This window comes from Odontesthes bonariensis, chromosome 11 (genome assembly GCF_027942865.1).
Source record: "Odontesthes bonariensis isolate fOdoBon6 chromosome 11, fOdoBon6.hap1, whole genome shotgun sequence".
In the NCBI taxonomy this organism is placed as follows: domain Eukaryota; kingdom Metazoa; phylum Chordata; class Actinopteri; order Atheriniformes; family Atherinopsidae; genus Odontesthes; species Odontesthes bonariensis.
In genome coordinates, this window is record NC_134516.1 from 28,448,829 (window position 1) to 28,564,840 (window position 116,012).

General features: G+C 41.5%; 1 protein-coding gene, 1 long non-coding RNA gene and 23 other non-coding genes across 25 annotated transcripts; 21 read left to right on the plus strand and 4 right to left on the minus strand.

Annotated features, from left to right (window-relative positions):
* Nucleotides 1-12,601: 12,601 nt before the first annotated feature.
* Nucleotides 12,602-12,675, minus strand: trnat-ugu (transfer RNA threonine (anticodon UGU)). Its single transcript has one exon. It is a non-coding gene; the product is annotated as a tRNA-Thr (tRNA).
* Nucleotides 12,676-12,936: 261 nt separating this feature from the next.
* Nucleotides 12,937-13,010, minus strand: trnat-ugu (transfer RNA threonine (anticodon UGU)). The gene has a single exon. It is a non-coding gene; the product is annotated as a tRNA-Thr (tRNA).
* A 243-nt stretch (nt 13,011-13,253) lies between these two features.
* Nucleotides 13,254-13,327, minus strand: trnat-agu (transfer RNA threonine (anticodon AGU)). Its single transcript has one exon. It is a non-coding gene; the product is annotated as a tRNA-Thr (tRNA).
* Nucleotides 13,328-29,405: 16,078 nt separating this feature from the next.
* On the plus strand, nt 29,406-29,478 carry trnak-uuu (transfer RNA lysine (anticodon UUU)). Its single transcript has one exon. It is a non-coding gene; the product is annotated as a tRNA-Lys (tRNA).
* A 1,586-nt stretch (nt 29,479-31,064) lies between these two features.
* On the plus strand, nt 31,065-31,146 carry trnas-gcu (transfer RNA serine (anticodon GCU)). Its single transcript has one exon. It is a non-coding gene; the product is annotated as a tRNA-Ser (tRNA).
* Nucleotides 31,147-32,156: 1,010 nt separating this feature from the next.
* Nucleotides 32,157-32,238, plus strand: trnas-gcu (transfer RNA serine (anticodon GCU)). Its single transcript has one exon. It is a non-coding gene; the product is annotated as a tRNA-Ser (tRNA).
* A 1,010-nt stretch (nt 32,239-33,248) lies between these two features.
* trnas-gcu (transfer RNA serine (anticodon GCU)) lies at nt 33,249-33,330 on the plus strand. The gene has a single exon. It is a non-coding gene; the product is annotated as a tRNA-Ser (tRNA).
* A 1,010-nt stretch (nt 33,331-34,340) lies between these two features.
* trnas-gcu (transfer RNA serine (anticodon GCU)) lies at nt 34,341-34,422 on the plus strand. Its single transcript has one exon. It is a non-coding gene; the product is annotated as a tRNA-Ser (tRNA).
* Nucleotides 34,423-35,433: 1,011 nt separating this feature from the next.
* trnas-gcu (transfer RNA serine (anticodon GCU)) lies at nt 35,434-35,515 on the plus strand. The gene has a single exon. It is a non-coding gene; the product is annotated as a tRNA-Ser (tRNA).
* A 2,101-nt stretch (nt 35,516-37,616) lies between these two features.
* Nucleotides 37,617-37,698, plus strand: trnas-gcu (transfer RNA serine (anticodon GCU)). Its single transcript has one exon. It is a non-coding gene; the product is annotated as a tRNA-Ser (tRNA).
* A 2,102-nt stretch (nt 37,699-39,800) lies between these two features.
* trnas-gcu (transfer RNA serine (anticodon GCU)) lies at nt 39,801-39,882 on the plus strand. Its single transcript has one exon. It is a non-coding gene; the product is annotated as a tRNA-Ser (tRNA).
* Nucleotides 39,883-40,892: 1,010 nt separating this feature from the next.
* On the plus strand, nt 40,893-40,974 carry trnas-gcu (transfer RNA serine (anticodon GCU)). The gene has a single exon. It is a non-coding gene; the product is annotated as a tRNA-Ser (tRNA).
* Nucleotides 40,975-41,984: 1,010 nt separating this feature from the next.
* On the plus strand, nt 41,985-42,065 carry trnas-gcu (transfer RNA serine (anticodon GCU)). Its single transcript has one exon. It is a non-coding gene; the product is annotated as a tRNA-Ser (tRNA).
* Nucleotides 42,066-44,167: 2,102 nt separating this feature from the next.
* On the plus strand, nt 44,168-44,249 carry trnas-gcu (transfer RNA serine (anticodon GCU)). Its single transcript has one exon. It is a non-coding gene; the product is annotated as a tRNA-Ser (tRNA).
* Nucleotides 44,250-45,259: 1,010 nt separating this feature from the next.
* Nucleotides 45,260-45,341, plus strand: trnas-gcu (transfer RNA serine (anticodon GCU)). The gene has a single exon. It is a non-coding gene; the product is annotated as a tRNA-Ser (tRNA).
* A 1,010-nt stretch (nt 45,342-46,351) lies between these two features.
* trnas-gcu (transfer RNA serine (anticodon GCU)) lies at nt 46,352-46,433 on the plus strand. The gene has a single exon. It is a non-coding gene; the product is annotated as a tRNA-Ser (tRNA).
* A 2,102-nt stretch (nt 46,434-48,535) lies between these two features.
* On the plus strand, nt 48,536-48,617 carry trnas-gcu (transfer RNA serine (anticodon GCU)). Its single transcript has one exon. It is a non-coding gene; the product is annotated as a tRNA-Ser (tRNA).
* Nucleotides 48,618-49,627: 1,010 nt separating this feature from the next.
* On the plus strand, nt 49,628-49,709 carry trnas-gcu (transfer RNA serine (anticodon GCU)). The gene has a single exon. It is a non-coding gene; the product is annotated as a tRNA-Ser (tRNA).
* A 1,010-nt stretch (nt 49,710-50,719) lies between these two features.
* On the plus strand, nt 50,720-50,801 carry trnas-gcu (transfer RNA serine (anticodon GCU)). The gene has a single exon. It is a non-coding gene; the product is annotated as a tRNA-Ser (tRNA).
* An 11,536-nt stretch (nt 50,802-62,337) lies between these two features.
* On the plus strand, nt 62,338-62,411 carry trnat-ugu (transfer RNA threonine (anticodon UGU)). The gene has a single exon. It is a non-coding gene; the product is annotated as a tRNA-Thr (tRNA).
* Nucleotides 62,412-63,029: 618 nt separating this feature from the next.
* trnat-ugu (transfer RNA threonine (anticodon UGU)) lies at nt 63,030-63,103 on the plus strand. The gene has a single exon. It is a non-coding gene; the product is annotated as a tRNA-Thr (tRNA).
* Nucleotides 63,104-66,252: 3,149 nt separating this feature from the next.
* Nucleotides 66,253-66,334, plus strand: trnas-aga (transfer RNA serine (anticodon AGA)). Its single transcript has one exon. It is a non-coding gene; the product is annotated as a tRNA-Ser (tRNA).
* A 10,684-nt stretch (nt 66,335-77,018) lies between these two features.
* On the plus strand, nt 77,019-77,862 carry LOC142391434 (uncharacterized). The gene is made up of 4 exons (XR_012770562.1): nt 77,019-77,086; nt 77,174-77,262; nt 77,453-77,561; nt 77,817-77,862. It is a non-coding gene; the product is annotated as an uncharacterized LOC142391434 (long non-coding RNA).
* Nucleotides 77,863-85,593: 7,731 nt separating this feature from the next.
* On the plus strand, nt 85,594-95,384 carry LOC142391233 (uncharacterized; the record flags this gene model as incomplete). Its single annotated transcript, XM_075477007.1, has 2 exons — nt 85,594-85,749; nt 94,357-95,384. Coding segments are annotated over 2 exons (1,023 nt in total), but the record flags the coding sequence as incomplete, so codon positions are not given.
* A 14,586-nt stretch (nt 95,385-109,970) lies between these two features.
* On the minus strand, nt 109,971-110,081 carry trnal-caa (transfer RNA leucine (anticodon CAA)). The gene is made up of 2 exons: nt 110,044-110,081; nt 109,971-110,016 (listed from the first exon to the last, which is right to left on the minus strand). It is a non-coding gene; the product is annotated as a tRNA-Leu (tRNA).
* Between the last annotated feature and the right edge of the window lie 5,931 nt (nt 110,082-116,012).

Here is a 116,012-nt window from a genome sequence, read left to right on the forward strand (position 1 = left end):
GTCTCCCTGATAATGATAGTTAATCACGGATGCCCGCGAGTCGGATAAAATATCCCGGATTTTAGACTATGCGAGGGAGTGTTGTTTTTTTTTCTTTTCAATGCGAGTGAGAGCGTGCAGGCAACACAATAACTTGTGCACCATGCGCGTTTCGACTGCGCAGGCACGAGAGAGAGAGGGGTGTGGGGAGAGGTGTGAAACCTGTGCGTATCTGTCCAAAGCGATGCTCTGTCCAACCAGCGCTCAGGGCGACTGCTGGTCAGAAGGCGCGCTGATTGGTTTAGTCAGCAAAATAAGCCAATAAAGTTGTGGGAGGGCTTCGATTTACTCTCTGACAGTCACCTAAGTTACCACTCAAAACTGTGCATCCTGCCAAATGGCAGAGGGTGAATCCTTGAGTAAAAAACGAAGATATAAGACTCATTTTACAGCAGAATATACTAAAGTATATCCATGTCTAGTGAAGGTGAAGAATGATGACACCGTGCGAGGTGCATTGTATGCAGCAGTGACTTCAGTATTGCCCACGGCGGACTTAATGACTGTAAAACATGTGGAGGTAGGCTAAGTTGAACGCGCCATCATCTGCATTTTATTTCTGTAGGTTAAATGCTGTTATAAAATAAAGCAAAACGTATCAAAGACTTATTTAAAGTATCAAACACATTTGGTTACTAAATTTGTAGGCCTATATCTAACTAGCCAGCTACAATATCTAACTATCTATATCCAGCCTGTCTAAGCCTTTAAAAAAAATCCCAAATTTAATATAGGGCCGGGGGGGGGGGGGGAAGACACAGAATTGCACACCGGTGTAGCCATTTACTGCAGGTGGGATGGACTAAATAGCCCAGTTACCTCCTCATCTCTCCTAATTTAGAGAAAATTAAATTCGGTGTGAAGTTCCAAATTGAAGATGTGTTCTTAATAAATTGTTTAAGCCGATTTATTTTGAAAGTATTATTTAAAGTGTAAAAGTCTAAAAAGCTAAGGCCACCATTATTGTATCAGTTCATTATTACAGATTTTTTTTAACATAGTGGTTTTTGTTCCTCCATATAAATTTTAATGAATTTTTAATTTGCCGTTGTCGCTTTCTCTTTTGCCGTTGTGATTTGCACTTCAGGGCCACCGTAGCACCTCCTCACCCAAGCAAGCGAGCAAGTGCAGGGCACCGAGTTCAGGGCAACATGTTTTTCTGTGTGTTTCTTATACGAGTAACTGAGTGAGTTTACTATGTGTGTGAGGGATGTTTCCATCAGCTGAGACGTTGGGAGAGAGCAAACAGTTGACACCATAGATGTTGGAACTGTTCTGTTTGGGGTGGCGGGGTTTTTGTTGGGAGGGGCGGCGGAAGCACGCACACTTATCAATGATTGAGGATTTGATTTGAAGTTATTTTATAATAACATGCAGTTACTCCTTGATTTAATTGAGTTACATCAACATTTAATTTCCCTCTGGGATAAATAAAGTATTTTTGAATTTGAATTGAATTATAAGAGAAATAGAATGTATGAACACGGCATCTTTATTGTTCAGTAAATAAAATTGATAACCAAATCAAGCCATTTAAGGAACATAACAGCATAAAATACACCACAAATGAAAAAAGAAAAGTGTGCGCTCATACATTTCCAAAAGTGGACCATTCTCTCAGTTGACCTACTAATGAAAATTCTAAGCAGGGTCGAGACATGGCTTTCATCCATAAGGTCGCTGTGAGCGTTCATAATGGCCAAATGTGTTAGTCTCTCCTGCGTCATGGTGTTGCGCAGCCAGGTTTTCAGGCTGAGAAAGAGCGCTCGGATGCCGCCACAGATATGGGCGGGGCCAGAGAAAGCCTAATGAGCTTCTCCACCTCTGACAGCATGGAGCGGGGTTGGTGCTGCAAGGTTTGCAGGATGGACCCCCTCACACATCCCTCAGTATGCCCAGCTCAAGGCTTAGCCGCTCTCGTGGAAAGGGGGTCAGTTCCGGGGAACCCACATCCACTCGTTTCCCCTGAACTGCCTGCTCTCGCCCTGCAGCTCCGCGGAGTCCCTCCTGATCAAAACGCCGCTCCACCTCTGAGCGCACCAGGTCCAGGGCCTCAAACACTTCTCTCTTCCACAGGCTTTGATATTCTGCAATATTAGATATAACATCAAATAAACAACTTCTCTAACTGACCAATACTGCCCATATGGGCTACCTATTTAAGCTGGATCAAACTTATATTTTCCCATTTAAGTTCAAAATCCTGTTATGAATATGGTTTGTTATTTCTGTCATTATTTCTGTCCATATTCTTTTTTTCCTTTAGTTGTCTCATGAAAGTTGCATGAGTGCACGTTCTTAGTCAGTTGATAGGCTAGTGCATACCTTTGTTTGTGTATTATGAATGATTCATTACAGGTTACAGGTACATTAATGTTTAATATATAGGCCTACATGGATGCACAGTATTGTTGAACTTGTTCGGTTTTTAACGTCATAATCTATGTATAGTGTCAGGTTCAAATACCTAGAAATTCATAAAGATAGAGAGAGAGACGTCAAGGGTTTTTACTCCTGAGGAGAGCTGGTGAGGAGACGGCTCCTTACAATCTCCTAACGACTCTGAAGCTTCTCCATCACGCCTCCTCCATTTTATTTGGAAATGGGTGTGTACAAAAAGCTCTCAAAAGAAGGGAAGGGGGATTCAGTTTCAGGCGGACCAGACCACATTCCTAACAGTGGAATTTACCACCTTCACACAAATAAGCAAGGCACAACTTTGCTCAAAACTCTTATAAGAAAACAGAGTATATATGGGATAACTATCATAAAATGTATTTACAACTCAACAGATAGATACTTTAAAAGCGTCTGTCCGCAACAAGCTTTATGGAAAGTGTTGTCAGGCCCAGGAACTCAGGACGCAGATGCAGGGAGAAGGTTTTCCAATAACAAGCTTTATTGAAAAGCAGAGGATCAATTCTCCCAGAGAGAAGAAAATACAGGCTATGGAATTATCTAAATATACTTCTCCCAAAAATGGAAGAAGTATAGCTATAAAAATGATCAAAATAATACTCGCTCCACTATAAGGAGGAAAAACAAAAAGACTATCAAAAGTTATAAGTAACGTTAAAATCCCTCCCACTACAGAGGAAAGACTGAGAAGACTGTGGTTAGTAATAAACTGAAAAACAGTCCTGCAAAGCAGAGGCACTAGGCTATGAAAAACATTTAAGAAAACAAAGAATCACTCCACTCGGAGGAAACAAAAGAGCTATGAAACATATACTATGGTTTAACCAATCTGTGATATAAAAATGACCAAAACCAAAAACTCTCTCTAAGAGAAACAGAACAAAGCACGAAGGTTGCTTGGAACAAGGCTGTGACCAGACTTGGGAAGGCCGGAGTGAACGCACGTAGATACTGACGGATACGACCCACTGGCACAAGACAAGGGGGGACGCAGACTCTTATACACTGGGTTAACAGGGGACAGGTGGAAACATTCATCCCACAATCAGACCGAGACACACGAGGAAGGGCAAGTGACCTGAAACGAGTTAGAAACTCATTTATCACCAGCTCTATCAGCATGCAGAGAATCCCCTTTTCTCCCAAAAGATCCCCGGTGCTGCTCCTGAGCTGTTTCTGTAAGTTTATCACACCAGCTGGTGAAATGATATGAGTCCCTCTACAGTTGTTGGAGATATCAGCTGAGATTCAAACTAAAAGACACATTTTGTGTCTGAAACTGTGAGAGACTGTTCAGGTGGGACTGAAAGCAGATTCAGAGGGTTGTGATGTATGTGTTTCCACCCAAATGATCTGATAACTGTCAGAGATGCAGCAGTGCTATGAAATCCACTTTAGAAGCTGCAGTTATTGGACACAATGAAAGCTGAGCATCTCTGTGGCTCAGAGGAAAACTGAGCAACAAATGTTGTCAGTCTAAAGCTGAAATACTAAAGAATACTGCTCCTTATGTGGAACAAAGCAAACTCCAGAGAAGCTGGAAGCACCACTGCCACTGAACTTGTGACATCATCACAGTTTACGCAACTTCCTCCAACATCTGTCTCTTGAGGCCTTTACAAAATATATTTCTGACACTGATTTTTCTGATGAAGTGCTTTGTTTTATTGCCACTTAAATGAAGCAAACAATGCCCTTGTTGTTTAAACTGCACCAGCGTTGATTTATCTCTGTAATGTCTTGTGTTCTGTTGTGGGTGTTCATTCATTACAGATTGTCCAAATAGTGAAATCTAAGTGAAAAGAAGCCCTGATATAAAGCAGAACTATTCATGATAAATGCTCTTAACCTGTTGTAGTTTCAGTGAATGTGATCAACACTCTGCAACTGGTGCATTTAAGGTGATTTCTATAGTTTATATAGAATTATTCTATAGTTTATATAACAAATGAGGATATCACGATGCAGCTAACAGCAAAGCTAACAATAAGCTACATAGAAGGAAAAGCATCAGCCAGGCTCTGTCAGAGGTGACAGTGTAGAAACAGAGTGCAGGCATAGAGGGAAGTACAGGTTAAGAGGGAGATTACATTTCTACATCCAGGCCCTATGAGAGTGTGTCTGAGTGACAGCTGACATCTGAAACACTTCCTGAGTCCAAAGCTGTGACCTCATCTGAATACAAACAAAAGAGATGATTGTGGATTTTAGGAGGAGCAGCAGTCAGCTGAACACCGTCTCCATCCTCGGTGAAGAGGTGGTTGAGGATTACAGATACCTGAGGGTTCACCTGGACAGCAGACTGGACTGGAAATGCAACACTGAGGCTGTCTACAAGATGGGACATTCAGTAAACTATTCCTATAACTGTATGTATGCTAACTGAGTTGGCATGGGTTGGTGCACTAAACACATGTTACAGAGTTTAATATTTCTGCATCTTTTAGTAAAAACAGGAAAGAATGAGTGTATATTTCCAGCCAAATTCCCAATAAAGCTGCTCTCATCCACATATTTTTCTGTTTCTTCTGTCAGACGGCTAAACTGAAAATCAGCCCATTAAGACTACGTGTCAACTCGTGGTCACTTAAAGCATGTCCAGACTGTCGCTCTGCTCTAATAAAATCCGGATTTTGTAACCGCAGCCTCATGTGAGAAAATCCCCCTTCAGGTGACTTAAAGACAACATGTTGGCAGCGATTTCAGCTGCACTTACATGCAGCGTGATGTCCCACAGAGAAAGTTAGAGGCAGCAGAATGTCATGAAGGTTTCCTACACAGTCTATCCCGTGCATGTACGCTGGGACAACATGGTGGTCCAGTTAAATGGACGAGTACACCTGGAACTGAAGCTGGACTTACCTGTGCATGCAAGCGTTCTGAATGTCCTGATCAAGATAAAAATATGTAACATACAGAACAAAAAGCATCCATCTCCAGCTGAAAACATGAAACCTGCAGACTACACATAAAATGTTCCACTGGGGACACCGACCCAAGTTGGTTATTAGGAGGAAATTTCATAAATATCCTCAAAACCAGTTTTCCTCAGTGTGCAGACTTCAGGTTTTTGCTTTAAGTTTTGTACAAAGAAAATAGACTCAAATGTAACCTCTCTTCAGTGCATATTCAGAACTTATTTAAATCTTCCAGAAAAACTCTTGTTTTGATCGTTTTCTTTAAAATAAAGATTTTTAAAAAGCTAATTGACCATGTGCTCTGTTTTACATATAACATCAGTTATAGAGGTAAACACACAAAGTTAGCATATTGACGGGTTTCAAATATATTTTTCAGTGGCGGCCGTGCTTTGGCTCACTGGGCCTTCAGTGCGGGTTTACCGTCCATTCAGAGTCGCTATTTAAATCGGTCCTGAGTGCCCACATGGATCTGGATCTCACTAACCGTGCTGTATGCCAATAAACACAGAGAGACAGCTGTTAGAAGACTTTCTCCTGCAGGTGTCGTTCTGATTTATTTATTTTTAAACACATATTCAGCAGCAGGATGTTTATTCATCAATTAGCCGACTAATAATGAACTATGAGAGAGATTTCACTGTTGAGAGCAGCTACCATTGTTATTGTTATTATTATCACGTATATCAGCAGTTCAGAATATTTGATCATTTATTTTTATAATTTAATATTTATATATGCTTATAAAATACATAATACTCACAAGAGTTCCTGATTATTATCTATTTATTGCCATAACACTGAGATGCTCCATATGTTAGTCCATTGTTGCCAGTTAACTGCAGCCTTGCACCTTTCAGCAGCAGCTGTTACCGCTGAGCAATCAGTTCCCTCTGCACTGAGGATCATATGAAAGCAGCTCCTGCAGCTTCAGGTTAGTGTCACAGGGCTCTGAACTTTGTGTTAGTGCAGTTTGGCAGCAGCAGGTCCCAGGCAAGCTTTAATTATATTGCACCAGAATGAGGTGAGTAACTTCTAGTCTATCCCAGTGCTTCTAAGTGGTGGCACTGAACCTCTGCTGCCTTAAATGTCTGAGGCAAGCAGAACCTCATTTGGTCGCAGCATTACACTATGAATATGCAGTTAAGCTCAACAGGACTGGGCATGTTAAGGGGAGGTGGTGGTTGGACCCCACTGGTCTCTAAATGTACTCAGAACTTCATATGAGATGTCCCTGTTTCTGCAGGGTTTTGTGGATTTCTTGTGTGCTGATTGGAAGCATCGCCTGCATTCCTGCACAAAGCGGTAAGCTGATCCCAATCAAAGCTCAGCAACTAAAAGCAGTTTAAATTGACTCGGGGTGTAAATGGAAGGCTGATCTTAATTCTCTGTTTCCTCACCCATGTATTCAGTTTATGGACAAGCTCTATCTAAGCCAACGTATCAGAAAGCAGCTGGAACCAGTGGTTCTGCAGCACAGCAGCATGGCGCTCAGGGAGGTCAGTCTGGAGCTCCTGGCAGCAATTACCAGTTTGAAGATGGGAGCTGGAGCCTTTCATCTGACACCAGCGGCGAGGACGAGCCAGTCTTCACTCCTGTGACCGACGAGGATCAAGTCTACGCTTACAAATCTCGGTCCCGCTACAACCAGAAGCGTGTGCTGTTCAGCCAGTTCCGCTACAGCCCAACAGAATCTGAGCCAGACCACGGAAAAACATCTCAGCACAAGGTTCAAGTTCAGAGCGGCTTCTGAGGCTCTTTCTGGTGAGGCTCATTTTACTCTGCATGTGTGCTCTCTGTAGCTGCTGGTAGGTGACTGACTTTCTTTGTCTTGCAGATCTGCATATTCTAGAGGCATCGCTGCTGCTGCCGCTTGAATAAATGGCTTTAACTTGAATACCTTGTTGCTCCATCAAATGGCTCCTAGCTGTCTCTGGGTCATCCAGTTGTGGGTTGGAGGGGATAGTTGAGGGCCTGACAGGTTGACATGACTTAATCCTATAAATAAGGTGTTGGCATTAACTTAAGGACAGTTTCTGCTCAAAGGTGAGCTTGTGAAGGTCTCGACGGCTTCAGCTTGGAATGCATTCCCAACTAAAAATGGCTGAAAAGCCAACTGCAGCTCCTTGACAGCAGTGGGTAAAGGTGTGGCCTTGAGCTCTATCAGAAGATTCCACTGCTGCATATTGTGCTGAGGGGGAAACCTTTCCACTCTGTAGCAGTCCTCACCCTACAGCTCTGGGTAAGGGCAGACCATCAGATGCTGGGGCCATGTGAAACCTGGACAGTAGTTTCTGCAAGTCCATGACCGAGGATGGCTTCATAACTATCTTCTGTGGTTGCAAAGATCTTCTTTGAATAATTGTAAAGATGCTTGTGCTACACAAAACAAAAGCTGTGACAGCTACTTTTAGTAAAGTGGCTTGGAACCAAAATTTTATTGGCTCAATGTTGTCACTTACTCACTACCTGGAAGTAAGTTAGATCAGGTGGTGGGGGCAAACATCTAGTGGAGGACCCTGTGGAAACTGAAAGGAGCCCCTCAGCCTCAATAGCAGATGTGTGGCCAGAAGGTCATCATTGCCTATCAGGACAGCAGCATAGGACCTGTGAATATTGGCATGTAGGGAAAAATTCAAGCTGAAGAAAAAGGCCTTGTGTTGGGTTGTTCAGGAGGTTGACCTGAAGCAGGTACCAGGTGGCCAAAAGGGCTGCAGCATCAGTAGCTGCTCAAGCTAAAATTCAGGGATGGGAAGAATTTGTCATCTGTTCCCATTTCTTTGGTTGCATCTATAAAATAACAGTTTGACATGCATGAAATGGCATTTTTGCAGAAAACGGGTGATTCCCTGAGATGTATCTGGACCTTCAGCTGTTCAATGAAGCCTCATCAGAAATGGTCTCCATGGAAGGGTGGCTGCCAAGAAGCCGTTCTTAAGGAGGGGAAACGGGGAGAAAAGGCTGAGCTGTGCCAAAGGACACAAGAAGTGGACTGAAAATCAGTGGCAGCAGGTCTGATGGAGGGATGAGTCCTCCCCAGAGCTCAGGGAGGGTTAGAATAAATGTATTAAATAAATCAAACAAGTCTCATGGATTCTGTTCATTACATCAGATTTTACAGATCAAACATCTATTTTGTTCTACATTTGGATGCAAGAAGGCGAGCCAGGTGTTGGAATATATTCAGTTAAGTTGTGAGCTGTACAACCGCACAGTGGACTGCACAAAAGCATTCACTATCCTGTCTGGAACATGAACAAACATGTCTGATTAATACTGGGCATAATGCAACATCAAATGTTCCATCTATATGTGAGAATCAGATGTCTTACCTGGTCGTCCCTACAGCAAGGACACTGCCTGTGGGGACTACTTGCACATAGTCGACATATACTGACATAATTAAAAGAAAAACTTCTGTGGACTTGTTTCCACACTTTAAGTCACTCACATTGTTAACCTGCAGGTTGCAGTTTAAATATGAACATGATAAAGTCTGGTCTTTGTTGGATTTTATGAAAGTAATTATGAGGACAGATGATGTGAACTACTGTAACAAATGTTAGTTTTCAGAATTAAAACAACCTGGGGATATAAATATTCTCATTTTCATAAATAAATATGAAGTTCAGGTGTGACAGTCAACATTTTACAGTAAAAAAAGACTTTCTCAGAAACTTAGACCCATATTATTATTCAAATAGACATATTTTCCCTTTTAAATGAGTTAAAAATGTAACTTTAACTTCAGTGTATTTTCAGTACAGTTCCACCTCACTGATGGCTGGTAAAGCCTCCACAGTACAAAGAACAGAAAACAGTCGCCTACAGACTATAAAGTGCTCAAATGTCACATTTCCCATGTTGGAAGTTTGCTGTGTCACAGGGAGTCTGTGGGAGTCTTTGGTTGTTCTCACAAGGCAACAAGTTTTCAGCTTCAGGCTGTGATGTTAAAAAGCACAAACCAAGCAGGAATCTGGGTGTTATTATGGACTCAGAGCTGAACTTCAGCAGCCAGATCAGGGGGGTATTCCTAGAAAGTAGCTAAAGAAAGCCAGGCTATAGCCGGTAAGCGTCGCTTGAACTAGCGCCATCTCCCATTTAGGCCTCAAATCGTTCCTCAAAGACATTTTAGCTGCCTCTCGGTGAGGCTAATCCAAGCGAGGCTTACATAGCCTGGCTTAGTGCGAGTGCACGAGGAACGTAAGAAGCCCTGACGAGGGGATGGTGGAAAAACGGAGATCTGTGTGAAAATGAGAGCGAGAAGCGCTGTTATTTTTTCGGCAGCTGAACAAATAATGCTTATGGAGCTGTATGAGGATTTTAAAAGTGTCATCACCAGAAATGGTAATACAGCTGTGATCAATAAAGCGAGGAAACGGCATGGCTAACAACTGCTGACAGACTAAATGCGTAAGTTCTGAAAGTTTCATACCATTGTCAATTGTTAGACATTTATTTTACTGTCCTCATGTATTTATGCTCTCCTCTTTGAGTTATAATGTGTTTACATAAAGCATGCTGAATTGTCTCTGAATGAGATGTACAGCACAAATATACTGGCCCTGCTCACTTTATTAATAACCCAATAATCGACACGCATCATCATACTTTGTGACTTTATCCTGTGTGTGTGACCCAGATATTAATTTTTCACTGTTACATCTCAACAGGAGCAATCTTAACAGCCAAAAGCGTACCTGGCAGCAAGTGAAGGTAAAGTAAAGGAAAATATTTCAGACTGGTAAGTAGCCTTTGAAGAAATGTGTTTGTCCAATAAAGAGAGCACCAAACTAGATATGGAAGAAACTGAAAATAAAAAAGATCAAGCTAGAGATTATGAAACTGGAGAGGGACGTGTATAAATTCAGATAAGGGAGAATTTCGTGTTGTGAACTGTATTTAATTCTGTTTTCTCTCCACAGCTTGAGAAACATGTAATAATAATTAAACAATTCAACACAACTTGAACTCAAACTTGTCATTATTGTACGGTTCATGCAACATGTTAGAAATTTGTTTATACATTTATATTCACAGTGGGGTGCCATGACCTAAACGTGTGGAAAGTTATAAATCATCTCTGTCCATTTAGCCTTCTTACACTTGCTCTGACTTAAACTGCTACTGTGTCAATGCTAAATTATGAAAAGAAGTTCTAACTCAAAGGTCACAACAATAAGGATCAAAGGAAATATGTGTCCCTGTACAGGTCCCTCACTGTGTCAGGAGAAACTGAGTCCTTTCAGGCACTAGAACCTGCAGGGACTCAACGAAGAAAAGACTTGAGCCTGAAAAGTTGTCCACAAGACAAAATTTATAAAATATGAAGTATACTATTAATTTAAGATGGCTCTGTCAGAAGTCAGCCATGGTGCCTGAGACCTTTAAGCAATGAACCTGTATTTAATTTGGCCAAAGGTCATTTCTATCCGTGCCCTTGTTTTGGCATGTGCATGTGCATGTGCATGTGCATGTGCATGTGCATGTGCATTTGCTTGTTCCTGGATCAGGATATGGCGTGAGGAGGTACGGCCAGCATGCATAGCCTCTGTCCCCAAGCAGGACACCATTGAACTCTCCTGCAGAATAAGAGAAATGTTGGATGGATATACATGTGTTAAGACTTTAGGCAATTTGATGCAATATGTGCCTTATATGGCTATCTATAATAAAGTATGACGAGCACTTTAAATTCCTTAAGATGACCTCTACACCTGACCTCTCATTACATTACCAAAATTCTGCCTATGCTACACCTTACTTCAGAAGTACACTCCTTCAGGTAAGTAAAATTCTTGCGCCTTGTGCAAACCTCTGTGCCAGTGAGGATGCTCGGAAGATCCTAGAGAACTGATCCCAGCATAGGGCCTCAATGTTGGAAATGAAATGACCTCCATCACAGATCATCTGTATGCACGGAGGATAGGAGTCAATGATGAGGTTTCACAGGGCATAAATGTAATATTGCTCAGCATTACTCAAAGGGGTTGATGTGGTATTTTTCAAACTGAAAAATCCAGTTCAGAGTCTATGGACAATTATCCCCAAGTGTACCTGAACATTTAGGATATGGAAAAATGTTCGATTTACATAGTCAGCCTCCACGGGTCCAGCAGGGGCCTGGACAATGTGACAATGTTTAAATCCAGACTGAAAACAGTTCTATTTAGATGTGCACATGACACCTGAAAGTATTTTATCTGCACTCTTCACTTTTAAATTAATTAATTAATGTTTTTTTTGTTTTTTGGAATGATTTTATTGCCTTCTTGTGATTTTATGTAGCTGTAAAGCACTTTGAATTGCCTTGTGTACGAATTGTGCTCTACAAATAAAATTGCCTTGCCTTGGATGCGTACATGGGTACAGTGTAGTGCACCGATAACATTAGGGAAGCCTGAGGGAGATGATGAACTTAATGCAAATACTTCAGCCAGTAGGTTGTTTTACATTATCGGCTACTGTAACTGTGGAGCAGCAGCCTGAAAGAACAGAGGTCATATTTTTAATATGGTAAGATGTTTTAATTCCTGCGTTTTATCTAATATCTTGTTTGTACAGTGTCCTTGACTGTTTTGAAAGGAGCTTTCAATAATTTGTATCATTAACATTATTACCTGTCCCCCATTTTTCTGAGTCGGGTCCTACTTGGGTGTAGATCGGATGTTTGTTAGGTATTGATTAGTTTTAATGAATACCATGTTCTCTCTCATTTAATTTCATGTTCATGTGTGTATAGTTGCGTTTCTTTAGTTGCACTGGCACCGACTGATTGATTTTTCGAGACAGTGAAAGTGGTGATATGATGACCACAGTTTTTGTTTCGTTTTTTAGACAAGACATGAGTTGCGGGAGCGCAGAATTCTAAGTGAACATTTCTTTCCGGAGTCCGTTTCAGCCGGTCGGACATTTTTTGAGTTGCAGCTAAGCTAAGCTTCAACTTTAGCCTGCCCGAGACCAGGCTAGTTCAGCAGCATAAGTTACCATGGTTACTCAGCACGCGTTCAAATAAGCCACCTTTATGGAACGGAATTCTCGCTAAATTTAGAAGGATTCGCTGCTTGCCCGTCTGACCGCTGGGTCACCCAGAGCCAGCGATTCGGCAGGTGGCGAGTCAATGCCAGAAGTAGCGAAATAAGCCAGGCTTTCCGCTAAGCCAGCTTCTAGGAATACTCTGCTGTAAACAGTTATGGCACCATGTTGACGTGCATAATAACACCTTAAGGCACTGCTGGGATTTGAACCCAGGATCTCCTGTTTACAAGACAGGCACTTTGACCAACTAAGCCACAGCGCCTCATGGTTCATAAAACTGATGAAAGAATAAAGAGCAGGAACTGGATCCATTTCAGGAAATGAGCTCAAGAGACTCTCCCAAAACTAACTGGGACTTCTAAAAACATTTTTATCAAGTCTGACCAAAGAACAGACTCATAATAACCATGATGCTCATTAAAAGGTCCATCATTTGATGAAGACCAACAATGCAAAGCATTCAGTAGAACCCTACTTACTACCAGTTTCTCATGCTAAATCATAGCTAGCTCTAAAGGACCACAGGCACTGCTGGGATTTGAACCCAGGATCTCCTGTTTACAAGACAGGCACTTTGACCAACTAAGCCACAGCGCCACATGGTTCATAAAACTGATGAAGGAATAAAGAGCAGGAACTGGAACCACCTCAGGAAGTGGTTTTTGTGATTTATTTCACTTCATATGTGAAAACATTGGATTAAGTCCCAGTTTAATCTTCTGTACCTCAAGAATAGTTAAAGCCATGAGATGAAGTGTCTCCAAGTACAGACTGTTTTGGAAGTCCAGCACTCCTGAAGCACTGCTGTACACAGTTATGGCCCCATGTTGATGTACATAATAACACTGCTGGGATTTGAACCCAGGATTTCCTGTTTACTAGACAGGCACTTTGGCCAACTAAGCCACAGCACCACATGGTTCATAAAACCGATGAAAGAATAAAGCAAACATTTTGCTTGTTGTTCTTAAGTACTTAAAATCAAAATTACTTTTTAAGATTGCAGTTTGATAGACGGCATCAGTATCCAATCATTGTGAACGGTCCGTTCAGTATGATTGGATACTGTTTTTCCTAGATTTTACGTTCTGTAGGCCACTAAACCTTTTCATATTTGTGTCAAAACTTTTAATTAATTGGTTGCAATGAGGGTGTGAAGAGTATTTCAAGCAATATGTAAAAAAATGTTCCAGAAAAAGATCCCCTACCCCACCTTTAAGTGTTTTTTAGGCGATGTGAAAACCTTTGTGATGTGAAACAAGATCAGAGATGACATCGATTGTGATGTCACTACAGTGATGACATCACAACTTTGTGAAGGCTTCTGTTCTGTCTCTTCTGGTGTGTGGTTCCAACCACAGATTCTGGATGGAAGTGAAGTCCGGATTCCAGAATGTTGATTTGTGTTCTCTGTTAATCTCTGGACGACTTCAGCTGATTACTTCCTGTCACTGTCACGTTGGAAGGTCCACTTCTGCCAGTTTTTCAGCAGCCAGTATCATGTTTTCCACCAGCAGTGTTTCCCAAGACAGAATAATGTCAGTTTGTTTAAAATGTTGCCAAAATAAACTATTACAATTACAACAAATGTCATCTCAGGGCACTTCAATAATAAAGTCCAATTCAGGCCAATTGGAGTTCAATTCATTGTAATTATAATCCAATTAATTCAATTCAGAATGAATCCAATTCATTCATACAGAGCAATTCAAAAACTATTTCCTCGCTAAGGAAACCAACAGATGGCACCGAACTTGCACTATCTCTAATTAGATATAACTTTTTAATAGTTCTAAGATCATATCTTTCTGGCTTTATTTGCATTTTACAAAGAGTCCCGAGTAATTATGAAAGTGGGGTTTTAATTTGAAGAAAAAGCCTCAAAATAAAGTGATTTTTAGGAGTATGCAGGGATTCATTTCCATCTAATGAACAGGTCAGTTATATTAAACAGTGGGCCGTGTGAGCAGCAATCAGGGGAGTAAGGAGTTCACAGATCATAGACAGAGGCAACCGTCCAACTATTCAAAGCTTTTAAAATGAGTAATAAAATCTGACAGGTAACCAGGGAAGGAAGTCCTTTAATCCTGGAAATATTCTCCAGGTGATAGTCAGCTGACTTCCTAACTGAGCTGATCTGGCTGCTGAAGTTCAGCTCTGAGTCCATAATAACACCCAGATTCCTGCTTGGTTTGTGCTTTTTAACATCACAGCCTGAAGCTGAGCTCAGATTTTTAACAGCTGACAATGACCTCTGTTTTCTCTTTGTTTAGCTGCAGGAAGTTCTGGATCATCCGGTTGCTTATTTGTTGGAGGCTCTTTGCTGGGCCAGTTATTCCTCTGTGCCAGCAGCTGAGCACCAGTTCTGCCAAAACTAACAGGAAACATCATCCTGCACCGCTGGATTATCAACAAGTAACACTGACCAAGTCAGGAGATTAAAAAGGATGCAGAGGATAGTCAACCATCTCCTAAACACGGGACTTGTGTTTGACACCAGTCTTTGAACTGCTGTGAGACCGTTGTTTCCTTCATTCGTTTTTCACCTTTTTTTCCAAAACTACTTGGTCGAAAGGTGTAAAACATTAAAAGTACTGGGTTAAAGTTAGAAAAGCATCATGTTTAGGAAATAAAATACACTTTTGGGGCAAAAACTTGGCCAATAAGACCAGGAGCTCCTGACCTGTCTCACACATTTCAGTAAGACTTCGGGAAATTGTACCAAAAAGGGCAAAACATGTCTCCTTTAAAGGACCAATAAGAGCTACATCTCAGACTCTACAGGCCTCAGTTAACTTGTTAAATGTGTCAGTGGGTCGGTGTGAAAACTCAACATCTAGGATGTTATTTCCAGCTTCTACGTTTAACTGAAATAGAAAACCTGAGAATTACGACAATTTGGGTAGAGCTATTTTACGACAGTAAAATATTTGGCAGTGACTAAGTGCCTTTAGCACAGACAGGAGTGTGGAGGCCAGAGGAGACAATGAGGCTGATACCAGAGCAACCAGATGAGCCTCCAGCGTCCACCTGTCCTGATAGTCCCTCACAAGCAGCTGTCTGTTGTTAGCACGTTAAGCTTTGATTGGTCTGGGCTGGTCTGTGGCATTATTTATAAACCTTCACCCTTGCTGTTTCCTCTCATAGCTTGTTTTCACCATGACAGCTGCTGGGTTCTTCCTGAGGTATAAGCACAAGCTGCCTTTTACAGTTTTTGTTTGATTGATTGGAAACATTAGTTAATATTGCATTCTTACTCTTTGTTGTACATAATTTCAGGGTTTCCCTCTTTGCCTTGTTGACTGCTGCTACATGGGGTTTTCCCACTAAAGGTGTGCTATCATCTGTTGTGGTAAAACATTACATGCTTGCTTGAATCAGCTTCTGCTAAACTTGTTCTCATGCACCCAGGTTCAAAATCAGCAGGCCAGAGCAGCAGCGGCACAAGAGCTGCAGGTAATTTTGGCTCTTACCAGGGAGCAGCCGCTGGCCGCCCGGTGACCGTGCCCTACACTGCTTCCAGTGACGTTTATATGGCGACACCTGTGCTATCCTCTGGTCTAAGTCAACCTGTTCTTCAGGCAGACCCAAGATTCAGTGGCTATGGCTCATTTGTGCCAACGCAACTGGTTGTCCAAGCTCCCGGCCTTGTCCAAGCTCCCGGCCTTGTCCAAGGTGCTCTTCAGGCAGACCCAAGATTCAGCAGCTCTGGCTCCGTTGTACCCGTGCAAATGGCTGTCCAAGCGCCCGGTTTTGTCCAAGCTCCTGGCTTTGTCCAAGGTGCTCTTCAGGCAGACCCAAGATTCAGCAGCTCTGGCTTCGTTGTGCCCGTGGAAATGGCTGTGCAAGCTTCTGGTGTCCCACAGGCTGTTCAGACGGGTCCAGCATTGAGCAGCTTGAGCTCTGGCCTGCCTGCAACAGGATACTCTACTGTCACTTATGTGCCTGTTGATGTAGGATCTGACGCTGGTGCTCTGCAACCTGGAGCTGCCCAATCTGGACCACAAGGTAACTCTTCTGCTTGGAGTGTAGATGGCCCAAAATATGTTTGGAAGCCTAAGGCTACGTGCCCACGACAACGCTCTGAAGCAGAAACGCAGATGTCTGTTTTTTTCCTCCACAATTTATCTGCGTTCTCACGAGCGCTTGGGGGTGGATATCTGTCTACCCATGGGAACAGGGAAAACGTATAAAACTCATAGTTTGCCGATGTAGTATGCACGCCCCGGACGTAGGTGGCAGTAGCAACAATACCTTTGGTATTGTTATATATTAATAAATATGAGAAATGCCTGTTTTGTGGCTACTTCCTCCGCGTCAGTTGGAAGAAAATGGCGAAGCGCGGCGGCAACAACAGTACGCCTTCAAACTTTGTTTGGACAGATGATGAGGTCCAGTTGCTCCTGAACACGACACTGAACTACAAAGCCAGGAAGGCAGTGGATAATGTGGATTGGGAGAGTGTCCAAAATAAATATAGTGAGATATGGGAGTCGTTCATGGAGAACTACCCACTTAACGTGTGCAAAAAACGCACTTCTGCGTCTTGAACTGTTCCAACGGCGACGAGAGGTTGGATCGTTTTCAAGATCTCCACTCTGGAGGGCGTTTGCGTTTTCTCCGTTTTGAACTCCTAAAAACGCCGTCGCCGTGTGCAAGATAGGCACATCTGTGGAAATGTTCTGCGTTTATCTGTCGTTGTCGTGGGCACGTAGCCTTAGGTGTCTGTGCGTTTTCATGTAGTCACTAGCAAATTTTGCCGAACTCTATTCTGAAGCCGAAACCTGCTGTGTTTGGATTGTAAAAAATTCAGAACATGTGTATTAAAACAAAATGATGCTCAGGTGTGTAATGGCTCCCTTCTGCTTGGAGGAAAGGCCCTTCACTTTAAGCAGCCTTACTGGGGCACCAAAGAGAACCTGTGCATTGCACCTGTACTTTTCATTTGGCCTGCTCAAAATCTCTGGAGAGGGGGTTGAGCTTTTAACTTTACATCCTAGGAAACTGGGATGTCAACACTCTGTGCTATCAGAACTTCTGCTGTGCAAAGGACTAATTGTGAAATGTCTCCACACAGAAACCCAGTGGGCTATTGCTCCCTCAGTCTTTGAGGATGTGTCAGCCCAAGCCCTCAGCCTCACTGACGTTCTCCCTGCAGCCCCTCTGTCACCACCTGGCCCTGTCCTCCAGTCAGGGGAGACCTCCAGTGTCACCAAGGAAGCTGAACTCGGGAATTACCAGCAGCAGACGGAGGAATTCGGCTACCCGGATGACCGCCAAGGGTCTGGACCGGGATCCGCAATCGTATTGGTGCCACGCTTTGGTGTGGGTGGATCTCCTAACTTTGACTACAGGCTTTTGTACGGCTTGTACCCCTCTGGAACCTACAGCACCTTCAGCCAGCAGCATGAGAAGGGCAAAGACTACTTTCAGGACGTCCACTACTTGAAGGAGCATATTACTGACAGCCATGGTTCTGGGCAGCAGAAAAAGTTCTTCCCAAGTGCCCGCTAGAGCTGAACATGATGTGCAGAGGGTATGTTGGGAGTGGTACCTGCAAATGTCTTTATCTCAATGCTCTAACTAATCTGGTTCTGTTTCAGATTGGAAAGCTGAATCCCAACGGGACAAGATTCTTTTTAGTCTTTGAATAAAATCTTGTCAAATGATCTTGCTTCAGAATGACTAAGGGAAACAATGGCCTGTGTACACCATCTGGGTTCAAGGCAAATGGCAGGCATCACCTGTCATATTTGACTCGGACATTCTGCTTTTGGTTTCAAACATGGCGTCTCAAAGCTCTGCATCTTGAGAGGAATTGCTATGGAAGTGTTAAATAGTTGCTCAATTGACTATAGCGATCAGTTACAGCCATTTCTCTACACCTGTACATGGCAGCCAGACACAACCCCTTCTATAGGTTGCTGAGTGCACAGTAGCCAACCTGAAGGCTTGCCAAACAAACGTTGTGCTTGAAATACTTGGCTGGATACTCCTTAAATATTCTTCTACAGTTGAGCCACAGCCAGTGCTGTCTTCAGCAGTCTTGTCAAATGATGACCTTGCCTAGGGTTTTTTTTTTTTTTTTTTTTTGCTTAAGTTAACAGACTTAACTACTTGTATAGGTGGTTTATTCAAGTTGAAACATTTAAAGGATAAGACCGGTTTTTTGACATTGGGCCCTTGATTTCACATTATAACATGATGTTCTACTCACCCCTGCTTGTTGTTGGTCATTTGGAGCTGTTCCGAAGATATTCGCGAGGCGTCTGGCTGCTCTCTTGAGATATTCGGCCATGAAACGGTTTCCTATGGGCAAGCTTATACAGGCACAAACTATGCTGTTTATAATTTATTAATTACTGTACACAAGCACTGATAACGTGGAGGTGCGTCGCTTACTTAAAAAAATCCGGGTTACTAATTTTGAATTTTAGCCGCATGAATAAATAGGCAGCAGGTCTGTGGCAGTAGCACGACGATGACGTCAGTAACACCCACTTTACGACAAAATCAAAATTACAGTAACCCGGATTTTTTTTTAAGTAAGCGACGCACCTCCACGTTATCAGTGCTAGTGTAGAGTAATTAATAAATTATAAACAGCATAGTTTGTGCCTGTATAAGCTTGCCCATAGGAAACCGTTTCATGGCCGAATATCTCAAGAGAGCAGCCAGACGCCTCTCGAATATCTTCGGAACAGCTCCAAATGACCAACAACAAGCAGGGGTGAGTAGAACATCATGTTATAATGTGAAATCAAGGGCCCAATGTCAAAAAACCGGTCTTATCCTTTAACAATTTTTGTTTCATGTTATGCAAAGTCTATTTTCTTGAATATTTTCAAGATGTAACCATGTTGCTGGTGGTCGAATGATACGCTAACTGTAGCTCATATACAACTGTCAAGGCTTCTAAATTTTTCCATCAACTGACCAAAATCTGAAGTATTTCCAGGCGGGCCTTTATATATTATTGGGGGTTAAAATCACTTTCTTTGTCTGCAGTCAAGTTGGGCCCTGAACTTTCTGCCATCAAGTGAATCAACTTTCAGCAGTGACGCTTTACCAGACAATACGACTCCTGTGACCTGTCCCTGACCCCGTCATGCAGTGTGCCGACTCAAGGCAGATGTTTTTCAACATTTGAATAATTTTCACCTTTGTCTTTTTTTTTTTTTTTAAAAACCTATTCAAATGTAGAATATTCTTTGACAACCCTACCCTGTGCCACTCTACTATTGAGCTTTAATAGGCAACTTGTTGCCTTTCCACTCTGTAATGGCAGGTTGTGCCAGAACATGCCTATTGATGTTGCATCCTCTGAATGCAATAAAGAATTACAGTAGTCAAATCCTGAAGTAACAAATGCATGGAGCAGTTTTACTGCATCACTGAGACAGGATGTTCCTGATTTTAACAATATTACAAAGGTGAAAGAAGGCAGTCCTAGAAACCTGTTTTATGTGCATTGAATGATAAATTCTGGTCAAATAACTCCAAGGTTCCTCACTGGAACTCTTACCATCCATTTACTTTACTCAATGTATCCAGTTTAGGGTAGTGGAAGCCTTTAGCCCAGTGATACTATTTTTTTCCACAAGAGCCACATTGGCAGAGCAAAATCAAGGGAAGAGCAACTTTTATGACAACATACTAAGTCCCCTTTTGCAAATATGCATTTCTACATATAAAACATCCCACAAAAGAAACAACACAGCCAATACATTTTCAATTAAGACCGCATTTACCTGAATACTGGAATCCTTAATACTCAATACTGGAAGCTGGCATGCATGTCCTTGACTTTCTTCATGTTGTATTTGTAGTTTGTTGTAATCATAGTGAGACATTCAAGATGAGCATGGTTTAGTCCTTTTTTAACTAAAAACCGACCCATTGTGCCTGCATCTCGCTAATGGAGCTAGCGTGCACTGCGGTCAAGTGTGACGGTGGTTTAAGCGGGCTGCGTTGCCAGGTTTAACAGTGCCCCCTTTAGGAAACACCATTAAGCCTTAATAAAAATACTTCACACTGTGCAGTATTTGCTGTATGTTATTTGAAAAAATGTATTGTTACCTTATTGTTATAAGCTACAATGCGAGTGCGAGCCACCAATTAAAGCTTGAGGAGCCGCGCAATGAGTATCTCTGCTTTAGCCTATCCCTGCTGCCAATTGAAAGTCAGGGTACACCCTGGACAGCTCTCCAGTCTACTCTGCAAAAGGTCTAATAATTTCCACACTTCCATTCACTGAGACTGCTAGAACTGTTTGGAGACCTTTTCTAGAGGGCCGTATCAGAGAGCCTACTGTGGGAGAGCACTTTGAAAGTTTGATTGTGCCAACTATTGCTAGTTTAATAGCAAGTGATCTGAATCGAAGGAGTTAAAAAATATTTTGCAAATTGATCATGTAGCTTTGCACTGGAGGGGAATTTGAAAAGGCATCTTCCACATGTGGTAGAATCAGGAAAACAAAAGCAGAGGAGATATTTAAGTCTTGTGTAGGATGAAAACCAACATGGGAAGATGTGATACCACGTTAAGGACCGAGTCTGTATGAAGCAGTGTCATAGCCCTCCAGCTGGTGTCCCAGGTGAGATGAACAAAGGCCGCACATACAGAGGGCAAGTTAAGACAGTTGGTTAAGAGGGATGTATGGCTCTGATGAGGCACACAGAAGACACCAAGTGGTGCCAAGCAGAGGGGCAAGGCTACGTAGCATAGGCTAATGAGTCACATGCAATTAAAGCTTGGAAAAGGCCAGCGAGTGCAGATTTAACTGAAACACCTTCATGGTGCAAGGTCAAGCAGGGCCACTGTACTGAGCTTCAAGTTATTTTGGTCTGGGTTTGTGTAATGCAAGTCAACCATGAGGAGAAGGAAACATGTAGTGGTGGAATTTAAAGTAGAAGTATTCAGTTTGCCCTTCAAAAGCAGAGTCAGCCTCAGTGGGTGTGGTGAAGACTCAAAGCTATGAAGTGAAAACAAACCTTGAGATCAAGTATTCAATACACAGACCTCATTTTATTGGTCAAGTTTATTTTGCCAGAGTTCAGCCACATGTTGGAATCTCCATGGAAGTGTCCATGAGAGTCACCTGCAGAAAACAGAAGGGGTCAGTATTGATACAGGAGTCTCAATACTTCAGACACTAGTCCAGCTTTACCTTAGTACAACTTCTGCCCTTTAGACCCAGTCTTGGTATCAGCGTGGTCAAAAGCATCCTGGGAGTATTTGGCGTACGAACTGGAGTCGCGGGCTCGTTGGTAGCCATTGCTGGACTGGACGACGTGGGATGAAGGGTATACAGTGCGCATCTCAGATGTGTCCTTAGGGACCTGGTCGGAGGTCCAGGCAGACTGTGGGAAAGAACTGTCGATCTTCAAGTTCATTAGGGCAGCAAGGAAACGAGCAAAGTCTGAGTCTTGCGCAGTAAAGCCAGCATTAGACCCAGAGGAGCCGCTGCCGTAGCCAGAGACAGAGGAGCCGCTGCCGTAGCCAGAGCCAGAGGAGCCGCTGCCGTAGCCAGAGCCAGAGGAGCCGCTGCCGTAGCCAGAGCCAGACCCAGAGGAGACGCTGCCGTAGCCAGACCCAGACGAGACGCTGCCGTAGCCAGAGCCAGACCCAGAGAAGACGCTGCCGTAGCCAGACCCAGACGAGACGCTGCCGTAGCCAGACCCAGACGAGCCGCTGCCGTAGCCAGACCCAGACGAGCCGCTGCCGTAGCCAGAGCCAGACCCAGAGGAGACGCTGCCGTAGCCAGAGCCAGACCCAGAGGAGCCGCTGCCGTAGCCAGACGTGCTACTACCAGACCCAGAGGAGCCACTATTTTGACCTGAGCCCAGAAATTAGTTGAAGCAAATTATGACAGCATGGTTAGTCATGCTGTCAGTAGCCTCTGTAGCACTGCCAATATGTTTAGTAACAATAAACAAAGCTAAAGGACTATTTGAATTTCAAGTGGGTCATTAAACCTGAAGTCTAATATATTGTAAGATTTGGTGCTGCATGATTAATATAGTTGCAGACCCTCTTCCCTCTCATTCCTACCAACATCATGGGTTGAGCATGTCCAGACTAAACAACTTCCCATGTTGGCTGCCTTTATATAAACTGCACCTAAATGTTGATATACTTGCTTTTCTGGGGGGGATAACATGTTCCAATGCTGAAGAGCAGGACACAAAGCCAGGAAATCCTGTTTGGATTTCAAAAGAAAAGAAAGAAACTTTAGTATATAGGAGAACAAAAACCTAAACCATTAAACATGAAGACTCACCTGAAGAAAACCTTAAACAACATGTTGAACAAGACAAAACAGAAGCAACACAACTCAGCTAAAACTGGTCAAAAACAGCAATCTGGTGACTGCTGTTGAGAGAAGATTTGTGCTGTAACTCATCTGAGGCTGCAGCTGACTTTATATTGGTGCTCTACCTGCTCTAATTACACTCATAAACCTCACCTGGGACCCAGTCAGATCGTGCTGCATTCAATTCAGCTCTGAAAATGAACACTTCTGACATTTAAAAGGTTTGTTGCAACATGTGAGGAATGAACATGGGATGTTTTAAAGAAGGTGAATTACGCTTGGTCAGATACGGTTTTAAACATCTGGACCAAAGTCCTGCAGATCACTGTGGGCCCCTAATCTCTGGCTGGGGAGTGTGAGGGGAGTGACAGAGATTTGGTCTGAAGGACTCCAGGTTATAACCTCGGTTCTAATACGTCACAAAGTCGTCACAGTCATGAAATTGGGGTCCAACACATCACTTGTCCACTTCACTAGTGGGAGCTGCTAGTTGGGTTTCAAAGGGGAAAAAGTGAGCTCAGCGTGACATAAGACTGGAGTCTTAGTAAGTTAACCTGCTGAGTTCTGGAAATAACACTAACATAATGTTGACTCCTTGGCAGGAATAAGGAGCTCTGCAGCTCTCTCATCCAGAGGATCTAGAAGCATGGATGTGTTTGGAACATAGCAGAGGGTGTATTCTTCCTAAAGTCACGCTAACTGCCTTCTGCGCACTCTGAGATGTTTAAAGCTCAGATTAATATCTGAGCTGAGATGTAGAAACGTGAGACAACATGATGCAGAGCTGCTCTTTTATTAAGTGATATGGAGGAGATCTTAGATTTATTTCAGATGAACTTGATTAAACAGGACATAACGGAGGTTAAATGTTTAAAGCACCTTGTGCCATCATTTTGTTCATATCTGGAACTGTTTCTCAAATTTGTCTTGATGATTTCTGTGGATTTCCATCATTCCTCCTGAAAACTTGTTGCCTTGTGAGAACAACCAAAGACTCCCACAGACTCCCTGTGACCCAGCAAACTTCCAACATGGGAAATGTGACATTTGAGCACTTTATAGTCTGTAGGCGACTGTTTTCTGTTCTTTGTACTGTGGAGGCTTTACCAGCCATCAGTGAGGTGGAACTGTACTGAAAATACACTGAAGTTAAAGTTACATTTTTAACTCATTTAAAAGGGAAAATGTGTCTATTTGAATAATGACCTTTTTTAATATGGGTCTAAGTTTCTGAGAAAGTTTTTTTTTACTGTAAAATGTTGACTGTCACACCTGAACTTCATATTTATTTATGAAAATGAGAATATTTATATCCCCAGGTTGTTTTAATTCTGAAAACTAACATTTGTTACAGTAGTTCACATCATCTGTCCTCATAATTACTTTCATAAAATCCAACAAAGGCCAGACTTTATCATGTTCATATTTAAACTGCAACCTGCAGGTTAACAATGTGAGTGACTTAAAGTGTGGAAACAAGTCCACAGAAGTTTTTCTTTTAATTATATGTCGACTATGTGCAAGTAGTCCCCACAGGCAGTGTCCTTGCTGTAGGGACGACCAGGTAAGACATCTGATTCTCACATATAGATGGAACATTTGATGTTGCATTAGGCCCAGTATTAATCAGACATGTTTGTTCATGTTCCAGACAGGATAGTGAATGCTTTTGTGCACAGTCCACTGTGTGGTTGTACAGGTCACGACTTAAAGGTAGGGTAGGAGATCCTGGATTTTGAGTCCAGCGAAGCTGCATTTTGAAAATACACAGGTAAAAAGTCCCAACCCTTTTCTTCACTTTCCCCCCGAAGGCACGCCTCTAGAGTACATGAACGCGCACGAGCACGAAGGTGCACGAGCGCTGTTCTGACAGCAAGCATCGATCGTTGCCGTATTTAGTATTTAGTTTATGCTAACTATACGTTTAATAATGCTAGGTGCTAGCCAAGCTGGCTCTAGTTTAGCTTCCTGCCAAGCTTCGTTCACGGAGCAGGGTACGCGCACAGGGGGAAGGAGGGGGAGGGAGGAGCAGATTGCAGTTTGATAGACGGCATCAGAATCCAATCATTGTTAACGGTCCGTTCACAATGATTGGATAGTGTTTTTCCTAGATTGTACGTTCTAGAGGCCACTAAAACTTTTCATATTTGTGTCAAAACTTTTAATTAATTGGTTGCAATGGGGGTGTGAAGAGTATTTCAAGCAATATGTAAAAAAATGTTCCAGAAAAAGATCCCCTACCCTGCCTTTAACTGAATATATTCCAACACCTGGCTCGCCTTCTTGCATCCAAATGTAGAACAAAACAGATGTTTGATCTGTAAAATCTGATGGAATGAACAGAATCCGTGAGACTTGTTTGATTCATTCATTAATTTAATACATTTATTCTAACCCTCCCTGGGCTCTGGGGAGGATTCATCCCTCCATCAGACCTGTTGCCACTGATTTTCAGCCCACTTCATGTCATTTGGCACAGCTCAGCCTTTTCTCCCCGTTTCCCTCCTTAAGAACAGCTTCTTGGCAGCCACCCTTCCATGGAGACCATTTCTGATGAGGCTTCATTGAACAGCTGAAGGTCCAGTTGCATCCCTGGGAATCACCCATTTTCTGCAAAAATGCCATTTCATGCATGTTAAACTGTTATTTTATAGATGCAACAAAAGAAATGGGAACAGATGACAAATTCTTCCCATCCCTGAATTTTAGCTTGAGCAGCTACTGATGATGCAGCCCTTTTGGCCACCTGGTACCTGCTTCAGGTCAACCTCCTGAACAACCCAACACAAGGCCTTTTTCTTCAGCTGGAATTTTTCCCTACGTGCTAATATTCACAAGCAGGTCCTATGCTGCTGTCCTGATAGGCAATGATGACCTTCTGGCCACACCTCTGCTATTGAGGCTGAGAGGCGCCTTTCAGTTTCCATGACCCAACCTCAACGGTAATGTAATAATTTAATATAAAAAAACTCAGCTTTGTGTTTAATATGTAATGAACAGGGTCCTCCACTCTGTTTGCCCAAACCACCTGATCCAACTTACTTCCAGGGAGTGAGTACTTGAGCCTATAAATTTTGTTCCCAAGCCACTTCACTAAAAGTAGCTGCCACATCTAGATTTGTGTAGCACAAGCTTCATTACAAGTATTTAGAGTACAAGACCTTTGCAGCCACAGACGGTAGTTATGAAGCCATCCTCGGTCATGGACTTGCAGAAACTACTGTCCAGGTTTCACATGGCCCCAGCATCTGATGGGTCTGCCCTTACCCAGAGCTGTAGGGTGAGGATTGCTACAGAGTGTAAAGGTTTCCCCCTCAGCACAATATGCAGCAGTGGAATCTTCTGATAGAGCTCAAGGCCACACCTTTACCCACTGCTGTCAGAGAGCTGCAGTTGGCTTTTCAGACAGTTTTAGTTGGGAATACATTCCAAGTTGAAGCCGTCAAGACCGTCACAAGCTCACCTTTGAGCAGAAACTGTCCTTAAGTTAATGCCAACACCTTATTTATAGGATTAAGTCATGTCAACCTGTCAGGCCCTCAACTATCCCCTCCAACCCACAACTGGGTGACCCAGAGACAGCTAGGAGCCATTTGATGGAGCAACAAGGTATTCAAGTTAAAAGCCATTTATTCAAGCGGTAGCAGCAGCGATGCCTCTAGAATATGCAGATCTGCAAGACAAAGAAAGTCAGTCACCTACCAGCAGCTACAGAGAGCACACATGCAGAGTAAAATGAGCCTCACCAGAAAGATCCTCAGAAGCCGCTCTGAACTTGAACCTTGTGCTGAGATGTTTTGCCGTGGTCTGGCTCAGATTCTGTTGGGCTGTAGCGGAACTGGCTGAACAGCACACGCTTCTGGTTGTAGCGGGACCGAGATTTGTAAGCGTAGACTTGATCCTCGTCGGTCACAGGAGTGAAGACTGGCTCGTCCTCGCCGCTGGTGTCAGATGAAAGGCTCCAGCTCCCATCTTCAAACTGGTAATTGCTGCCAGGAGCTCCAGACTGACCTCCCTGAGCGCCATGCTGCTGTGCTGCAGAACCACTGGTTCCAGCTGCTTTCTGATACGTTGGCTTAGATAGAGCTTGTCCATAAACTGAATACATGGGTGAGGAAACGGAGAATTAAGATCAGCCTTCTATTTACACCTGAGTCAATTTAAACTGCTTTTAGTTGCTGAGCTTTGATTGGGATCAGCTTACCGCTTTGTGCAGGAATGCAGGTGATGCTTCCAATCAGCACACAAGAAATCCACAAAACCCTGCAGAAACAGGGACATCTCATATGAAGTTCTGAGTACATTTAGAGACCAGTGGGGTCCAACCACCACCTCCCCTTAACATGCCCAGTCCTGTTGAGCTTAACTGCATATTCATAGTGTAATGCTGCAACCAAATGAGGTTCTGCTTGCCTCAGACATTTAAGGCAGCAGAGGTTCAGTGCCACCACTTAGAAGCACTGGGATAGACTAGAAGTTACTCACCTCATTCTGGTGCAATATAATTAAAGCTTGCCTGGGACCTGCTCATGCCAAACTGCACTAACACAAAGTTCAGAGCCCTGTGACACTAACCTGAAGCTGCAGGAGCTGCTTTCATATGATCCTCAGTGCAGAGGGAACTGATTGCTCAGCGGTAACAGCTGCTGCTGAAAGGTGCAAGGCTGCAGTTAACTGGCAACAATGGACTAACATATGGAGCATCTCAGTGTTATGGCAATAAACAGATAATAATCAGGAACTCTTGTGAGTATTATGTATTTTATTTACATGTATAAATATTAAATTATAAATATAAATCATCAAATATTCTGAACTGCTGATATACGTGATGATAATTACAATAACAATGGAAGCTGCTCTCAACACGTGAAATCTCTCTCATAGTTCATTATTAGTAGGCTAATTGATGAATAAACATCCTGCTGCTGAATATGTGTTTAAAAGATAAATAAATCAGAAGGAAACCTGCAGAAGAAAGTCTTCTAACAGCTGTCTCTCTGTGTTTATTGGCATACAGCACGGTTAGTGAGATCCAGATCCATGTGGGCACTCAGGACGGATTTAAATAGCGACTCTGAATGGACGGTAAACCCGCACTGAAGGCCCAGTGAGCCAAAGCACGGCCGCCACTGAAACATATATTTGAAACCCATCAATATGCTAACTTTGTGTCTATAACTGATGTTATATGTAAAACAGAGCACATGGTCAATTAGCTTTTTAAAAATCTTTATTTTAAAGAAAACGATCAAAACGAGAGTTTTTCTGGAAGAGATTTAAATAAGTTCTGAATATGCACTGAAGAGAGGTTACATGTGAGTCTTTTTTCTTTGTACAAAACTTAAAACAAAAACCCGAAGTCTGCACACTGAGGAAAACTGGTTTTGAGGATAATTATGAAATTTCCTCCTAATAACCAACTTGGGTGGGTCACCCCAGTGGAACATTTTATTTGTAGTCTGCAGGTTTCATGTTTTCAGCTGGAGATGTGTGCTTTTTGTTCTGTATGTTACATATTTTTATCTTGATCAGGACATTCAGAACGCTTGCATGCACAGGTAAGTCCAGCTTCAGTTCCAGGTGGGCTCGTCCATTTAACTGGACCACCATGTTGTCCCAGCGTACATGCACGGGATAGACTGTGTAGGAAACCTTCATGACATTCTGCTGCTTCTAACTTTCTCTGTGGGACATCACGCTGCATGTAAGTGCAGCTGAAATCGCTGCCAACATGTTGTCTTTAAGTCACCTGAAGGGGGATTTTCTCACATGAGGCTGCGGTTACAAAATCAGGATTTTATTAGAGCAGAGCGACAGTCTGGACATGCTTTAAGTGACCACGAGTTGACACGTAGTCTTAATGGGCTGATTTTCTGTTTAGCCGTCTGACAGAAGAAACAGAAAAATATGTGGATGAGAGCAGCTTTATTGGGAATTTGGCTGGAAATATACACTCATTCTTTCCTGTTTTTACTAAAAGATACAGAAATATTAAACTCTGTAACATGTGTTTAGTGCACCAACCCATGCCAACTCAGTTAGCATATATACAGTTATAGGAATAGTTTACTGAATGTCCCATCTTGTAGACAGCCTCAGTGTTGCATTTCCAGTCCAGTCTGCTGTCCAGGTGAACCCTCAGGTATCTGTAATCCTCAACCACCTCTTCACCGAGGATGGAGACGCTGTTCAGCTGACTGCTGCTCCTCCTAAAATCCACAATCATCTCTTTTGTTTGTATCCAGATGAGGCAATAGTTTATTTTCCTATAGATGTGATAGTTTCATGTAGATGTGCTGAGGTGTGACAGGGAAGCTGTTGGTACATGGAGGATGTGAGGTCTGTAGCAGGAGGCAGCAGCATGCTGAGTTTGTCTGAACTCTTCCATCTGTCTGATCCCACATTATCCCAAAGCCTGTGAGCTTTTCCATTCCTGACCACACATCCCTCACACTGTTCTGCTGCAGATAGTTTCCCACCGACTTGCTCTCTTCCTTTTTTCTTCACACTCCTCCTTAACTCCCTGTTTCCCTCCATGAAGGCCTTCTTCTTTATGCTCAGTGGCTGCAACACAAGTTCACATCAACCAGGCGTTTGTTCAGAAAACAGCGTCACAGCTTTGGACTCAGGAAGTGTTTCAGATGTCAGCTGTCACTCAGACACACTCTCATAGGGTCTGGATAGCTCAGTTGGTAGAGCATCAGACTTTTAATCTGAGGGTCCAGGGTTCAAGTCCCTGTTCAGGTGTAGAAATGTAATTTACCTCTTAACCTGTACTTCCCTCTATGCCTGCACTCTGTTTCTACACTGTCACCTCTGACAGAGCCTGGCTGATGCTTTTCCTTCTATGTAGCTTATTGTTAGCTTTGCTGTTAGCTGCATCGTTATATCCTCATTTGTAAGTTATAGAAACTATAGAATAATTCTATATAAACTATAGAAATCACCTTAAATACGCCAGCTGCAGAGTGTTGATCACATTCACTGAAACTACAAAAGGTTAAGAGCATTTATCATGAATAGTTCTGCTTTATATCAGGGCTTCTTTTCACTTAGATTTCACTATTTGGACAATCTGTAATGAATGAACACCCAGAACAGAACACAAGACATTACAAAGATAAATCAACGTTGGTGCAGTTTAAACAACAAGGGCATTGTTTGCTTCATTTAAGTGGCAATAAAACAAAGCACTTCATCAGAAAAATCAGTGGCAGAAATATATTTCGTAAAGGCCTCAAGAGACATAGATGTTGGAGGAAGTTGCGTAAACTGTAATGATGTCACAAGTTCAGTCGCAGTGGTGCTTCCAGCTTCTCTGGAGTTTGGTTTGTTCCACATAAGGAGCAGTATTCTTTAGTATTCATTCAACTACTTACAAGCAGGCTTTTCAAACAATGCTTCTGTCGCACAATTTTTATTTGCCTACACGAAGTACATTTGGGCGATTGAATCTATCATGAAGAATTTTGAGTGTGACTTCAGGCTAATGTGAAAGAGCTGTCTTTCTTTCAGTTTGCATCCACCTTTGCCACATCCAGCTGTTAACAATTTCCTCAAAATAGGACAAAGGAAAGACAACTGGAGAATGCGGGCGTTGATCCCGCTACCTCTCACATGCAAAGCGAGCGCTCTACCATTTGAGCTAATTCCCCTTCGGTTGATGTACCATTAGCGCTTCCAAATTAACGAACCATTTCTGACCAAACGATCCATTCCTTGATACATAAAAAGGAATAGATCTCACAACTGAAGCTTGTTGGTTTTTATCAGTGTTTTTCAGAGTGGTTGAATGTATCAAGTAGAGTCTTGCGTTCGATCAGTGAGACATGGAAAATCCGTAGTGTTTCATGGTTTGGCAGATTCTTTTTTCTTTCCGATTTTAAACAAATTTGAATTAGCACATTAGTTGGTTTGTCTTTATAAGATGATCATTAAGGCCTCTCACCAGAAGAGCACCTAAAAGATTTCTGAGGAGTTCGGACATCAATCCCACCACATTTTGCCTGGAAAGCAAGCCCTTTATAATTTGACATAGTTTTTCTTCCATATTTGGGTATATTCTGAAGAGATTGTAATAACCCCAACCTAAAATTTGACTTATCCTAAGTGCAATTGCTTTTGTTTCGCCCAATTATAAATCAAACAACCTGAAACATCCCTGCATGGTACCACATTTAGATAATAATGATTCTCTTTTTCTGAAAGGAGGATAAATTCATATCCTCTGCACGCGAGGCCATTGTTTCTAATGAGGCTCCAATTTTGAGATCAAAATTATACCAGCTGTAGTTTAAGACGGAATTTTTTATGGTCAAACTTACAAGAGAGAGGACGAGGTGGCCGAGCGGTTAAGGCGATGGACTGCTAATCCATTGTGCTTTGCACGCATGGGTTTGAATCCCATTCTCGTCGGCTTTGCATGTCAAGTTCTGTTCTGGGTTGTTAAAATTTCTCATTCAACTACTTACAAGCAGGCTTTTCAAACAATGTTTCTGTCGCAGAATTTTTATTTGCCTACACCAAGTTCATTTGGGCGATTGAATCTATCATGAAGAATTTTGAGTTTGACTTCAGGCTAATGTGAAAGAGCTGTCTTTCTTTCAGTTTGCATCCACCTTTGCCACATCCAGCTGTTAATCATTTCCTCCACAGAGGACAAAGGAAAGACAACGGGAGAATGCGGGCGTCGATCCCGCTACCTCTCACCTGCTAAGCGAGCTCTCTACTATTTGAGCTAATTCCCCTTCGGTTGATGTATTCTTAGCGCTTCCTAATTAACGAACCATTTCTGACCAAACAATCCATTCCTTGATACATAAAAAGGAATAGATCTCACAACTGAAGCTTGTTGGTTTTTCTCAGTGTTTTTCAGAGTGGTTGAATGTATCAAGTAGAGTCTTGCGTTCGATCAGTGAGACATGGAAAATCCGTAGTGTTTCATGGTTTGGCAGATTCTTTTTTCTTTCCGATTTTAAACAAATTTGAATTTGCACATAAGTTGGTTTGTCTTTATAAGATGATCATTAAGGCCTCTCACCAGAAGAGCACCTAAAAGATTTCTGAGGAGTGCGGACATCAATCCCACCACATTTTGCCTGGAAAGCAAGCCCTTTATAATTTGACAAAGTTTGTCTTCCATATTTGGGTATATTCTGAAGAGATTGTAATAACTCCAACCTTAAATTTGACTTATCCTAAGTGCAATTGCTTTTGTTTCGCCCAATTTTATATCAAACAACCTCAAACATCCCTACATGGTACCACATTTAGATAATAATGATTCTATTTTTGTGAAAGGAGGATAAATTCATTTCCTCTGCACGCGAGGCCATTGTATCTAATGAGGCTCCAATTTTGAGATCAAAATTATACCAGCTGTAGTTTAAGACGGAATTTTTTATGGTCAAACTTACAAAAGAGAGGACGAGGTGGCCGAGCGGTTAAGGCGATGGACTGCTAATCCATTGTGCTTTGCATGCATGGGTTCGAATCCCATTCTCGTCGGCTTTGCATGTCAAGTTCTCTTCTGGTTTGTTAAAATTTCTCATTCAACTACTTAGAAGCAGGCTTTTCAAACAATGCTTCTGTCGCAGAGTTTTTATTTGCCTACACCAAGTACATTTGGGCGATTGAATCTATCATGAAGAATTTTGAGTGTGACTTCAGGCTAATGTGAAAGAGCTGTCTTTCTTTCAGTTTGGATTCACCTTTGCCACATCCAGCTGTTAATCATTTCCTCCACAGAGGACAAAGGAAAGACAACTGGAGAATGCGGGCGTCGATCCCGCTACCTCTCACATGCAAAGCGAGCGCTCTACCATTTGAGCTAATTCCCCTTCGGTTGATGTATCCTTAGAGCTTCAAAATTAACGAACCATTTCTGACCAAACGATCCATTCCTTGATACATAAAAAGGAATAGATCTCACAACTGAAGCTTGTTGGTTTTTATCAGTGTTTATCAGAGTGGTTGAATGTATCAAGTAGAGTCTTGCGTTCGATCAGTGAGACATGGAAAATCCGTAGTGTTTCATGGTTTGGCAGATTCTTTTTTCTTTCCGATTTTAAACAAATTTGAATTTGCACATAAGTTGGTTTGTCTTCATAAGATGATCATTAAGGCCTCTCACCAGAAGAGCACCTAAAAGATTTCTGAGGAGTTCGGACATCAATCCCACCACATTTTGCCTGGAAAGCAAGCCCTTTATAATTTGACATAGTTTGTCTTCCACATTTGGGTATATTCTGAAGAGATTGTAATAACCCCAACCTAAAATTTGACTTATCCTAAGTGCAATTGCTTTTGTTTCGCCCAATTATAAATCAAACAACCTGAAACATCCCTACATGGTACCACATTTAGATAATAATGATTCTCTTTTTCTGAAAGGAGGATAAATTCATATCCTCTGCACGCGAGGCCATTGTTTCTAATGAGGCTCCAATTTTGAGATCAAAATTATACCAGCTGTAGTTTAAGACGGAATTTTTTATGGTCAAACTTACAAAAGAGAGGACGAGGTGGCCGAGCGGTTAAGGCGATGGACTGCTAATCCATTGTGCTTTGCACACATGGGTTCGAATCCCATTCTTGTCGGCTTTGCATGTCAAGTTCTGTTCTGGGTTGTTAAAATTTCTCATTCCACTTCTTACAAGCAGGCTTTTCAAACAATGCTTCTGTCGCAGAATTTTTATTTGCCTGCACCAAGTACATTTGGGCGATTGAATCTATCATGAAGCATTTTGAGTGTGACTTCAGGCTAATGTGAAAGAGCTGTCTTTCTTTCAGTTTGCATCCACCTTTGCCACATCCAGCTGTTAATCATTTCCTCCACAGAGGACAAAGGAAAGACAACTGGAGAATGCGGGCGTCGATCCCGCTACCTCTCACATGCAAAGCGAGCGCTCTACCATTTGAGCTAATTCCCCTTCGGGTGATGTATTATTAGCGCTTCCAAATTAACGAACCATTTCTGACCAAACGATCCATTCCTTGATACATAAAAAGGAATAGATCTCACAACTGAAGCTTGTTGGTTTTTATCAGTGTTTTTCAGAGTGGTTGAATGTATCAATTAGAGTCTTGCGTTCGATCAGTGCGACATGGAAAATCCGTAGTGTTTCATGGTTTGGCAGATTCTTTTTTCTTTCCGATTTTAAACAAATTTGAATTTGCACATAAGTTGGTTTGTCTTTATAAGATGATCATTAAGGCCTCTCACCAGAAGAGCACCTAAAAGATTTCTGAGGAGTTCGGACATCAATCCCACCACATTTTGCCTGGAAAGCAAGCCCTTTATAATTTGACATAGTTTGTCTTCCATATTTGGGTATATTCTGAAGAGATTGTAATAACCCCAACCTTAAATTTGACTTATCCTAAGTGGAATTGCTTTTGTTTCGCCCAATTTTAAATCAAACAACCTCAAACATCCCTACATGGTACCACATTTAGATAACAATGATTCTCTTTTTCTGAAAGGAGGATAAATTCATATCCTCTGAACTCAAGACCATTGTATCTAATGAGGCTCCAATTTTGAGATCAAAATTATACCAGCTGTCGTTTAAGACGGAATTTTTTATGGTCAAACTTGCAACAGAGAGGACGAGGTGGCCGAGCGGTTAAGGCGATGGACTGCTAATCCATTGTGCTTTGCACGCATGGGTTCGAATCCCATTCTCGTCGGCTTTGCATGTCAAATTCTGTTCTGGGTTATTAAAATTTCTCATTCCACTTCTTACAAGCAGGCTTTTCAAACAATGCTTCTGTCGCAGAATTTTTATTTGCCTACACGAAGTTCATTTGGGCGATTGAATCTATCATGAAGAATTTTGAGTTTAACTTCAGGCTAATGTGAAAGAGCTGTCTTACTTTCAGTTTGCATCCACCTTTGCCACATCCAGCTGTTAACAATTTCCTCAAAATAGGACAAATTTAAGACAACTGGAGAATGCGGGCGTCGATCCCGCTATTTCTCACATGCAAAGCAAGCCCTCTACCTTTTGAGCTAATTCCCCTTCAATTGATGTATTATTAGCGCTTCCTAATTAACGAACCATTTCTGACCAAGCGATCCATTCCTTGATACATAAAAAGGAATAGATCTCACAACTGAAGCTTGTTGGTTTTTATCAGTGTTTTTCAGAGTGGTTGAATGTATCAAGTAGAGTCTTGCGTTCGATCAGTGAGACATGGAAAATCCGTAGTGTTTCATGGTTTGGCAGATTCTTTTTTCTTTCCGATTTTAAACAAATTTGAATTTGCACATTAGTTGGTTTGTCTTTATAAGATGATCATTAAAGCCTCTCACCAGAAGAGCACCTGAAAGATTTCTGAGGAGTGCGGACATCAATCCCACCACATTTTGCCTGGAAAGCAAGCCTTTTATAATTTGACATAGTTTTTCTTCCATATTTGGGTATATTCTGAAGAGATTGTAAAAACTCCAACCTTAAATTTGACTTATCCTAAGTGCAATTGCTTTTGTTTCGCCCAATTTTAAATCAAACAACCTCAAACATCCCTAACATGGTACCACATTTAGATAATAATGATTCTCTTTTTCTGAAAGGAGGATAAATTCATATCCTCTTCACGCGAGGCCATTGTTTCTAATGAGGCTCCAATTTTGAGATCAAAATTATACCAGCTGTAGTTTAAGACGGAATTTTTTATGGTCAAACTTACAAAAGAGAGGACGAGGTGGCCGAGCGGTTAAGGTGATGGACTGCTAATCCATTGTGCTTTGCACGCATGGGTTCGAATCCCATTCGTGTCAGCTTTGCATGTCAAGTTGAGTGCTGGTTTGTTAAAATTTCTCATTCAACTACTTAGAAGCAGGCTTTTCAAACAATGCTTCTGTCGCAGAGTTTTTATTTGCCTACACCAAGTACATTTGGGCGATTGAATCTATCATGAAGAATTTTGAGTGTGACTTCAGGCTAATGTGAAAGAGCTGTCTTTCTTTCAGTTTGCATCCACCTTTGCCACATCCAGCTGTTAACAATTTCCTCGAAATAGGACAAATTTAAGACAACTGGAGAATGCGGGCGTTGATCCCGCTACCTTTCACATGCAAAGCGAGCGCTCTACCATTTGAGCTAATTCCCCTTCAATTGATGTATTATTAGCGCTTCCTAATTAACGAACCATTTCTGACCAAGCGATCCATTCCTTGATACATAAAAAGGAATAGATCTCACAACTGAAGCTTGTTGGTTTTTATCAGTGTTTTTCAGAGTGGTTGAATGTATCAAGTAGAGTCTTGCGTTCGATCAGTGAGACATGGAAAATCCGTAGTGTTTCATGGTTTGGCAGATTCTTTTTTCTTTCCGATTTTAAACAAATTTGAATTTGCACATTAGTTGGTTTGTCTTTATAAGATGATCATTAAAGCCTCTCACCAGAAGAGCACCTGAAAGATTTCTGAGGAGTGCGGACATCAATCCCACCACATTTTGCCTGGAAAGCAAGCCCTTTATAATTTGACATAGTTTTTCTTCCATATTTGGGTATATTCTGAAAAGATTGTAATAACTCCAACCTTAAATTTGAGTTATCCTAAGTGCAATTGCTTTTGTTTCGCCCAATTTTAAATCAAACAACCTGAAACATCCCTACATGGTACCACATTTAGATAATGATTCTCTTTTTCTGAAAGGAGGATAAATTCATATCCTCTTCACGCGAGGCCATTGTTTCTAATGAGGCTCCAATTTTGAGATCAAAATTATACCAGCTGTAGTTTAAGACGGAATTTTTTATGGTCAAACCTACAAGAGAGAGGACGAGGTGGCCGAGCGGTTAAGGAGATGGACTGCTAATCCATTGTGCTTTGCAAGAATGGGTTCGAATCCCATTCGTGTCAGCTTTGCATGTCAAGTTGAGTGCTGGTTTGTTAAAATTACTCATTCCACTTCTTACAAGCAGGCTTTTCAAACAATGCTTTTCTCACAAAATTTCTATTTGCCTACACCAAGTACATTTGGGCGATTGAATCTATCATGAAGAATTTTGAGTGTGACTTCAGGCTAATGTGAAAGAGCTGTCTTTCTTTCAGTTTGCATCCACCTTTGCCACATCCAGCTGTTAATCATTTCCTCCACAGTGGACAAAGGAAAGACAACTGGAGAATGCGGGCGTCGATCCCGCTACCTCTCACATGCTAAGCGAGCGCTCTATCATTTGAGCTAATTCCCCTTCGGTTGATGTATTCTTAGAGCTTCCAAATTAACGAACCATTTCTGACCAAACGATCCATTCCTTGATACATAAAAAGGAATAGATCTCACAACTGAAGCTTGTTGGTTTTTCTCAGAGTGTTTTTCAGAGTGGTTGAATGTATCAAGTAGAGTCTTGCGTTCGATCAGTGAGACATGGAAAATCCGTAGTGTTTCATGGTTTGGCAGATTCTTTTTTCTTTCCGATTTGAAACAAATTTGAATTTGCACATTAGTTGGTTTGTCTTTATAAGATGATCATTAAGGCCTCTCACCAGAAGAGCACCTAAAAGATTTCTGAGGAGTGCGGACATCAATCCCACCAAATTTTGCCTGGAAAGCAAGCCCTTTATAATTTGACAAAGTTTGTCTTCCATATTTGGGTATATTCTGAAGAGATTGTAATAACTCCAACCTTAAATTTGACTTATCCTAAGTGGAATTGCTTTTGTTTCACCCAATTTTAAATCAAACAACCTCAAACATCCCTACATGGTACCACATTTAGATAACAATGATTCTCTTTTTCTGAAAGGAGGATAAATTCATATCCTCTGAACTCAAGACCATTGTATCTAATGAGGCTCCAATTTTGAGATCAAAATTATACCAGCTGTCGTTTAAGACGGAGTTTTTTATGGTCAAACTTGCAACAGAGAGGACGAGGTGGCCGAGCGGTTAAGGCGATGGACTGCTAATCCATTGTGCTTTGCACGCATGGGTTCGATTCCCATTCTCGTCGGCTTTGCATGTCAAGTTCTGTTCTGGGTTGTTAAAATTTCTCATTCCACTTCTTACAAGCAGGCTTTTCAAACAATGCTTCTGTCGCAGAATTTTTATTTGCCTACACGAAGTTCATTTGGGCGATTGAATCTATCATGAAGAATTTTGAGTTTGACTTGAGGCTAATTTGAAAGAGCTGTCTTACTTTCAGTTTGCATCCACCTTTGCCACATCCAGCTGTTAACAATTTCCTCAAAATAGGACAAATTTAAGACAACTGGAGAATGCGGGCGTCGATCCCGCTACCTCTCACATGCAAAGCGAGCGCTCTACCTTTTGAGCTAATTCCCCTTCAATTGATGTATTATTAGCGCTTCCTAATTAACGAACCATTTCTGACCAAGCGATCCATTCCTTGATACATAAAAAGGAATAGATCTCACAACTGAAGCTTGTTGGTTTTTATCAGTGTTTTTCAGAGTGGTTGAATGTATCAAGTAGAGTCTTGCGTTCGATCAGTGAGACATGGAAAATCCGTAGTGTTTCATGGTTTGGCAGATTCTTTTTTCTTTCCGATTTTAAACAAATTTGAATTTGCACATTAGTTGGTTTGTCTTTATAAGATGATCATTAAAGCCTCTCACCAGAAGAGCACCTGAAAGATTTCTGAGGAGTGCGGACATCAATCCCACCACATTTTGCCTGGAAAGCAAGCCTTTTATAATTTGACATAGTTTTTCTTCCATATTTGGGTATATTCTGAAGAGATTGTAAAAACTCCAACCTTAAATTTGACTTATCCTAAGTGCAATTGCTTTTGTTTCACCCAATTTTAAATCAAACAACCTCAAACATCCCTACATGGTACCACATTTAGATAATAATGATTCTCTTTTTCTGAAAGGAGGATAAATTCATATCCTCTTCACGCGAGGCCATTGTTTCTAATGAGGCTCCAATTTTGAGATCAAAATTATACCAGCTGTAGTTTAAGACGGAATTTTTTATGGTCAAACCTACAAGAGAGAGGACGAGGTGGCCGAGCGGTTAAGGCGATGGACTGCTAATCCATTGTGCTTTGCAAGAATGGGTTCGAATCCCATTCGTGTCAGCTTTGCATGTCAAGTTGAGTGCTGGTTTGTTAAAATTACTCATTCCACTTCTTACAAGCAGGCTTTTCAAACAATGCTTTTCTCGCAAAATTTGTATTTGCCTACACCAAGTACATTTGGGCGATTGAATCTATCATGAAGAATTTTGAGTGTGACTTCAGGCTAATGTGAAAGAGCTGTCTTTCTTTCAGTTTGCATCCACCTTTGCCACATCCAGCTGTTAATCATTTCCTCCACAGTGGACAAAGGAAAGACAACTGGAGAATGCGGGCGTCGATCCCGCTACCTCTCACATGCTAAGCGAGCGCTCTACCATTTGAGCTAATTCCCCTTCGGTTGATGTATTCTTAGAGCTTCCAAATTAACGAACCATTTCTGACCAAACAATCCATTCCTTGATACATAAAAAGGAATAGATCTCACAACTGAAGCTTGTTGGTTTTTATCAGTGTTTTTCAGAGTGGTTGAATGTATCAAGTAGAGTCTTGCGTTCGATCAGTGAGACATGGAAAATCCGTAGTGTTTCATGGTTTGGCAGATTCTTTTTTCTTTCCGATTTGAAACAAATTTGAATTTGCACATTAGTTGGTTTGTCTTTATAAGATGATCATTAAGGCCTCTCACCAGAAGAGCACCTAAAAGATTTCTGAGGAGTGCGGACATCAATCCCACCACATTTTGCCTGGAAAGCAAGCCCTTTATAATTTGACAAAGTTTGTCTTCCATATTTGGGTATATTCTGAAGAGATTGTAATAACCCCAACCTTAAATTTGACTTATCCTAAGTGGAATTGCTTTTGTTTCACCCAATTTTAAATCAAACAACCTCAAACATCCCTACATGGTACCACATTTAGATAACAATGATTCTCTTTTTCTGAAAGGAGGATAAATTCATATCCTCTGAACTCAAGACCATTGTATCTAATGAGGCTCCAATTTTGAGATCAAAATTATACCAGCTGTCGTTTAAGACGGAATTTTTTATGGTCAAACTTGCAACAGAGAGGACGAGGTGGCCGAGTGGTTAAGGCGATGGACTGCTAATCCATTGTGCTTTGCACGCATGGGTTCGAATCCCATTCTCGTCGGCTTTGCATGTCAAGTTCTGTTCTGGGTTGTTAAAATTTCTCATTCCACTTCTTACAAGCAGGCTTTTCAAACAATGCTTCTGTCGCAGAATTTTTATTTGCCTGCACCAAGTACATTTGGGCGATTGAATCTATCATGAAGAATTTTGAGTGTGACTTCAGGCTAATGTGAAAGAGCTGTCTTTCTTTCAGTTTGCATCCACCTTTGCCACATCCAGCTGTTAATCATTTCCTCCGCAGAGGACAAAGGAAAGACAACTGGAGAATGTGGGCGTCTATCCCGCTACCTCTCACATGCTAAGCGAGCGCTCTACCATTTGAGCTAATTCCCCTTCGGTTGATGTATTCTTAGAGCTTCCAAATTAACGAACCATTTCTGACCAAACAATCCATTCCTTGATACATAAAAAGGAATAGATCTCACAACTGAAGCTTGTTGGTTTTTATCAGTGTTTTTCAGAGTGGTTGAATGTATCAAGTAGAGTCTTGCGTTCGATCTGTGAGACATGGAAAATCCGTAGTGTTTCATGGTTTGGCAGATTCTTTTTTCTTTCCGATTTTAAACAAATTTGAATTTGCACATAAGTTGGTTTGTCTTTATAAGATGATCATTAAGGCCTCTCACCAGAAGAGCACCTGAAAGATTTCTGAGGAGTGCGGACATCAATCCCACCACATTTTGCCTGGAAAGCAAGCCCTTTATAATTTGACATAGTTTGTCTTCCATATTTGGGTATATTCTGAAGAGATTGTAATAACCCCAACCTTGAATTTGACTTATCCTAAGTGCAATTGCTTTTGTTTCGCCCAATTTTAAATCAAACAACCTCAAACATCCCTACATGGTACCATATTTAGATAATAATGATTCTATTTTTGTGAAAGGAGGATAAATTCATATCCTCTGCACGCGAGGCCATTGTTTCTAATGAGGCTCCAATTTTGAGATCAAAATTATACCAGCTGTAGTTTAAGACGGAATTTTTTATGGTCAAACTTACAAGAGAGAGGACGAGGTGGCCGAGTGGTTAAGGCGATGGACTGCTAATCCATTGTGCTTTGCACGCATGGGTTAGAATCCCATTCTCGTCGGCTTTGCATGTCAAGTTCTCTTCTGGTTTGTTAAAATTTCTCATTCAACTACTTAGAAGCAGGCTTTTCAAACATTGCTTCTGTCGCAATATTTTTATTTGCCTACACAAAGTACATCTGGGCGATTGAATCTATCATGAAGAATTTTGAGTGTGACTTCAGGCTAATGTGAAAGAGCTGTCTTTCTTTCAGTTTGCATCCACCTTTGCCACATCCAGCTGTTAACAATTTCCTCGAAATAGGACAAATTTAAGACAACTGGAGAATGCGGACTTCGATCCCGCTACCTCTCACATGCAAAGCGAGCTCTCTACCATTTGAGCTAATTCCCCTTCGGTTGATGTATTCTTAGAGCTTCCAAATTAACGAACCATTTCTGACCAAACGATCCATTCCTTGATACATAAAAAGGAATAGATCTCACAACTGAAGCTTGTTGGTTTTTATCAGTGTTTTTCAGAGTGGTTGAATGTATCAAGTAGAGTCTTGCGTTCGATCAGTGAGACATGGAAAATCCGTAGTGTTTCATGGTTTGGCAGATTCTTTTTTCTTTCCGATTTGAAACAAATTTGAATTTGCACATTAGTTGGTTTGTCTTTATAAGATGATCATTAAGGCCTCTCACCAGAAGAGCACCTAAAAGATTTCTGAGGAGTGCGGACATCAATCCCGCCACATTTTGCCTGGAAAGCAAGCCCTTTATAATTTGACAAAGTTTGTCTTCCATATTTGGGTATATTCTGAAGAGATTGTAATAACCCCAACCTTAAATTTGATTTATCCTAAGTGGAATTGCTTTTGTTTCACCCAATTTTAAATCAAACAACCTCAAACATCCCTACATGGTACCACATTTAGATAACAATGATTCTCTTTTTCTGAAAGGAGGATAAATTCATATCCTCTGAACTCAAGACCATTGTATCTAATGAGGCTCCAATTTTGAGATCAAAATTATACCAGCTGTCGTTTAAGACGGAATTTTTTATGGTCAAACTTGCAACAGAGAGGACGAGGTGGCGAGTGGTTAAGGCGATGGACTGCTAATCCATTGTGCTTTGCACGCATGGGTTCGAATCCCATTCTCGTCGGCTTTGCATGTCAAGTTCTGTTCTGGGTTGTTAAAATTTCTCATTCCACTTCTTACAAGCAGGCTTTTCAAACAATGCTTCTGTCGCAGAATTTTTATTTGCCTGCACCAAGTACATTTGGGCGATTGAATCTATCATGAAGAATTTTGAGTGTGACTTCAGGCTAATGTGAAAGAGCTGTCTTTCTTTCAGTTTGCATCCACCTTTGCCACATCCAGCTGTTAATCATTTCCTCCGCAGAGGACAAAGGAAAGACAACTGGAGAATGTGGGCGTCTATCCCGCTACCTCTCACATGCTAAGCGAGCGCTCTACCATTTGAGCTAATTCCCCTTCGGTTGATGTATTCTTAGAGCTTCCAAATTAACGAACCATTTCTGACCAAACAATCCATTCCTTGATACATAAAAAGGAATAGATCTCACAACAGAAGCTTATTGGTTTTTATCAGTGTTTTTCAGAGTGGTTGAATGTATCAAGTAGAGTCTTGCGTTCGATCTGTGAGACATGGAAAATCCGTAGTGTTTCATGGTTTGGCAGATTCTTTTTTCTTTCCGATTTTAAACAAATTTGAATTTGCACATAAGTTGGTTTGTCTTTATAAGATGATCATTAAGGCCTCTCACCAGAAGAGCACCTAAAAGATTTCTGAGGAGTGCGGACATCAATCCCACCACATTTTGCCTGGAAAGCAAGCCCTTTATAATTTGACAAAGTTTGTCTTCCATATTTGGGTATATTCTGAAGAGATTGTAAAAACTCCAACCTTAAATTTGACTTATCCTAAGTGCAATTGCTTTTGTTTCGCCCAATTTTAAATCAAACAACCTCAAACATCCCTACATGGTACCACATTTAGATAATAATGATTCTCTTTTTCTGAAAGGAGGATAAATTCATATCCTCTTCACGCGAGGCCATTGTTTCTAATGAGGCTCCAATTTTGAGATCAAAATTATACCAGCTGTAGTTTAAGACGGAATTTTTTATGGTCAAACCTACAAGAGAGAGGACGAGGTGGCCGAGCGGTTAAGGCGATGGACTGCTAATCCATTGTGCTTTGCAAGAATGGGTTCGAATCCCATTCGTGTCAGCTTTGCATGTCAAGTTGAGTGCTGGTTTGTTAAAATTACTCATTCCACTTCTTACAAGCAGGCTTTTCAAACAATGCTTTTCTCGCAAAATTTGCATTTGCCTACACCAAGTACATTTGGGCGATTGAATCTATCATGAAGAATTTTGAGTGTGACTTCAGGCTAATGTGAAAGAGCTGTCTTTCTTTCAGTTTGCATCCACCTTTGCCACATCCAGCTGTTAATCATTTCCTCCACAGTGGACAAAGGAAAGACAACTGGAGAATGCGGGCGTCGATCCCGCTACCTCTCACATGCTAAGCGAGCGCTCTACCATTTGAGCTAATTCCCCTTCGGTTGATGTATTCTTAGAGCTTCCAAATTAACGAACCATTTCTGACCAAACAATCCATTCCTTGATACATAAAAAGGAATAGATCTCACAACTGAAGCTTGTTGGTTTTTATCAGTGTTTTTCAGAGTGGTTGAATGTATCAAGTAGAGTCTTGCGTTCGATCAGTGAGACATGGAAAATCCGTAGTGTTTCATGGTTTGGCAGATTCTTTTTTCTTTCCGATTTGAAACAAATTTGAATTTGCACATTAGTTGGTTTGTCTTTATAAGATGATCATTAAGGCCTCTCACCAGAAGAGCACCTGAAAGATTTCTGAGGAGTGCGGACATCAATCCCACCACATTTTGCCTGGAAAGCAAGCCCTTTATAATTTGACAAAGTTTGTCTTCCATATTTGGGTATATTCTGAAGAGATTGTAATAACCCCAACCTTAAATTTGACTTATCCTAAGTGGAATTGCTTTTGTTTCACCCAATTTTAAATCAAACAACCTCAAACATCCCTACATGGTACCACATTTAGATAACAATGATTCTCTTTTTCTGAAAGGAGGATAAATTCATATCCTCTGAACTCAAGACCATTGTATCTAATGAGGCTCCAATTTTGAGATCAAAATTATACCAGCTGTCGTTTAAGACGGAATTTTTTATGGTCAAACTTGCAACAGAGAGGACGAGGTGGCCGAGTGGTTAAGGCGATGGACTGCTAATCCATTGTGCTTTGCACGCATGGGTTCGAATCCCATTCTCGTCGGCTTTGCATGTCAAGTTCTGTTCTGGGTTGTTAAAATTTCTCATTCCACTTCTTACAAGCAGGCTTTTCAAACAATGCTTCTGTCGCAGAATTTTTATTTGCCTGCACCAAGTACATTTGGGCGATTGAATCTATCATGAAGAATTTTGAGTGTGACTTCAGGCTAATGTGAAAGAGCTGTCTTTCTTTCAGTTTGCATCCACCTTTGCCACATCCAGCTGTTAATCATTTCCTCCGCAGAGGACAAAGGAAAGACAACTGGAGAATGTGGGCGTCTATCCCGCTACCTCTCACATGCTAAGCGAGCGCTCTACCATTTGAGCTAATTCCCCTTCGGTTGATGTATTCTTAGAGCTTCCAAATTAACGAACCATTTCTGACCAAACAATCCATTCCTTGATACATAAAAAGGAATAGATCTCACAACTGAAGCTTGTTGGTTTTTATCAGTGTTTTTCAGAGTGGTTGAATGTATCAAGTAGAGTCTTGCGTTCGATCTGTGAGACATGGAAAATCCGTAGTGTTTCATGGTTTGGCAGATTCTTTTTTCTTTCCGATTTTAAACAAATTTGAATTTGCACATAAGTTGGTTTGTCTTTATAAGATGATCATTAAGGCCTCTCACCAGAAGAGCACCTGAAAGATTTCTGAGGAGTGCGGACATCAATCCCACCACATTTTGCCTGGAAAGCAAGCCCTTTATAATTTGACATAGTTTGTCTTCCATATTTGGGTATATTCTGAAGAGATTGTAATAACCCCAACCTTGAATTTGACTTATCCTAAGTGCAATTGCTTTTGTTTCGCCCAATTTTAAATCAAACAACCTCAAACATCCCTACATGGTACCACATTTAGATAATAATGATTCTATTTTTGTGAAAGGAGGATAAATTCATATCCTCTGCACGCGAGGCCATTGTTTCTAATGAGGCTCCAATTTTGAGATCAAAATTATACCAGCTGTAGTTTAAGACGGAATTTTTTATGGTCAAACTTACAAGAGAGAGGACGAGGTGGCCGAGTGGTTAAGGCGATGGACTGCTAATCCATTGTGCTTTGCACGCATGGGTTAGAATCCCATTCTCGTCGGCTTTGCATGTCAAGTTCTCTTCTGGTTTGTTAAAATTTCTCATTCAACTACTTAGAAGCAGGCTTTTCAAACATTGCTTCTGTCGCAATATTTTTATTTGCCTACACAAAGTACATCTGGGCGATTGAATCTATCATGAAGAATTTTGAGTGTGACTTCAGGCTAATGTGAAAGAGCTGTCTTTCTTTCAGTTTGCATCCACCTTTGCCACATCCAGCTGTTAACAATTTCCTCGAAATAGGACAAATTTAAGACAACTGGAGAATGCGGACTTCGATCCCGCTACCTCTCACATGCAAAGCGAGCTCTCTACCATTTGAGCTAATTCCCCTTCGGTTGATGTATTCTTAGAGCTTCCAAATTAACGAACCATTTCTGACCAAACGATCCATTCCTTGATACATAAAAAGGAATAGATCTCACAACTGAAGCTTGTTGGTTTTTATCAGTGTTTTTCAGAGTGGTTGAATGTATCAAGTAGAGTCTTGCGTTCGATCAGTGAGACATGGAAAATCCGTAGTGTTTCATGGTTTGGCAGATTCTTTTTTCTTTCCGATTTGAAACAAATTTGAATTTGCACATTAGTTGGTTTGTCTTTATAAGATGATCATTAAGGCCTCTCACCAGAAGAGCACCTAAAAGATTTCTGAGGAGTGCGGACATCAATCCCACCACATTTTGCCTGGAAAGCAAGCCCTTTATAATTTGACAAAGTTTGTCTTCCATATTTGGGTATATTCTGAAGAGATTGTAATAACCCCAACCTTAAATTTGATTTATCCTAAGTGGAATTGCTTTTGTTTCACCCAATTTTAAATCAAACAACCTCAAACATCCCTACATGGTACCACATTTAGATAATAATGATTCTCTTTTTCTGAAAGGAGGATAAATTCATATCCTCTGAACTCAAGACCATTGTATCTAATGAGGCTCCAATTTTGAGATCAAAATTATACCAGCTGTAGTTTAAGACGGAATTTTTTATGGTCAAACTTGCAACAGAGAGGATGAGGTGGCCGAGCGGTTAAGGCGATGGACTGCTAATCCATTGTGCTTTGCACGCATGGGTTCGAATCCCATTCTCGTCGGCTTTGCATGTCAAGTTCTGTTCTGGGTTGTTAAAATTTCTCATTCCACTTCTTACAAGCAGGCTTTTCAAACAATGCTTCTGTCGCAGAATTTTTATTTGCCTGCACCAAGTACATTTGGGCGATTGAATCTATCATGAAGAATTTTGAGTGTGACTTCAGGCTAATGTGAAAGAGCTGTCTTTCTTTCAGTTTGCATCCACCTTTGCCACATCCAGCTGTTAATCATTTCCTCCGCAGAGGACAAAGGAAAGACAACTGGAGAATGTGGGCGTCTATCCCGCTACCTCTCACATGCTAAGCGAGCGCTCTACCATTTGAGCTAATTCCCCTTCGGTTGATGTATTCTTAGAGCTTCCAAATTAACGAACCATTTCTGACCAAACAATCCATTCCTTGATACATAAAAAGGAATAGATCTCACAACAGAAGCTTATTGGTTTTTATCAGTGTTTTTCAGAGTGGTTGAATGTATCAAGTAGAGTCTTGCGTTCGATCTGTGAGACATGGAAAATCCGTAGTGTTTCATGGTTTGGCAGATTCTTTTTTCTTTCCGATTTTAAACAAATTTGAATTTGCACATAAGTTGGTTTGTCTTTATAAGATGATCATTAAGGCCTCTCACCAGAAGAGCACCTAAAAGATTTCTGAGGAGTGCGGACATCAATCCCACCACATTTTGCCTGGAAAGCAAGCCCTTTATAATTTGACAAAGTTTGTCTTCCATATTTGGGTATATTCTGAAGAGATTGTAAAAACTCCAACCTTAAATTTGACTTATCCTAAGTGCAATTGCTTTTGTTTCGCCCAATTTTAAATCAAACAACCTCAAACATCCCTACATGGTACCACATTTAGATAATAATGATTCTCTTTTTCTGAAAGGAGGATAAATTCATATCCTCTTCACGCGAGGCCATTGTTTCTAATGAGGCTCCAATTTTGAGATCAAAATTATACCAGCTGTAGTTTAAGACGGAATTTTTTATGGTCAAACCTACAAGAGAGAGGACGAGGTGGCCGAGCGGTTAAGGCGATGGACTGCTAATCCATTGTGCTTTGCAAGAATGGGTTCGAATCCCATTCGTGTCAGCTTTGCATGTCAAGTTGAGTGCTGGTTTGTTAAAATTACTCATTCCACTTCTTACAAGCAGGCTTTTCAAACAATGCTTTTCTCGCAAAATTTGCATTTGCCTACACCAAGTACATTTGGGCGATTGAATCTATCATGAAGAATTTTGAGTGTGACTTCAGGCTAATGTGAAAGAGCTGTCTTTCTTTCAGTTTGCATCCACCTTTGCCACATCCAGCTGTTAATCATTTCCTCCACAGTGGACAAAGGAAAGACAACTGGAGAATGCGGGCGTCGATCCCGCTACCTCTCACATGCTAAGCGAGCGCTCTACCATTTGAGCTAATTCCCCTTCGGTTGATGTATTCTTAGAGCTTCCAAATTAACGAACCATTTCTGACCAAACAATCCATTCCTTGATACATAAAAAGGAATAGATCTCACAACTGAAGCTTGTTGGTTTTTATCAGTGTTTTTCAGAGTGGTTGAATGTATCAAGTAGAGTCTTGCGTTCGATCAGTGAGACATGGAAAATCCGTAGTGTTTCATGGTTTGGCAGATTCTTTTTTCTTTCCGATTTGAAACAAATTTGAATTTGCACATTAGTTGGTTTGTCTTTATAAGATGATCATTAAGGCCTCTCACCAGAAGAGCACCTGAAAGATTTCTGAGGAGTGCGGACATCAATCCCACCACATTTTGCCTGGAAAGCAAGCCCTTTATAATTTGACAAAGTTTGTCTTCCATATTTGGGTATATTCTGAAGAGATTGTAATAACCCCAACCTTAAATTTGACTTATCCTAAGTGGAATTGCTTTTGTTTCACCCAATTTTAAATCAAACAACCTCAAACATCCCTACATGGTACCACATTTAGATAACAATGATTCTCTTTTTCTGAAAGGAGGATAAATTCATATCCTCTGAACTCAAGACCATTGTATCTAATGAGGCTCCAATTTTGAGATCAAAATTATACCAGCTGTCGTTTAAGACGGAATTTTTTATGGTCAAACTTGCAACAGAGAGGACGAGGTGGCCGAGTGGTTAAGGCGATGGACTGCTAATCCATTGTGCTTTGCACGCATGGGTTCGAATCCCATTCTCGTCGGCTTTGCATGTCAAGTTCTGTTCTGGGTTGTTAAAATTTCTCATTCCACTTCTTACAAGCAGGCTTTTCAAACAATGCTTCTGTCGCAGAATTTTTATTTGCCTGCACCAAGTACATTTGGGCGATTGAATCTATCATGAAGAATTTTGAGTGTGACTTCAGGCTAATGTGAAAGAGCTGTCTTTCTTTCAGTTTGCATCCACCTTTGCCACATCCAGCTGTTAATCATTTCCTCCGCAGAGGACAAAGGAAAGACAACTGGAGAATGTGGGCGTCTATCCCGCTACCTCTCACATGCTAAGCGAGCGCTCTACCATTTGAGCTAATTCCCCTTCGGTTGATGTATTCTTAGAGCTTCCAAATTAACGAACCATTTCTGACCAAACAATCCATTCCTTGATACATAAAAAGGAATAGATCTCACAACTGAAGCTTGTTGGTTTTTATCAGTGTTTTTCAGAGTGGTTGAATGTATCAAGTAGAGTCTTGCGTTCGATCTGTGAGACATGGAAAATCCGTAGTGTTTCATGGTTTGGCAGATTCTTTTTTCTTTCCGATTTTAAACAAATTTGAATTTGCACATAAGTTGGTTTGTCTTTATAAGATGATCATTAAGGCCTCTCACCAGAAGAGCACCTGAAAGATTTCTGAGGAGTGCGGACATCAATCCCACCACATTTTGCCTGGAAAGCAAGCCCTTTATAATTTGACATAGTTTGTCTTCCATATTTGGGTATATTCTGAAGAGATTGTAATAACCCCAACCTTGAATTTGACTTATCCTAAGTGCAATTGCTTTTGTTTCGCCCAATTTTAAATCAAACAACCTCAAACATCCCTACATGGTACCACATTTAGATAATAATGATTCTATTTTTGTGAAAGGAGGATAAATTCATATCCTCTGCACGCGAGGCCATTGTTTCTAATGAGGCTCCAATTTTGAGATCAAAATTATACCAGCTGTAGTTTAAGACGGAATTTTTTATGGTCAAACTTACAAGAGAGAGGACGAGGTGGCCGAGTGGTTAAGGCGATGGACTGCTAATCCATTGTGCTTTGCACGCATGGGTTAGAATCCCATTCTCGTCGGCTTTGCATGTCAAGTTCTCTTCTGGTTTGTTAAAATTTCTCATTCAACTACTTAGAAGCAGGCTTTTCAAACATTGCTTCTGTCGCAATATTTTTATTTGCCTACACAAAGTACATCTGGGCGATTGAATCTATCATGAAGAATTTTGAGTGTGACTTCAGGCTAATGTGAAAGAGCTGTCTTTCTTTCAGTTTGCATCCACCTTTGCCACATCCAGCTGTTAACAATTTCCTCGAAATAGGACAAATTTAAGACAACTGGAGAATGCGGACTTCGATCCCGCTACCTCTCACATGCAAAGCGAGCTCTCTACCATTTGAGCTAATTCCCCTTCGGTTGATGTATTCTTAGAGCTTCCAAATTAACGAACCATTTCTGACCAAACGATCCATTCCTTGATACATAAAAAGGAATAGATCTCACAACTGAAGCTTGTTGGTTTTTATCAGTGTTTTTCAGAGTGGTTGAATGTATCAAGTAGAGTCTTGCGTTCGATCAGTGAGACATGGAAAATCCGTAGTGTTTCATGGTTTGGCAGATTCTTTTTTCTTTCCGATTTGAAACAAATTTGAATTTGCACATTAGTTGGTTTGTCTTTATAAGATGATCATTAAGGCCTCTCACCAGAAGAGCACCTAAAAGATTTCTGAGGAGTGCGGACATCAATCCCACCACATTTTGCCTGGAAAGCAAGCCCTTTATAATTTGACAAAGTTTGTCTTCCATATTTGGGTATATTCTGAAGAGATTGTAATAACCCCAACCTTAAATTTGATTTATCCTAAGTGGAATTGCTTTTGTTTCACCCAATTTTAAATCAAACAACCTCAAACATCCCTACATGGTACCACATTTAGATAATAATGATTCTCTTTTTCTGAAAGGAGGATAAATTCATATCCTCTGAACTCAAGACCATTGTATCTAATGAGGCTCCAATTTTGAGATCAAAATTATACCAGCTGTAGTTTAAGACGGAATTTTTTATGGTCAAACTTGCAACAGAGAGGATGAGGTGGCCGAGCGGTTAAGGCGATGGACTGCTAATCCATTGTGCTTTGCACGCATGGGTTCGAATCCCATTCTCGTCGGCTTTGCATGTCAAATTCTGCTCTGGGTTGTTAAATTTTCTCATTCCACTTCTTACAAGCAGGCTTTTCAAACAATGCTTCTGTCGCAGAATTTTTATTTGCCTACACGAAGTTCATTTGGGCTATTGAATCTATCATGAAGAATTTTGAGTTTAACTTCAGGCTAATGTGAAAGAGCTGTCTTTCTTTCAGTTTGCATCCACCTTTGCCACATCCAGCTGTTAATCATTTCCTCCACAGAGGACAAAGGAAAGACAACTGGAGAATGCGGGCGTCGATCCCGCTACCTCTCACATGCAAAGCGAGCGCTCTACCATTTGAGCTAATTCCCCTTCGGTTGATGTATTCTTAGAGCTTCCAAATTAACGAACCATTTCTGACCAAACGATCCATTCCTTGATACATAAAAAGGAATAGATCTCACAACTGAAGCTTGTTGGTTTTTATCAGTGTTTTTCAGAGTGGTTGAATGTATCAAGTAGAGTCTTGCGTTCGATCAGTGAGACATGGAAAATCCGTAGTGTTTCATGGTTTGGCAGATTCTTTTTTCTTTCCGATTTGAAACAAATTTGAATTTGCACATTAGTTGGTTTGTCTTTATAAGATGATCATTAAGGCCTCTCACCAGAAGAGCACCTAAAAGATTTCTGAGGAGTGCGGACATCAATCCCGCCACATTTTGCCTGGAAAGCAAGCCCTTTATAATTTGACAAAGTTTGTCTTCCATATTTGGGTATATTCTGAAGAGATTGTAATAACCCCAACCTTAAATTTGACTTATCCTAAGTGCAATTGCTTTTGTTTCGCCCAATTTTAAATCAAACAACCTCAAACATCCCTACATGGTACCACATTTAGATAATAATGATTCTATTTTTGTGAAAGGAGGATAAATTCATATCCTCTGCACGCAAGACCATTGTATCTAATGAGGCTCCAATTTTGAGATCAAAATTATACCAGCTGTCGTTTAAGACGGAATTTTTTATGGTCAAACTTACAAGAGAGAGGACGAGGTGGCCGTACCCTCTGCCAACTGGCCGTCAAACAAGTTCCTAACAAATTCCTAACAGTCCTAACAAATTCCTAACACATTCCTAACAGTCCTAACAAAGTCCTAACAAATCCTAACAAGTCCTAACATTTGACGTGTTTCGTCATCACGTAAGTCATGCGCAGTGGTGGTCGATGGGAAAAACAAAAACAAGTTTCCCGCTACTGTCTCCCAACTTTTGACTCCCGTTTAATATAGTTTAACCTGACTCTGTCCGTATCTGTGCATCGTTCTGTTGGTTTAAAATATCCTTTCAAGCGTTGTTGTCTTATTTTAACGCTCCTTCCTGGCGGTTTTTTTTTACTATCATTCGGCTAAAATTTTAGTTTTTTGGGATGACGAAGACAGGGAAGCCCGATTCGTATTGGGCTGGTGTTATGCAGCTGTATGCTCAGGGAAAGTTCAAGTTTTCCACATGGAAGAGACCTGGAACCAGAAGATGTAGGGCTGTCATTGAGCGGATAGACGCTTGTCCACTGACTCCTGTCTTCAACCAGAAAGTCCGGACAACCGACATATTTGGAAAAGAAATCCCCTGCAATTGTGGTTATCATAAGGTGAGTTAAACTTTTTTATTTATTTACAATAGATGGAAAAAAAAGCTATGTTTCACACTGCAATATGTGACTGTTAAAGTTGTGAGTGTTTCACAGATTTTTACCTTTCTGAATATATAAGACACAAAACCTAATTAGAAATTGTTCTAAAATTGATTGTTCTAAAACACTGGGAATAATTTAATGTTTTATTACAAAAGTTTTTCAAGCTTTAGCAACAAATTCAATGTTGTTTTTCCACAGTCAGGTGAGCAGGCAGGTTCAACAAGGGTTCAATCCGAAATGTCAGGTGCAGGGACAGCGTCAGCCTTCCAGGCCAACCAGAGCAGCCAAGGTGTACCTAGGGCCCCAGCAGATCCAGCCGCACAGAGCAGTTCAAATGTAAACCCAGCCATGCACAGGAGCTCAAGTGTAGCCGCAGCTGCAGCAGATACAGCCGCACAGAGCAGTTCAAATGTAAACCCGGCCATGCACAGGAGCTCAAGTGTAGCCGCAGCTGCAGCAGATCCAGCCGCACAGAGCAGTTCAAATGTAAACCCGGCCATGCACAGGAGCTCAAGTGTAGCCGCAGCTGCAGCAGATCCAGCCGCACAGAGCAGTTCAAGTGTAGGGAAAGTTCCAGCTGACCCCACAGCACAGAGGAGCTCAAATTCAGGAAGATGTCAACCTCAAAGCATCTCAGTCAGTCAAACCCCAGAGCAGATACAGTGTGCATTATGTAGTGAAAACATCAACGTGGAACATTTTAATGAACACTTGTCTGACTTTCATGCAGAACAATGTTGTGAGCAATGTGGGAAAAAGGTCAAGGGTGCAGTTGGGCTGCTTCAACATATTGAAGAAGGTCATGACCCACCACACCAAACATCAGCATCTCAACCACACCAACTACCAGCATTCAAACCACCACAACATGGGAAACCAGCAACACCACCCCAACAACCACCACTTCAGCCACAGCAGTGCCTTCCACCAGTGCAACGCCCGCAGCCAATTCCTCCAGCTGCTTCTTCTCCTGTTGTCCACCTTAGGCCTCCAGAGGTGAATTGGGTGAGTTTTCTTCCCAAGCAGTTTTTGCGGGTCATCAAGCCGGCAGACCAGGAGTGGATTGCACAGTGCCTTTACCACCCCACAGGCCAGTTTAGACAACGGTTCTCCCAAAACTGGTTTCATCCACCCAGTCCACCAAAGGTAGTGACTGCACCTCCGGATCCCCTGGTCTACTTCAGGCAGCGGATGTTTCTGTGGGCACCTATGCGGATGTGGGGTATTTCACTGAAGTGTCAACAGTGCAACACCAAGATGCACCACTCTGGGATCTACACAAAGGTCAGAGAAGTCGTTGACCTGGATTCAAGGTACTATTTGATTGGAGGAGATTATCCACGATGCAGTAAAAGCATGATTCCTGTCTGTCCGTGGAGCACTGAGGTTTTAAGCCAATTAGATCCAGCCAACAGAAACAAGTTTCCAGCTACTCTCACCACACAGCTGGCTCTGGACAAAAGGTGCGTGACTTTGCTGAAACCGCGGACTGTTGGAAATAGCTCCAGTTATGTGCAGCAAGCGTTGGAAGAGCTGCATAGTGAGGAGTGGGCAAAGCGCACCATTGAGTATATGTCTGACTGTGAGCGTCACAAAAAGAAGAGTGTCTTAGCCAGGAGCCATAAAGTTGTCTACCAGAATCCGCCACGGTTTTGCCCTCTTCCACTTGCACAGTGGTTTCAGACTGTGCATGCCAATGAAATACTGAGTCACTTGTCTGAGATGAAGGGTGTCATCACCTCAACATACGGCAGGATTTTAAAGCTTGACTCTACCAAAAAGGTAAAGTAAAACACCTCTAAAATTTTGTCAATTCTAATTATTATTTGCATTCTGATGTTCTTGCTTTTCATATTCTTTACACCAAACAGATCACCAAAAAGCTTGCTGGTGGCATTTCTGAGACGGCTACGTGGATGACGAACATCACCAACGAACATGGCCAAGCTCTGAACTGTGTGCTGACCACAGGTGAGGGAGAAGGTTTGGAGGAACTGTGCCAAGGGATTCTCCTGCGCTACCAGAATGCTGGAGAACCAGAGCCAAAGATCCTTTACGTTGACAGAGACTGCTGCAGTGCATCAGGTTTGTGATCTTCAGACTTTGTTGCACTTCATTGTAACATTAGTTTACAGTTCAAAGTTTAAAACATTTTAAACTTTAAATTTAAAACCTGATTCAAAAGAAAGAAATGTGTTTTTAACAAGGTATAATCTGGCAACAGTTATGTTTTATGTCACAACTTTAATACCACCAGCCCTGAGTCATCATGAAAAAGGAATAAAGAAATACTGTAGAATATATTTGTGTTTTATTTTGCTTATTTTTTGTCTAAGCAGGTGCGCCTCCAGTGCTTGAGTGGTTTCGGCCGTCATCCTCCCACAGAAGCACAAGTTTTGGCCAACATTAGCTCCAGTGAGCTTGCTAAACATTGCAGAAGAAGAACCAGAGGAGTAGAAGAAACCCGGAAACTCATTCAGGGATTATTAAAGTCCATGTGGGAACTGACTGACACCACAGGTTTACGCCTAATCAACCCTGAGAGCATGACTCGTGTGTGGCAACTGCAGCAGAAGCACCTACCATACATCCAAGACCCACCTGGTGTTGAACTATATACTAAGCTTGGCTCAACACAAAAGGGAGACAAAGAAGTTCAAACCTTCAGATGTGGCAGGGGGTCGTCTTCAGTTGAAAGCTTTCATCGACATCAGTGCTCCTTCATCCCAGGTAAACAGTAAATTGCTATATTTGATGTCATTCATTGCTGTCACACCTTCCAGATTTTTATCTGTACATCTAAAATTGTTAAATCAGCATAATTTCTGAAAAGAAAATGCAAAGAATATTTGTCATTTCATAAATGCAGCTAATCTTTGCCACATTGTTTTTTTTAAGGATGGAGAAGCAATGCCAGGCACACTCAGATGTATATGCTTGAGGGTGGATCCAGATGGAACATGAAAAGAGCCCAAGAAGCTTTAGATGCGAGTCGCAGATCTCACACTAAACTCTACGATGTTCGTCTGATGTCCAACATCAACACCCTGAGCATCAGAGTGCTGGGTCATGCCCTCTTGCCAGAGTTCATTCCCCCAGGCTGTCCAACTGGTATTGGACCTTTACCTCACAAATTCCACAAAAATACTAATTTTCGTACAGCAAATTTGTAAACTTAAAATATGGTTGTAAGTGTACTTTATGATTGACTTTGTAGGTGAGCGGATTGCTGTGGCGTATCTTCTTGCTCAGTCAGACAGGGGAGACCTGTTAGGTCCCCAGCAGGACAGCGAACTGGGAGTTGTTTTGCCAGAGATGCAAGCCGATGTTCAGGAGGAGGACAGTGCTGATGTTACCATCAGTGACGTCACTGACATCGTCTTGGAGAGCCCCTCCAGGGTGCTGCAGTGTGAGCAGTTGGAGATATCGGCCCCTAATATTCCTTTTCTCCAGGAAGGGTCATCTCCCATGTCATCTCAGGTAATGTGATCATTTCATTAGAATGATTTGATTTATTTTTAATTACAAATATTCACTTGCAAGTATTGTGAATAATTTGTCTCATTAACAGAACCAATAAGCATCACGTGTTGCATGCTGAAAATCTGAAAATCTAAAATCTGAAATGGATATCATGAATACAGAGAAAAGTTTTTTTTTGCAGTCCAAGGATATGCGGAATCTTTGCTGTCTTTTCTGTATGTTTTCAGGAAACTAGTCTCGATGCAAGCCCTGCTTCTCCCACTCGCACTGTTGATCCAGTCAGAGATCTGCTTACTGATGACAACTCCTTTAGTGGACCAAGCAGCAGTTCATCCCAGGTATTATGAGACCCCTATGGATCCATTGTGTTTGGTTAGAGTATGAACCACTTTGTTTCGTAGCTGGTTTATGTTATATGGACAATTTGGGGATGTAGTTAGTCTTGTTTTGAAATCAGGCTTTGGCTCAGCTTGATCTACAGGTTCTTTTCCACTTTTATTATTTGGGTTAGTGTTGGTTGGCTTGCTTGCTATTCTCAGCACCTACACCTGCATACTTCATTCATGCACACCACGGACAGCACTTGATGTTACGCTTTGATTTACTTTATTTTTATTGAACAAGATATTTCTCTTTTTTTTCTTTGCTACAAATATGGATTATCCAGTCCGATACCAGTGGTGCATTCACAGAAGATGACTCGTTCAGCAGTCCCAGGAAATTGTTTCAGGTAACATTAAAAATCAGTATTTTTATACATTTAGTGTGTGCATGTGTATCTGTATATAAATTAATTTTCCTTTAAGGAGACCCGGTGTGACTCCAGAGGTTTTCCTGGATGGGAGGCTGTTGACAACTTGGCAGAGTATCTTTTGAACCTCAATCGCACAATAACTGCGCTGTCAACCACAGAGGTAGAAGAAATTATGCAGCTGTATTCTGCTTTACACGACATGGACAAGCAACCCTCCAAATACACCCTAAAAAGTAAGAAGAGCACGTTGCCAGGACCATGGAGAGCTTCTCGGAAACGCAGTGGGTCTGCACCTGGTCAGCAAGCAGCTGAAAGGTAACCTGTCTGATATTTGACACAATGCATAATTTGTTTGCCTACTGACTAGTAAAAGCCAAGTCAAGTTTTGCAATTCCTATTTTTATGTCTTAGCATTTTAAAGTTTTAAGATTAGGAGATTAATACAGTAATAATAATGACCTGTTTTTCACACAGACTGTTCATGACCCATGGGCAGGCTGCCCAGAGACCTGACACCAACAGAATCTCTGAGTGCATTTGCCTCAAGCTGTTAAAAGAATACCAACAAGCGAGAAACCGACCAAAAGACTGCAAGGGAAAAGTTCTGCCCATTCCACAGTCAATCGTGCAAACTTACTGTCATGTCAAACAGCTGCTTGAAGACTCCCAGCCCATACAAGACCAGACCAACTTGTTGTTAGTCACCATCAACAACACCACTGTGTGTGCTTGGTAAGATGTCTTTTTTATTTTGACTTGATTTTGCACTTTACACTTCACTTCACTTTGAAAAGTAAACCGTTTCTATTGTACTATTTTTCAGGTTACATGAGTGACAGAAAAGAACAGACCGGGACACTCTACTCCAAGGTGTGCAGCTTCCTCAGAAGGTCTCCGTGGCTGAATCTTTCCTGCCAGAAGCAAGACAGCTTCCCTCCATTCCTGTGGAACATGGACATAAACGCATGGAGTTTCAGGAACCTGAGAACAGAGAAGGCGAGGCACTGATCCATTCACGCGTTGGTGGTAGAACTGGCTCTGCACAGCATTATCCTCCTTATTCTAACACTGTTTCATCATCCTCACACCAGTCAGGTCCCTTTTTTCAAGCCCCAGCTCCTGACTGCTGTTTGTATGCACAGAGTCGGCAGCCACCATCACCTGCTTGGTCCTACTATGAGCAGAATCAGATGCCACAAACTCTGCCCACTTCTTCGGGTTTCTGCTACAGTCCATCAGCCCCAGTCTTGCCCCCATTTAGACAAGGACAGTTCCCACCCCTGCCATCTCCTCTGGCTCCATGGTATCAGCCCCATACACCACCACTTCATGTATCAGCTCCAGCAGCTGCAGCTGCAGCAGCATCACCATCAGATCTGCTTTCAGCAAACATGAATCGCTACAGGAGGTGGAGACAGAATAGGGCAGAACAAGAAGAGCAGGATCGCCTGGCAAGAGGGGAACCTCCCAAAAAGCAGCAGTGGAAACCGGACTACCACTATCAATGTTCAGTTTGTGGTCAGGCCAAAAATAAAAGCACTGGCCATACACAGACTAAAGGGAAATGGTATTGTTCAGCCTCTGGACAGACCATTTTGGAATGGAGAGAATCTCTTGCAAAGAAATGAAAGTTTGACAGATTTTCTTTGTTACAGTTTGTTTGTTTGTTACTCTGTTGTTTTAATGTAAAACTTTTTTGAAGAATATGATTGACACTGTGTTTTGATTTAACACTGGTTTGTACTAGATGTGATCAGTCTGAAGAAAAACGTTTGATCTGGAATATTCTCCCAGTTGTTTTGTTTTAGTCAGCCTTTACACATGTCCAGAAGAAACGACAGATCAGTGTATGCAGCTGTGTAAGACTAAATAAATTTCACTGATCATAATTTGTTTGTGTTGTATCATATAAATTCTGTTGGACCTCAATAGTAATAGTATAAACAGAAAACAACCAAAATAGTCATAATTCTGATTCTCTGCTAAATTTAACATAAATTTAAAATGTAAAAAGTATTAAGTAAAGGATAAATCAGTTTAATTAAAAATTGAAAGATATTGCCACAAAGACACTAATGTGGTTGAAACATGTTTAATTGGTGTAGAAGTGTGATAATTATCTGTTTTTCCTTTCCTCATTTCTCCTTCCTCTTTTCCCCCCTCTGTAGCAGTTTCTTTTTGCCCCATCTTTGGCCGAGAGGTTAAGGTGATGGATTAGAAATCCATTGGGGTCTCCCCGCACAGGTTTTAGTCCTGCAGACAACAATAACTATATTGACCCAGGGTTGCAAAAAGTCAACCAGGAAAGAAGCACAAGTTCCTTTGACCATTTGATGAAATAAAACAAAAGCCAGACGTGTCATTGATCACATGAACTTCTGCACAGATTGATCTCTGAAGAGACAGCTCGTTCCTCTGACCCATTTCGAAGACTGACCATTTCTGACAAACAAAAGATAAGCTTTTTCTTGATCGCCATAACTTAGGTCTGTCTCAGGAGTTGAAGTCCTAAATTATTCCAATAATTCTACATTCTAAGTCAAAGGGAACATATTGAATAAATGAAAATGAATATATATATGTACCCGAATCACATTAAATCATTAAATGATGAAATTAAACGATACTGATTTCAACAACAATACAAATTTTAACATTGCCATCACACTTGTCCACTGTTCGCAGTGCATAGGTGCGAAAAACCCACTGGCCGCTACTTTCGTAACTCATGTTCTTATTTTGGGAAAACTCACCTACGGCCCCACCCCACTTGGCGACCGACCACTTTACCAAGGTCGCACTCCGAACAGTTGACTAACACAACTGGCAATGGACATATCAGTGATCAGTTCTGATCGATAATACACATAGAATGAATACACCGCCATCAAATGAATTGATCACAGTTTTGTACCAAATACAATACAAAAAAATATGGATTATCACACAACAATAGTTATAAAATGCAATGTAATGCCGCTCTTCCAGTCCCGTCCCATCTCCCGTACTCTGGTGTCGTCTGCTTCTGGCCGAACATCCGTCCGGCTGGGTCTGGAACTGCTAAGCTAACTCTGGGAGGAGAGGTCGCCAGTACGTCACTCCCAATCAAAGAGATCTTCAGCATCTCTTCTCCCTGTCAGGCTATACTTGGTTCCACACCCGAAGAAAGAATCTTGTGAACCGTCCGTTGATAACCTTCATTCGTTGACCAGCTCTCCCATGCGTTGGTCCTCAGACCCGGTCTCGCATGGTCAGCTGCCTCCTGGTTTCTTCCACTGTTTGTTTGAACATCACTTGCAGCAAACACCTTCTCAGAATGGGTATAATGCAACACCCCAATAGGGAGACCATTATCACTATCAACAATATTGCTATTCCCGCCTTAACTGTCATCGCTCCCCAATCTCCCAAAATCCCATCCAGACCAAAACAAAATTTTGAATAATGCACATTGACCAATTTCTACCCCTAATCTGGCAACGTATCTCAGGGGATACATACATTTCAAAAGCTGCTAAGTAGCACCTAAAACACAGTTGAAACATTTTTTCTTCATCAGAATGTTTAGACAAATGTCCTAATTAATATTAGGAATTTAAATTGTTGTTTGATTGAAAATAAGTATGACTAATATATGATTACTTACCCCCAAGGAAGCAGGTTCTCCACCACTGGCGGCAATTTTGTTTTCTGATCAGGCTGACGAAACGATGAAAGATAGCCTGAACCAAATCATGTGATCAGATGCTAATACCATACAAGACTTTTGATAAATGCCAACTTGATTAGCTAAACCTCCCAGCACACCCCTTACAGGATGTTAAAGAGTGTGTATCTCCTGGTGCACGTTGCCTGTTTCAGGGTTTTTAAGGGTGGCAGCTTCATGACACTTTCTCCAGTCTGACCCTCACTTGGAACACAATCAGACATTCTGGGACATGTGGGAAAGGATCACAGTGTTCATACTGTACATATCTGAGAACATCCACAGGAAGACACTTTATCATTTACATGCTGATTCTGTCTTTCAAAGTCAGATTCTTACTGGAATCCATGTTATACACTGTATGCTGACACGTAGAAATAATCCCATTCTGCTTGTAAGCAGCTCTTAACAGAAACCAGCATGACTGCACTGTTATTACTGTGTTATGTTGATGCATGAAAGCAGCTGAATGATTGTGCTGTAAACACTGAGAACAAGCTGCAGATGTGGCTGTTGTGTTACTTTTGCTTCACAGTCAGTGCAGACAACATACAAAAAAGCTTCAAAGATACTTCCAGGTGAGGCGTGAAGAAAGCAGCTGTGAGCACCGTAACATACAATAAATACATTATTACTGACCTGGACAATGATGCATTCAGGTTCAGTTACTGTTGTCCCATTTTTAATCACATATATATAAAGGATCCCTGCTTCTGTTTTCATTTACATCTCATACAGCATTCATACAACCCATGTTTGCCACCATTGCCTGGGCTCTATGAACATGTGTTGCATATTATTTACAGTTCAGATCAGAAAGCTGAAAAAGAAAGCAAAACAGCACACGTGATGCCTGCTGACTGAGAGCAGAGCACCACTGCTTCTGACATCACAAGAAGTGATGTCATCACTGATTATGACTTCACAGTTTTGCATGACATCACAGTGGAAACATGACATCAGAGGACATGACATCACTGTAGTTTCTAACAGCCTGAAAGACAAAGCGCATGAAAAACAACACGTACTTAAAAAGTCATTTAGACAAACGCTAAAAAAAAACAAGCAAAACGAGTCAAAGCAGAATATCCTCTCCTGCACTTCTGTGGGGTGACCATAGTAACAGAGCTACAGGCTAAGCAAATAAAAACAGCTGAGTTCAGCCATTTTGCTTTTCAATTCCTCCTTCTGTAGCTCATCAAACATAATCAAGTCAGCCTTTTACCAGAGGAAATATTACTAAAAAACACAGTATGCACAGTGTTGCAACTTTCAACAGATACAAAATAATGAACAATATTTCAGTCCAGGTACTGAACATGTTTTAATCTCACTGTGGCACAGTCAATAAATACTTCTACAAGAGGGAATATTGCTAAATAAAAAGTCAAAATCTTAAATTAAGAATTCCTTATATGGTCTGAGAAGTTATATCATCTTAACTTCCAAATTGCGCGCTATGTCACACACGGTCCATTCGCTGATCAGGCGACGCACCCAATGCCTGCGAATACAACCTCCTCACTTCACTCTTTGGTAGACCTATGCAGCATTGGCTAAAGTAGGTTACGTGGTTGAAATGGGGAAAATCGTGCCTATGTTATTCTTCCTTGGCACATATCATTCTTAGCGTAGTCTGAAGGATGTATTTGGGAATTTTTACAGGGGCACAACGCATGTTTACAGAGGCACGTGCCCCGGTAAAAAGTGTCTGGTGACGTGCCTGCATTAGATTACCAAAAGTATGACTATGCTATATACAGCTTACTTCAAAAGTACACTCCTTCGGGTGAGTAAAATTCAAGCACCTTGTGCAAACCTCTGTGCCAGTGAGGATGCAGAGATTACATGAATATTGGAAATAAATCACAAAAACCACTTCCTGAGGTGGATCCAGTTCCTGCTCTTTATTCTTTCATCAGTTTTTTTAACCATGTGGTGCTGTGGCTTAGTTGGTCAAAGTGCCTGTCTTGTAAACAGGAGATCCTGGTTTCAAATCCCAGCAGTGCCTGTAGTCCATCAGAGCTAGCTATGACTTAGCATATAAAATAGCTTGTTATCAGCTTTCTACATAATTATTTTAACTAGTCCACTTAATGAAAGTGCGTATAAATAGCACACAGCTTTTAAAGTCTCATTTATGCCTATTTTATACTTTCAGAGTGTAATTTTCCTCCGTTTACATAACAAGTCAATTGGTTAGGGTACAGTACGGTGGAGCTTCTCCTCCTGTCACACTACATAACATCAAAATGAACGTACAAACTGTGAAATAGTCAGAGTTAGAGTAAAAGCTGAGGGCAGGACGTCATTTCCTTGAAATATGTAGCAGAAAATAATACGTAAAAGCATAAAAAAGCCTTGTAAAAACACAGTAAATGACTTGGCGTGTAATAAGTACACCGCTTCATGAGATCTGGCTGTAACTGGTGAAAGTGACTTCCTCATGAACAGCAGGGTCTGAGTTGAAAACCCGACAATATCTGCAAAATATGATGAAGTTTTGAACCAATTGGAGGCACTTCTACTCATGGCTTTAACTATTCTTGAGGTGCAGAATCACAAAAAAAAATTCTGAGGTGGATCCACTTCCTGCTCTTTATTCTTTCATCAGTTTTATTAACCATGTGGCGCTGTGGCTTAGTTGGTCAAAGTGCCTGTCTTGTAAACAGGAGATCCTGGGTTCAAATCCCAGCAGTGCCTATGGGCCTTCAGAGCAAGCTATGACTTAGCATATAAAACAGCTTATTATCAGCTTTCTACTAAATCCTTTTCACTGGTCCACTTAATGAAAGTGCATATAAATAGCACACAGCTTTTAAAGTCTCATTTATGCCTATTTTATCCTTTCAGAGTGTCTCTGCCAGCACCAGCACAGTCCATCACCCAGCAACGGTAAGTGATGACGTAACGTGACGTGATATTAAAAGGTGTAGGCCTTTTTTGTTCATATATTTTTTATTGCTTTCACATAAAAACAAATTACACACCAAACAGCAATGCATAATGTAAAACGTTACTGAAAACAAACAAACAAACAAAAGAAAAACACACAAAAACAAAACAAAACAAAAGTTTTCTGATTTATGCTTTGTAATAATAATGCCAATGTCAAGGTAACTAAACAGAGGCCTTTTGTTTTTATATCTCAACAGAAACTGAGACCCATTGACGAGTTTCTTCATTTCCTGATGTACCTGTCAGTGGGTTTTCCTCCCAGGGATCTTGCAGAGGTTCAGCATTCACCGCACTGCTGCAAGTGGAATCATCTCCACATGGACTCATTTCCTGTACTGCCTGTTAGGAAGCCAGCACCTTTGGATTCCTCCAGCGACAGTAAGAGCTCACCTGCCAGTTGAGTTTGCAGCTTTTTCTGACACACAGGTGGTCCTTTATTGTACGGAGATATTTTGTCAGGCGCCATCCTCTCTGCTCCTTCAGAGTGAGGTTTTTTCCACATACAAGTCTCACACTACATTCAAGGCCTTGATTGGCATGGCACCCCACGGTGCTGTCACCTTTGTGCCTGGACTGTATGCAGGCTCTATGAGTGATCCCAGATCTTTAAGCAGTCCGGGATTGTAAAGCTGCTGAAGCCAGGTATGGCCATCATGGTGGACAAAGGGTTTGTTGTGGACAACCTTGCTCCTTGTTAGGTGTACCGGCCTGCCTTTCTCAGCAACAAACAACAAATGAGTCGAGAGGATGTCAGACAGACGCAGTCAATTGCATGGCTGAGAGTGCACGTGGAGAGGTGCATAAGGAGAGTGAAAGAGAACAAACTCTTCCACAAGGAGATACCACTGTCTATATGTGGGAACATTGACGAATTGTTCAGTGTGGCCTGCTTCCTGGTCAATTATCAGAATGGGCCGTTAGTGAAGGCATGGGCAACTCAGCAATGAATTGGGAGCACTTTCAATAAGTTCAATCAGCAGTTCTTTCAATCAGTTTAAACCATCAGTTCTTCCAATCAGTTATTGTTCATTTTTAGAAATCTATACAAAACCTGAACTGATCTTTATTGTTTGTTTGTGCAAATCTCTACCAGTGTAGAGGTTGTATTGTTCATTGTTGTAATGAGATGTGTGCATCTTTTGAATATGGAATAATAAATTATTAAAGCTGCAGTCGGCAGGTTTTCAAAATTCCGAGTCTAAAGTCGGAAAATTCAAACTGATACAACTTTCAGGTCCCTCCCCCAACCTCTAACAAGCTCCGAATCGCCCCCCAAACCCCTCCCCCTCTGTGGACGAGGTTGTGCACGTGAGTTCACACCAGTGTGAGCGCACACAAGCTGGGGCAGACTCACGCTCAGCAGCGTGTGCACAAGCTGTGATTGACAGGTAGGATTCCTCCACCCTAACTTGATGGTTAAAAACAGCCGGGAGCGCTCGGTTTTTGCAAGCAAGATTACAGGCTTCAGAGGGAGCTACAGATTTCGTTATTTTTCCTAAACAGCCTATTTAATATTCTACTTCCAGAATCCCATGACAGTTCAAGCTAATATGACTAAAAAAAAGTTGCCGACCGCAGCTTTAATTCAAAAACAGTCTTGGTGTCATTGTCATCGTTACATTAGCTTTGGGTTTTTCCTGACTTGAAATTAAAATGAAAACGCACAGAGATGACATTACAACATGTAGAATTTACTAAGTAAATATTGAACAACACTTATTCAATAATCCAATATCAACAATCCACATAGATTTTTACACTCGGGCTCTCATTTCAATGAGTACAAAAGGTATGGTCTCAGGTCAGTTGTAAGCCTTCATTAGTGACCATTATCACTTCAGGTTTTGTATAGATTTGTAAAGATGAACACCATCACAACCAAACAAGACTGTGCTTGTATACCTGTGTAAACCTGATTGAATCGTTACCTCTAGTTCTGAAAAGTTTGTACTTTTCAGGGTGCTGAAAATCTACAAATCTAAAGTATCTACAGGACAACTTTCCTAAATGTTATCTACACACAGTACATAGTTACTACTATAAATATCAGAGAGAGAGAGAGAGAGAGCGAGAGAGAGAGATCTATCTAGCTATTACTTCTGGCTACTGCTAGCTAGTTAGCGATAGCACCGGAAGGAGTGGATCACACACTCGAGAGAGAGCGGAAGTAGAACGGGAGTAGAGTCTTGCACAGAGCGAATTATGCACAGAGTGAATTGGCTAACAGACGAGCCTGGGACGCAGTGCACGTGAGCAACATGTTTAGTGACAGCAAGTGGACAGTGACAACAGTGAGTTCATACACTAAGAGTGACTTTAGTTTTCTCTTCTGACCATCATGCAGCTATTCATTTAGTCATAGAGAGAAATTAGTTGCATAGTTGAGCATCTAGTGCTAAATAATAGGCTACTAGACGAGCCTGGTGCTCGCGGCGGCTGCGTGGGCCGGAGGACAGAGGACAGCCGCGGCTGTCCTCCTCTGTTCTCCTGGCCTCCGGCTCACGGAGACTCCGCGGAGCACCAGGCTCGGCCCCGTGGCTCACGCTCCTCGGCGGCTCCGTCACGAGACGTCGATGGGCTACCGACGGAGAGGCTCCATTATTGATTCAGGGTTGCTAAAAGTTAACCTGGAAAGAAGCACAAGTTCCTTAGACCATTTGATTAAACAAAACAAAGGCCAGACGTGTCGTTGATCACATGAACTTCTGCACAGATTGATCTCTGAAGAGACAGCTCCTTCCTCTGACCCATTTCGAAGACTGACCATTTCTAACAAACAAATAAAAAGCTTTTTCTTGATCGCCATAACTTAGGTCTGTCTCAGGAGTTGAAGTCCTTCATGAAGATGATGAGTTGTAACCGTTGAATGTCAAAGGTGAACACAAGTGTATGTGGTTGTCGTGGCCGAGAGGTTAAGGTGATGGATTAGAAATCCATTGGGGTCTCCCCGCGCAGGTTCGAGTCCTGCCGACAACGATAACATTATTGACTCAGGGTTGCTAAAAGTTAACTTAGAAAGAATCATGCATGGGTTTGAATCCCATTCTCGTCAGCTTTGCATGTCAAGTTCTGTGCTGTTGTGTTGTGTTGTTTGTTAATTCTGATTCCACTTCTTACAAGCAGGCTTTTCAAACGATGCTTTTGTCGCAATATTTTTATTTGCTTGCACTGGGTTCATTTGGGCGATTGAATCTATCATGAAGAATTTTGAGTGTGACTTCAGGCTAATGTGAAAGAGCTGTCTTTCTTTCAGTTTGCACCCACCTTTGCTACGTGCAGCTGTTAATCATTTCCTCCACAGAGAACAAGAGAAAGACGACTGGAGAATGCGGGCGTCGATCCCGCTACCTCTCACATGCTAAGCGAGCGCTCTACCATTTGAGCTAATTCCCCTTCGATTGATATAGTATTAGCGCTTCCAAATTAACGAACCATTTCTGACCAAACAATTCCATTCCTTGATGCATCAAAAGGAATAGATCTCACAACTGAAGCTTGTTGGTTTTTATCAGTGTTTTTAAGAGTGGTTGAATGTATCAAGTAGAGTCTTGCGTTGGATCACTGAGACATGGAAAATCCGTAGTGTTTCATGGTTTGGCAGATTCTTTTTTCTTTCCGTTTTAAAACATTAGTTGGTTTGTCTTTATAAGATGATCATTAAGGCCTCTCACCAGAAGAGCACCTAAAAAATTTCTGAGGAGTGCGGACATCAATCCTGCCACATTTTGCCTGGAAAGCAAGCCCTTTATAATTTGACATAGTTTGTCTTCCATATTTGGGTATATTCTGAAGAGATTGTAATAACCCCAACCCTGAATTTGACTTATCCTAAGTGCAATTACTTTTGTTTCGCCCAATTTTAAATCAAACAACCTCAAACATCCCTATATGGTACCACATTTAGATAATAATGATTCTATTTTTGTGAAAGGAGGATGAATTCATGCCCTCTGCATGCAAGCCCATTGTATCTAATGAGGCTCCAATTTTGAGATCAAAATTATACCAGCTGTAGTTTAAGACGGAAATTTTTATGGTCAAACTTATAAGAGAGAGGACGAGGTGGCCGAGAGGTTAAGGCGATGGACTGCATAATTTATATATATATAAATTATGATAGGCTACAAAAAAGTGATCACAGCCAAATCTGACAAAAGATTAGGCTAGCCTTTCATTTCTGACAGCTGAACATTGCACATCTACTAACCTTAAAACAATATAAACGAGAGCAACAACCGTCTTTTTTTTCTTCTTAAAAGATGTTTTATATTATTTTCATATAATTTGCTGATGGCAATTATAGAATGTGAGTGCTTGTGTTATATTGAAAGCGAGGCTGGGTGTGTCTATGAATATAGACAACAGTGAGGTTTTTTTTAGGTGCTGTACAAGCAAATCATAGCGTCTCTGTACAATGACAGAGGCCTTTAGGTAACACTTCACAATACTGACTGTGTATTAGAGCAGGGGTCTTCAACGTTTTTCAGGCCAGGGACCCCCAAACTGATGGAGAGTTGGAGCAGGGACCCCCCTTCTATTTATATGGCATACAATTGTGTTTTATATTTAACGGGGCCTAGTGCCGTGTATAAACATAGCTACTCTGTTATTGTACATTCAATACTAAGCTATTCAAATAATACACAGGTTAATATATTCATGTTTTTATTTTAAACATGTTCAAGGTACAGGGTGGCCATGCCACTGCCATTTATAAACAAACATCTTGCATACAACACTGAGCTATTCAAATAATCCACAGATTTTAACTTTAAACATGCATGTAGATGGGACAATGAATCCTCAAAGCATCTGTGGATGGCACACGTTTGCACAAAATTTGTGAGAAAAAACTGTTTGAAATTTTTTATTTATTTATTTTTTTGTTTTCTTAAATCGTCTAATCAACCAAAGATTTCGCGACCCCCCTGCAGTACCTCCGCGGACCCCCTGGGGGTCGCGGACCCCCTGTTGAAGACCTCTGTATTAGAGTGTACATTCCGTTCACTTATTTCCTACTTTGTCCGGACTTCCAGTGTAGCCTAACTCCTGGCCAATTCCCACCTTCTCCAGTCTTACAGCATAACTCGCCGCAACACTTACCATGTAATACACGAAACTACCCCAACTTTTGCTCTTTGCTCATGGCGGTTGTGTATGTATACATGTCAGCGGACAAGCTTCACCCTTATTCTAGGGATTTATTATGTTTGTCTTACAGCCTTGTATGATTGGGAATAAGAATATGTTGAGAAATGGACAAAACAAAGTGTCCCTGACATAAAATAACAGAGTTCCACTGATTTTTCTTATTCATGTTGTTCCTTCATTTAGCTAATACTACTACTGCTTTGATTACCCACTGAAGCCTCTTCCTGTCTGCCTCAGTGCAGGTCCCAGCGGGCTCTCAATACAAGGTCTTCAGCAGTTTGGTGTCTAGATTGTTCAATCTGGACAACGTGGTGGTCCTCCTCACTGTTGGGCCCATGTCAGGATTGCTGGAGATTACAGTAAAATACACCCTGACATAGCCTACAGTTAAGAGTGAACATGTCAGACCCTGTAATGTGACCTTGCATTTTGCTCCTTTGGAGCCAAAATGTTGCAGGTGTGCGGACAAAGTGGAGTACCACTTTAATGGTTTGAATGTGTTAAAACAAAACAACTCAAGTCTGTGTGGCATGTGTTTAACTAATAGAACTAGCACTTGAACCCAAACGCACAACTCAGGAACCAAAGGAGTACCCAGTAAACAAAATAGTACAAACAACTACAAACACTTTATTCAAAACACAATCTCAACAGAACTATATAACACGCACACACACTGGTAGCAATTCAAACATTCCCTTTCATAACTATAACTAACTTAACTAACTAACTAACAGAATAACCACAAAAAGAAACCATTAACAATTATGAACCAAACAAGAAAATATTTTCAGTTAACTAATCACGTCATCATGTGATTGGCTGTTGCAGAATCAAATGTCTTCAGGCTGCTCTGATTGGCTGTTGCAGGATCGAACGTCTTCAGGCTTCTCTGATTGGCTGTCGCAGAATCAAATGTCTTCAGGCTGCTCTGATTGGCTGTTGCATGATCGAATGTCTTCAGGCTTCTCTGATTGGCTGTCGCAGGATTAAAGGTCTTCAGGCTGCTCTGATTGGCTGTCGCAGGATCAAAGGTCTTCAGGCTGATCTGATTGGCTGTCGCAGGATCAAAGGTCTTCAGGCTGCTCTGATTGGCTGTCGCAGAATCAAATGTCTTCAGGCTGCTCTGATTGGCTGTCGGGTCCGGGTACCAAAGTATAATCCGTTTTTCTGTCAAAACGAAAAAACGGAAATAGCTGTCCTTTTTCCATTTTTCATTTTAAACCAAAAACGGATTTTTCGGTCTTCCTAAAAAAAACGAAAAACCAAAATCAAATAACGGACAAAATTTGTTTTTTGGAAATGACTTTTTTCATTTTTCGTTTCTTACATTCGAACATGACGGCGGGCAGACCGGAAGTGGAAATAACGCCAAAATAAAAGTAGCGTGCTAATTTAATATCAAACACATTTTCCGCTTTTTATACACCCATCGTAGGTAGTAGACTGCATTTATTTTAGTTAAGTGAAACTACAACAGCTGGTTGTTTGGGAGAACGTCATAGGCTATATAAATTATGATAGGCTACAAAAAAGTGATCACAGCCAAATATGACAAAAGATTAGGCTAGCCTTTCATTTCTTACAGCTGAACATTGCACATCTACTAACCTTAAAACAAAATAAACGAGAGCAACAACCGTCTTTTTTTTTCTTCTTGAAAATGTTTTATATTATTTTCATATAATTTGTTGATGGCAATTATAGAATGTGAGTGCTTGTGTTATATTGAAAGCGAGGCTGGGTGTGTCTATGAATATAGACAACAGTGAGGTTTTTTTTAGGTGCTGTACAAGCAAATCATAGCATCTCTGTACAATGACAGAGGCCTTTAGGTAACACTTCACAATACTGACTGTGTATTAGAATGTACATTCCGTTCACTTATTTCCTACTTTGCCCGGACTTCCAGTGTAGCCTAACTCCTGGCCAATTCCCACCTTCTCCAGTCATACAGCATAACTCGCTGCGACACTTACCATGTAATACGCGAAACTACCCCAACTTTTGCTCATGGCGGTTGTGTATGTATACATGTCAGCGGACAAGCTTCACCCTTATTCCAGGGATTTATTATGTTTGTCTTACAGCCTTGTATGATTGGGAATAAGAATATGCTGAGAAATGGACAAAACAAAGTGTCCCTGACATAAAATAACAGAGTTCCACTGATTTTTCTTATTCATGTTGTTCCTTCATTTAGCTAATACTACTACTGCTTTGATTACCCACTGAAGCCTCTTCCTGTCTGCCTCAGTGCAGGTCCCAGCGGGCTCTCAATACAAGGTCTTCAGCAGTTTGGTGTGTAGATTGTTCAATCTGGACAACGTGGTGGTCCTCCTCAGTGTTGGGCCCATGTCAGGATTGCTGGAGATTACAGTAAAATACACCCTGACATAGCCTACAGTTAAGAGTGAACATGTCAGACCCTGTAATGTGACCTTGCATTTTGCTCCTTTGAAGCCAAAATGTTGCAGGTGTGCGGACAAAGTGGAGTACCATTTTAATGGTTTGAATGTGTTAAAACAAAACAACTCATGTCTGTGTGGCATGCGTTTAACTAATAGAACTAGCACTTGAACCCAAACGCACAACTCAGGAACCAAAGGAGTACCCAGTAAACAAAATAGTACAAACAACAAAAAACACTTTATACAAAACACATTCTCAACAGAACTATATAACACGCACACACACTGGTAGCAATTCAAACATTCCCTTTCATAACTATAACTAACTTAACTAACTAACTAACAGAATAACCACAAAAAGACACCATTAACAATTATGAACCAAAAAGAAAATATTTTCAGTTAACTAATCACGTCATCATGTGATTGGCTGTTGCAGAATCAAACGTCTTCAGGCTGCTCTGATTGGCTGTCGCAGGATCAAACATCTTCCGACTGCTCTGATTGGCTGTCGCAGAATCAAACGTCTTCAGGCTGCTCTGATTGGCTGTCGCAGGATCAAACATCTTCCGACTGCTCTGATTGGCTGTCGCAGGATCAAAGGTCTTCAGGCTGCTCTGATTGGCTGTCGCAGGATCAAAGGTCTTCAGGTTGCTCTGATTGGCTGTCGCAGGATCAAAGGTCTTCAGGTTGCTCGGTCTGTGTATCATCCGATCATTCAACTATTCCATTGAATCTGGCAAACGAAAAACTAAATAACGACTCCATATTTTGTTTTCCCGTTTTTCTGTATGACCAAAAAAAGGGAATTGGTGTTTGTTCTCCCTTTTTCCAACACAAAACAGAACATCTAATAAACAGGGAAACTAAAACGAAATAATAAATCTAATTTACGTTCTTGGGTTATTGGTTTCCCGGTCATCCGCTCCACTCAGTGCAATCTGGCTGGCTGGTGCAATGAAGTGTCAGCTCATCAATCATAACTCGCTTGAATACAAAACTGATTTTCACGGGGGTTTTGTTTCTGCAAAATTCATATATGTAGGCATGATACGAGACACATGATTCAGCGTATTTTAATATTCATAGTAGGCTTAACAGTAATATAATATCCTGGTAACATATGTGATGTAAAATAGGTTATTTTGCAAAAGACATACGCTATATAAAATATAATACATACGATAACGTGGAGGTGCGTCGCTTACTTAAAAAAATCCGGGTTACTGTCATTTTGAATTTTAGCCGAATGAATAAATAGGCAGCAGGTCTGTGGGCTGTCTGTGGTAGTAGCACGACGATGACGTCAGTAACACCCACTTTACGACAAAAAATCTAAATTACAACTTCCTACTTCTTCCTCATATCTTTGTCTTTGGGAAACCTTCAAAATATAAACGTGAGATTCGACAAAGTCAACACAAAAACATTTTAAAAAGGAGGTCAAGCTTATTTTCTTCCTTCTTCTGCCTTCACATTTCTTAAGAGGGTTAGGGTCAACAAACTGTTGATAATAAACCAAAGCTAATGAAAGTGTTAGTAAGCTTGTTTGCAAACTATTCTACAGTCAGATGTTGTGTTGTCTGTATTTTTAAGTAAGTGGGGTGGGTGTGAGACATGAGAGGTATCTTACTCTTGTTAGGATAAAAGAATTACATGTGAACAATACAGCCTGTGTCAGCTGTAAAATTTGCTGGTCAATGTTATACCACCAATATTTGCATTATTTCTACAATAGCATTCTTGTGTCAGTTGTAATCTAAGCCTGTGTTATGGAATTTATGATTTATAAAGTCTCCGTTGACCTAATAGCCGGGTGAACACCGGCTATAACCATGGCTTAGCTTAATGTTTGCTGGCTACGATTTCGCTGGCGGACATACACATCCGCCATGAGCAAAGAGCAAAAGTTGGGGTAGTTTCGCGTATTACATGGTAAGTGTCGCGTAGAGTTATGCTGTAAGACTGGTGAAGGTGGGAATTGGCCAGGAGTTAGGCTACACTGGAAGTCCGGGCAAAGTAGGAAATAAGTGAACGGAATGTACACAGTCAGTATTGTGAAGTGTTACCTAAAGTCCTCTGTCATTGTACAGAGAAGCTATGATTTGCTTGTACAGCACCTAAAAAAAACCCTCACTTTTGTCTATATTCATAGACACACCCAGCCTCGCTTTCAATATAACACAAGCACTCACATTCTATAATTGCCATCAGCAAATTATATGAAAATAATATAAAACATCTTTTAAGAAGAAAAAAAAAGACGGTTGTTGCTCTCGTTTATTTTGTTTTAAGGTTAGTAGATGTGCAATGTTCAGCTGTCAGAAATGAAAGGCTAGCCTAATCTTTTGTCATATTTGGCTGTGATCACTTTTTTGTAGCCTATCATAATTTATATAGCCTATGACGTTCTCCCAAACAACCAGCTGTTGTAGTTCCACTTAACTAAAATAAATGCAGTCTACTACCTGTAATGGGTGTATAAAAAGCGGAAAATATGTTTGATATTAAATTAGCAGGCTACTTTTATTTTGGCGTTACTTCCGCTTCCGGTCTGCCCGCCGTCATATTCGAATGTAAGAAACGAAAAATGAAAAAAGTAATTTCCAAAAACCAAATTTTGTCCGTTATTTGATTTTGGTTTTTCGTTTTTTTAGGAAAACAGAAAAATCCGTTTTTTGGTTTAAAACGAAAAATGGAAAAAGGACACCTATTTCCGTTTTTTCATTTTTTTCGTTTTGACAGAAAAACGGATTATACTTTGGTACCCGGACCCGACAGCCAATCAGAGTAGCCTGAAGACCTTTGATCCTGCGACAGCCAATCAGATCAGCCTGAAGACCTTTGATCCTGCGACAGCCAATCAGAGCAGCCTGAAGACGTTAGATCCTGCGACAGCCAATCAGAGCAGCCTGAAGACCTTTGATCCTGCGACAGCCAATCAGAGCAGCCTGAAGATGTTTGATCCTGCGACAGCCAATCAGAGCAGCCTGAAGACCTTGGATCCTGCGACAGCCAATCAGAGCAGCCTTAAGATGTTTGATCCTGCGACAGCCAATAAGAGCAGCCTGAAGACCTTTGATCCTGCGACAGCCAATCAGAGAAGCCTGAAGACGTTCGATCTTGCGACAGCCAATCAGAGCAGCCTGAAGACGTTTGATTCTGCAACAGCCAATCACATGATGACGTGATTAGTTAACTGAAAATATTTTCTTTTTTGGTTCATAATTGTTAATGGTTTCTTTTTGTGGTTATTCTGTTAGTTAGTTAGTTAAGTTAGTTATAGTTATGAAAGGGAATGTTTGAAATGCTTTTTTCTTTAAAACGAAAAATGGAAAAAGGACACCTATTTCCGTTTTTTCATTTTTTCGTTTTGACAGAAAAACGGATTATACTTTGGTACCCGGACCCGACAGCCAATCAGAGTAGCCTGAAGACGTTTGATCCTGCGACAGCCAATAAGGGCAGCCTGAAGACCTTTGATCCTGCGACAGCCAATCAGAGCAGCCTGAAGACCTTTGATCCTGCAACAGCCAATCAGAGCAGCCTGAAGACCTTTGATCCTGCGACAGCCAATCAGATCAGCCTGAAGACCTTTGATCCTGCGACAGCCAATCAGAGCAGCCTGAAGACGTTAGATCCTGCGACAGCCAATCAGAGCAGCCTGAAGACCTTTGATCCTGCGACAGCCAATCAGAGCAGCCTGAAGACCTTTAATCCTGCGACAGCCAATCAGAGCAGTCTGAAGATGTTTGATCCTGAGACAGCCAATCAGAGCAGCCTGAAGACCTTTGATCCTGCGACAGCCAATCAGAGTAGCCTGAAGACCTTTGATCCTGCGATAGCCAATCAGATCAGCCTGAACACCTTTGATCCCGCGACAGCCAATCAGAGCAGCCTGAAGAAGTTAGATCCTGCGACAGCCAATCAGAGCAGCCTGAAGACCTTTGATCCTGCGACAGCCAATCAGAGCAGCCTGAAGATGTTTGATCCTGCGAAAGCCAATCAGAGCAACCTGAAGACCTTTCATTTTGCGACAGCCAATCAGATCAGCCAATCAGATCAGTCAGATCTTTTCCCCTGTTGAGAAGTCAACAGGGGAAAAGACAGATGAACAACATCACCTTCTATCAGTGAGCCTTAGCTGAACAAGGTATTTGAGTTGACAAAGTGCATTCCTGTTGTGTTAAGATCATTGCCAAATGAAATGCAGTGTAGTGAGTGTTTTTGTTCTAATGCTGTGTTTGTCTGTTTTTCAGGTTGGGTTCCATACTGCTGCTCACCACTTTTCTATGATATGAAGACTTTTGAGAAGACAACAACAGTAGGACTTTGCGTTTAGAAATGCTTTCTGTCTCGCTCACACACACTCACACACTCCTTACACACAAATACTGAACACACACAAATACTGAACAGACACGCACACATACACACACACACAGAGCTTTGCCACTCACTCAGTCACTCACTCATATACTCACTCTCTCTCACACACACACACACTGTTTTGCCACTCACACTCACATGAAATGGTGAAGGAAACATGGAAAATGGACATTTGAAGATGGAGAACTTACTTGCACACCTTCTCTCTCTCTCTCTCCTGTTACTCACTCACTCACTCACTCACTCACTCACTCACTCACTCACTCACACACACAGCCACTGTTATTCCTGTCCACACACAAAATCTTTTCATTGGTCCTTTCATTGGTAAATGTAAATGGTGGTTTTACTCATGTCTATTTTGTATTTTAGTTCTGTTAAAGCTATGGTAGGTAATCCTAGAGAGCTAGCAAGAGAGCTAGCAAGATTCGAAAGTGTCCCCTCCTCTAAGCTCCATCCCCCCTTCCCCATTCCGTCAGTGCTTGATCCAAAGCCGGTAGAACCGCATGCGCACATGGAGCAGGGAGCCGGCAGAGGGGGGCGTAGGCAGAAAGCAGAGGCATCTGATTGGTTTTTTGTAGGCGACCAATCCTGATCTCGGATTGGTCAGCTTTTTCTCAGTCCTGCAGCTGTCACAGAGGTCTGATTATTTTTGTCCCTTTTTCTAAATACATCTTGTATAGATTTCTCTCAGGATAGACGGACCATTTCACCCAGTATTACAAAACGTGTTTCTGAACAGGATTACCAACCATGTCTTTAAGCATAAGCTCATTTAGTATCTCTGGCAGTGAAAACATTATTTGATTTTCACATGTAACTTACTTGTGTCATGGATATTCTAATCTCTCTCTCTCTCTCTCTCTCTCTCTCTCTCTCTCTCTCTCGTGCTCTCTCTTTCGTTTGATCTGAATAATAAACATATAATTTTGGCAAATGGTGGAGAAATCTGAAACTGATTTTACTGTGGAGAGTTGATACCATTGTTAGTGGCAGTGCAGTATTGGTTTATTGTGATTCTTTAATCTCAATTTAAAGTAAGGGTATTGGGATGGTAATTCATTTTATGTGTGAATTTAAAAAATGAGGGCCCCATGTCTATATTTTGCCTAGGGCCCCAAAATGTCTAGATACGCCCCTGCATACGTTTTTCTAACTCTTTACCCTGTAAATATTCATTTTTAATACTTCGCCTCTGTCTGCATTCTGGCTGAAAGCACCATGATATTAATTTCAGATTGAATCTCTGTAACAACTAAAAAACTTTTTTTGACAGAAACCTATTCACCTGCTCAATTCCGCTGTGTCCACCTCATTGTTTTCAGGGCGATTCAACCCCCTCGAAAAGGTAATTAAAGACATGGTTGGTAATCCTGTTCAGAAACACATTTTGTAATACTGGGTGAAATGGTTCGTCTATCCTGAGAGAAATCTATACAAGATGTATTTAGAAAAAGGGACGAAAATAATCAGACCTCTGTGGCAGCTGCAGGACTGAGAAAAAACTGACCAATCCGAGATTAGCGGGACGCTGATCTCGGGGGGGGGTGCTTAGAGGAGGGGACACTTTCGAATCTTGCTAGCTCTCTTGCTAGCTCTCTAGGATTACCTACCATAGCTTTAAGTTTTAAGTTGTCACAGTTAATTATATTGACGTACTGTATGTTTAAAAATACATTAATGATAACTTGGTGTCGAATTGATTCCCCAGATGAAGTTTCCAGTGGAGGACATCTGGTTTTGTCCTGTGAATGTTGGGTCTCATTGGATTTTGGTGGTGTGTTTAAACCTCTTTGCTTGTTACTGTGTGCTGTGGAATATTTCACATTGAGAACATTACTTTGAATGCCCTAAACATTTCCAGATTGTCAAAATGTTGGAGACAGTCCTTTTGCTGGTTGATCCTCTGGGAAATGAAGTTTCACATGAGAGAAAAGTGCTTCGAAACTGGAGGTAATGCTTTGGTTTAGAAACACGTTGGTGATCTTTGTAAGCTTAATCTTCAATTTTACAGATAGATAGAGACTTTATTGATCCCGAAGGAATACAGTCATTTTAAAGTGTTGGTAATGATGACAGTTTTCGTGATATATGATCATCGTGCGTGAATTTGTGTTTTTTTTTTAACTCTTTTGACAATTAGAAACTACTTGCAGAAGGCAGACTGTCAACACAAGAAAACATGGACAGTCCAAAAAATGCCCCACAACATACAGCAGGATGCCTGGAGCTGTGGCGTTTTGGTGTTGATGGTAAAAAAATAAATTACTATTATAATAGAAAATTTCTAAAATTACTTTTTCCAACATACTAAAATCCTCTTCCTGTCTATTTGTGTAGAAAATCTCTTAACCTTTTTATTGTATTTTTCTCTTCTTCTTTTCTCTTTTCTATTATGGGCGCCAGACTTGTGCTGACCTAACGTTTTTAGTGTAGACTTAATAAACATCACAAACAACTTGAAATTTCTTGACCACTAGCATATGAACTGTAATATCATTTTGCAGTTTGCTCAAGAATACATGGAGCATGGGAATGTTGCCATGACGGAGACATTGCCACAAGCTGTTGCACAAGCACGGTTTTATGTAGCTTGTGCACTGCTTCAGTCAAAAGGTGAGTGGTATCGAACACTGATTTAAGTTGACTGTATTTTATTACTATGTACGTTCAGTTCTAAATCTTACAAAATCCATGGGTTACAGGGAAAGCAGGTGATTATTGTGTGGTGTGCTCCTATCTGGAAACTGATGCTGATACCAGCATGATCGAAATGGTAAAGTTCATGAAATTTATGCTTTGTCGGGCACAAAACCCACTTGATCATCGCTATGAAAAGATCATGGGTTGGGTTAAACAGATATGCAACCTTTACAGCCATAGTGCTTTGTATTGATTTTTCCATTTACATATATTATGATTTTATTTATTTTTTTGTAGGTGCAGTTCGATTTCTGCAGTCGGTGGGCACATTTTCAATGTGCCAATTATAAGAAACACTGTGGCACAAAATACATGTGCCCAAAATGTGTTTGCGGGGCTTCCGGCAGTGCAGTGGCCTGAGTTTGGGATCCCACATTGGACAGCTCCTTATTTCCTATCTTTATGACTTTATTTGATATACAGAGGTGCAAAAACGCTTACTTTATGACTTTATTTGATATACAGAGGTAGAAAACCATAAAGTAGCATTTTTTGATAGGGTAGCAAAAACCGATAGGCGTGTCTATCGGTTTTTGCTGCGGTAGCATTTCTCGACGAAGTAGGAAAAATCGACAGAACACCGGCTCTGGAAGCTACCAGCTGCTCACTCACATGCGTTATTTGCATTAATTTCTCATTCTACATACCGTAACAAGATCCAGCAATGCTCCCAGTAGGCCGTAAGGTGAACCTCGAAAACTCCTTCAGAACACCAGGCTTGTTCCGCGCTCTCCGTACCAAACACGCTTCAGCTCATAAAAAGATTTGAGTTATGTTGAGGTTTAAAAAAAAGTTTCGCCGCTCAGAACACAGTACTTTTTTAGTTCGCAACGTTTAAAGGAATAACTAGTGCCTGGCAAGGCGTATGTACATTTTCGGCAGGCGTAATAACAGTTTGGCTCGCGAGAGGTGCCACGGTTGAGACGTCATCAGAATGGACGAATCGGATAGCTGGTATGTCAGCTGAGCTGGTAAAAAAAAACAGCACCGCAGTAGCAGCGCGATCATCCAGCAGTACCGAAGAAGACGAAATTTCGACCGAAAGATTTGTTACATGCACATATCTTCTGTTAAGCATGAGGAAATTTCATGAGGAAATTTCACCTGCACAAGGTGGAATGGAAGGAATCAGAAGGAACAAATAAAGAAGCACTTGGTGAGTTCTTATACGATGCGTGGCCACATGCTGATCTTACAGCAGTGGGAAGAAACCTCAGCTTGTACATAGCACATCAACCCCAATGTCACCGTGACTGTACTGGAAGGTGTGCAGTCTGTTCGTGCTGTGGAAGACCTGCAGTGTGACCACGAAGAATGTGACACTGTTGTTTTTGCATGCACAACATGCTGCACAGGAACATAAGACTGTCATTACTAAGAGCCCTGACACTGATGTAGCAGTCATTGCTGTGAGTCTGCAGTAAGAATTGTCATGCAGCTTGTACTTTTTCACAGGGAAGGGCAACAGAACACGCATAATGGACATTACCAAGGTGTCATCAGCTCTCGGAGCCAGTGTGTGTTCAGCCTTGATTGGGATCCATACATTCACTGGGTGTGACACCACAAGGCAAAAAGAAGACATTTGCTGTGGCATGCGAGAAAGATGTCTACCTGAAGGCTTTCAGAAATCTGGGGACTGAATTTAACTTGGACCAATCTACATTTGCATTACTTTGCAAATATGTATGCCATTTGTACGATCAGCCAGCCGCAGAAAACATCAATGAGGCTAGGTACAAAGCTTTCTGTATGGCATCATCAGCCTTGCCAGAATAATCTATCCCCCCAACAAGTGATGCCCTCCACCAGCACTGCAAAAGGGCAAATTATCAGGCTAAAATAATGAGGTCATGTGTAAAGAAAAAGATTGGCGCTCCATCTCCCACTGGACATGGTTGGCATCTGGAAGATGGAAATCTTGAAGTGACATGGATGACAAGAAATCCAGCCCCTGTTTTACATGTCATACACTGTGGTTGCAGGGGGAGTGCCTGTGAGACAAAGAGATGCTCCTGTTTCTCTGCAGGACTCTGTTGTACAGACTTGTGCAGGTGTTCCAGCTGTTCAAACACCACAAAGGAAACAGAGGATAAAGAAGATGACAGCTGCCCTGACACTGACAGGGGGGAATAGTGTGTGTGTGTGCGCCTGTTTTTTTTACCTCTATTCTATTCTATTCCATTTGTATCATTCCTTTTATTATGGTTATGTATATATGTATATAAGTTTATGCCGGTTGATGTAAATGCCGGTTGATGTGTATGCCCTACTTGTTTTGATTTTGTTATGTGTTGTATAGTTATTAGTGAATACATCAGTAAATGAATACCTGAATGGTCCTTATCATTGATAATTAGAATTATTTCCATTCATTAATGCAAAATGACAACATGAAAAGGTAACCTTATCATCCACTTGCACAATAGTTGTTTGTACTACAAATAAAGCACTGTTTGGAATTAATTTAGCCCACGTTACAAACACGTGGATGGTTATCAATAATTATTGGAATTCCATTAATTGATCAAAATGACAACATGAAAGGTCACTTGCATAATTGTGCTTTGTGCTGTAAATAAAGCACTATTTCGAATTTATTTGGCTCAATTCAGAAATACATGAATGAGCATTATCGTTGATAATTATTATTTTATGTTCACTTTAAAATGATATTTTGCGAGATTCCTTTCTGTAGGTTAGATTTGACAGCACCTGGCAGGTTGTCATTTTTCCAGTTTGTTGTCGTAAATCGGCAACGTGATTGGTCCAGCGCGGTCACGTGGTGTCTTGTGACGTCAAAATCATCATTCAGCCCTGCGGAAAATATTTCTTCAGAAAACGTCTCGGTTTAAAAAAAGTACAGGATTCTGTGACGCGAAACTTTTTTTATATGTGCAAAATAACTTTGTCATTTTTATCAGCGAACGGGCATGTAGTTCGGAGAGCACGGAGCGAGCCTAAACGCAAACGGGGTTCACCTTACGGCCTACAGATGTCGAAGACGCCTTCGCCTGATGGCACTCCGTCGACTCGACGCAGATATTTCTAAAAATATACGAATAGCCCAGGAGAGCGCGGACACCACTGCAGCAGGCATGTTTGTTTATTTCTGGCTAAAGCTGTCGCTTTTGGTTACGTAACAACTGACGGCGCGGACTTATGACGTTCGTGAGTGTGAAGGGCTGTCCCAATTCGAAGGGGTGACATTTCTTACCCCTACCTAAAATAGAAATGGGATTGGGCCTTAGCAGTGTGGTGTGAGGACAGGATGGTGGAACTACATATTTATTGTTCTCACTGTTTTCCCCAGAGATTCTTAGTGGGAGACTTATGACACCATCTTCAGCTGAAGCCTCTTGGTCTCATCCTGTTCCCTCTTTGTTCCCAAGATACTTTCATCAGTCAGATTTACCTTCAGTTAGTGCATCATTTAGGTCCAACAGAATCATGTCAGCATCACTATGGGGTATCATAGTGTATACATATATATATATATATATATATATATATATATATATATATATATATATATATATATATATATATATATATGTAGATAGATAGATAAATATATAGATTTTTTCTTCTGAGCTATATGTAGATATAGATATATTTTTTTCTGATATATAGCTTCTGTCTATTGTGTTTTATCTTATGTATAATGTACTATTTCTTCATTTTTCAACTTAATCATACACAGAATAACATGTTGATTATGTTGATATTTCTACAGTCAGCTCAACACTACAGATATCTGTACAATGTTTTGTGTGCCATGCATAGAATTTACATAGAACAGTGCATTTTATTGAAAAAAAAAAACCCTCCTAAACCGGTCACATGGTACGGCCGGTTCGAAAGGCCTCTGACGTCACCACATAGTCATCGACACGCGCCTCAGTACGAGCTTCACAAAATACATCCGAAGTTACTGGACACGCGCTTCAGTCAAGACCCTGTTGGAAACATCACTACAGACAAATACGCACATTGAGAAACGGCCCATTACCCGACACACACTGCGAAGCCTCGGCTCACCTCGGCTCATCTCGGAACATCTGGTAGCATAGCAACAGAAAGCTGCATGCAGGTGAGTCCAGAAAAGAATGACTTTAGCGGTCAGACGTTAGCAGAAATGTCTTCAAAGTGCTTAGTGTCATTGGTTTGATTCCTGCTGCTGGACACGGGCAGTCAGAACATGCAGCAGAGAGTAAAAAGTTCAGATAACCTGGCTGCTATTCACATAGCCCGGCATGCTAATGCTAACGCTAACCGTTAAAGCGTTAAACCATCCCAGAAACACAACCTCAGCTATAGATTTCAATAAGCAGGCCAGATGGCCAAATAAAATGGAGCTTTATCCTTTTAGCTGTGTGTGAAACATACTTGTGGGCCCTTTTCTTCCTTTTTTCTAACCTTTTGGGGCACTTTTTGACCATCCTGTCACATTTCCCACTAAAGCTGCAGTTTTCTTAACTTCTTTCTGTAGTTTTGCTGAAATCTTTTGTGATTTAAAAAGTTTGATGATCAATGTCAAATGTAGAATGGTTCTTTCCAGACTTATCTGAGCATCATTTGGCTTTTTGATAGAAGTGTGCAGCCAAAACATGTGATTTCACTAGTGCAGCCAGCAGTGGTGTCAAGTTCAAGTGGTGAGAGCAGAGTAGTAGCGATATAAGGGAAGATAAAACTGGTGGTGAGGATGATATAAATGACCGAGAGCCAAGCTGAAGCTGCGGCAGAAGGTAAGCCCACAGCCGGTCTCTGGTGAGAAGGACGAGCTCGTCCCTCGAAGGGGCTCAATTTCAGCTGTGTGGAGCTACTTCAGATTCAGGGCGAGCGATGTCCAACAAAAGCAGGTGTTGTGCAAAGACTGTGCAATAATAATTGCATTTCAGTTTTATTTTGTTTATTCCTTACATAGTACATTTTTAGCTAGATTTCATTTAGTAATTTTAAATTACATTCTGCACTGAAAATTGTTTTTTTTTTTTGGAAAGAAGTGCAATAAAATTCAGTTGTTTATCGTTGTTCCATAATCGTGATTAATAATCTTGATTTCAATTATGATCCAAATAATCGTGATTATGATTTTTTCCATAATCGTGCAGCCCTACGATAAATTAAATATAGCATGCCCTGACACAAACTTTCATATCCATTAAGTCTTTTTAATAGTAAAAATGAAAAGTGCAGGGAGCTGCCAGCAGCATTTGTAAAATAAAGCCAAACATAACTTATAAAATAATAATATAAATACATAATTATCAATAAAAAAAATAAATCGCTCCCTGCCACGAGAATACTTGAATATATGCTATTTTTATATTAAGAAGTAATAGAAAATGAACTGACTGAGAACTAAAAAGCAAGTGTAGGGAGCTGCTTATAGCATTTTTAAACAGTAAAATAAACATAAACATCCCTGTACAACTTTACAATGAACCATCTGAGTCGCGTCGCGTACGGCTTCATGAAGTTGTTCACCTAACACCATGGTTGTTAGCGAAAGCCTGCTAGCTACTTGGTGGTGGTGTGACAGCCTGTCTGGCTACCCGTAACAAGATGTTACTCCAGATGTTTGAAACGCGGCGAATGGCCAAAACCTAATTCTACTTTCGCCACGGCCGCCTTGAAACCGTTCGCAGCCTTGCGTGTTTATTGGTTGTATTCCGCGTGCCAAACAAGTCCGATGCTGTGACGGGCGGGGCAATGCTCATGAACTCAAAGTGGCGAGAGCGAGAGCAGAAGACGCGTTCAGAACCAAACGGCTGCAAGATTTGTTGTGAAAATTATATGAACTTATCGGTGGAAATTTATGGAAAGTATGGCCAATGCCGATATCCCCAAAATGCTAAATATCGGCCCGATATATCGGTCGGGCCTTATTTGGGATGATATTGGGACCTTTTCCTCAAACAGGATCGATAGCCGCTTTCGGACTGTAGGAACCTTTGGCAGTTCTAATAACCTTTTAATCCGCGGGGCCGTTTTCTCCCGTGTTCGGACATACAGGAACTCGGGGCTTTCTCCCTTAGTTCCTATAACTATTTAGCTCCTTCTCCGAGGTCGGGTCTTTTCATAGTTCTATAGAACTAATCTGACGGAGGTGTTTGGTGGTCGGTAGCTACGCCCCATGTCATGCTATCACGGCTGAAATGTTTCCTCATAGGAAACGGACACAACCGGCGGGTGTTTAATAAGTTAAACTTACACTGGTCTCATTTGTCTGCGGCGCTCTGCTCTCCTTTCTTCCTTCATGAAATGAAAAAGTATCGTCTCCTGACTCTCTCTCAGCTCGTTTCGACCAACGCGGTGCCGGTGCTGGTGCCGTGCCCAGTACCGGTTCTATGCTTTTCGACCAATACACGACTGGTGCCGGTGCCCAAAAAACCCGGCACCGTCGGCTCCGCGAAGTTGCTGGGCACCAGCTCCAGCACCAGCACCGGCACGGCCCTGGTCGAAAAGCAGTATCTGTGAGCTCTTCCAGCCTCGATGTTAGACGCCTGATGTGATTGTCCATGATTAATATCACCATCATGCAGACCATAAACACGGTGGCCTCCTAGCTCTCCATATTAGCTTCTTTGTTGTGTTTTTCTTCTCTCTTTATTTTTACCGGGTTTTGCTTTGTTTTGTTTTGTTGTTGAATGTGGCGCTAAACGACTAACGGCTAACACGTCACGCAGACGGCTGCGCGCGGCACATCAGTCCCGACTCATGTGCGAATGCAGACTGAAACAGTTCCGCTGGGGAAAGGACAGTTATCAGAATGAAATTCGAGTAGGACAGTTCTGATAATAACTGCGTCCTTAGAACGGCTCTGTCCGAAAGCGGCTATTGTCTTAATGTAGTAAAATGATTTAAGTTGATGGTGTTCCACTGACTCAGATGAGATTTATGGGATATTGCACACAGTGGGTGTCGCTCTACAGAGTTATTAAATTTTTTTTCTGAATTTGATCAAAAAGCTACAAATATTTTGAACTGTGACCTTAGTGGGTCTTTAAAGAAGCATTTTAAAGTTCACAGGGATTTAAATAAAAAGCACAGTAATGAGTTTAATGGAATGTGACTGAATGGTTAAAAACTGTGCAGACCAGAATGGAGCAGCTGAAGCAGGAGCTGAAGCAGGAGCAGAAGCAGGAGCTGAAGCAGGAGCTGAAGCAGGAGCAGAACGAGGAGCAGATCCAGGAGCTGAACGAGGAGCAGAACGAGGAGCAGAACCAGAAGCTGAACCTGGAGCAGAACCTGGAGCAGAACCAGGAGCTGAAGCAGGAGCTGAAGCAGGAGCTGAACCAGGAGCTGAACCAGGAGCTGAAGCAGGAGCTGAAGCAGGAGCTGAAGCAGGAGCTGAACGAGGAGCTGAACGAGGAGCTGAAGCAGGAGCAGAACGAGGAGCAGATCCAGGAGCTGAACGAGGAGCAGAACGAGGAGCAGAACCAGAAGCTGAACCTGGAGCAGAACCTGGAGCAGAACCTGGAGCAGAACCAGGAGCTGAAGCAGGAGCTGAAGCAGGAGCTGAAGCAGGAGCAGAACGAGGAGCAGAACGAGGAGCAGAACGAGGAGCAGAACGAGGAGCAGAACGAGGAGCAGAAGCAGGAGCAGAAGCAGGAGCAGAACGAGGAGCAGAACGAGGAGCAGAACGAGGAGCAGAACGAGGAGCAGAACGAGGAGCAGAACCCTTCCACCAGGAACAGAGCCGGCTCATCCTCTGGATCCACAGGGCCACAGGTCAGTGTGGAGGAGGTTTTTATTTTATTTCTTATTTATTTGGTTAGGACTGCACATTAATCACCATATCAGCAAAGCATCCATGTAAATATGCCGGAGTTAGCACAGTTGCTAAATTTCATCCGTTGTCCTCAGGCAGGTATCATAAAAACACACAGACAATACACCATGACAAAAAACTAAAGAACAAACAAAGATTCACATCAAAGTTAAAGGGACAGTTCACCTCTTTTGACATGAAGCTGTATAACATCCCATATCAGCAACATCAGTTATGTTCTTCCTAGGGCTGTCGCGGTGAGGGAATTCCCACCGCGGTGACTCATAGCCGCTAAACAGCGCGGTATGCGGTGATATCACATTTTTGTTCATTAGGCTACTTTCCACGACATGCAATGTTAGATGAAAATCGAGCGCATAATCCGGCTTTTTTCCCAGCCATTCTGACATTTCACTTTGCTTTGCCTGTCATTTACTCACTCACAGACCAACATAGCGGAGATCAAGCAGCGCATACCCCAGTTCTGTTGCCAGTGCCACATGGCACATATCAACATTGTTGCAGACCTGCGCACGTTTCGTTTAGTAATGACGGAGACAAAACGAAGCAGATCAGCGCAGCAGTTGAGCTCACGTGTCCGGGATACAGTTTTTTTATAACAGACTGCCGCCGACCAACCAACCCAAGCTGAACTTTAACTGTTTCCGCGAAACTGTTAGAGCTTATTTCTGGCACGGCACATTTTTTAAACGTTTTTTTTTTTTTTTTTTTAAATAGTTTCACCTACACAATTTTGTTGAAATGATCAGGTATTTCCCAACAGCAAATGTGCACACCAAGCTGTGGTTCTATGGTTTATTGTTGATATTAGACGGTCGCATTTACAACATTAAACATGGATAATAAGGGAAGATTCAAAGCCATAAAGTGTCCGGACTAGGCAGAGGAATAAAGCCGAGATAAAGGTAGGCCACTGCATTTTATTTTAACTTCTATTGCTACGACACTGAGTAGGCATATTCTTGTAATATCAGCTGCTGAGGGAGAATGAGACCACAACGAGTAGCATGCAGACGTGTGTGCGTGTGCGGTGCCTATATGCAAAGATGACGACAGAAACGCGCCACCTAGCTGTGTTAATGTGTTTCTCCTGCCTTGCGGGGAATATACAATGTATAATTATTACTGTGCTGGCTTTAAAAAAGTATCAGTTCTGTCAGTCGCTTTGTATCTACTGTGCAGTCTTAAAAACTCTTTTAGTTTCTCGAGTTGTTCTGCGCGTGCAAGCTTGCGTGCGGTGGGCGGTGGTGGCGGTGGCCTGGACACGCACCGCGGAGGTCCTCTCAGCACCGCGGTGATTGCATTTTGCGGTTATTGCGACAGCCCTAGTTCTTCCCCCCTGCTGCGTCCTGTGAGCAGAGTTCCAGCCTCGTTTTGGTGTTGATGAAAGTAGTCCGGCTAGTTTGCTAGGGTCCCGAAAATAAAGCGTTTTGCTTCCCAAAAACAATATGCGTTTCAAAGAGTAATATATTTGCATCACAAAACCCTCCCTCCAGAAAAAGTCAGAGCTCACATCGCTTGGCCCTATTTTCTCTCCCTTCGTATCACTGCCTGCTGTGTAAACAGTGCAGACCGAAGTGCAGACTGAGCACTCCCTTGCTTCCGAGCAGCAAACACCGTAACAGCTGCAGCTATCGCTAGGTGGCTGTTAGCATTGATATGAAGGGAGGCAAAAATAGTGGACGTCATTGAGGGATACTCCATCATACTTAGCTGCCTTCCCTCTAATTTTTCATGTGTCTGGGCAAACACACCAGCTCCCTGAGCACACTGAGGAGCACTTTGAGCAGCATCAGATGTGCACGCTGTGGCCACACACCTGCATCACACCTGTTCAAAACCCTGGATCATAGCCAGTTACATGGCTTATTAAAATAATCAAATCACAGCAGCAATTTTCATTAGTTTACTTTTAATAAAAGCGATTTGGCCCACTTAAAATGAAAAAGACAACAATCTTGTTGTTCATGAGATGTGTAGTATGTTATCTGTTATATGTGAGTGTCATGCTTGCAGCCTTGTTTTGCAGAGTAGACCTTTCTCACTCGAAAAAGAAAACATCTGACCCAGTTTCACCGCTTGTTCTTCTGTTTGCACTCAGACAGCCATTCCATCCTAAAAGAACCGCATTTCTTTTTTACTTTGGCTCGGTGAGTGGATGTGTCGCTGGCGCTGCCCGTTCGTTTCGCCATGATAAGGGGTTGCGTCTCACTGTTAGCTAGCTAACCTGCACGGTGCGTATGGGCAGGGCACATATGCAAGCACCATCAATGCTCTGATTGGCTGCATAGTGTAAGTAAGCCGTCTCATTGGCATAATTAATACGTTTATGGTGAATTTTATTTTATGCGCTGCATAGATTTTCTTGTGCGCTGAGAATGTGCGAGCAGCTCAGAGGGAACATTGCTTAGCTGCACAATCAAAGACGACACGTACCTTTCCAGGCTTGCGTGGATGAGTCACTGGGTGATGTGGGAGGTACCAGTTCTTGCTATCGCTGCGGTCAAGTGACGAAGCTGAGACCTCTTCTGCATAACCTTTGTCGATGGTCAACTTCATCGCCTCAACATACGTTCTTTTTTAGTCTGCGTTCCAGTAATCGTAGTCTGTGTTGCTAAGTTGATGTTGTTTGGTAATGTCACTGTTTCCTTTTGAAAGGTATGTCTACGCTATAGTGTGAGCCTTCTTTGGAGAATGACTTTTTCCACAGTTTAATGACTATGTGGTCATTGATTGATAGATTGTTCTTGTGTGTGGGGTCATCAAGTTTCCAAAACCTTTCCACCTGAGTTTGCAGGCTATGATCGGACTTGAGGAAGTAGGCGCTGGCCTTCCTTCTTTCCTTGTAATCAATTGGTCCGTTTATGGCCCAGCCAAGCACCGTTCTGGTAGCATATGGGTCATTATCTCCTCCTACAGGATATTCTTCAGCTCTGAGAAGACTTGGTGCATCTTGTCCAATAACAAGGTGCACATCTTTGGAGTTGACCCTGGGAATAGGGATGTCCGCTAAGTGATCCCATCTGGCCGTCTCATCAGGTGTAGCTAGACGGATAAAGGCTGAGTTATACTTCTTTTAACTGCCCTTGCGCTTTCTTCTTGCGCGTGTGTTAATGGCTCGAGACGTTTATACTTAATTTTGCTTTGTCGGCGGTTGCGTGTGCTGCGTGGCGATTCACCACCAGGACAGTAGGTGGAGTAGCGGGTTTTTTCAATGACAAGCCTACTATGATGAAAGGAAATTCCCCGCCAGGACCTCTCACCTGGATTCATGCTTCTTCTTCTTGTAAATAGCCGGTATTTTGTCAGATTTTCAACACCTAAACGACAACTTTCTCGCCTGAAAATGTTTCAAATGTTGCTAAAGTTATATATTTACAGAGTTTATAGCTTAAGGGAAATCAGCTTTTCAGGCCGGCTGATTTCGGCTCGGACAGGAGTGAAGTGCACTGTGTGTAAACGCTCTGCATACTGTCAGATCGATGAGTATGCCGTTTTCAAGTAGTAGGCTTGCGTCTCTTCTTGCGTGAAGTTTAGAAAATTGAGGTGACACACGCAACCGCGCTAGGGCTTGCGTTTCTTCTTGCGTCTTGCGTTACCGACTATAAACCAGGCTTAAGTCCTATGTTTAACTTATTTAGTGTTCTCGCACCATTAAGCGTGTACATGCTGCCATCGTGCAGTGAATCTATCTCAAGGTCCACACTTCCAGTAAATATTCCTTCTCGACTGCCTCCTACTGTATCAAGGTCTAACCTTAACCTTGAGTTTCTTGGTGAGTTCTTCCGACACTAAACTGGTGTTGGCTCCTGGATCGAGTAATGCATACGTGACAGAACTGATGCTGCCAGCCTTGCTTCTAACCACAACAGGAACAATAGGTAAGCAAACCTTACCATTTCCAGCTCCAGCAAATCCACAAGTGGCATTAGGTGATCTGGTAGGTTGTGTTTGTTGGGGAGTTTTACCGTCAACAGTGGCGTCCTGACTTGCTGTAGTATTCTGTTTGCTCGTGTGGTTAGGATGCAATCATTTGTTATGTTTCTGTCCGCAGCCAGGCACATTACGTACCCAATAGCGTGTGCAGACCTCAGTGTTGTGCCCCATCATGAAACAGTTTTGGCACAGGTTTTTCTCCTGAACGAACACAGTTAATGAGCGGAAAGCTGGACACTGGTTCAAGAAGTGGCGCTCTGAGCACTTCAGAACACTTTAGATTAGCTGGTTGCTTGGTACGTGTAGACTTGTTCTCCTGAACAGCAGTGCCTTAACACTTGTGGGGTAGTTTTGAAAAGGTTTTTTGAACCCCTTTGTAGTCAATGTAAAATTGTTTGGTTTCTCCTGTTTCTTATAGCTAACTAACCCACCAAAGACTGGATCAGACCTCTTTTCAGCCTCTGTCTCTACAAAGCTGACAACGTCGTCAAGTTTTGGAAGATGTTCTTCTTTTGTAATTTCATAGTTCTTATTTAACCATTTGGCCCAGAGATCTGATGGTAGCTTGCCAATGATCTCAACCAATGTGCGGCGACCACTGAGTTCTTCCTCACACTTCATGGCAGCAAGCGTATCCTCACAGCCTCTCAGTTGGTCTGCGAAGTCTCTGAGTTGCACATTGTCTCTTATCTCCTTAAAGTTCAAAACCTTTCCTACCCAAGCTTGTGAGATGGAATGAGGATTTCTGAATCTTGTTCTTAGTTGCTCAAGTGCCTCCTTGCTACCCGCACTAGGATTGGGGTTGTATAAGCAGTGACTTATGGCCTCTCGAGCCTTTCCTTCGGTGTACTGGTGTAGACGAGTTAACCATTGTGGTGAAAAGCCCCATGAACTTCCAATACTGGAGGGGGTCTCCATCAAACTTGACCATATCCCTTGGTGGGACCCTAAGAGAGTCTACTTGGACTTGATACTGCTGCCTTGAAAACTCTAGCAATTGTGATATTGAATCCCTAGATATTGGTGAAAGTGACGGTTTTGTCATTGCAGGGATCCTGCCAGCTCTCGATGTAGAATAGAAATCTGCAGTCAGGGCTTGCTTCTTTTCTTCATTGTGTAGCATCTGTGCATCTAGCTCGGCCTTGTGATGTATTTGCATGAGTTCCATTTCAAACTACTCTTTGTTGCGTTGAAGCAGCACTTCAAAGTTTTCCTGTTCCCTCTTTCGCAGAGCTTGTAGCATCTCTAGCTCTCCTGACACAGAATTTTCATCATTTGTGTCGGCTTAAGGTTCATTGACTAAATCATTTTGGTTTGTGACATGCAGCCAGGCTAGAGCCTCATTATGCACATCATGAACGCTCATCAAGATAAGCTTCTCATAGGCATCAAACTCTTCTTTCTCAATGTCATCAGTGAGTCTATCATGATAACATCTGTGTGCTTCTTGAAGTTGTGTGAGGGCTAGGTCGAGGCTTTCCAATGCTGCTTTCAACTCTTCAGGTTTGTTTTCTCGGATTTTTACATTCACAGCCATTATCATCTTGGTTACAGCTGCTTTAGCTTGTCCTCGCCTCCTTTTCAGTGTTGTAATAATAAAATCCCTCACCTTCAAGTACTGGAAGAAAGGATACCGTGGCAGATCATATTTTTCTTTGAGTCGTGTGAAACTGGCGAAGACGCCATGCCCTTGGCATGCCAAATTTTAAAGACTGAGGAGAATAAGAAGGTAATTGTGTCATATTAAAGTGATCACCTTTATTGTCATTATAATTTACATTACAATGAAAGTTGGTTGCAACTCCAAAGGTGCTTATAAAACAATCAGAAATGAAAACAAAGCTATGTTAAAAATAAATTTAAATATATTTAAATAAAATGAAAAAAAATGAAGGCACAGTATGAAATATAAAATAATATATGGTAGTGAATGGAACAGAGTTATTTAAACTAATAAAATATTGCACATTTTTCCGGATTTACACATATTGCATGGTATATATTGCCCATGACGTGTATTGCTAGCTATGACAGATGTCAGGATTGTTCCAGAGTGTACGTCATAGGTCACGTGACGGACTAATAGGAAGCTCGCCAGCAGATCGCAAAAATCGCACTTTTAAAAGGCCGTACAAACTCAATTTCTCTATCATAATGATTAAAACCAGCTTCAAGTGACTATTTTGTATGTGTACTTTCTATGTGTTTATGTATATTACAGTATTTTCCACGTGTCATGAGGTCTTTAAGGGAAGTTTGAAATTACCCACAGTATAATGGGAAAATGCATTGAAAGCTCTTAACGAGCCAAAAACTGCCCTATTTTGGAGGCCTCACAACTCAGCCATACAACATCACAGAGACCTCATTCAAAGTTTATGTGACAGTAGACTCAACTTTATATTTTACGATACAACAATACAACGACTCAACTTCACTATTTGTTTTTAGTTTGGTTTAATATTATTAATTTGTTCCATATTAGCTTTTAATCACCATTTGCCCCATTTATGGCCTCAATATAGAATCTGCTTTCACCTTACGGGTCATCCTTAAGACTTTATCTCTATTTTTCATTCATTTTATAATTTCATTGTTCAACCAGGGCAGATTATTTCTATGTTGCTTGGATTAATTTTTTTTTTGTGAATTGTTATAATATCATTGACTTTTTAAATAAAGTATCTGAGCTAGAGATCAATGTCGTTATTTTCCAGAATATTAGACCTTCTAGATTTTGGATTTCCTCATTGAGGAATTGTTGCTTGCTTTTGGGTATGAAGTAGAACTGGTGACCTCTGGTTAGGGGTGGGTATTGGCAAATAAGTCACGATTCGATTCGAATCACAATTCACATGCCACGATGCGATTCCATCACGATGCATCACGATACTTGAATTATTACGATACATTCCGATATTTTCACTGAACATACTTAAAGGCAGGGTAGGGGATCTTTTTCTGGAACATTTGTTTACATATTGCTTGAAATACTCTTCACACCCCCATTGCAACCAATTAATTAAAAGTTTTGACACAAATATGAAATGTTTTAGTGGCCTCTTGAACGTACAATCTAGGAAAAACACTATCCAATCATTGTGAACGGACCGTTCACAATGATTGGATTCTGATGCTGTCTATCAAACTGCATCTGCTCCTCCCTCCCCCTCCTTCCCCCTGTGCGCTTACCCTGCTCCGTGAACGAATTACGCGTCCAGAAGCTTGGCAGGAAGCGAAACTAGAGCCAGCTTGGCTAGCACCTAGCATTATTAAAGTATAGTTAGCATAAACTAAATACGTCAACGATCGATGCTTGCTGTCAGAACAGCGCTCGTGCACCTTCGTGCACGTTCATGTACTCTAGAGGCGTGCCTTCGGGGGGGAAAGTGAAGAAAAGGGTTGGGACTTTTTACCTGTGTATTTTCAAAATGCAGCTTCGCTGGACTCAAAATCCAGGATCTCCTACCCTACCTTTTTCAAAAAAAAAAAAAAAACAGCCATTACCAGTGGCTGACTGGCTGTGTATGATCAGGATAGTGTCTTCAATTGATACATAACTCAAAGCAAATCAATTCATAACTGTATTTATTGAAACAACTTTTGGAGGTATTACCATTAAAACAAATATTACTGGATACAAATATTACTATTACTGGACAAATTCATCACAAAAAGTGCATAGGATTTATAAAACTTAAAATAACAAAATAGGGTTGATCAGTACAGAAAAGTGCATAGGCTTTATAAAACTATAAATATATATGTATATATGTAGATATATATATATATATATATATATATATATATATTGCAAACATCCCTTGCAGCGAAATGTATCAATTACATGTGTCCTATCATTAAAGGCATAAAAAATAAAAATAATATATTTTTTTTATTTATTTATTTTAAATAATCGATACTTGGCGTCCAGAATCGATGCAGTAGATCGCGAAAATTAGAATCGCGATGCATCGTCATGACGATTATTTTGCACACCCCAACCTCTGGTGGATGCCATTAAATGCTTCATCTTAATTTTCCATGAGCACAAGATAAAATTATGATTCGACAGGCCTGATAATAGATTAAAAGTCTTAGAGATTCTTTCAGGATTATTAGTAAATATTAGATTAATTGTTGTATTTGACGTATAAGTTATTCTTGTCGCTCCTTTTATAATTTATCTCAAATTGTACTCACCCATCAGCTGTTTAATATTTTTCCTGAATCAGAGAGTAGGATGATTTCCTTTTTCGAGTTGCAGTGATTTAAGATTGTCTGAAGATGATCATAAAACACAAAACACATAGCTCAAGTTCCTATTCAGAGTTTCATCATGACAAAAAGAATTAGTAAAAGACCAAAAATCCAGAGTTTACTGCTTAAAAAGCTGAACGTGTGCAGAACACATCAGAGCACAGTGCTGATAGCTGAGGGCACTTATAAACGCACCCTCAGCGTTCACGTTTGATCTGAGATATTGAGACCTGTGTGGCTCGGTCTGTCCAGGTCCAGTTAGAATATGTTGGTTAGCGTAGGTTAGCTTAGAGAAATCTTTTGTGTGAACTTCAAAAGGATCTAAGTCTTCTTCCTCTCTGTGATTGCAGAAACGTAGAGCCCAAGAGGGATCCAGATGGCACTGCTGTAAGGACTGTGGGAAAGTTATCAAACGATCAAATCTGAGGTATCATCAGAGAATTCACACAGGAGAGAAGCCATACAGCTGTGACCAGTGTGGGGCAGCTTTCACTGTATTATCTCATCTAAAGACACACCAAGGTATTCACTCAGGAGAGAAGCCATACAGCTGTGGTCAGTGTGGGGCAGCTTTCACTCAATTCTCTAATCTAAAGAAACACCAACGTATTCACACTGGAGAGAAACCTTTCAGCTGTGGCCAGTGTGGGGCAGCTTTCACTCAATTAGATAGTCTAAAGAGACACCAACGTATTCACTCAGGAGAGAAACCTTTCATCTGTGGTCAGTGTGGGGCAGCTTTCACTAGATTAAGTCATCTAAAGACACACCAACGTATTCACACAGGAGAGAAACCTTTCAGCTGTGGCCAGTGTGGGGCAGCTTTCACTGCATTAGGTAGTCTAAAGACACACCAACGTATTCACTCAGGAGAGAAACCTTTCAGCTGTGGTCAGTGTGAGGCAGCTTTCACTAGATTATCTTATCTAAAGGCACACCAACGTATTCACACAGGAGAGAAACCTTTCATCTGTGGTCAGTGTGGGGCAGCTTTCACTCAATTATCTAATCTAAAGACACACCAACGTATTCACACAGGAGAGAAACCTTTCATCTGTGGTCAGTGTGGGGCAGCTGTCACTCGATTATCTCATCTAAAGACACACCAACATATTCATACAGGAGTGAAGCCTTTCAGCTGTGGTCAGTGTGGGGCAACTTTCACTGAATTAGGTAGTCTAAAGAGACACCAACGTAGTCACACTGCAGAGAAATGATTGGCATAAGTCAACAACAATTTTTACGGCAGATAAGCAAACATTCACCTGGGAGCAGCAACAGGAACTACCAATCAGAAGCCTTGCCTTTGTTCAGATTAAAAATCTTCTTTGTGGATCACCACCTTCTCTTGTCAGGACTTTAGTTCTGAATGTTCTGTGAGGAGCACATATTTGAAGAACCATTGAAAGTGCTTTATAATTTGTTGGGATTGCTTTAAAGTTAAGATCCACAAAGTAGCTTTGCACCAGCAAACCGGTATTTCTGTAAACATCTGAAGAAGCAATATATCATTTCAGTTTGATGTGAAGTCGAGCTTTACACTCGTCTGTATTTCATTGTTCTGCATTTCATTAAAGGTCAGATGTTAACTTTTCTCATGCTTCTCATGTTCTTGCTACACAGATATTTTTGAAGAAAATGTGTGTTTGGTTACGAGGGAAAGTTGACCCTAATCATCTTCCCCAAAGACCCAGAAATCTTTAACGCAGTCTGAAAAAGGTTTGGAGTTGTTCCCTGTACTTCCCAGACAGCTGTATGATGCTCATGGCTGAAGCTGAAAGTTAAGGCTGTTCCAACACTAAAAGGGCACGAGGCTCAACTTCAAGCTGTGAAACTCTTTCAAATGTCTGTTGTGTTGGAATCAGATGTGTGAACGCATTTTAGTCCAAACGTCATGGGGAAAAGGCAGCTAAGCTGGCTAACGCTACTTTGAATTGAACCGTTTAACACGAGAAAACTGAACTGATCTGTTTGTTGCTTCTACAACTGCTCAGTTACTCACACAATCAGGTACTGAGCAGATTTACCAAACAGACATTCTGCTGTAATCTCAGATGCTCTCAGTCGCGCTGCTCACGTTGTTTTAGTCCACAACTCTTCTTCTTCTTCTTCTTCTGCCCCGACGGCTGCACAACTTACCCAGAACACCCGGTGGCAGAGTGTGCACACGACACCCTTATACTTTATTGGATTGTATCTACAAACTCAAACGCTGATCATTTAAACCCGCTTCAGGCTGTTTCTGTTCCCTTTAGTTTTAAGCTGACTGTGTTTGGCGTACCCTGAGCATTTCAGTGTAAAATGTTCAGCACAGACTTGGAGTTGTATTGTGTTCTTGTGGTAACTACGTACCCACAGCTATTATGTCCTTAAGAGTTTCTTAGAAAGTGCTTTCTGCCGCTCACAGTGGGAGAATCTCACTGACAAATCCCACTTTGGCCTAAAGATGTGATCAGCGGTGACTTTTGTGTTAGCGACTGGCGCTACGGTCCTGGCTGAACAGGAAGTAGCCACCAGAAATGCAAGACAGTCGCTGTGGCAACTGAATGTTATGCAGGACTGTCTTCCTGTATGCAGATGGTCATCAGTGAAGTCACCTCCCCCGAATGAACCCCGTCATGTTGTGTATATGTGGCGAAACATGGCGAGCCAGCCGGGGGGGCTGTTAGCGGGACAGAGACAGTCCCTCAGTCAGAGACCAACCTCAGAAGTTAAACCCAGTTTGTAACTGAGCTGACTCACAGTTGAAGTCACATGTTAGATCTGGTTCTCAGGGAGTGTTTCCTGCTGAGATCCAGCCGTGTCTGATCAGTGCTGCAGTTTCTTGTTTTGCATTATTCTCTCCTCTTACTCAGACTACACCTGAAACTAATCAAAAGCAGGAAGCAGCACGAAGAATTGTCACATCAGCCAATTCAAAGAAGTAATAACAAGTGCTTCAAAAAGGCAAATGAAAGAAGGGACATAAAAATGAGGAAAATACCCTCAGTCCCCAGAAGTCTTTCTGGGGTTCCTGCTCCCAAAGCACACTGAGCGCTGCTTCTGTGCTTCAGTGTTTTTCAGTAGTTTGTGTTCAGTTTTTCCACCTCTGTAATGATCTGTAAAACTGAAGGCTGTTGAAGAACACAGTGTTGGATCCAAACAATAGTGTAGTGTTCCAATCTGACCTCCTGGTGGCAGTGTCGTCTCACTGTTGAGATTTCTCATTGATTATTTTAAAAGCAGGAATCAACGTCAGATATTCATGATCTGAAGGGGATGAACTCCTGTGCTTCTGCAGAATACCTGAGTTTCCTCCAGTGCCACCATGAAGTTAGTGTTTTTCGCCATATATATTTATATTTACACTAACTTATAGATTTAATCTGCTGTAACTCGTGTTAAATGGAGGTTTTCCTCTTTCTTTAACTGCAGAATTCCACCATAATATAATTCTAGTTAAAAAAATAAAATAATAAACTCATGTGTCAGCTTTAGTTATTTAGAAATGTAGATTGATGATACATATTGGATGGAAGCTTTTGGCTCCAGATGAAATGTTTTGGGTTCAGGTGGAACAGAACCAGGTCAGCACCATTATCCCAGAATTCTTTGCATCTTCTTCAGATTTTCTCTGTGAAAACAGAGACTTCTGAAACATGTTTCTGAGCTGGTGTGGATGCTGCTGGAAGGACCTCTGCTGGTCACTCTGGTAGGTTTTCACATCTGTTATGATGCGTAACCGTAGCAACGGGAAATTTGTTCACCTGTTGGTGCAGCTAACTGAGCTTCACAAAAGCCCAAAAAATGGCTGGAAAAATACCCCAAATCTGGATGAGCTGAAGAGGAGACGTCTAGGATGCAGAGCAGGAACAAACTGGAGGAAAAGGAGGAGGAAGTTTAAAGCATTTCTTCACTCGATCATCATGGGAAATGTGAGGTCACTGGTGGATAAGACAACTACATGGATCAACTACACACTGAAAGGTTGAATCCTAAACATTTTCTTTTCATAGGGACTGAGTTCAAGCCTTTTCCAGGTTCCACTCAATTTTTCTCAGTCTTCAAAGTTTGAAACCAACAAGTCTGAGACTTTATTGGGATACAGAGCAGAGACAGAACACCCAGCAGCTGAACAAACCAGAGACAGTTGATGAGCAAAGCTGCTTCACAGGAAACATGTTGGAAGACTAAAAGATAGTGTCTGTGGTCATCAGTCTCAGGTAAAAAGTACCAAGAAAGCACCACAAAGCAGAGGGTCAATAAACTGCTTTGGGACTCGGAGATCATATGGTCAAGTCCTGTGAGAGCTGCTTAACCCATTGAGGCCGGGAAAGCGTTGCCGCATTTCTACCTTTAAAGCCGGGGGCGCTGTTGCGTTATTCTACCTTTAAGGCCGGGAAAGCGTACACGTCTTTTTTCATGTATAAGGTTGTTTTGCACCAATTATTGACCTCTGCGCCAATGAAATGCATTATAATAGACACGTGAGAGTGTCGTCATGTTCCTCGTGTCATTGTTTTGAAGTTAAGTTACATCGAAAAAAAAAGTTAAGTTTCATCGAACCAAGCATGGAGGACTTGAAGACATTTCAGACGGTAGCGATTTTGAGGAGTTTCTTGGCTTTGATGATGGCGCATCATTGATGATGGCGCATCATTGATGCTGATGAACGTGCTGACCCAACTGATGGAGATTTATGGCTAGCACATATTTTTGAGGATGATTTTGAAGGGTTTGAATGTGAGTGGAAGACTGACAATTACCACCGTAATCGACGGAGAAATTTCAGCCGCACACCAGCGGTGAAAGTCGATTTACCTGCAGATGCCACACCGTTGCAGGCATTTAATCATATTTTTACTGAGGAGCTTTGGGCGCATCTCGTTTCCGAGATGAATAGATACAGTGAGCAGGTACTTCAGACTCCAGCTAGAGCAAAGATGGCAAGGTGGTCACACGTACCTGTGCTGGAGATGAAAACGTTTATTGGAACGTGTATGGGCATGGGACTCCTTGTGCTGCCAGTACGAAGAGATTACTGGCGATAAAATAAATAAATAATTTAAATATAAAATTAAATTTTATTTTATTGTATTACTGTTTTTTAATTGAAAATAGCCCTGTTCCTGCACTTTACTTTTTATTTTATTTTATTACTGTTTTTTTTTATTGAAAATAGTGCTGTTCCTGCACTTTATTTTTTACATTTTCTATTTTCGTGAAGGTGTATGTAAATAAACTCAATTTCCAAAGAAAGCCACAGGTGTAAGCTCTCAAATACTTTTTTAATTTTGTTTCTATCTGCTACAGAGGCTGAGAAATCAATCATTTAGTAATTACTGAATTTCCAGAAAAACTTCAGGTTTTAGGGGGTCTTTCTGAAATCGCCCGTAGGTTTTACAGGCATTCTTTTCCAGGCATCTTAGGCCTAAATGGGTTAAAGAGTTTAAATGTCTCCAGGTTTTAGAGGCCAAAGCAAAGAGTGAAAAGCTTTAAGGTGGAAAGTTTCATTCTCTGATTTAATGGCTCAAACTGGTACTGAGCAGCTTTTAGTTTGTCAGGATGAGGGATGAAAGCTCCTAAAGAAATAAAGTCTGCAGTTCAGCATCCCAACAGAAGAATGGAAGCAGCTCAGAAAGGAGGCTGAAGCTGTGATTGGGCGGTTCAGGCAGATGCAGAGCAGCTTCTGGAAGCAGAGGGAGGGGCTTCAGCTCCTGTGGATGCTGATGGCCGTTAGGAAAGGAAGGGCAGGTTGTTCAGCTCAGAGCAGGCTGGGGTTTATCAAGCCAAAATGAAAAGAGAAACTTAGGATTCAACCCTTCAGTGTGGAGTTGAACAGCTCAGGCTGTCGGCTGAAAGCTCTGAGCCTCCGAGAACGTGGAAACTACGAGCAGACCACTTTTAAAGTTCAACAACGCTGCTCACAAGGAGCAGCTCAGGATGATGGGACGCTGCCTGGGGTTGGACTCATCACGGGTTCAGTTCCCTCAGATGCTCTGAGTCACAGCTGTCTTTCAGCTCGCAGCCCAAGCCGTGCGCCCAGATGCTCAGTTATACATCAGTTAAAGGCAGATGATTTATCTGATCTGATTATTTACAACATCTTCATTCAGCTTTGGACATATTTGTGGAATGAATGGTTTATGGCTTGTATCTTTAAAAACTTTGCCCCCTGGTGTATGGAGAGAAGAAGAAAGCACAGGGACCCACACAGGAAGAGGGCGGGCTTTATTTGGGGCTTCAACAACAAGCTCAAACTGCCCAAATGAGTGAGAGACACAACGATGGAAACAAGTGTTCAGCAGCTGCTCTGTAAGTAGAGAAGCTGTGTTTTTCTGCTTTAGCTGAAATCCTTTAACTGTTCCTGCTCTGTGGAGAACTTCTGATAGTGGAGGGGACATTAAAACAGCTCAGGCTGAGGTCGGATGGAAAACACGTGATGATGAGCTGCTTCAGGAGGAACTTTACACAACTAAGTGCATACAGAAACTAAGTGAAAAGAATGCAAAATAAATGCTCAGTTTGATCCAAACTCCTGCAGCTGAGCGTGTAAAGAATAAACGGTGTGAGTGGTGTGGGGGGGGGGCAGCAGGGCTTTACCACTGCTCGCCCCACCTTGTTTCAGCTCAGGTGTTTTCTGCTAAAGACGACAACAGAAAATGTTTGAGGAAATCTAAGAGACAGTGGTGTCAGATAGAGATGGGCTTTAGGCCACGCCCACACAGAACCTTATCAGAAAGTAGAAATGGACTGTTCCTGTACAGCACTTTTCTGATCTTAATGACACTCAGAGCTTCAACACTACCTGCCACATTCAGCCACACTCACACAGCACGTCTTAGTCTGTAACTACAGGCTTTCTACTCAGTCACACACATTCATGCACCCATGGATGCGTCGCTAGGCAACGTGGGGTTCAGCGTCTTCCACCTGTGGACGGGGAAGCCGGAGTGGAACCACCAACCTCCCCAGTGGTGCCTGCTCTTGCTCCTGAGCTCCAGCTGCTCTTTCTCTGCATATCAGAGAATAGGCAAGGCAATTTTATTTGTAGAGCACAATTCATACACAGGGCAATTCAAAGTGCTTCACAGCTACATAAAATCACAAGAAGGCAATAAAATCATTAAAAAGAAATAAAAAATTAAAATAATCATTAATTAATTAATTAAAAAGTGAAGAGTGCAGATAAAATACTTTCAGGTCTCATATGCACAGCTAAATAGAACTGTTTTCAGCCTGGATTTAAACATTGTCAGAGTTGAGGCCTGTCTCACATCTTCTGGAAGACTGTTCCAGATTTTAGGAGCATAAAACTGAAACGCAGCCTCACCTTGTTTAGTCCTGACTCTGGGCACCAGCAGGAGACCCCTCCCTGAGGTTCTCAGAGCCCGAGTTGGTTCATATGGCTCTAACATGTCAGAGATGTACTTTGGCGCTTGACCATGAAGAGACTTGTACACAAGCAGAGCTGTTTTAAAGGCTGTTCTCTGAGCGACAGGAAGCCAGTGCAGAGACCTGAGCACTGGACTAATATGGTGGTATTTCCTGGTTCTAGTCAGGACTCGAGCAGCAGCGTTCTGGATGTACTGCAGCTGTCTTACAGCCCGTTTAGAGAGCCCAGTGAGCAGGCCGTTACAGCAGTCTAACCTGCTGGAGACAAACGCATGGATCAGTCTCTCTAAGTCTGGTTTAGACACTATTCCTTTGATTCTGGCAATGTTTTTTAGATGGTAAAAAGCTGCTGATGTTACAGATTTAATGTGGCTGTTAAAGTTCAGGTCTGAGTCCAATATTACTGTAAGGTTCAGAAGGTGGGAATCCTTGATGGTCACCACATTGAGTTTTCTGTAGTCCAAACAGAAACGCCATGTGCCATTTTTCTTGCGCACCAAAACAACTGGTGCAGCCCAGGGACTGTAGCTTTCTTCAATGACGTCTCCCTTTAATAGTTTGTCAACTTGAGTCTGTATTTCAGCTCTCTTTTCTGGCGACACTCTATAAGCTCTCTGTTTAATTGGAGTAGCATCACCTGTACGAATTTGATGCTTGATGATGCTTGTGCGACCTCTGTCTTCTGAGTGTTTACTGAATACTGCTGAGTATTTCCGAAGCAGTGATTTCAGAGACTGAACTTGATTGGTTAGTTCAGGCACATGAAAACTGTGAAGGAGGAAGTGTTGTTGTTGTGAAGTGTGGACCCAGATTAAAAGTGCTGCTTGAGAAAGTTATCTGTCTCCATCCTGCTGTTTCCTCTCCTCAAGAGTGATCCAACCACCACATATCGAACCCTCACGTTACATTACCCCGAGATTTCTAACTTGATAGTTAGGTTTTAGAGAGAGAGTCTCAAGGTGACTGATAACACTTTCTCTTTGTTTCTGTGGGCCACAGACAATGGGCCTCATGCAAGAACATTTTCGTATTTTTATTCTAAATTTCTCTCACTTTTTTCGTAAGAAGGTCTCGTACGAACACGCCACGTCAGATTCAACAAGCGCTCTTAACTTCAGAAAAAGTGTGTAAACGACCTGCGTAAATGATGAATCCCACGTGTGCGTATCTTAAGTTCACGTGCACGAGGATAGTAGATTTGCATACTCCACGCCCTAAATGATACCATATAAGGCAGTGCTTCCTCTCTCCTGTACCAGGAAGTGTTGAGTTATGAGTCATGAGAATTACATCAAGGCACAGAAACAACAACTTTAGGGGCTCTGAGACTGAAGTTCTGCTTTCAGAGATCCAGAAAGGAAAATCTGTCATTTTTAGCAGTGTCAGCAGTGGAATTACAGGACCTGCTAAAGCGAAGAAATGGGAAGCAATTACGAGTGCTGTTAATACCATGTCACCGAAATAAAAAATAAATGGTTTGATATGAAAATGGCTTAAAAAAAAAGTCTCGCCCTGGGCAGGTGATCGATGACTGCAACTAAAGCCGTGCAATCAGCTGTTGCCTCATCATGATGGAACTTTGATGGGATGGTCCATGAGGGGGGTCTTCTGGCACCACGCCTTCTGGTCTGCCTGGGCTGGTTCAGGTGGAGACCCTCGTTCATGGCAATATTGCGCCATGAACGAGGTATCGAGACACACCCACGTGGCCTTCAGCTCAGTGCGCTCCACAACAGCACAGGTGTTTTGATGCGTATATGTGTCTCGTGCTCCAATTATGATTGGCAGTCCAGCCACGGGATGAAAGTCCCTCTTAATTTGTACTTGTTGAACAGCGGTGTCTGGGAATCTGATGTACCATGGGTGATAAACTGATGAGAGCTTTGATGACCAAGGGGAGCGCACGACTCACAGAGGACCTTGGACACCCCCGATCTGTCTCCAATCTCGCTCTGAAAGGTTCCCGTGGCCAAAAATCCAAGGGTTGTGAGGACCTGGACGTGTGGTGGAATTGGGTTTGATCGGCGTGTTTTTCTCTGGAGTTGTGGCTCTAGCAAGCTGCATATTAGCAGCAGCACAGTCCTTGGGAATCTTAATCGCGATGTCAGCCATTAGTCTGTCTCCATATGTTCTCTTCAAGAGCCTGACGCGCTAAGGCATCCAAAAGTAGCAAGTCAGCCGCTGGTTACGCTTCCCATTATATACGGATTCAAATGAACCTTTAATTAGTGCACAATTTAAGCTAAACAGAATAATGTCAGCATCACTATGGGGTATAATGTATATTTATTTATGTTTTCTTCAAAGTGATTAAATATACAATCCATTAGTCAAGCAAACTTGATTTGAATAACAGCGGACTATTTTACGAAACTCCTACGACAGCTCTGGATCACTCGTAAATTCTGTTCGTACCTGAAAGAAAACGTAAAATACGAAAAGATTGGTGAATGCGCAAATTCTCTTAAATCCCTCGTACGGACGATTTAAGAACAAATCTGTGCGTACGAACGGTTCTGGCATGAGGCCCAATGTGAGCTTGTACTTGAGCTCCCCCTACAGGAGAGCAGATAAATACAGACGGGAACAGGGTGCAGAGGTTTCTGTTCAGTGTTCACATGTGTTTGGATCACTGTGTTGACTCACAGCACAGAAATACCAGCCTTTATCTTCTGGCTGCAGATTCTTTACTGTGAATGTTCCTCTCTCAGCTTCAGTCTTGGTGGCTGAGAATTTGTCTTTGCTGAATTCTCCAAAGTCGTGATCTGTTTTACCTGTAGCTGTGAACACGATAAGTTTCATAGTTTCTCCAGGCAGCTGTCTGTACCAGTACATCTGGTGATAGCCTCCACCCTTTGTGTGGTTACAGTGTATTGTTGCATTTTCACCCTGCTGCTACCACAGTATGGGAGTCTGGTAGACATCACTTCCATCAACATGACCTGTGAGCACAACAGAGAAAGTTACCACAAATGAGCATTTTACCAGTTAACGGTTTCAGCGGTGCAGACACCATCTAACTGCTGAAATGAATCTGCTGATAACATACTACTTTCCCTTTGATCCAGTGAGCAAGCACCAATAAGCTGAGGAGCCGATGTCTGATAGAGGTCATGCTGTAAAACTCAGGCTCTCAGTTACAGTATCTCACTGTGTAGTCCCAGATATGAAGAGATGCAGGGAGGTGTGTCACTGCAAGGTGTGACCTTCTCTGATCCTGTGAACCAACAGGAGGCCACGTTTGTTATGTGGGAGGAGCTTAACTGAAGCGAACACAGCTGTGAAACCAGGAAGATTACACTGTGTGAAGTATGAATCAGCTGATGGAGAAGTTCCACCATGTGATCCGTTCTGATACTGACGTGCACACTTGTAACACTTTGAAATATTGGAATGAACATTTTTCTGTCCTTAACAGATATTCAAACACGTTAAACGGAGGCGGGTTTGTGTGTGGTCGGTACAGGAGTTCGTCAGTTTCTTTGGACATGTTGACGGAGCTGATGGTGCTTTAAAGACAGAGGCACATATACTATCTGATATACTGCAGATATAGATATACTATCTGATATACTACAGATATAGATATACTATCTGATATACTACAGATATAGATGTACTATCTGATATACTACAGATATAGATATACTATCTGATATACTGCAGATATAGATATACTATCTGATATACAACAGATATAGATATACTATCTGACATACTACAGATATAGATGTACTATCTGATATACTACAGATATAGATATACTATCTGATATACTACAGATATAGATATACTATCTGATATACTACAGATATAGATATACTATCTGATATACTACAGATATAGATATACTATCTGATATACTACAGATATAGATATACTATTTGGGGTTTGTCACAGAACTTCTGAGCTTTTTGTCTATTTTGTTTGTTTCACTGTCTGCACATTCACCAGTTTTCTTCACCGTGAAGTTAAGTTTGTGAATGACTCACCGTTGGTGTAGAAGACATCTTAATTCACAATGAAACAATCGCTACCTGTGAGGAAATGATAAATAAGAAACATGATGATCCTGTAGAAGTCTGACATGAGTGCAGTCACTCTGACGTCAGCAATGAAACACAGGAGTGAAATCATGACAGGGTTTCTCCTTTTAACTGAACTGAGAGTGATTTTATGAGCCAACCGATGTGATGTCAAGAGAGGAGTGGCTTCCTGTGGCTGTAAAGCAGACTGATGGCTCCCATTGTTGCTGCAGTTATCCATCATTTACCTGCATTCTTAATCTTTTGCTTTTTCAGACAACATGAAAAAGGCTCATTACACTTTTTTAAAACCCAAAGTGCTGCCTTGTGTAGTGAGATCTTCAGCAGGTGTCCCAAAGCATTTTTTTTCATTTTCATTCAAAACCACTGAAGTTGATAAGTCGTGTTCAGTTTTTGTAGAGTTCAGAGGGGATTTGTGTCATTGTGCATCTGGTGCAGCACAGATGATTTGTTTAAAAGCCTTGAAAAAAAAAAACCTTATAAAACTATGTTTCACAGAGTTTTGCAGATGTTGATACAGTCAGAAAAGTCTCAGCATCTATACTTGTGTTAAGGCTGAAATGAGATGAGTGAGGTTTAAAGAGGAATGAAGAGGATGAAGAAACGCCATCACTGTAACTGATGAAGTGGAAGGAGGGAGTGGCTTCACATATTCTTGCTGCTGTAGATCGCCTTCCTGGATGTATAAATCGTGCTAAAGTGAGACACCAAGTTAAAGTGTACAGAAACAGAGTTACTGAAGTGTGCTGCGAATGCATCAAACTGAAAGGCAACCACATAGCAGCTGCTTTGGGAGCCTGCAGAAAAAAACTTGTGTGCAGTTTTTGTAGAGTTCAGAGGGGATTTGTGTCATTGTGCTTCTGGTGCTGCACAGTAGTAAACTGCACTGTAATTCACTCCTGCATCTGGGATGTGCACAGATCCATTCTTTGCTGCGTCTCCACCCAAATCTCCAGCGAGACTGAAACCATCTTTATATTTGTCTTCCATTGTGACAGCTTTGTAGTTCAAATATCCAATGAGTTTCATTGCTGTGTCTCCAGGTGACTGCTGGTAGCAGAGCATCACTCTGTAGTCACTTTTACTGTGGCTGCAGAAAATCTGCATTTTGGCACCAGGATTTCTGATGAGATCAGAGGGAGACTGACGGACCTCAAGACCCAGACTAACAGCTGGAAACAGAAAGACAATAGAACATTTTAGATCATGAGAAATGGTAAATGTCATGAATTTAGTGATTTCAGACAAATTATTGTAATGTACTTTAACCGGGCCGACAGTTGTCCATTACTGCAGTGATACATTTCTGTGGCTTATCTGTCATCAATGCCCACCCAAAAGAACGATTCTTTTTTTATTGACATTCAGAAACAAACATTCACATCCGGTACATGTGCATACATCTTACATCTCTTGTCTGTCCTAAATGCCAAAGTGGTATTTTTATTTTATGTCTAAACGATAACAAAAAAAAAGAACCAAACAACAACAAAAACACACAAGAATATGTACAAAGTGGGGAGTGATCCTTTTTATATGGCATAGTTATTGATCTGTAAAAATAAAATCAGGCCTATGGGGCGTGACATAGTTGACCCAGTTTTCCCAGTATGAGGTGAATTTCTCCAGTTTAAAATGAACAAATGCTGGTATTCTCTCCATTTTATATCTGTCCATTGTGATGTCCATCCAGATGTTGACAGTTGGGCTCTCTTGTGATAGCCATTTCCTGGTGATATTCTTTTTGCAAGCCATTAGCAGGATATTTATGAGGTGCTTATCTCTTTTCAGCCATCCCTCAGGTATGTGTCCGAAAAACATAGTCTTAATGTCGAGGGGTATTTCACATTTGAAGATGTCCTGTAGGGCGTTGTGTATCTTTTTCCAATAGTCCTTCATGAGCGGGCAGTCCCAGAAAATGTGATAATGGTTTGCATTTTGATTTCCACACTTCCTCCAGCAGACTGAGGAGTTATTGTCATAGTGAGATTTCTGGGAGGGTGTAATAAAGCACCTAATCAGGCTTTTCCAGCCAAACTCCCTCCACTTCTGTGAGCTGGTACACATCCATTGATACCTCCATATTGTGGTCCATTCTTCTTCAGATATAATTATTCCTCCTTCCTTCTCCCATTTTGTTTTAATATATGAAGTTGAATGTGATTTCAAATTCGACAGACTCTTATGTAAGCATGAAACAGTTCTATCAATAGTTTCTGAATTATAGGCTTTTGTAAACAGTTCAATCAAACATGTGCCAGTCTTTGTTACATTTTTCATCTTCGTATCAACGTAGTGCCGCAGCTGCAGATATCCATAGAAGTCTTGTTTTTCTACTAAATGTGTCCTTTTAAGCGTTTCAAAACTGAGCATTTTTCCATCTTTCATTACCCTGCATAAGGCTGTTATACCCTTAGCTATCCAATCTTTGAATCTAGAGTCCAACTTATTAGGTGTAAACTCTGAGTCATAGGCGCACCATTTAAGAACTGTAATATCACTCTCGAGGGTATGTTCCTTTATGATAGACCCAAAAGAATTTTAAGACCCAAAGAGACAATTTACAGCATCGAGCAGTTGGTTGTACTCACGTTATGTCATCATCACTGAAGGGCATCATCTTCATTCAACACTGAGAGATGCAATGGATGTCTGCAAGCTGTATATCAACAGTGTGGAAGTTAGTTAAAGGCTTTCACAAACTACTGAAACAGGTGTTACTCTGCACCGGTCTGGTAAGGATCCGACTGCCACGGGTTCCGTATTCTGTACATTAAGGGGGGTTCTGTGTGATGTCACAGGGGGCTCAGCGAATAAATTAGAACATTCTGGGGTTCTAATTCTGCACTAAGAGAAAGGGTCATGGAGTAAAGAGGTTTTTAAATCAAAACAAACATTTCTGTCCAGGCTTCTCATGTGGGAAGCTGAAAATCTGCTTTACTTGTACACACTCGTTCAGGTTCACAGTTCACACCAGTGAGCAGCTAACAACTATGTGAAAACAGCGTTATATAGTGGCCATCCCCCTCTATATTCTCACCATTATCTGTTGGACAACCCATAATAAAAGTGGTGGTTCTTTTGACTCCAGGGATTCATTTGATGTTGATCCAAAACCTTCTAAGTACATCAGTCGGGCAGAAAACTTGAAACTGTTGATGAACTTGCTTCGAGACAACAGCTGAAACATCCAGTTTGAAACGTTCTACGTCTTCAAGGTTTGCATCTAAATGTTTGATGTTCAACCACGTTGTCAACATTCAATACGTATGACTGGAATGTTTATTTAAAAAGGGAAACTGGGCTGCGAGAGGCCACCCAGCCTTTGTGCAACAAAGTTGTTAAATACTGATCTCTTAAATCAGTACCGGTCCGCGAGACATTCCAAACCGGGAAAATAAAAAAATGTTTTAAAATTAAATTTTTTTTCTTTAGACTTTAAAAAAAGACATGGAAATCGGGAATTCTTTAATTTCACTCGCTCCTACACTCGATTCTATACTTGGAAATTGCATAGATTGCATTATAGGAGGCCGATTGTGCACGTTTATTTTTTTCAATGATGACTGTCTGTCATCATATCCTAATTATCCTAATTTGTAAAAGCGTCTGCTAAATGTAATATGAAAGAAGTGAATGCATGTAGAAATACCCCCACCCTCAGTGTCTGTTGAACGTAAAGTACAAAAAAAGTAGCTAATTTCGACTGTTTGCTTCTCTTCTTTGTACAGATCAGGTGGAGTCTGGCTGACTGTCACTGAGAGAGGAACATGTGGCTTTTAAGATTAAGATTAAGAGTCTCATGCTCTACCGACTGAGCTAGCCGGGCTAATCGCATGTTATAAAATATGCCTTCCGAAAAAAAACGACGAGATAAAACAAGCCTAAGTCAACTTTCAGAGATTTAGAATGACATCAGAACACATTCCTCCTTTTCAACCTCTACCTACTCCACTCGACTGGATCCCACTCAGCTGTTAGGGTTTTCCATGAGGTCATACCACCTGGCACCAGGTGGTACATTTTTAGCACCTACTCGGTCGGGGTCGAGTTGAGTTGAGCCAAAAATGTGACATCTACAGACTGCAGGCCACTGATTGGCCAGGGAGTGATGTCACTGGATGAGTCATGAAAGCCACTCCTTAACAAGAACCGGCAACAGCAACAGTTGGATTTGATGTATTCTGTGATCGTCAACGAGGTGGATTACTAGACGCAAAGACATAGACCAAGCAGCAGGTAAACCTTTGCCTCGATGTCCTAAATTGTTGTGTCATGTTTGTGTCACATAAAGCTGACATCACAGGACTTTTGGACCTCCTTGCTATAATGACCCCACCCACATTGAGGTGGTTGTGAGTAAGTACTAGTGGAAAAGAGCTTAATGTTGCAGGAGAACTGCCTCATCGCACATCAGAATTGTGTATGTTAATGGGAGGAACTGAAGGCCCGTCTTCAGAGATAAATAACCTTTTTCACCATTGCCTGACATGGCTTTCTTCAAGCTCTTCTAATATGCAAGTAAGAGTTAAGCATGAAATTAATGTCAGGAGTGGGATTTGAACCCACGTCTCCTTTGGGAGACCAGAAGTCCCTGTGCTAAGGAAGGAATGAAGCCTTGAGTCTGGCGCCTTAGACCGCTCGGCCATCCTGACACCACTACTTCCCTGACTGTGTAAAATACGACAAAAGTGAACCAAAATTCAAAACGCTACTCTACTTGACTATATTCGACTCAGGTTTTAGGGTTTTCCATGAGGGAGTAACAGCTTGTAGCAGGTACATTTTTAGCACCTACAGGGCAGGGATTCGAGTTGAGTCGAGCCGAAAATGTGACGTCTACAGACTGCAGGCCACTGATTGGCCAGGGAGTGATGTCACTGGATGAGTAATGAAGGCAAGAGAGGGCCAGAGGCCATGGGTCGTTATTCAGATTTTTCTTATTTTGTTTTAAAGTGAATGATCATACTTGAGCAAAAAGGGAATACAGAAATGACATGAGCCCAAAGAAAGGTAAACATAATGCTCTTGCGCAAGTTTCAAATCAAATCAAATCAAATTTATTTGTATAGCACATTTCATGTACAAACAGTTCAAAGTGCTTTACATAAAATAAAAGCATTGCAGCAGGGAGTGCAAGAAGCATTAAAAATACATAACATAATATAAAGAGAAACAAATAAAATAATTTAAATGAATTTAAAATCAGGCAACAGTCTAGATAAGTTAAAAGATATTTCATGCATAGACACATGAGAAAAGAAATGTCTTTAACCTGGATTTAAAAATGTCTACATTTGGTGAAAGTTTAATCTCCACTGGCAGTTTGTTCCACTTGTTAGCAGCATAACAGCTAAATGCTGCTTCTCCATGTTTAGTCTGGACTCTGGACTGGACCAGCTGACCTGAGTCCTTGGATCTAAGAGCTCTGCTGGGTTTATATTCTCTGAACATATCACAGATGTATTTTGGGCCTAAACCATTCTGGGATTTGTAAACCATCAGCAGGCTTTTAAATCTATTCTGTGACTGACCGGAAGCCAGTGTAAAGATTTTAAAACTGGTGTGATGTGTTCAGATCTCTTAGTCCGGGTTAAAACTCTAGCAGCAGCGTTCTGGATGAGCTGCAGATGTCAAATGCTCTTTTTGGGAAGTCCAGTTAAAAGAGCATTACAGTAATCGAGTCTACTGGAGATGAATGCATGGATGAGTTTCTCCTGGTCTTTTTGGGAGAGGAAACCTTTAATTCTGTTGATGTTTCTGAGGTGGTAAAAAGCTGCCTTGGTGACAGCTTTGATGTGGCTGCTGAAAGTCAGATCTGAGTCTATCAACACTCCGAGGTTACCAACTTGGTCAGTGATTGTAAGGTCCCGAGTCTCAAGATATGTACCAACGCTGACCCTCTTCTCTTTGCTACCAAACAGAATGATCTCAGTTTTGTCTTCATTTAATTGTAGAAAAGATTAGTTTTCTTGTTTGTCTGTGTTGCGTGAATGTTTTGTCTAATTGTTTTGATTTTTTGGCTAAAAAAGTTGGCAAATTCGTTGCATTTCTCAGTGGAGAGGAGGTCTGGGTTTGACTGTTTAGGAGGATTTGTGAGTTTTTCAACCATAGCAAACAGAGTTCGAGAATTGTTGACATTCTTATTAATCATTTCAGATAAATGCAGCTGTCTGGCCTTGCACAGCTCATTGTTATAACTACGCAGGCTTTCTTTATACAGCTCATAGTGAATCTGAAGCTTTGTTTTCCTCCATTTACGTTCAGCTTTCCTGCATTCTCTTTTCAGATTTTTGACCGTAGTGGTGTTTCTCCATGGGGTTTTCTGTTTGATCAAGGTGCTCTTGATTCTTATCGGTGCAACAGCTTCCATTACATTAAAAAATTTCAAGTTAAAATGATCCAGCATTCCTTCAACCGACTCTGCGCTCATTGTTGGTAACATAACTATGGCCTCCCTAAACTGAGCACTTGTTTTCTCATTGATATACCTCTTCTTAACTGAGAAGCTGGTTGTTTGAACATTCTGAGTAATATGTAAATCAAATAAAATAAAAAAATGGTCAGACAAGGCCAAATTAGTAACAACAACAGAAGAAATATCAACACCTTTAGAAATGACCAGGTCCAGAATGTGACCTCGAAGGTGGGTTGGTTCTGTTACATGTTGCCACAAACCAAACATGTCCAGCACAGAAGAAAATTCTTTGGCAGTACCATCCGTCATATTATCCATGTGAATGTGAAGAGTCTCATGCTCTACCGACTGAGCTAGCCGGGCTAATCGCATGTTATAAAATATGCCTTCCGAAAAAAAAAGACGAGATAAAACAAGCCTAAGTCAACTTTCAGAGATTTAGAATGACATCAGAACACATTCCTCCCTTTCCAACCTCTACCTACTCCACTCGACTGGATCCCACTCAGCTGTTAGGGTTTTCCATGAGGTCATACCACCTGGCACAAGGTGGAACATTTTTAGCACCTACTCGGTCGGGGTCGAGTTGAGTTGAGCCGAAAATGTGACATCTACAGACTGCAGGCCACTGATTGGCCAGGGAGTGATGTCACTGGATGAGTCATGAAAGCCACTCCTTAACAAGAACCGGCAACAGCAACAGTTGGATTTGATGTATTCTGTGATCGTCAACGAGGTGGATTGCTAGACGCAAAGACATAGACCAAGCAGCAGGTAAACCTTTTCCTCGATGTCCTAAATTGTTGTGTCATGTTTGTGTCACATAAGACTGACATCACAGGACTTTTGGACCTCCTTGCTATAACGACCCCACCCACATTGAGGTGGTTGTGAGTAAGTACTGGTGGAAAAGAGCTTAATGTTGCAGGAGAACTGCCTCATCGCACATCAGAATTAATAATAATAATAATACATTTTTATTTATAGGCACCTTTCATAGGCACTCAAGGGGGGTATTCCTAGAAAGTAGCTAAAGAAAGCCAGGCTGTAGCCGGAAAGCGTCGCTTTAACTTACACCATCTTCCAATTAAGCCTCAAGTCGTTCCATGAAGCCAGCTCAGCTGCATCTCAGTGAGGCTAATCCAAGCGAGGCTTACATAGCCTGGCTAAGTGCGAGTGTACGAGGAACGTAAGAAGCCCTGACGAGTGGATGGTGGAAAAACAGAGATGGCAGAAAAGGAGAGCAAGACAAGAGCTTTAATTTTTTCGGCAGCTGAACAAATAATGCTTATGGAGCTGCATGAGGATTTTAAAAGTTCATCACCAGAAATGGTAATACAGCTGTGATCAATAAAGCGAACTGGAGACAGACTAAATGCGTAAGTTCTGAAAGTTTCATACCATTGTCAATTGTTAGACATTTATTTTACTGTCCTCATGTATTTATGCTCTCCTCTTTGTGTCATAATGTGTTTACATAAAGCATGCTGAATTGTCTCTGTATGAGATGTACAGCATAAATATACTGGCCCTGCTCAGTTTATTAATAACCCAATAATCGACATGCATCATCATACTTTGTGACCATATTATCCTGTGTGTGTGACCCAGATATTAATTTTTCACTGTTACATCTCAACAGGAGCAATCTTAACAGCCAAAAGCGTACCTGTCAGCAAATGAAGGTAAAGTACAGGAAAATATTTCAGAGTGGTAAGTAGCCTTTGAAGAAATGTGTTTGTCCAATAAAGAGAGCGCCAAACTAGATATGGAATACAAGAAACTGAAAATAAAAAAGATCAAGCTAGAGATTATGAAACTGGAGAGGGACGTGTATAAATTCAGAAAAAGGAGAATTTCATGTTGTGAACTGTATTTAATTCTGGTTTCTCTCCACAGCTTGAGAAACATGTAATAATAATTAAACAATTCAACACAACTTGAACTCAAACTTGTCATTATTGTACGGTTCATGCAACGTGTTAGAAATGTGTTTTTTACATTTATATTCACAGTGGGGTGCCATGACCTAAACGTGTGGAAAGTTATAAATCATCTCTGTCCATTTAGCCTTCTTACACTTGCTCTGACTTAAACTGCTACTGTGTCAATGCTAAATTATGAAAATAAGTTCTAACTCAAAGGTCACAACAATAAGGATCAAAGGAAATATGTGTCCCTGTACAGGTCCCTCACTGTGTCAGGAGAAACTGAGTCCTTTCAGGCACTAGAACCTGCAGGGACTCAACGAAGAAAAGACTTGAGCCTGAAAAGTTGTCCACAAGACAAAATGTATAAAATATGAAGTATACTATTAATTTAAGATGGCTGTCAGAAGTCAGCCGTGGTGCCTGAGAACTTTAAGCAATGAACCTGTATTTAATTTGGCCAAAGGTCATTTCTATCCGTGCCCTTGTTTTAGCATGTGCATGTGCATGTGCATGTGCATGTGCATGTGCATGTGCATGTGCATGTGCATGCTTCTTTCTGAGCACAACACGCAGAGTGGACACATCATGGCTGGGACAGCAGCAGCAGCCACAAACACGTCCAAACTTTCTGTATTCAGCAGATGTGGAATATAGCTGATGGATCACTTTTTAAAGAAAGTCCAGCAAAACTTTGGACACATTCTGAGTCTCCACAAAAGAAGAAGAAATGTTGTTGAAAAGTCAGTTTGTCATTTTATCGAGGTCTCTCTGCTCTTTGTGTAACTTAGATATTCTACATCTGAAATGATTCTTTATAAAGTATTTTATTCAAATAAAACGATAACCTCTGATCTGAAGACAGCTGATTTAGTGCCGGTCCCATGATCACATCATTTACAGGATTAAAAACATGTTAGATTTGTACAAAAGAGCCTCAGATTATCAACACTGATTATTTTAGATCTAAAGAAATGAATGATCACTTTTCTTTGTGCGACACGTTTCCATCAAAGTGTGAGACGATATGAATGAATGAATGAATGAATGAATGAATGAATGAATGAATGAGTTCAGAGTTGGTTCAAACAGCTCTTCAACATGTTGAACTCATCAGTTACAGAGGAGACGGAGAGTTCATTTAAGGGCTATAAATCATCTTTAATGGTGCCACATGTGTTCAGTTTGTCTTTGTTACCATAACTGGACAAACACTGATGATCAGGACTGAATAAATGTTACTGATCCATGTTCAGTTCAGCTCTAATGTAACTCATATCTGCTGGAACTGTGACGGAAGGGGACTTTTCATTTATGGTGATGTCGCCCTCTTGTGGTGTAAATATAAACTGCATGGTGTCAGTTTGGCCTCACGGACTGCAGAAACTCCATGTTTTTACTGAACTGCCACAAAAAGGACAGATCTGTCAAAGATGAAGAAAATAAATGTGGAAATATAAAGACTTTTCTCATCTTCTTGTTGAAGCTCCAACCTCCATCACATCATAAAGATCTCATCCATCCTTTCCCTGTTCCTGCTGCACACACCTGTTGTAGGATAAGCAGCAGGATATCAGAGTCTCCTGAGGTGACACCACAGTCTGTAATACAGATGTTGGTCAATTGTTCAGAACAACATACTCACACTCACACGCACCAAATGAAGCACAAGCTGTGTTTGTGGAACCAACAGGAGGCCTTTGATGTCTGCAGTGATTTTATTGGCATTAAGACTCATTAGAGCAGAGTTATTGAATATTTCTGTAGCAGGTGTTGCAGCCGGCTGCACATGGAGACTAATGTTATTTTCCTGCTCCAAGGAAAGCTTATTTGGATTCAAATGTTTATCTGATGGAGAGAGGTGTGATTTGATCTGGAACGACGCTTTATTTTGGAGGTATTTATTCAGCAAGTGCGAATCTGTCAATATGTGTCAAACTTTACCGAACCCTGTTGCTGTTGTTCTACCGCTGCCTCCATCTTTTAGTGTCCGCGTTAAAGCAATACAATGTAACTTCTCAAAAAGTCCATTATGGAGCTCCCCCTACAGGCTTGGAGGTAATGTACGGTTACACTGTCGTAAATACAACACCCTTTCACTTTCACCTTTCACGTTTGTTGACGAACCGGCGAGGAGTCAGAAGGTGCAAGCTATGTCGACCGAGAAGGTAAGAGTAATCAAATGTACCTGGGAGCGTGAGAGGGGTCTATTTGTTTTTGCGGTAGGTGTGCCAGAAAGC